At 43.3% G+C, this 144,179-nt stretch overlaps 1 protein-coding gene and 1 pseudogene across 1 annotated transcript; both read left to right on the top strand.

Annotated features, from left to right (window-relative positions):
* The first annotated feature begins 19,967 nt into the window (after window positions 1-19,967).
* LOC124597572 lies at window positions 19,968-20,085 on the top strand (annotated as a pseudogene).
* A 24,625-nt stretch (window positions 20,086-44,710) lies between these two features.
* On the top strand, window positions 44,711-108,820 carry LOC124595616 (apyrase-like). The gene is made up of 9 exons (XM_047134435.1): window positions 44,711-45,127; window positions 52,648-52,845; window positions 59,473-59,674; window positions 77,569-77,766; window positions 83,986-84,149; window positions 84,238-84,340; window positions 88,806-88,994; window positions 98,454-98,654; window positions 108,392-108,820. Exons 1-9 carry the CDS (start codon window positions 44,750-44,752, stop codon window positions 108,481-108,483), a joined length of 1,725 nt encoding a protein of 574 aa, XP_046990391.1. The 5' UTR covers window positions 44,711-44,749; the 3' UTR covers window positions 108,484-108,820.
* Window positions 108,821-144,179: the final 35,359 nt, after the last annotated feature.

The following is a 144,179-nucleotide window of genomic DNA, read 5'->3' as shown; positions in this document are numbered from 1 at the left end:
TGCCGTTTTCATTTTCTGTGGCTGTTTAAATTAGTATGTGTGTTTAAATTAGTATGTGATGCCTGCATCTGTGTTGTTCTAATTTTCTTGCTCTACATTCATCTGTTTATGGTTTTAAAGTCTTGTGCTTCCTTCATTGCACAGAATTTCACACACACACACAAATTGTTAGTCACACTGATTGTTTTGAGTACAGTCATAACATGGTCCGAAAAACAAACAGTGTGAATGATAGTTTCCGTGTGTGCGGGAATACATACATAATGAAGGAGGTACATTTCCTTAAAACCGTAAGCAGACGACTGTAAGGCAAGAGAAGGTGGACAACACACACGCAGACATCACATACAATATTAATATAAACTTACGCGGCGCTTATAATGGAAATAAATTTCTGAAATGCGTCTTGCTGTGGATGCAAAAAACGTACCTGGTGCAGCGTTCTATTATTTATAAGCGGCAGTCAAATGAAAACCGAGTACCAGTCATAACGGGACCATGGAATCGTTTCTTTTAAAAGTAATCACCACGCATGTTAAGACAGCATTCCTGGACTTTTTGACTTTCTGGTGCGTCTCAGTTTTTGCAAAGTGTCTTCATAACGCTGCGCATTGACTGCGGTTCCTCGCTCGAGGAACTCGGCGAGCAGAGGCCCCCTGCAGTCGAAGAAGAAGGTCATCATGACCATACCGGAACTTGTATGAACAGTTTTGGATTTCTTTGGCGGGAGAGATGTGGGATGTTTCCACTGGTGGCTTTGCCGTTTGCTGTCAGAAAGATGTTGGGCGGAGTCATGCTGTTGCACGTTCCCATACTGCCAATAGTCCGCCTCCGGTAGCTGGGTGGCCAGCGCGACAAGAATGTCAATCCTAAGGGCCCGGGTTCGGTTCCCGGCTGGGTCGGAGATTTTCTCCGCTCAGGGACTGGGTGTTGTGTTGTCGTAATCATCACCATTTCATCCCCTTCGACGCGCAAGCCGCCAAAGTGGCATCGAATCGAAATGATTGCGCCCAGCGAACGGTTTACTCCACGGGAGGCCCTAGTCACACGACATTTCTATACTGCCAATCGACGAAGACTACGCTTTAGCGATTTACATGAAATGTACTCGTACATCCATTATGTGTATTCCCGTGCAGGGGAGACCTTTTATTTGTAAGACGCTTGCCCGGTTCACGACATATGGAAGTTTTGGGTCTGGCTGTGAGTCGTGCTCGGTTAGCCAGATGTTAAGGCGAGAGCTCGCGATAAGCGGCAAACCTGGGTTCGAGTCCCTGACCGGCACAAATTTCCATTGGGTCTTTCCGTTACACAGCTGCCGGTTGACCGTGTTTGCAACTCTGAGTACATTTCATGTATTTCATAACGGCTGTAGTCGCCGCAGTGCATGTCCAAAGGAACTTTGCATCGTAACCTGGAATAACACAGGCATTGCGCTATCCTATCGTATCGTATCGTCTTCAGCGATTTGGTTGGGAAACACTGCAACATCCTCCGTCCAGCCCGTGTGTTTCACCGTGTGATTTTCAAATCTTTCGTGACCTGAAGGTAGACATGCGTTGACTTCGGCTTCATTCGGACGTGGAAATGCAAGAGAGGGTGGATTCCTCAGCGGCCAACCGCGTTCTACAACATGGGAATTGGTGGTTGTGGTAATTTCTTATGGGACCAAACTGCTGAGGTCATCGGTCCCTAGGTTTACACACTACTTAATCTAACATAAACTAACTTACGCTAAGGACAACACACTCACACCCATACCCGAGGGAGGACTCGAACCTCCGGCGGGGGCAGCAGCGCGAACCGTGGCAAGGCGCCTGAGACAGCGCGGCTAACCCGCGCGGCAAACAGAAATTGATCGTCTCGTCCCCCAGTGGGATAAATGTCTTGACGCGCGTGGTAATTACTTTTCAAGGGAATCATTGCATGGCCCCGTTGCGACGGGTGTGCGATTTCCATATAACTGTCCCTCGTGAATCGTTATTCACACAGTTGTAGTCTTCGTATAATGATCTAGTTGATAGCGTAAGCTCCCTGCGGCTGTTCTTGAACGATGCTGTCATCTGTGGAGAAGATACAGTGCCACAAGTCTGTAGCGAAAATCAGGAAAACCTGCAGAGAGTCGATGGCTGGTGCAGGAACTTGGAGTTAAGTTAGTAAATAAATGTAACATATAGTGTGGGGAAGAAAATGTTGTTCGATTACCCAATTGGTGAAAATTCACAGGTAACAATAAATAACCTGGGAGAAACCAACCGGAGCAACCTGAAGTGGAAAGAGCAAGTAAAACAAACAGTAGGGAAAGTGGATACCACACTGAGATTCACTGGGAGTATCTTACGTCAGACCAAGATGGGGAATCTTAAAGAAATGGAATTCATCCACCCAAGAAATTGCTTACAAAACAGTTTTTAGACCGATTCTATAGTACTGCTCATCAGTATGGGATCCTTATGAGGTGGGCTTTATATAAGAGTAAGAGAAGATCCAACGCAGAGTGGCGTGTGGGTTACGATCTAGTTTAGTAAGCTAGAGAGCGCTTGTTTTGTTCTGTGTTTCTGGGCCATCAGTGTTCTGACTGCTTTGATGCGGCCTGCCACGAACTCCTCTCCTTTGCCAAACTTTTCATCCCAGAGTAGCACTTGCAACCCACGTCCTCACTTATTTGGTGGATGTATTCCAATCTCTGTCTTCCTACAGAGATTTTGCCCTCTATAGCTCCCTCTACTACCATGGAACTTATTCCTTGATATCTTAACAGATGTCCTATCATCCAGTCCCTTCATTTTGTCAGCGTTTTCTTCGCCGGTTCTGCGGAGAACCTGCCCAATACTTACCTTATCAGTCCACGTAATTTTCAACATCCTTCTGTAGCACCACATATTAGATGGTTCGATTCTCTTCTGTTCTGTGTCCATGTGTAACTATCATACGATGCAGTGCTCCAAACGTAAATTCTCAGAAATTTCTTCCGCAAGCTAAGGCCTATGTCTGATATGCCGTTTTTTTTTTGGCCATTACTTCTTCGATTCTTATATTGAACACATGAGCGAAAGACTGCATTCCTGTTTTAGACACTTTTTAATCCAAGCACTTCATTTTTGGTATTCCACTCTCACTGTTCCCTCTTGGCTCTTGTACATATTGTACATTACTCATCATTCCCTATAGCTTACATCTTACACCTATTTTTCTCAGAATTTCGAAGTTCTTGCTCCATTTGACTTGTCGCATGCTTTTTCCAGTTCGACAAATCCTATGAACTTGTCTTGATTTTTCGTTATTCTTGCTTTCATTATCAACCGCAATGTCAGGGTAGCCTCCTGGTGCCTGCACTTTTCCTACAGCCAAACTAATCGTCATATAAGACATCCTTAATTCTCTTTCCCATTCTTCTGTGTTTTATTCTTGTCATTCTTCTGCACCACGAGATTCAAAAGCTTCTATTCTCTGCTCATCTGCAACTGTCCTCCACATTTCGCTTTCATATGAGGCTTCATTCCAGACAAACACTAACGGAAAAGATTATGGAACATTTCAAATGGTTCAAATGGCTCTGAGCACTATGGGACTTAACAGCTATGGTCATCAGTCCCCTAGAACTTAGAACTACTTAAACCTAACTAACCTAAGGACAGCACACAACACCCAGCCATCACGAGGCAGAGAAAATCCCTGACCCCGCCGGGAATCGAACCCGGGAGCCCGGGCGTGGGAAGCGAGAACGCTACCGTACGACCACGAGATGCGGGCTATGGAACATTTAAATGTATGTTATATGTCAAAATATCATCTCTCTTTTGAGGAAATGTCATCACCTAGCTTGATACCATTACACTCCATGACCTTCTACTGTTAATGACAAATTATTTTTAAGAGATTTTTGCGCCGTTTCTGTATTAAAATCCCACAAACTTTTTTATGATTGCAAAACTTCGCTGAGACTAGACTGGGAACACAATACAATATAGGGTTCTACTGTTCGATTCGTGTTTTTGACGTTATATGGAGTGAGAAGGAACGTCATGTACGAACCCAGACAGAAACTACAAAAAAAAACTTCTTTTGCCTGAGGTGATTAGTAACAACCTAAGCTGATACATTCTACAGCTATATACATACTACGAAGCTACTGTACGGCGCGTGGCGAGGGGTACCCTGTACCAATAATAGTAATTTCCTTTCCTGCTCCACTTGCAAATAGAGCGAGGGAAAAACGTTATCTGTTTACCTCCGTATGAGCCCTAATTTCTCGTATCTTATCTTCATGAGCCTTACGCGAAATGTATGTGACGCAATAGTTCTGCAGCCAGCTTCAAATTTCGGTCTTCAAATTTTCTCAATGTATTCCTCGAAAAGAACTTCGTCTTTCCTCCAGAGATCCCATTTGAGTTCCCGAAACACATCCGTAACACTTGCGTGTTGTTCGAACCTACCGGTAACAAATCTAGCAGGGCCGCTTCTGAACTACTTCGATGTCTTCTTTTAATGCGACATGGTGCAGATCCCAAACACTCAAGCAGGACTCAAGAATAGGTCGCAATAACGTCCTGTACGCGATATCTTTTACAGGTCAACCGCTCTTTCCTAAGATTCTCCAAATAAACTGAAGTCGACCATTCGTCCTCCCTACCACAATCCCCACAAACTCGTTCCATTTCATGTCGCTGTTATGGCCAGGTATTTAAATGAAATGGTTGTGTCAAGCAGGACACTATTAATGCTGTATCCGAACATTACCGGTTTTTTTCCTACTCATACGCATTAATTTACATTTTTCTACATTTACAGCTAGCTGCCAATCATCACACCAACTAGAAATTTTCTCTAAGTCATCTTGTATCCTCTTACTGACACCTTTCCGTACAGCACAGCATCATCTGCAAACAACCGCAGGTTGCTACCCACTCTGTCCGCCAGATCATTTGTGTATAAGTAATAGCGGTCCTAACACTCTCCTGGGGCACTACTGACGGTACCCTTGTCTCCGGTATCAATAACAAAGGTTTTCCTAGCAGCTGGTGGTGATATAACATGATTAACGAAAAATAAAATGTTTCGTTCCGTGGCGGATATAAGATCCATCAGCGCTTTTCTAAGTTACGACCCGTGCGTGCAAGGAAAAGCAAATAAATATGGAGCAGATCTCATAAAAATAATTTGGACTGTAGAGTTTGCCAGATGCCGAGTCTGCTGTTAACACGACCTCTCGCTTATTAGGTGCTCCGCGGGTAAGCAGTGTAGACTGCCGCTGAAACTATCGCCTCAGGTCATATAAAATGACGGATTACTCCCATGAAGCTAACAGACTACTTGAAAAATAAACTGCCGCAAACAGCGAAAAACATTATTTTATACGTTCCTAAACTCGTCAGGGGCCTCGCCTATTGTTATGGTTGGAAGACCTGGGCATTTCAGCTGAATTATTTACACTCACTTAAAAAAAACACCTTGAACGACTAGAGATAGTAGAGATAGGACGTTCATAATCACAGGACATGCGCAATAGTATGTTCTCTAGAAATGATTAGCCTTTCAGTTACCTCGGATGAGGATGTCTTATGTTGCCTAGTAGGCGCAGGGTTCGCCATGTGCCTGATAACTTGTTCCACGAGTGATGGCATCGAAGCGTAAAAGGCGCGAATGGCTTCCTACGGTATAGCCACCCATGCCGCACTCACCTGGTTCCCAAGTTCACCTGTGGTAGTCGGCATTGGGTCCCAGCACTGCAGCCGTCGTTTCACCGTATCTCACACATTTTCGATTGGCTACAAATTTGGTGATCTGGTGGGCGAGGGCAAAAGGCTAACATCCTGTGACACCAAGAAGGCACCCGCTCGTGCAGCAACATGTGGTCGTGCAATGCCTTGCTGAAAAATGGCATCTGTGGTGTTGTGCAGAAAGGGTTTGGATACGAGTCGCAAGATGTCATTCACGCACGTTACGCTGGTCACAGCACCCTGGACACACACCAGCTGTGATTGTGATTGCACCCAACAGCACCCTACACCAAAAGGTCTTGAGTTGGCGCTGTATGTATTGTGCGAATGCAGCCACTGTGACGCCGCTCCCCGCCTCTGCTGCGAACCAAAATACGCCCATCATTTTCGAACCAATAGAACCTGAATTCGTCCGAAAACACTATCCGACGTCATTCCTGTCCCCAGCGACATCGTTCCATATACCACTGCCATCTAACATTTCTGCAAATTCATCAAAGGTAGGCGAGATGTGGTGCTACAAAGTAGCAGGTCAGCGTCAACTGGAAGAAGTTAATTCCATAAATTATCTGGGAGTACGCATTAGGAGTGATTTAAAATGGAATGATCATATAAAGTTGATCGTCGGTAAAGCAGATGCCAGACTGAGATTCATTGGAAGAATCCTAAGGAAATGCAACCCGAAAACAAAGGAAGTAGGTTACCGTACGCTTGTTCGCCCACTGCTTGAATACTGCTCAGCAGTGTGGGATCCGTACCAGGTAGGGTTCATAGAAGAGATAGAGAAGATCCAACGGAGAGCAACGCGCTTCGTTACAGGATCATTTAGTAATCGCGAAAGCGTTACGGAGATGATAGATAAACTCCAGTGGAAGACTCTGCAGGAGAGACGCTCAGTAGCTCAGTACGGGCTTTTGTTAAAGTTTCGAGAACATACCTTCACCGAAGAGTCAAGCAGTATATGGCTCCCTCCTACGTATATCTCGCGAAGAGACCATGAGGATAAAATCAGAGAGATTAAAGCCCACACAGAAGCATACCGACAATCCTTCTTTCCGCGAACAATACGAGACTGGAATAGAAGGGAGAACCGATTGAGGTACTCAGGGTACCCTCCGCCACACACCATCAGGTGGCTTGCGGAGTATGGATGTAGATGTAGATGTAGACGCGCACGTAGCCCATACCGTAATAAACGGCGATGGACTGTCACCCCTGATAGTGTACGATGTGTTATACTGTTCCGCTGTTGGGCCAGAACCGAGGAGCACGCAGATCTGTCTTTTAATGCCATTCGGATGAAGTGTCGATCTTCTCGGGTGGTGGTCTAGATGGTGCGACCTGATACGTCCCCTCGCGTTCTACGGCCTTCCGTGAACCATTCTGCACACGCCCATTACACTGCCGAAACACTTCGTCCCATAGCAACAATTTTTCTGACAGATGCATTACGTTCTCCCATGCCAATAAAGCGCCCTCTTTCAAACTCACTGATTTGACGGTACGGTCCGCGCATACGTCTGCGAGGCATCCTGTACATCTGCTCAAGTCACATTGAGCCATTACCTTCGGTTTATAACGGCAAAGAGAGCCGCTGGCATATTTTCCGGTAGATGATGTCGTGCAGCGATATCGATGTTGACCCTGAACCCGCGGGCCGACATGGTTCAAATGCTAATCATTTATGTAGAAGATGCTACTGTACATGTTGTGTGAATACGAACGTCCTATCTCTAATGGTTCAATGGGTTCTGTTTTCTTCTGAACATGAACGTACTTTGAAGGTTGATGAAAGTTAGAGTTTGATCTTGTAAAATAATATTTATTCAGTCAATGTGTAAAAAATACTCATGACACCTAAACGTCGATTTACATAATTAAAACAGAACAGTCATAAGAAAATGAATGTTTGTCAGTGTCTCCAACAGCATGATGCTGGACAATTACGGTTTAGATGCTGACCAGAAATATAAAGGAACGAATTATGGTTTCAACCGTGATTTCAAAGCTTTAAAATTACACAAGAAACTATGAATTCGAATAGAGCATACAATAGATCAATGAATAAAGGAAGAATAAGAAGGAAACATCACTAGGCGGGTGAGCTCCAATGAGTTAACTCGGTAACGAAACAAACATATGTTTGAAGCAAGAACTAGATTACAGCAAAACTTACATACAAGGATGTGAAGCACATAGATAAAGTTGTTGTTGTTGAGGTCTTCAGGCCAGAGACTGGTTGGATGCAGGTCTCCGTGTTACTCTATCCTGTGCAAGCTTCTTCATCTCCGAGTAACTACTGTAACCTCTATCCTTCTGAATCTGCTTAGCGTATTCATCTCTTGGTCTTCCTCTACGATTTTAACCCTCCACGCTTCCCTGCAGTACTAAATTGGTGATCCCTTGATGCCTCAGAACGTGTCCTACCAACCGATCCCTTCTTCTAGTCAAGTTGTGCCACAAATTTCTCTTCTCTCCAATTCTATTCAATACCTCCTCATTAGTTACGTGATCTACCCTTCAGCATTCTTTTATAGCACCACATTTCGAAAGCTTCTTTTCTCTTCTAGTCTAAACTATTTATCGTCCGTGTTTCACTTCCATACGAGGTTACACTCCATAAAAATACTTTCAGAAAAGACTTCCTGAAACTTAAACGAATACTCGATGTTGACAAATTTATCTTTTTCAGAAACGCTTTCCTTGCCTTAATCAGTCTACATTTTATACCCACTCTACTTCGACCATCATCAGTTATATTGCTCTCCAAGTAACAAAACTCATCGACTACTTTAAGTGTCTCATTTCCTAATCTAATTCCGTCATCATCAGCTGATTTAATTAGACTACATGCCATTATACTCGTTTTACTCTTGTTGTTGTACATCTTACATCCTCCTTTCAAGGCACTAACCATTCCATCCAACTGCTCTTATAAGTCCTTTGCTGTCTCTGATAGAACTACAATGTCATAGGCAAACCTCAAAGTTTTATTTCTTCACCATGGATTTTAGTTTCTACTCCAAATTTTTCCTTTGTTTCCTTTACTGCTTGTTCATTATATTGATTGAATAACATCGGGCATAGGATACAACCCTGTCTCATTCCCTTCTCAACCACTGCTTTCCTTTCAAGCCCCTCGACTCCTGTAACTACCATCTGGTTTCTGTACAAATTGTAAATAGCCTTTCGCTCCCTGTATTTTACCCCTGCCACTTTCAGAATTTGAAAGAGAGTATTCCAGTCAACATTGTCAAAAGCTTTCGCTAAGTCTAAAATGCTAGAAACGTAGGTTTGCCTCTCCTTAATCTATCTCCTAAGATAAGTCGTAGCGTCAGTATTGCCTCTCACGTTCCAATATTTCTGCGGAATCCAAACTGATCTTCCCCGAAGTCGGCTTCTACCAGTTTCTCCGTTCGTCTGTAAAGAAATCTTGTTATTATTTATCATCCGTGACTTATTAAACTGACAGTTCGGTAATTTTCACACCTGTCAACACCTGCTTTCTTTGGGATTGGAATTATTATACTCTTCTTTAAGCATGAGGGTACTTCACCTGTCTCATACATCTTGCTCACCAGATGGTAGGGTTTTGTCATTATTGGCTCTCCCGAGGCTATCAGTTGTTCTAATGGAATGTTGTCTACTCCCGGGGCCTTGTTTCGACTTCACGCAGTATCATATCTTCCATTTCATCTTCATCTACTTCTTCTTCGATTTCCAAAATATTTCCCTCAAGTACATCACCCTTGTATAGACCCTCTATATACTCCTTCCACCTTTCTGCTGTCCCTTCCATCTGAGCTTCTGATATCCTTGCATTTGTCCTCTAGCTATCCCTCCTTAACCATTTTGCACTTCCTGTCGACCTCGTTTTTGAGACGTTTATATTCAAATGTGTGTGAAATCTTATGGGACTTGACTGCTAAGGCCATCAGTCCCCAAGCTTACACACTACTTAACCTAAATTATCCTAAGGACAAACACACACACCCATGCCCGAGGGAGGACTCAAACCTCCGCCGGGACCAGCCGCACAGTCCATGACTGCAGCGCCGCAGACCGCTCGGCTAATCCCGCGCGGCCGTTTATATTCCTTTCCACCTGCTTCATCTACTGCATTTTTATATTTTCTCCTTTCATCAACTAAATTCAATATTTCTTCTGTTACCCAAGGATCCCTACTTACCCTCGCCTTTCTACCTACTTGATCCTATGCTGCATTCACTGCTTCAGCTCTCAAAGCTACCCATTCTTCTTCTACTGTATTTCTTTCCCCCATTCCTGTCAATTTTGCCCTTATACTCTTTCTGAAACTCTGTACAACCTCTGGTTTAGTCAGTTTATCCAGGTCCCATCTCGTTAAATTCCCACCTTTTTATAGTTTCTTCAGTTTTAATCTACAGTTCATAACCAATAGATTGTGGTCTGCCCCTGGAAATGTCTTACAATTTAAAATCTGTTTCCTAAATCTCTGTCTTACCGTTATATAATCTATCTGAAACCTTCCAGTGTCTCTAGGTCTCTTACCTTCTTTCATGATTCTTAAACCAAGTGTTAGCTATAATTAGGCGGCTTCCTCTTTCATTCCTCACCCCCAGTCCATCTTCACCTACTAAGTTTCCCTCTCTTCCTTTTCCTAGTACCGAATTTACATTTTCGTCTCCCTTAACTGTCTGAATAATATCTTTTATCACTTCATACATTTCTTCAATCTCTTCATCATCTGCAGAGCTAGTTGCCATATAAACTTGTAATACTGTAATACTGGTGGGCTTTGTGTCTGGCTTGTCTATGCGTTCACTATGCTGTTCATAGTAGCTTCCCCGCGTTCTAATTTCTTTATTCATTATTAAATCAACTCCTGCATTACCCCTATTTTATTTCGTATGTAAAACCCTGTATTCACCTGACCAGAAGTCTTGTTCCTCCTGCCACCGAACTTCGCTGATTCGCACTATATCTAACTTTAACCTATTCATTTCCTTTTTAAAATTTTCTAAACTACCTGCCCGATTAAGGGATTTGACAATCCACGCTCCGATCCGTAGAACTGCAGTTTTCTTTCTCCTGACAACGACGTTCTCCTGAGTAGTCCTCGCCTTGAGATCCGAATGGGGGACTATTTGTCCTCCGGAATAGTTCACCCAAGAGGGCGCCGTCATCATTTAACCACACAGTAAAGCTGCATGCCTTCGGGAAAAATTACGGCTGTATTTTCCCCTTGGTTTCAGCCGTTCGCAGCACCAGCACAGCAAGGCGGTTTTGATTGATGTTAAAAGACTAGATCAGTCAATCATCCAGATTATTGCCCCTGCAGCTACTGAAAAGGCTGCTTTCCCTCTTCAGGAACCACATGTTTGTCTGGCCTCTCAACAGATACCACTCCATTTTGGCTGCACCTACGGAACGGCTATCTGTATCGCTGAGGCACGAAAGCCTCTCCGACAACGGCAAGGTCCATGGTTCCAGGAGGGGGGGGGGGGGGGGGGTGATCAAGTTAGGAAGACTAAAAAATAGAAATCAGGAATTAACTCCCGTTCCCTCAGTACATTCCGATTCCTAAAGTCGGCAGTGTGCTTTGCAAAAACGATCTTACCGTGACTGTCACTGAGGTGGTTGCCGACAAGTCGTTGTGCGTCGAAATGCGGCTGCTGTTAACTATTGCTGGGCTGAGCCAATGTGATTAGGTTGTGAAGATCTGGCAGAGCGCCGAAGTCAAGAAGAACACGCACGAGCGCAGAGTCCAGAGTAGCCTCACGATGTAGAAGAATCAGAATACGCATACGAATCCAAATACGACTACGAATGCCTCTCTCAATTCTCAGTGCCTTTCTTCAGACCTAGCAAAGGTCTTTCTTTTCTATCGATTGCTCTTCCAAGCAGGGATCTGGAAGTCCGTTCCATAGCTTCCAAGTTAAAATAAATCCGCCAATGAAATACGTGTATATGGAAATGGGAGACGAGGGTTGCCCCCTTCCCACGTCCAGACATGCTTTTAGGGAATTCTGGAAATTTTGTTGGACTTCGCAAACCGTTGCTACGGGAAGAGTACAGTTTGGAAATTTGCAGGTACACAAGTGGCCTCATATATTTTGGTTGAGGAGACGTCTCCGGACGCCACACACAGCAGCATAACGGCAAGTGGACAGGTGGCAGAGTTCTCACTCCTTCCACCAATGGCTTCCTCTTCTCTATTGGGGACACCAGTCTTCCATTCAGCCATTCACTGTTCGTGGAAGCTTCGCCAGGAAAGTAATCCCCGCAAAGGCTCGTCCAACTGCCCATGCGGCCCACTAGCGTGAGACCCTGCACTCGAAATGCCCGACAGCTCTTCCAGAACGTGCGGAAGTTCCTCCTGTTTTTGGCCCACGAAAAGGAGTTGCCCTTGTCAAGACAAGATGCATTTAATAGAAAAACTGCAACAAGAATGAAATGTTAGAGGGGTGGGTGACCTACATACCCCATAGCCATTGATGTAAACAGCACGCACCACAGGTAGAAAGTCGATAAATAGAACTACATCGGTGAGTAAATAGAGGAATATGCAAATTCAGTATGCAAGTAGGATCAAATGTGTGGAGAAAGGCTTGCAACAGGCCACCGCCTCACAAGTTGATACAGGATCTGGGAACACAGCCTTAAATTTGATCAATATAGCTTGTAAAATAATAATAAAATGTTCCGCATATCTTCTGGTTTATTGTTTATCAAAGAATCGCACAAAATGTCTGAGTATGCGACGTCTAATCTTTCGCGTCATTATCAGTCTTAATTTACATTAGTTATGCCGGTTAATTCAGTAGGTTACTACAATGGCGATTATAGATCATTTGCGTGATCTTTTGTCTAATGGCGTAGTCTAACTCTCTCTCTCTCTCTCTCTCTGCAAAAGATGGACACATACGATGGAGGGCAGAGATATACACTTCTTCCTTATCTGCGGGTCTATGTTTTCTCTGATCGAGATTACAGATTGAATTGTTACTTTAACACTTTACTAACAAATTATGATTTAATGTCTACTCACGACAGAAGGGGGAAAGCACATGAGACGGTACAAGGACTCACAGTTCTCATACTGTCTTCAGTACACCTGGATCATCCAAGGGAAGAACAGCTACCAAAATGAGCAGCTCTGAAGTAGCTATTCTCTGTCTAGAGAAGTAACTGATATTACTAAATAAAGGCAAGTCTTCCTGTCCAGACCGTATACCAATTAGGTTCGTTTCAGAGTTTGCCGATATAATAGCTACATACTTAGCAGTCATATGTAGCTCGCTCGACGAAAGGTCCATATCTAAAGACTGTAAAATTGCACAGGTAACATCAATACACAGCAAAGGAAATAGGAGTAATCCGATGAATTACGGACCTATATTACTGACGTCAATTAGCAGCAGGATTTAGTAATATATACTGTATTGGAATATTATGAATTACCTCGACGAAAATGATCCCTTGACAAACAGTCACCACTGGTTCAGAAAATACCGCTACTGTGCAACACAAGTAGCTCTTTATTCTCATGAAGTAAGGGCTCTTAAATTGATTCCACATTTGCAGATTTTCAGAAGGCGAAGAGGATGAAAAAAATCAGCCACCCAGTTGCAAAGCAAACGTTTATTAGCCCTTGACCTAGGTTTCGATATTTCTAAAAATATCTTCTTCAGACGGAGTGGTCCTTGTTACATCACTTGATGGTACATTAGATTAGCTGAAGCCACCATCAGGTGATTTAACAAGTGTTCCGGCGTAACACCAAGCGCCGGCACGTCGGCATGGAACGCAACAGCAGAGGAGGCTGTGAGACGATGGACAGCCAATAGAACGAACTCTAACTCTTCTCTAGCCGAAGAGAATATAAACGCCGCTCCAGCTAGCCTCGGCCGCACTGGAAGAGTCGCACTAGAAGACGAGCCGTCATACCAACTCTTTAGTCATGACTTGTGCATTGTATTAATTGCTTACATATACATTGAAGTACATCGATTATTTGCATGTCGCAAATTGTTTGCGACACATCATTGTACATCCGCTAAGTCACGTATTGGCAATTCACTTTACTGTAATAAACTCAATTAATACGATTTGCCTGAATTGTTGTCTATCTATCTGGGAAAACAGCTTCCCAGGCATCCTATATTGGAGGAGTGGACGGGATCACAGAACAAGGCCCACTCCTTCTGAAGAAAATATTGTTAGAAATATCTAAACCTAGGTCAAGGGATAATAAACCTTTGTTTTGCAACTGGCTGGCTGATCTTTTCAACTTCAGTTTTACACAGTTGCTGATTCGTAGTCGTGTTTAAGATTTTTCAGAAGGCTTTTGATACCGCTTCTCACGTGCCTATGGTGTATTTTTCAGCTGTGCGACTGGATTCGTGATTTCCTACCAGAAATGTCACAGACAAAATAAATGACGGAAAGTCATCGAGTAAAACATAAGTGATACTTGGCGTTTCCCAAGGAAGTGTTATAGGTCATTTTCGATCCTAATCTATACAGACGATTTAGAAGGCAAGCTAAGCAGCCCTGTTAGGTTGTCTGCAGGTGTCGCTGTCATTCAGCGTTGGCAAAGTCATCAGAAGATCAAAACCAATTGCAAAATTATAGGGACATGTCTGCATGGTGCGAAAAGTGACAATTGATCCTAAATAATGAGAAGTACGAGATCATCCAATGAGTAATAAGAGGACTCCGTTAAAGTTCTGTCTCACGATGAAACGCAGGGGTCTGTAGACTGTCAGTTCAACTAAATACCTTTGGATACAATTACGAACAACTTAAATTCGAACGAGCTCATAGATAATGTTGTGGGGAGGACTGCGTTTTACTGGCAGAATACTTAAAAGCTGTATCAAATGTGCTATAGAGACTGCCTACACTATGTTCGTCTGTCCCCTGCTAGAGTAATACAGTGGCTTATGGGTTCCTTACCGCCGGCCGGAGTGGCCGAGCGGTTAAAGGCGCTACAGTCTGGAACCGCACGACCGCTACGGTCGCAGGTTCGAATCCTGCCTCGGGCATGGATGTGTGTGATGTCCTTAGGTTTAAGTAGTTCTAAGTTCTAGGGGACTTATGACCACAGCAGTTGAGTCCCATAGTGCTCAGAGCCATTTGATCCATTTTTTTTGGTTCCTTACCACATGGGAAATACAGAGCACATCGAGAAATTTCTATTAACGCCCACCTACAGGGTTACAATTATTGCACTGTATGAAAAAAAAGAACGTAAATTTGTTACAGGCTAAGCCTGCCGCTTCAGTCCATAACCGCGCTGCTGCTACGGTCGCAGGTTCGAATCCTGCCTCGGGCATGGATGTGTGTGATGTCCTTAAGTTAGTTAGGTTTCAGTAGTTCTAAGTTCTATACTGCTAAGAGCCATTTGAACCATTTTGAGATTATTACAGGTTGTGACACGTTCGATATGCCTGCCATCATTGGCGATGATGTGGCGCACGCGAATAGCGAAATTCTGCATGACCCGCTGAAGTGTCGGAACATCGATGCTGTTGATGGCCTCCTGAATGGCTGGTTTCATCTAAAAAAAAAAAAAAAAACAAAAAAAAAAAATTAGCTCTGAGCACTATGGGGCTCAACTTCTAAGGTCATCAGTCCCCTAGAGCTTAAAATTAGTTAATCTTAACTAACCCAGTGCCATCACACACATCAATGCCCGAGGCAGGATTCGAACCTGCGACCGTAGCGGTCGCGCGGTTCCAGACTGTAGCGCCGAGAACCGCTCGGCCACCCCGGCCGGCGGTTTTAGCTCAGCAATGGTTTTGGGGTTATAGCTGTACACCTCGTCTTTAATATAGCCCCACAAAAAGGAGTTGCATGTGTTCAGATCCGGAGCAAGAATGCGGCCCCCGAAGTGCTCCTCCAGGATATCAAACACTCTCCTCCTTCGATGGGGTCGAGCTCCGTCTTGCATGAACCACATCTTGTCAAAAATTAGGGTCACTTTGGATAATGGGGATGAAATCATCTTCCAAAGCCTTCACGTACCGTTCGGTATTCACCGTGCCATTTTTACTGTTTTGCTTATTGACGAACCCATACAAATGAAAGTGGGCTTCGTTGCTAAACCAAATCTTGCATGCGCATACTAACACACCTCATCCCCCGCGGCCAACTGTGCTGTGTGAATGTCCTAACGCAAACCGTTTAGAAGTTATGTTGATTTTATTTTATATAGTTCAATAATTATCACCCTATACATAGGAAGAAAGGATCATCGTAATAAAATGAGCGAAGATTTAAGTGTTCGTTTTTCCAGCGAGATCATGGTGAGTTAAAGTGTGGACATAGTGCCAGGCATATAAGTGTGAATTGCAGAGTAGAGATGTAGGTGTAGAAATCAAGCGTGCCGATATCAGCTGCTGAGCCGTGGCGCAATTAGAGGGTTACCTCCGCACCTTAGCTGTGTTTCACAGAACAGACGGGTAAAAGACGCTCGACAAGTGGTTAAGGCCGCAGGAGCCACGTATACCTGAGTTCCCAGAAGAAATTAGTTTCGCCAAGGCCACGCCGCGACAGGCATCTGCCTCGCTGAACGCAACCGCTTACGGCCAAGGACCACGCCGATGCCTTAGTGCTGACGACGTGTGCCGGAAAGTCACGTCGCACGAAAGGAATTAAAAGGCCAAAACTCTCCGCTCTGTAGTTCAAATGCCAGCCTGGACACTGCCCTCTGTGGAGTGGAGCGACCTGAGCGAAACGGAACATTCGACGAAAACAACGTCTATACCCCGCAAAAAGCACTTTACGGTGCGTCGAGGGGGGCACTTTGTAAGGAGTACTGCTAACTTTGGCGTTGTAACGTATCGATATTAAGCTCCTTACTTATCCAGAATGAGATTTTCACTCTGCAGCGGAGTGTGCGCTGATATGAAACTTCCTGGCAGATTAAAACTGTGTGCTGGACCGAGACTTGAACTCCGGACTTCTTCACTTATCGCTGCTTTCTGGAACTTTCGAAGTTGAGTACGCCTTTCCCATGGAGAGAGAGACTGTTTTGGTGTAATACCTCAACAGTATCAAAGAGCTGATGGTCACGCGGCGTTTTGGCACAGATTAGAGAGTATACAGAAAGGAAAGGACTACCCCTTTGAAGTGTATGAAGTCAGTGCCGGCCGGTGTGGCCGAGCGGTTCTAGGCGCTTCAGTCAGGAACCGCGCGACCGCTAAGGTCACAGATTCGAATCCTGCCTAGGGCATGGATGTGTGTGATGTCCTTAGGTTAGTAAGGTTTAAGTAGTTCTAAGTTCTAGGGGACTGATGACCTCAGATATTAAGTCCCATAGTGCTCAGAGCCATTTGAACCATATTGTATGACGTCAAGCGTTGCGCTCGACGCCATACTGAAACCGAGTAACAGCGAAACGATAGCTGCTAACTACTACGGCTCGAAATTGACATTCTTATGAAGCGAAGTAATTTAACTGACGAAATGAGAACTTTTACGAAAGGAAACGCTAATGAAACGAGTTGTGATAAATCTTAAGCTAAAAACTTGTCACATAAGCTTTTAAATTCATTACTGTTCGAATGTGCCAGCTATGAACTGCTACTGCTTTTAGTTTCAGATGACAATGAAGCTACTTTGTTTTGTAAATATTGTTCTTTTTTTCCTTGCAGTATTTTTATTTTACTTCATAATTTTTCTTTTCTGGGACTTTGAGCTGTTAAATCAAATTCACTTCCAACAGAAATACTCGTTATGGGGCACTATGCAGGAATTGTATCAGTGGTGCAAATTTGAATCATGTTTCTAAACTGAAAGTAACACACAGATATTACTTTAAATGAAGACAGTGCGCTCGATTAAAATTTAATTTATTCAGTTGTTCTGAATTAGGAAATTCGAAATTTGTGGTAAGGTCTTATGAGACCAAACTGCTGAGGTCATCGTTCCCTAAGTTTACACACTACTTAATCCAACCTTACGCTAAGGACGACACACACACCCATGCCCGAGGGAGGACTCGAACCTCCTACGGAGGGAAGTCGCGTGGATTGTGACAAGACGGCTACCCCACCCTGCTTTGAATTAGGCCCAGACTTATAAGTTCCCTCTAACTTACTATGTAATGCGAATCATTTTCGTTTAATAAATTACCGTTCGTAAGTGTTGAATAAAAACTTCTGTCAAGATTTGTCCTAAATATGAGATATGTTTTAGCTTTTCCGCTACGTAACTGTTGGTGTGGAATGACTCTTTCTTCATCATTTTCTTCCAGTGGTGGGTACAACAACAAATCGCGAGCACTCATTTTAAGAAACGTGCGTCTACTAGAACGAACTGTTCACGACTGAGCTGCAGGCTACTTGCACGTGGAATGCTTCTAATAAAAAACTTTAACTTCTATTTTCTCCATACTATAGTGAGATGTGACTTTTCCTTCAACTTTAAAAACGATTTTAATATGCTAGCTACATTTAATACACAGCAACGTATCACCTAAATAACTAACCATATGTAAAGTAGCCGGTGATGACATTCATTCCAAACCCCTCAAATTTAATGCTGCAGAGTTCTTGAAGATTAAGTATCACAGTAACTATGACCAATACCGAAGAAACAGCCACTTCATCTTCGAGCTGTGATATGAAGCTAGAAGATACGATAGAAATCAATCTTGGGCGCCAATTAGTTTCCTCAGAACCGAATGTCAGGTATTATATACAGTAATGAAGAAAACACGCAAATGCGAAACAAGGCGTTTTTAATTTTTTAAAGGAAAATGAGAATCTCTGTCGAAAACTCCAGTTGATGTGGCTTTGCGCCGTTTACGTACAGTATTTTTTTACAGTTTAATGAGCTTTCATTGTTTACAGAGCGAAAATTGGAAAACTCATTTTTCTCATGTAGTGCAATCAGCGGCTTCGTGCAAACCGCTAGTTACTTTCATGCGCGGACATCTCGCTTATTACTGATCATTATAGATTTGTAACTTTGGTAGTGCACAAAACATGCAGCTAAAATTCGCAATTAATAAAATAAAAAAATCGTATCCGTTCGCCTTTGGCTTCTGACACAGCTGTTTACTCGGTTTCGGTATGGCAGACTTCGCGCATGCGCGCTAAAATTTGGTGAACGGATTGCGGCCGAGTGTGCATTTTGTGTTCTGTTCTGTGGCCTTGGTGTCCACAGTGGAGTCGTTGTTGGACTTCCGCATGAAGCGGTCTTGCGCAGCCGCGTCACGAACAAACTGTATGAAGAAGTTGCTAGGAAGTGTAATCAAGAGTTGAAAGGTTGCGTTGGTTCGTAACAGAAACCTGTTTGAGTAATTCAGTTATTTCACGGAAAGACGCGCGGAATTATTTCTGAGACTTGCCCCTGTAGCCGAGTGGTTCTAGGCGCTTCAGTCCGGAACCGTGATGCTGCTACGGTCGCAGGTTCGAATCCTGCCTTGGGCATCGATGTGTGTGATGTCCTGAGGTTAGTTAGGTTTAAGTAGTTCTACGTCTAGGGGATGATGACCTCAAATGTAAGTCCCTTAGTGCTTAGAGCCATTTAGTTCTGAGATTTGTAGTTGAAACAGTGTTGCTTTTGTGAATCCGTAATTTACGTGGAGGAACATATTGACAGTAGAAGGTAAATGAAAAGATTTCCGTGACCAGTGATAACCTGTTTAATCAGGTGGAACATAGCAATGATTACTGCAGTAAGACTGTGAGACTGAATGAGTTTTGATATTGTTATGGAAGCGTGTTACGTACTAATGGGACAATAAAAGAAAGTAATTTTACTCGTACTGTTGTTATTTCAAAATGGTAGTTTCCATTTTTTAACTTAAGAACTTTAATATTTGAAAAGTATAAGAGACACGTGGTCCGATTAATTTCGTAACGAAGCGTGTTCTCTCAGTAAAACCACCAAAGTTGAGTCCGATACCAGCAAAAATACGTTTATAAAATGAGAGTGACAGGTACAGCCGTGTTACATTTGGCTCACAGCGCAAAGACAACCGCTTTTCGGTGAAGAATGTTAACTACGTTCCTTTACAATTTATGGGATTACAACCACTTTCTTCGTTTCCCCGTTCTGTTTGCGAATTGTGTGTGGGAGAAACTCTCGGTAAATCTCTGCATGAGCTATAACTTCTCTGGTTTTCTCGTCACGGCCATTTCGCGAGGCGTATATGGAAAGCAGTGAGTGATATGTTCCCCAGAACGTACTCCCCAGTTTGAAAAAATTCGTATGAAATTAGCAATTTCAAATTCTATTAGTAAACTTACGGGCAACGGCCTTGCCGCAGTGAATACACCGGTTCCCTTGAGATCACCGAAGTTAAGCGCTGTCGGGCGTGGTCGGCACTTGGATGGGTGACCATCCAGGCTGCCATGCGCTGTTGCCATTTGTAGGGGGGGAACTCAGGCTCGCGATGCCAATTGAGGAGCTACTCGACCGAACATTGGCGGCTTCGGTCAAGAATACCATCATAACGACCGGGAGAGCGGTGTGCTGACCCCACGCCCCTCCTATCCGCATAACACGGCGATCAGATGGTCCTGCTAGGTCACTAGTGTCCTGAAGGCGGAGTGATTTTTTTTTTATTAGTAAACTTATGCCCTTACGAGGAAGATATTTCCCAAAGGACTGGAGTTCACAAACAACTTCAGAAATTTGGAGCCACTTCAATTTTAGATTCAGTTCACGACTTTCATGGTGTGGGTTCCTGCAGTCATGTCCTAGTTCATGAACCACGGGCAACGTATGAGTGGCCAAGTAAGTGGTCCCGACAGTTGGGATACCAGTTACTTTGGAATAAGGCTGGGCATCTCGGACATATTCTGAGTCGTGGTCACCTTTGTGCTCATACGGAAAAGACTACCAAATCCACCGGTTAGTCCCTCAGCCGTTAGGGGTAAAACCCAATGGGACTCGGGGCAAGTAAGGCTAGCAACCTGCTTCCCTGGTACTTTAAATATGATGCTGGCAACAATCAGAGCAAAATGCCTCGGACCTTTGGAGGTGACGGATTCCCGCCTCTAACTGACAAACCAGGGACTCCAAAGATACGACTTGGCAAACAAATGGTAATGAGATGGGGAGCTATTAATATCAATGGGGGCTACTCTGGGAAGAAGGTAGAGCTGGCAGAGGCTGCAAGTAAGATGGGGCTGGACGTTTTAGCTGTTAGTGACATTCGGGTAAGGGGTGAGAAAGAAGAGGAAGTGGGAGAATACAAGGTCTACCTGTCAGGAGTCAAAGCAGGAATAGCACAATGGGGTGTAGGGCTTTACATCAGGAAAGAAATGGAACCCAGCGTAGTTGCAACAAGGTATGTAAACGAACGACTGATGTGGATAGATTTGACAGTGTCTAGCAAGAAAATTAGGATTGTGTCAGTATATTCGCATTGTGAAGGGACAGATCAAGATAAGATGGATAGTTTTGATGAGGCACTCAGTGATGTAGTTGTTAGAGTAAAGGACAAGGACAGTGTTCTGCTCATGGGTGATTTTAACGCCAGGATTGGAAATCGAACGGAAGGGTATGAAAAGGTTATGGGTACATTTGGAGAGGATATGGAGGCCAACAGGAACGGGAAACAACTCTTGGATTTCTGTGCCAGTATGGGCTTAGTAATCACAAACTCCTTTTTTAAACATAAGAACATTCACCGGTATACTTGGGAAGGCAGGGGAACCAGATCTGTCATTGACTATATAATAACAGATCAGGAATTCAGGAAGGCTGTGAGGGACACACGTGTATTCAGGGGATTCTTTGATGACACTGATCATTATTTAATCTGCAGTGAAATTGGGATTGTGAGGCCGAAAGTGCAGGAGGTCAGGTCCATATGTAGGAGGATAAGAGTGGAGAAACTTCAGGATAAGGAAATCAGGCACAAGTACATAACAGCGATCTCAGAAAGGTACTAGTTAGTTGAATGTAGTCAATTACAATCATTGGAAAAGGAATGGACAAGGTACAGAGACACAGTACTAGAAGTGGCTAAAGAATGTCTTGGAACAGTAGTGTGTAAAAATAGGATGAAGCAAACAGCTTGGTGGAATGATGCAGTCAAGGCAGCCTGTAAAAGGAAAAAGAAGGCGTATCAAAAATGGCTACAAACCAGAACCCAGGTAGACAGAGAAAGTTATGTTGAAGAAAGAAACAAAGCCAAACAGATAATTGCAACATCCAAGAAGAAATCGTGGGAAGACTTTGGAAACAGGTTGGAGACTATGGGTCAAGCTGCTGGAAAACCATTCTGGAGGGTAATTAGCAGTTTTCGAAAGGGAGGTAAGAAGGAAATGACAAGTATTTTGGACAGGTCAGGAAAACTGCTGGTGAATCCTGTGGATGCCTTGGGCAGATGGAGGCAATATTTTGAAGAGTTGCTCAATGTAGGTGAAAATGCGATCAGTAATGCTTCAGATTTCGAGGTAGAATGGGATAGGAATGATGATGAAAATAGGATCACATTTGAGGAAGTGGAAAAATGGTCAATAGATTGCAGTGCAATAAAGCGGCTGCGGTGGATGAAATTAAGTCTGAACTCATCAAATGCAGTGGAATGTCAGGTCTTAAATGGCTACACAGGATAATTGAAATGGCCTGGGAGTCGGGACAGGTTCCATCAGACTGGACAAAAGCAGTAATCACACCAATCTTTAAACATGGAAACAGAAAAGATTGTAACAACTATAGAGGTATCTCTTTAATCAGCGTTGTGGGTAAAATCTTCTCAGGTATTGTTGAAAGGAAAGTGCGAGTATTAGTTGAGGACCAATTGGATGAAAATCAGTGTGGGTTTAGGCCTCTTAGAGGTTGTCAGCACCAGATCTTTAGCTTACGGCAAATAATGGAGAAGTGTTATGAGTGGAACAGGGAATTGTATCTACGCTTTATAGATCTAGAAATGGCATATGACCGGGTTCCTAGGAGGAAGTTATTGTCTGTTCTACAAGATTATGGAATAGGAGGCAAACTTTTGCAAGCAATTAAAGGTCTTTACATGGATAGTCAGGCAGCAGTTAGAGTTGACGGTAAATTGAGTTCATGGTCCAGAGTAGTTTCAGGGGTAAGACAAGGCTGCAACCTGTCTCCACAGTTGTTCATATTATTTATGGATCACGTGTTGAAAACAATAGACTGGCTGGGTGAGATTAAGATATGTGAACACAAAATAAGCAGTCTTGCATATGCGGATGACTTAGTTGTGATGGCAGATTCGATTGAAAGTTTGCAAAGTAATATTTCAGAGCTAGATCAGAAATGTAAGGACTATGGTATGAAGATTAGCATCTCCAAAACGAAAGTAATGTCAGTGGGAAAGCAGTATAAACGGATTGAGTGCCAAATAGGAGGAACAAAGTTAGAACAGGTGGACGGTTTCAAGTACTTAGGATGCATATTCTCACAGGATGGCAACATAGTGAAAGAACTGGAAGCGAGGTGTAGCAAAGCTAATGCAGTGAGTGCTCAGCTACGATCTACTCTCTTCTGCAAGAAGGAAGTCAGTACCAAGGCTAAGTTATCTGTGCACCGTTCAATCTTTCGACCAACTTTGTTGTATGGGAGCGAAAGCTGGCTGGATTCAGGTTACCTTATCAACAAGGTTGAGGTTACGGATATGAAAGTAGCTAGGATGATTGGAGGTACTAGTAGATGGGAACAATGGCAGGAGGGTGTCCACAATGAGGAAATCAAAGAAAAACAGGGAATAAACTGTATAGATGTAGCAGTCAGGGCGAACAGGCTTAGATGGTGGGGTCATGTTACACGCATGGGAGAAGCAAGGTTACCCAAGAGACTCATGGATTCAGCAGTAGAGGGTAGGAGGAGTCGGGGCAGACCGAGGAGAAGGTACCTGGATTCGGTTAAGAATGATTTTGAAGTAATAGGTTTAACATCAGAAGAGGTACCAATGTTAGCACTGAATAGGGGATCATGGAGGAACTGTATAAGGGGGGCTATGCTCCAGACTGAACGCTGAAAGGCATAATCAGTCTTAAATGATGATGATGATGATGATGATGGTGATTCACGACTTTCATGAAATGTTTCTTCAAACACAGGATGACAGTCTACCCTAGCTGCTGCTTCTGTACTAGAAGTTTCACTGGCTAATCCACTTGACGCTAAGTTAGCCAGACTAACAACAGTTACTGTAGTAGTGTTTGAAACTGCAAAAATGTTAACTACATTATCTGCACCAGTCTCCCCCAAACTCTGAATGTTCTGGGGACCCTTCGGTAATCTGTTCCCAGCATTTCATTAGACGATCAACCAGAACTTCATCTGCCGTGGAACTACGCCACCCCCACGAGGTCATTCTACACTCCTGGGAATTGAAATAAGAACACCGTGAATTCATTGTCCCAGGAAGGGGAAACTTTATTGACACATTCCTGGGGTCCTGGATGATCACACTGACAGAACCACAGGCACATAGACACAGGCAACAGAGCATGCACAATGTCGGCACTAGTACAGTGTATATCCACCTTTCGCAGCAATGCAGGCTGCTATTCTCCCATGGAGACGATCGTAGAGATGCTGGATGTAGTCCTGTGGAACGGCTTGCCATGCCATTTCCACCTGGCGCCTCAGTTGGACCAGCGTTCGTGCTGGACGTGTAGACCGCGTGAGACGACGCTTCATCCAGTCCCAAACATGCTCAATGGGGGACAGATCCGGAGATCTTGCTGGCCAGGGTAGTTGACTTACACCTTCTAGAGCACGTTGGGTGGCACGGGATACATGCGGACGTGCATTGTCCTGTTGGAACAGCAAGTTCCCTTGCCGGTCTAGGAATGGTAGAACGATGGGTTCGATGACGGTTTGGATGTACCGTGCACTATTCAGTGTCCCCTCGACGATCACCAGTGGTGTACGGCCAGTGTAGGAGATCGCTCCCCACACCATGATGCCGGGTGTTGGCCCTGTGTGCCTCGGTCGTATGCAGTCCTGATTGTGGCGCTCACCTGCACGGCGCCAAACACGCATACGACCATCATTGGCACCAAGGCAGAAGCGACTCTCATCGCTGAAGACGACACGTCTCCATTCGTCCCTCCATTCACGCCTGTCGCGACACCACTGGAGGCGGGCTGCACGATGTTGGGGCGTGAGCGGAAGACGGCCTAACGGTGTGCGGGACCGTAGCCCAGCTTCATGGAGACGCTTGCGAATGGTCCTCGCCGATACACCAGGAGCAACAGTGTCCCTAATTTGCTGGGAAGTGGCGGTGCGGTCCCCTACGGCACTGCGTAGGATCCTACGGTCTTGGCGTGCATCCGTGCGTCGCTGCGGTCCGGTCCCAGGTCGACGGGCACGTGCACCTTCCGCCGACCACTGGCGACAACATCGATGTACTGTGGAGACCTCACGCCCCACGTGTTGAGCAATTCGGCGGTACGTCCACCCGGCCTCCCGCATGCCCACTATACGCCCTCGCTCAAAGTCCGTCAACTGCACATACGGTTCACGTCCACGCTGTCGCGGCATGCTACCAGTGTTAAAGACTGCGATGGAGCTCCGTATGCCACGGCAAACTGGCTGACACTGACGGCGGCGGTGCACAAATGCTGCGCAGCTAGCGCCATTCGACGGCCAACACCGCGGTTCCTGGTGTGTCCGCTGTGCCGTGCGTGTGATCATTGCTTGTACAGCCCTCTCGCGGTGTCCGGAGCAAGTATGGTGGGTCTGACACACCGGTGTCAATGTGTTCTTTTTTCCATTTCCCGGAGTGTATAAGGATGAACTTAGAAAGATGAAACATATATCGAAACCTTCCGTCATCTATTAAAGACTCTTCATCACGTCGAATGCCCCCCACCCCTTTCCAAGTAAGGTTAAGAGCTCAATCTCTCATCAACAACCTGACCATTAGAGGCAGCACTGGTTGAACAAGCATGGGGAAGGGAATCGCACTGACTTCTTCGAAGGACCATTCCAGTTAGTTACGTCAAATATGGATGTGGTAAATCAGGATAATTTCTACCCAATACAAGTCTGTGATTCTACAGACGGTCTTGCCCCGGCTGATGCCTTTTGTAAGGCTAAGGAAGGTCGTATAAAAGTTTTCTCGATGTAAGCGGTAGCTCAGGCCTGAAACGAACACCTGCATAGTGCCCTATCTATCCTACGGACACAATAAGCTTCCGCTGCCGCTAAAGGTTTTCTTATAAATGTTACAGTCCTTGGAGTCGGCGTTCAGTCCCCTCCCAGGCACTTCGCACCTAATGACTTTGTCGAAGAAGCGCTTACGTAGGACGCTTTCCCTGTGAACTGACGTAATCGGCACATAAACTTGCTGACAGGGGAATCTATATTCTGTAGTATTTGTGGGTCACAGGCTGTTCCCAGCTCAGTGGTCACTGGGCAGCAGAGAGGAATTCTCTGAGAGGCTACACAAGAGCGCAGTGAGGATCCTAAAGCGTTCACCATTTTAAAAAAACATACAGTGAGGTGAAAAGGTCATGGCATACCTCCTATTATCGTGCCTCACCTCCTCCTTCCCGACGTATTGCAGTAACTCGACGCGGCATCGGCTCAACAAGGCATTTAAGTAGCCGAACATAATCGTTTTCAATTAATGATCGGTTCAGTTGGACCAGAGGACCCAGTCCATTCCATGTAAACACACCGCACATCGTTATGGAGCCACCAGCAGCTTGCACAGTCCGTTGTTGACAATTTCGTGGATCCACCCACACTCTAACCCTACTATCATCTCTCATCAACTGAAATCGGGGCTCATCTGATCAGGCCACAGTTTTCCAGTCTTTTAGGGCGCAATCGATCTGGTCACGAGCCCAGGAGAGGCGCTGCAAGCTATGTCGTTCTGCTAGCAAAGGCACTCACATCGGTCTTCTGCTGCCACAGCTCATTAACACCACTTTTGACGCACTGTCCTACCGGATACGTTCGTAGTTAGTCCCACATTTGTTTCTGCGGCTATTTGGATCAGTGTTGCTTGTGTGCTAGGACTGACAGCTCTACACAAACGCCGCTGCTCTCGGTCGTTAAGTGAAGGCTGTCGGCCACTTCGTTGTCCACTTTGAGAGGTAAAGTTTGAAATCTGATATTCTCGGCACGCTCTTGACACTGTGGACCTCGGAGTATTGCTTTCCCTAACGATCTCCGAAATGCAATGTCGCAGGCGCCTAGCTCCAAGTACCATTCTGCATTCAAAGTCTGTTAACTCCTGTTGTGCGCCCATAATCACATTGAGAACTTTATCAGATGAATCACCGGAGTGCCAGTGACACCTCCGCCGGAGCACTGCCCTTTTATACTTTGTGTACATAATACTACAGCCATGTCTTTTGTGCATATCGCTCGACTTTAGTCATCTTAGTGTACTAAGCATGACAGTGTTGGAAGAAGGCATGGGGATTAGGTCTTAATTTCTTGTCGACGACGTCGTCATTAGAGACGGAGCACATGCTCGGGTTGTGAAGGTCGGTAAAAGGAAATACTTTGTCCCTTTTCAAAGGATCGGTCCAGAACCTCAGTGCCTGACCGTGGATTCGAACTACTGTCCTTCTGAAGACGAGTCCAATGTCTTACCAAAGCGCTACCCGATACGGTAGCTGAATTTTTAAACTCTTTTATTTATTCTGGCAAGTTTAAAACCGTCGAGCTCTCTCTTACAACTATCCAGGCGTTCTACGAATTTTATTAGCTGCGATAGTTGCTACCATACGAAGCTTCCTTCATCGGATACCAGTAAGTCCCACTCAATGGATATCGCTGAGATACTTCACTATAGCTCTGTTGCAATTCAATGTGAACTTTAAACGCACTCTTAGTTGAGAACTAATGATCGACATTCGCTGTCTCACCAAGAAATGTCCTATGAGCTACTTAAGTAATGAAATTCAAGTACCCTTTGTGAACGGCAGAATGAGTGCCCTCGTGACACAAGTATATTGTTTTCCTTTGGCTTATATCAGAGCAAGATCACACCGTTGCACAATTATCAGTTATCAGAGTCGCTCTTAAACGAAGACTTCGAAAACTGGAACGACTATCTTCACTCGGATCCAATCGACATCCTTCTTTTACAGAGCCGGTGTGTTTTGTCTTACTTGTGACCAGTTAGTTATTTGCATTTTCCATGGATTGTAATTAGAATATCGTGGCGTAATGTGGGACTAACCAGTTCACAGTTCTAATACATTTTCTTAGCAACATTTAAGGCAACATGCTATTTACGCCGGCCGAAGTGGCCGTGCGGTTCTAGGCGCTGCAGTCTGGAACCGCGAGACCGCTACGGTCGCAGGTTCGAATCCTGTCTCGGGCATGGATGTGTGTGATGTCCTTAGGTTAGTTAGGTTTAACTAGTTCTAAGTTCTAGGGGACTAATGATCTCAGAAGTTGAGTCCCATAGTGCTCAGAGCCATTTGAATCATTTTTTTGCTATTTACGTGATTATCTTTTACATTAATCTTGAGCTACCTTTTTTCTTAATTTGTTAGTTACACTTAACTCTGTAGGCCTAAACACACTAAACTACTACAAGGGTGAAAGACCATCGAGGCTGCGATTTACGTCAAGTTCTAAAGTTCTTATCGCGTCGAAATGCTGCACTCATGTCTCCCAGTAGCCCTGCGTTGTCACGGGGCCTCGAAGGCACAGTTCCAGGTTGTTCGGCGGTGAATTAACCGTTAGCACTTTTGAATAGGAAATAACAGTATTGGTTAGATGTAACTGAAATAATAGAAGACTGACATAAAATTTTCGAAGGTTTGCAGAATAGACTGGCAGTAATTCAATTTTATTGAATCACCTTCGGCGTATAACAACTTGCCAGAGTAGTTTAATTTGCATATTACGAACTTGCAACGCAATATTATCGACAGAGATGGTTAGCTTACATTGAGAACAAAGCTCGCTTAAAAATCGCTTCAAACGACTTAGGTTGGCAAACGAAACAGTCGGAATATCACAGTTAGTTTGACTTTGACTGAAAGTCAGTAACAGTGTAGCCCACTGAATGATATTTTTGTGATCCTTTCTTAATGTCCTTTCAGTAATTTTAAATTCAAGGAAAGTAAGGAAGATTAGGCTTAATGTCCCGTCAACGTCGAGGTCATTAGAAACGGAGCACAAGCTCGGCTTGTGTCAAGGATGGAGAAGGAAATCGGCCGTGCCCTTTCAAAGGAAACATCCCAGCATTTGCCTCGAGTGATTTAGTGAAATCACGAGAAACCTAAATCTGGATGGGCGGACAGGATTTGAAACGTGTACCTTTTTTTTTGGTCATCAGTCTACTGATTGGTTTGATGCGGCCCGCCACGAATTCCTTTCCTGTGCTAACCTCTTCATCTCAGAGTAGCACTTGCAACCTACGTCCTCAATTATTTGCTTGACGTATTCCAATCTCTGTCTTCCTCTACAGTTTTTGCCCTCTACAGCTTCCTCTAGTACCATGGAAGTCATTCCCTCATGTCTTCGCAGATGTCCTATCATCCTGTCCCTTCTCTTTATCAGTGTTTTCCACATATTCCTTTCCTCTCCGATTCTGCGTAGAACCTCCTCATTCCTTACCTTATCAGTCCACCTAATTTTCAACATTCGTCTATGGCACCACATCTCTAATGCTTCGATTCTCTTCTGTTCCGGTTTTCCCACAGTCCTTGTTTCACTACCATACAATGCTGTACTCCACACGTACATCCTCAGAAATTTCTTCCTCAAATTATGGCCGGTATTTGATATTAGTAGACTTCTCTTGGCCAGAAATGCCTTTTTTGCCATAGCGAGTCTGCTTTTGATGTCCTCCTTGCTCCGTCCGTCATTGGTTATTCTACTGCCTAGGTAGCAGAATTCCTTAACTTCATTGACTTCGTGACCATCAATCCTGATGTTAAGTTTCTCGCTGTTCTCATTTCTGCTACTTCTCATTACCTTCGTCTTTCTCCGATTTACTCTCAAACCATACTGTTCATTCCGTTCAGCAGAACATTTAATTCTTCTTCACTTTCACTCAGGATAGCAATGTCATCAGCGAATCGTATCATTGATATCCTTTCACCTTGTATTTTAATTCCACTCCTGAACCTTTCTTTTATTTCCATCATTGCTTCCTCGATGTACAGATTGAAGAGTAGGGGCGAAAGGCTACAGCCTTGTCTTACACCCTTCTTAATACGAGCACTTCGTTCTTGATCGTCCACTCTTATTATTCCCTCTTGGTTGTTGTACATATTGTATATGACCCGTCTCTCCCTATAGCTTACCCATACTTTTTTCAGAATCTCGAACAGCTTGCACCATTTTATATTGTCGAACGCTTTTTCCAGGACGACAAATCCTATGAAAGTGTTTTGATTTTTCTTTAGCCTTGCTTTCATTATTAGCCGTAACGTCAGAATTGCCTCTCTCGTCCCTTTACTTTTCCTAAAGCCAAACCGATCGTCACCTAGCGCATTTTCAATTTTCTTTTCCATTCTTCTGTATATTATTATTGTAAGCAGCTTCGATGCATGAGCCGTTAAGCTGATTGTGCGATAATTCTCGCGCTTGTCAGCTTTTGCCGTCTTCGGAATTGTGTGGATGATGCTTTTCCGAAAGTCAGATGGTATATCGCCAGACTCATATATTCTACACACCAACGTGAATAGTCGTTTTGTTGCCACTTCCCCAATGATTTTAGAAATTCTGATGGAATGTTATCTATCGCTTCTGCCTTATTTGACCGTAAGTCCTTCAAAGCTCTTTTAAATTCCGATTCTAATACTGTATCCCCTATCTCTTCTAAATCGACTCCTGTTTCTTCTTCTATCACATCAGACAAATCTTCACCCTCATAGAGGCTTTCAATGTATTCTTTCCACCTATCTCCTCTGCATTTAACAGTGGAATTCTCGTTGCACTCTTAATGTTACCACCGTTGCTTTTAATGTCACCGAAGGTTGTTTTGACTTTCCTGTGTGCTGAGTCTGTCCTTCCGACAATCATAACTTTTTCGATGTCTTCACATTTTTCCCGTAGCCATTTCGTCTTAGCTTCCCTCCACTTCCTATTTATTTCATTCCTCAGCAACTTGTATTTCTGTATTCCTGATTTTCCCGGAACATGCTTGTACTTCCTCCTCTCATCAATCTACTGAAGTATTTCTTCTGTTACCCACGGTTTCTTCGCAGCTACCTTCTTTGTACCTATGTTTTCCTTCCCAACTTCTGTGATGGCCCTTTTTAGAGATGTCCATTCCTCTTCAACTGTACTGCCTACTGCGCTATTCCTTATTGCTGTATCTATAGCGTTAGAGAACTTCAAACGTATCTCGTCATTCCTTAGTACTTCCGTATCCCACTTCCTTGCATATTGATTCTTCCTGACTAATGTCTTGAACTTCAGCCTACTCTTCATCACTACTATATTGTGATCTGATTCTATATCTGCTCCTGGGTACGCCTTACAATCCAGTATCTGATTTCGGAATCTCTGTCTGACCGTGATGTAATGTAATTGACATCTTCCCGTATCTCCCAGCCTTTTCCAAGTATACCTCCTCCTCCTCTTGTGATTCTTGAATAGGGTATTCGCTATTACTAGCTGAAACTTGTTACAGAACTCAATTAGTCTTTCTCCTCTTTCATTCCTTGTCCCAAGCCCATATTCTCTTGTAACCTTTTCTTCTACTCCTTCCCCTACAACTGCATTCCAGTCGCCCATGACTATTAGATTTTCGTCCCCCTTTACATACTGCATTACCCTTTCAATACCCTCATACACTTTCTCTTCCTGTTCATCTTCAGCTTGCGACCTCGGCATGTATACCTGAACTATCGTTGTCGGTGTTGGTCTGCTGTCGATTCTGATTAGAACAACCCGGTCACTGAACTGTTCACAGTAATACACCCTCTGCCCTACCTTCCTATTCATAACGAATCCTACACCTGTTATACCATTTTCTGCTGCTGTTGATATTACCCGATACTCATCTGACCAGAAATCCTTGTCTTCCTTCCACTTCACTTCACTGACCCCTACCATATCTAGATTGAACCTTTGCATTTCCCCTTTCAGATTTTCTAGTTTCCCTACCACGTTCAAGCTTCTTACATTCTACGCCCCGACTCGTAGAACGTTATCCTTTCGTTGATTATTCAATCTTTTTCTCGTGGTAACCTCCTCCTTGGCAGTCCCCTCCCGGAGATCCGAATGGGGGACTATTCCGGAATCTTTTGCCAATGGAGAGATCACCATGACACTTCTTCAAATGCAGGCCACATGCCCTGTGGATACACGTTACGTGTCTTTAATGCAGTGGTTTCCATTGCCTTCTGCATCCTCATGTCGTTGATCATTGCTGATTCTTCCGCCTTTAGGGGCAATTTCCCACCCCTAGGACAAGAGAGTGCCCTGAATCTCTATCCGCTCCTCCGCCCTCTTTGACAAGGCCGTTGGCAGAATGAGGCTGACTTCTTATGCCGGAAGTCTTCGGCCGCCAATGCTGATTATTTATCAAAATTTAGGCAGTGGCGGGGATCGAACCCGGGACCGAAGTTGTTTTTGATTATGAATCAAAGACGCTACCGCTTTTTTTCTTTTTTTTTCAATTTGTTCGGTTTTGTTCGTTCCATCTGCTCGGGGCGGAGGTCGTAAGACATCCGTTTAAGTTCGTTGTTGATCCATTAACTCAGTTTTTTTATTACAGAGGGCAGCTAACCCTCTGACCGAACACGCTGAGCTACCGTGCCGGCAACTGTTAACACAAAATTCCAATGAATTCCATCGGCCTAAGCTACACATAAAATGTCGCGAAGCGCCACTTGAGAGAACCTGACCTACTTTGTGCTTACTGGTAGATGCTGGAAGCTTAGTAGTTGCACTCAGCAGAAGAGAATGACATATCTGAATGGACGAAACATTTAATTTCGGTTCTGAGTTTTAAGTTCAATGTATAACCAGCTCCCCTAGACCACGGGTACCTTTACAGCTGGTTATACATTGAACTTAAAACTCAGAACCGCCATTAAATGTTTCGTCCATTCAGATATGTCATTCTCTTCTGCTGAGTGCAACTACTAAGCTTCCAGCATCTACCAGTAGGCACAAAGTAGGCCAGGTTCTCTCAAGTGGCGCTTCGCGACATTTTATGTGTAGCTTAGGCCGATGGAATTCATTGGAATTTTGTGTTAACAGTGGTCTAAACATAATAAGCTCATGAGTTGCAGTAGTGGGCTTAAAATCACGGTGAAATGATGTCAGTAATAAGGTTCGCTGGTGACACTACTGTCCTGAAAGAAAGTAAAGAAGAATTACAGGACCTGTTGAATGGAATAGTGTAATAATGAATGCAGAATGTGTGAAAGCCCCCTGCTCCTTTTTAAAACTCAAATGGGCACATAACTGGTATGACCACAGTGTTAGCATCCTGAAAATATCTCCTCTGTGCACAGAATTTTGACCCATGAGTGAATATTAACTTGATCTCACTTCGACTAATGAGATACTCGGAAGTAGGAAGATCTTCATTGCGCATTGAGAAGTACAGTGTAAGGAGATCTCGAAAACATATTTAAATAATGCAAAATTACCACCAATACGTTCAAGTTTTTTTAAACACAGTATGAAAGTGTATTGCCTCCTCTCTTACAGAGAAGATGCATGCAGTGGGGATGTGGACTGCAAGTTGTATAAACTAACACTGTTCGTACAAAGCATTAATCACAATAAGCACTCTCAACATATTCGGTGCCAGCACGTGACTTGAAGTTTCGAGCAGCTTAGACCTACCTTAGGCCGGTATTACACTATCAAATTTCTTTGTCAAAGATTTGATCAAAGATGTGATCAAATATTCGTCAAATATATTTGACACAGATCTTTGACGTGATGCTAAAAAGAGGTATTACACCATCATCATATTTTTCGTCAAAGTTCAAGGTGGCTGACAACAACTTGTTATTAACCGCATGTTCCACAACTGCACTGTGTGCACATGCGGAAGAGAAGCGGGAGAAAAAAAGGGAAACGTACCTGGGTGAAGCCGTGGGTTTTACGACGACACGATAAAAGCATTCAACAAAACTTATTACGTGAGCTTATAGTGGACGACGTCAAGTCGTACAACTATTTCGTAAGAATGGATAAACATACATTCCAGTATGTGCTCAGTGAAGTGTATCCTCATATCACAAAGCACAATACTCACTTAACAACTACTATATCTGCAGAAAACAGGCTCACTGTAACACTCCGATTCCTTGATAGAGGAGAGAGTTAGGTTAGGTTAGGTTAGGATAGATTTCCAATCCTCTTAATCTATTTTTTGATTCAGGGTGCCTCACATTGTAAAGCGCCTCATCAACTTCATACATCTCTATTAATTTTGTGGTTGTCAGTACACACCAATTGTATTTACCGGCAATGTTTATAAAAGCGCTACAGATGACAGAACGCTGCAGCGATGCTAGCGCTCCACATGGTAACATATCACATTGCAGTGAACAGAAGACAAGCGACTCCTTTGATCAAATCTACAGAGCGGCCCTAGATTTGATCAAATTTATTTGACGACGGACGAGATTTGACAAAGTTCCCATTTACACCATCAAATTTCTTTGACAAAGAAATTTGATAGTGTAATACCGGCCTTATACCTGCTATAATATGCGTGCAGTATGCAAATAAATAAATATGTTGTCTGCTGAAGGCTGTTTATCTTAATAATGGCTACACAGAAGGCAGGGCGTATTCAGTGTAGTGTGCTCGAATTAACTACGACTTTACACAAAGGTAAGTGAACACGTGATAACCGACCATGAAAGCATGATAAATTATAAATTGCCTCCGGATGAAAAATAATTGCCGGCCTGGGTGGCCGTGCGGTTCTAGGCGCTACAGTCTGGAACCGCGTGACCGCTACGTTCGCAGGTTCGGATCCTGCCTCGGGCATGGATGTGTGTGATGTCCTTAGGTTACTTAGGTTTAAGCTGTTCTAAGTTCTAGGGGACTGATGATCTCAGAAGTTAAGTCCCATAGTGCTCAGAGCCATTTGAACCATTTTGAAAAATAATTGAAGATGATTTGAAACGACGACTGATTATTATTCAAGAAACAAACATGATATTAAGCTTATCCATTACGGATATTTTAGAACCCGTGACTATTAATTGAATGTAAATACATAAAACCGCAACCAGTCACTTCATTGAATAGTTATTTATTATGCCATGAATCGGTTTTGGAACCTTTTCAGGTTTATCTTCAGATGGTTTTATGGAAGTTACATCACTATTTCTAGCGTAATGCTGGGTGTTGGCTCTGTGACAAGAACATGGAACATGCTTTAATGAATCGCTATGAGCATTGTTTATCTGTAGATATGGATGCAAAATTTTAGTTTTTTATTTACTGCGACAGCATAGGGGGCTTCTTTTCTGCTGGTGTCCAACCATATTTTGAGCTCTCATGTTAACGCCAGTCTGACTAAAATATTTGCGCATATATTGACTTCAATATACGCAAACAAAAACAGATAACATCTCTATGAGCAAAGTAGGCCTCTGTCATACCTTTTTGTCAAGGTCTTTGTAACAAGCAACAGCTGTATAGCAAATGCTGGATGCTGGCAAAGTTTCACTATGTCGGTGTAAATACACGCAGATTGTGTAAAAGCTTGTGAACTGATGTACCAACTGGGCATCAAAATGGAAGCAGACAGATGGACAATAATGGATGGACACCACTGAAATCACAAATGGCGGTGGTTTAGGGTCAGTGGAATGCATGCTACAGGGAGTCTGACTCGGAACTGTCCTTGAAGTAACCGGTTACAACTGTTCGTTGTGTCACTGTGTGCCATCTTCTGCTAAAATTGCTGCTGCAGATGCAGTACGATGGGCCGGAGCCGTACGCCGAACATGATGATCTACCCTCTCAGTAGTGCCACGTGGCCGTCCGCGGCTTGGTCTTTTAGCGACCGTACGTTCTCGTACCACCGTTGGCAGCAACCATGTACAGTGGATCCATTCCTGCCAAGTCTTCCTGCAGTATCATACAAGGGACGTCCAGCTTCTCGTAGCCCTATTACACACTCAGTGAGGTGTTGATAATGGCTTATATGTCGCCTTGAAGGCATTCTTGCTTAACATCAACATGCCACGTCCATCGCATATTTAAACCAAACATGGTTATCGTCCCCATAGTGGCGCTACTAGCGCCATTCAGCGACCATCGCAAAGCTTGAATATACATCATCTTTCAAGTGCAGGAATACGCCAGCCAACTTTCCTTTATGTTGCCCAACTCATTCTTGGTGTTGCGATTTCTTTGCCGACAGTGTATATTCAGCTGAAGATTAAATCTGTTAAAAGACCAGCAAACCGGTCATTTGCGTGTGGTACTTGAAAATTACCGGATTTCAAAATCGTGAATTACAATAGAACAAACAACCTGTAGATCCTTACAGTCAAATGGCGGTACCTTCATTTAAGCACTCTTATGACCGTAAATAGTTAATTCAACATTTTAAATGGAAATAGTCGGACACTTTTGATACCCGCCAGGGTACCCGAGAGCGCTAATGCGCTGCTTCCTGGACTCGGGTAGGCGCACCGGCCCCAGATTGAACCCGCCCGGCGGAGTAACGACGAGGGCCGGTATGCCGCCCAGCCTGGATGTGATTTTTAGGCGGTTTTCCACATCCCGTTAGGTGAATATCGAGCTGGTCCCCACCTTCCACCTCAGTTACACGACTCGCAGACATTTGAAACACGTTCGCACTATTCCATGGCTTACACTAGACCCAGACAGCTGGGGTACACTAATTCTGTCCCGCTGGGGGAAGGGGAGGGGGGCGTTCGGGGTGGTGGCAGGAAGGGCATCTGGCCATCCTCGGTAACTAACATTGCCAAATCAATGGTATCAAGGCCGACCCCGCATTGCAGCGGGAATAAGGTCTCAAGAAAATAATGATGAGTCTGACACTTTTAATTGACACTTTTAATGGATCAAGGAAAGTTCTACAGAAAATCCTATTCCCAAATGCATCCTCCCCAGATTTTGTTGGTCTGAGCAATGTTACTGTCATTCCCAGATGGTCTTACAGGTCTAAACCGTAGGCTCCCATAGCAATTAGTAAGTCATATTGTAGCTGTGGGAGCTTACGCAGGCGTTAAAGCCATAGTACTCCCTGGAATCACAGTTCAATTGTTGTTTTTAAGCACATCACACCTGGCGGCTATACAGGGTGAAGAAACGCTGATGTAAGACGCTTTTTCTTGTAAACCGACGTAATCATCACATAAACTTGTTGAATCAGAAATCATATCCTGTATAATTTTTAGGTCATAAAAAGACCACGAGCACGCTGTGTAAACTGGGAATTCATCTCTGTGTTTCTAAATAAGGTCGTAACCGCGGTAATAGAACAAGTTAAGTTCTAAACCAAGATGAGAAACATTGCTTTACTAGGCATTGCTCTATTCGAACGAGGCATGTTGATTAGGGTCCAACGTGTCGTCGACGATGAGATCATTAAAGAAGATGCGGAAGCTCGGATTGAAGAAGGATGGCGAAGGGAAATCCATTGCTCCCTTTCAAAGAATCACCCTGGGACAAGCTTTAAAGGGAATTATGAAATCACAGAAAACGGTCAGACACGGATTTGGACCGCTGTCCTCTAGAATACTCTTGTCTTACCGCTGTCTGCCACCGCTCCCTCCACGCCCCCCTCCCTTCATTCCCAGTCCATCCCATTCATTCATGGTGATGGTGGAGAGTGTATAAGGTTAAGAGCTATAAGGTTCGTTCGAGTAAAGGTATCAGAACCAAGTGAAACCATTTTCAAAGTGTCTCTGCTGCGAATGCGCAGCTTCGCGATAGTTTCGACCGTCAGAACACTTTGGAGTTACTCGAACGCATATTTCGCGTGTTTCGTTGTTTGACACTTGCGCTCTTAGCGTTGCTCAGATGTTTATGATGCAAGTAATGAAACAGTGCAGCCGGTACGAATTTTTTTCATGCTTATTACTACGCGTTTCGAGAATTTATTCTCAGTGCTAGTTGCAAATATTCACATAAGTATTTCGTTTGCTATTTGTATGTGTATTGTGTCTCTCTTACATTGTACTGTGTCGTGTTTTTGAGGTTGCAAGATACCGTACATTGCCTCTTACACTATGCAGAAAACCACACACACCGTGTTAGTATGAGTGAGGTTTGCGTGGGTGTGGTTTTGTGCATAATGGAGGAGGCACTGTGTTTTATCATTTAAAAAGACGACTACAGTGCAAGACAGGCAGCACACAACACGCAAAGTACTAATGTAAATATTTGATCATGACAATGAGAAATTCTGGACACGCGTCTTGATAGCATGAAAAACTACGGAAGTGGTGCAGTGTTTCATTATTTAAAGAATGAATTACAGTTGCAGGCTTTCGAGAAACACTGATTCTGATGAATGAAACTGAGTCAAACTTTTCTGCTTCCCACTTGTGATCGGCACTTCTTTGAGAAGCAGTGATACAAAATTCAACTGAAGAATTTCTTCATTATTCCTGACACCATTTTCCTCATCAACATCCTGTTTTCTTTCATGTATTTTAATTATATTCATATATAACAAATTTGATAAGCTTGGCTTATTGATTCTGATAACATTAGTTCATCTGCCCATTGACAGTACATTGCAAATAATTAGTATCAGTGTTAATAAACTACAATGTAGTAAATGCGCAAGCACTACAAATGCTGGAAATTATCTCATTTGAAGAAAAATTGTTGTTGGTGTAGTTGGCAGGAAGTGGCTACGATATGTCCCTGGTTATGAAACTAACAGCCTAGCATGCTTATTTCTATCTATGCCACCGCCCTTCTATTGCGAGCCAAGTTAATACGTTCTTATTACTAATAGCAATGAGTACACCCTGGGACACCCAGTCACTGGCTTTTGCGATAGGACCCCTGTGTGGGAGAGGGAAAATTTATTCATTTCGGAAATGAGATTAACAGCGGATAGTGAGATATTTTTGGTTCTGGTATCCCAGGCTTCATATGTGCAACACATGTTTGCGGAAAGATCCCTCGAGGGAATAAAATTACACTAGGATGTATTACAGTTTATCAAGGTTGAGTTTTACGGTCGTTTAAAAGGCTAGCAAGAACTTGCCACTTATCTTCAACGAGAATGCTACGAGAATGAACTCAAAAAGCTATGCGCATGTGCGCGACGATCTCTTTGGAGCAGGGTTATTAAACGCTTTGGAGCCAGTCGGAAGAATTTCCTCTGATCATTTGAAAATATTTGCAAACGTCCGTTGGGCGCCACTCGAACACCTGTCACCCAGTCACAAACTACTTGAACTAGGAGAATGCGTGAAACGCTTTCACGTGGTTCCAACGATTCCAACCATATCTCGAACAAACCTATAATGAATTCCGAACCATTGATAACATGGTATTTTGCACAGTTCCAACATGAGTAGCTGATCATATTTTTCCTCAATTCTCTGGCTCTGCAATCCTATTTTTGGACGCAATCTCCTTCCAGTTTTATGGCGTACGGTACCACTCCAGGTCTGCGTCTCAACAGAGTTCATGCTGCATCAGTGACGGCCTCGTCACTGCTTCAGTGCTCCCTGCAGAGTTCACCCTTCAGTGGTCCAAACAGATGAAAGTCTGAAGATCCAACGTCTGGGATGTAGGGCGGATGAGCAAGAACAGTCCACCGAAGTTTTGTGGTCTCCTCTCGTGTGCGCAGGATTGTGTGTAGCCTTGCGTTATCGTGGAGAAGGAGAAATACATTCATATTTTTGCTGTCACGAACACGCTGTAATCGTTTCTTCAATTTCGTAGGCAAATGTCGGGATGGTTTCTCTGAAAAAGGGCCGACTACATTCCCCATCCTCCCGTAATTCGAGCTTCTGCTTCGTCTCTAATGACCTCGTTGTTGACGGGACGTTAAACTCGAATGTGCTCCTCCTCCTCTTCAGTTTCGTAAGAGTCTCACAATTGGTTTCGGAGTGGATTGGTAGACCATGAGAGAGGTAATCGAACAGTATAATCCCTTCAGAGTCCTAGAAGACTAGAGCCATGATCTTACCGGGGGTACTGTTTTGGACTTCTTCTTCGAGGGAGGCGTCGTGTGGTTCCACTCCATGGACTGCAGTTTTGTACCAGGCTCAAAGTGCTCAGTCAATGTTTCATCGCCCGTGACAATGTCTGACAAAAAATCGTCACCGTTGGACTCACAATGAGAACGCAATTCAGCATAGATAATCCTTCTTTCCTCTTTATGCTCGGCTTCGACAAAACCACTCTATACGCTAACTAGAGGGCAAATGTGTCAGCACTACCAACACAAGTTGCAACACTACAGGCGTCAGAGCTGCATGTGGCCGGTCTTCGCGTAGGAAATCAGACCAGCGGAAAAATGCTCCAATCGAAGCACAAAAAATGTGAATATGCTCCTGTTTACTTAAAAAGACTCTGACTGGACAGTGGGGTACCAGTTACCTCGTTGTAGCTCCGTCTGGACCTTTAATGTTATTCACAAACATTTTGGCATGTGAACATATTCGCGCTTTTTGTAACATGCAAGTCACCTCAACTCCCACAAGCTCTCCTAACTGTAACTCACCATGCTCCATGCTCTCTTATCTCTAATACGTCTCTCGTCTCTCACCCATTTTCCCCTTTCTCTTTACTTCTCCCTTCTACCCCCCCCCCCCCCCCCTCCCCGCCGCGGCACTCTCTTCTTCACTCTTTTCCTAGCACAGTTCTGTCAGCTATGTTCCACGTCTACTATCTTCCAGTATTTATTACTTTTCGTATCCTTGCCACTGCCACGTCTTCTCTCCCACCATAAAAAAGCGCGAATATGTTGCATGCCATTATTTTTGGTAAATTTATAAGGCTGCAGAGGAAGGGTAGCATGAGACAGCTGATAACCCACTTTTCAATCAGAGTCTTTTAAATAAGTAGGAACATATTCGCATTTTTTCTTCTCCGACAAGAGCATCTTTCCGCTGGTTAGGTTAGGTTAGGTTACACCTTCTTTTTGCTGCTGCAGTAGGCTGTGTAACCCATATGAAAAGAAATTTATTGGTCAGTAAAGTTCAGATAGTTTAATTACGAGTAAGTGTAACTGAAATAACTCAAAACTAATGTTATACCTCAGGCAGGATTATACCTGCTAAAATATTGGGCACCCGCTTTAGCACTTAACCATGGTGCTTCCACATGATAACGGAGAAATTTTACAGCATATTTCTTCGTCTTACGTTACTTTTTAAACTATGTCTTCGCCTCACACCAGATTTTACATTCCTACTTTACATGTACAGGTATGGTATCTTTGAACCTCTGCATGCCGGAAACGGATAAAGATATGATGAAATTTTTCAAAGTTTTTCCAGATCGGTATCTTAGAAATACAAAGTAAAAATTACAGCCATTTGCTGTGCATAGCTGTCTCAGAATCAGCGGTTGGGGTTTGGTACCTAAAAAACAAGTTTTTGAAATATTTCTCAATAATGGATAAAGATTTTTGAAAACTCGGAGGTACTGATGAATTCTTCTCGGGTTATCAGCCGAGTGGTGGCGTCGTCTTGTCGCAACGTTTCGATGAGTTTCGCAACCATCAACTTCGCCAGAAGATGATGGGTACGAAACTCATCGAAAAAATGGTTGAAATGGCTCTGAGCACTATGGGACTTAACTTCTGAGGTCATCAGTCCCCTAGAACTTAGAACTACTTAAACCTAACTAGCCTAAGGACATCACACACATCCATGCCCGAGGCAGGATTCGAACCTGCGACGGTAGCGGCTGCGCGGTTCCAGACTATAGCGCCTAGAACCGCTCGGCCACACCGGCCGGCAACTCATAGAAAAGTTGCTACAAGACAACACCACCACCCGGCTGATAACCCGAGAAGAGTTCATCAGTGGAATACGCCGAGAAAGACTGCAAACGGGGAGGTAGTTCTTCTAGATAAATTCCTAGAGAATATACCGTCAAAATCTGAGCAATTTGTAAAATCTAAGCAATTTCCTGTGGTTATTTATTATTTAGATTTCGTCTCATACCAGATTTTACATGTAGAAGTAGGGTAACTTCCAAACTCTACATCTTGAAAAAGTATAAAGATACCAAGAAAATTTTCAAAGTTGTTCGAGATCGGGATCTTAGAAATATATCGTACACAAACATTTCAACCATTTTCTTTCCAGTCCTCGACTGGGTTTTGATCCGCTGATGACAGGGAAAATGTAGTAAAAAATTCTATTTTATTTTTGGAGACGTGGAGCGGGGGGGGGGGGGGGGGGGGGTGTTCCGAGGAATTGCGAATGAAGTAATGGTGCCTCCCATCGAGCCCACCATAGACGACATCAAATGCAAAAGGAACCAACCGATTTGCTCAGTTTTGCCTCAGCATAATGAAGCGTGTAATATTCATACTTTGACCCTCTACTGCACCATGGTGGCAGACGATCGTTCTGCTGGGTATACAAATGCTCCCTAACCTCTATTAATTTGAACGAATAGATTCGGAACACCCTCTATAAACAGAATGAGATTTTCACTCTGCAGCGGAGTGTGCGCTGATATGAAACTCCCTGGCAGATTAAAACTGTGTGCCCGACCGAGACTCAAACTCAGGACCTTTGCCTTTCGCGGGCAAGTGCTCTACCATCTGAGCTACCGAAGCACGACTCACGCCCGGTCCTCACAGCTTTACTTGCATTGACTAAGGAGCTTAAATTTTTCACACAGCCACAGGACCGTAGACGTTGGTATATGAAACAAATTTGAACTCGATGTCACACAAATAACAATTTATGGCTAGGATTCATAGATGGACGTGAACGGCTGGAGACGGAGGGCGAGGAAGAGAAAGAGAAAATGAGAGGGAGAGAGAGGGTGGAAAGAGTGATTGTATGAGAGCAAACTTTACAAACCAAGCAAAAATCAGCATTTGTGTATAATTTTATCACTGTAGCCAATATTATTATCGTACTTAAACTTTGTAACATTTGAGCTGATTGTATAAACGAGTATGAAGTTTAAGCTATTTTAACTTGTCAAAATCGGTTTTCTTTACCACCTGAAGTATTTATTTCAATGCATGTATTCTCCACCTCAAAACAAACACCTCCAAATCCTTTAAAAATTTATTCCGTAAAAATGTTGTTACGATGTATATTCTTTGTACTTTTTGATAATGTTTTCCCTTCTACTATACGATCTTTGTACCGAATAGGTTCCAGACGCCATTGTTGTTTACAGAAAATGACACGGTAGATGTGATGTGTTTCGACAGTGAAAAGAATCTGTGAGCACTGGAGGTACTCTATTTTACTTATTTTAAGTTTACCGTTAGATATATGTTTAATTTTTTCTCAAAAGAAACTCAAAACCATGTTCTGAAATAGTGTTTTGTTTCTCCACTAGACAGTGCCACAAGTTCCTCCAAAAAATCGTAGCACAACACACACAAACGTCACACTAACAATGTAAATCCACCTGATGATGGACGTTTAAACGTTTGAAACGCGCCGTGGAGATAAATAAACAGTGATTGGTTACAGGAAACTTTTTGTTTCATCTAATGTCAGTAACAGTCATTTTTCAGTTTACTGTTCGATATAGGTTTAATTTTTTGTCAAAAGAAACTCAAAACCATGTTCTGAAGTAGTGTTTTGTTTCTCCACTAGACAGTGTCACAAGTTCCAACAAAAAATCGTAGCACAACTTACACAAATGTGATACTAACAATGTGAATCCACCTGATGATGGAGGTTTAAACGTTTGAAACGCGTTGTGGAGATAAATAAACAGCGACTGGTTACACTAACCTTGCTGTTTCATTTAAATACTATCACTAATAAAAAGAGCATTCCTGGCCCAGAGAAGTCTACCAGCATTCTACTAGTATCAAACCTTAATTAGAGGAAGAAATTTCTGATAGTGTTCTTTTTAGCACAGCACTGTATGGTAGGGAAACATGGACTGTGGGAATACCGGAACAGAAGAGAATCGAAGCATTTGAGATGTGGTGCCACAGATGAATGTTGATTGGCGACTCCATGGAGTGTTCTGTGCACCACCGCCAAATAGTGGATAAAATTGGAAGGAGAATCAGCATTGGTCGTATTTTTTTGTTTTATTATCCACAAAATCGATTTTCGGTCACGTAGTGACCATCTTCAGTGCTGTAATATACAATTATAATTGGTAGCCACTGGAATCAACAAGCTCAGAGCGATCACATAATCTGACTGGTACAGTTTATGTGATCGCTCTAAGCTTGTTGACGCCAGTGCCTACCAATTTTAATTGTATATTACAGCACTGAGGATGGTCCCTAAGTGACCGAAAATCGATTTTGTGGACAATAAAACAAAAACATAGGACCAATGCTGATTCTCCTTCCAATTTTATACAGATGAATGTTGAAAATTAGGTGGGCTGGTAAGGTAAGGAATGAGGAGGATCTGTGCAGAATCGGAGAGGAAAGGAATATGTGAAAAACGCTGTCAAGGAGAAGGGACAGGATGATAGCACATCTGTTAAGGCGTCAGGGAATGACTTCCATGGTATTAGAGGGAGCTGAAGAGGGCAAAAACACTGTAGAGGAAGACAGAGAGTGGATTTAATCTAGCAAACAATTGTGCATGTAGGTTGCAAGTGCTACTCTGAGATGAGAGATTAGCGCAGGAGAGGAACTCGTGGCGGGCAGCATCAAACCAGTCAGACAACCGATGACTCAAAAAAAAAAAAAAAAAAAAAAAAAAGGGGGGGGGGGGGGAGAGAGAGAGAGAGAGAGAGAGAAAGTACCCTCTGTCACGTGTCACGCAGTGTACAATGCCTTCTAAAGTGTGAGTAAACGTAGATTCGGTAGATTTAGCTGCACGGCTGAATCACAGCAGGTTGTGTGCCAGCGAGCGCGTACGGAGCGGCGCGGCCTTGGAAGCGCGCAGCTGCCGGGCCTCGTTATCGCTGTGACGCTCCGTGCGCGCGGCGCCGGACGCACCGCGTCACATCGACCAGTCTGCTCCGAGCGGCTTCTGGGTGCGCTGACCAAACGAGACGCGATGCAGGTGCTGCCGCTACTGCTAGCGCCGCTGCTGGTGGCGGGCGCCGCCAGGGCGCTGCCCGTGTCTACCACCAGCTCTCCAGGGGACAGCTTCCAGCTGCACCTGCTCCACCTCAACGACTGGCACGCGCGCTACGACGAGACGGACGGCGCCGGCGACCCCTGCGACCGCCGGACCTCGCAGTCGCAGACCCAGCAGCCTTGCTACGGCGGCTTCGCGAGGATCGCGGGCAGGGTGCGCCAGCTGCTGGCCGAACACCCGGACAACTACCTGCTGCTCAACGCCGGCGACAACTTCCAGGGCACGCTCTGGTACACGCTTTTCACCTGGAACGTCACCGCGCACTTCCTCAACAAGCTGCCCTGGGACGCGGCGGTGAGTCTCCACTAGTTGTTGGCAGTTTCTGTAGAGCACTTCTTTTCCATTTTTCCTCTGAGTGCAATCTTTATACAGCTAAACACTTAGGCAGTCCTAACATAGTGTCGGTCATCCTTTTACCTGGCTTAGGAAAGCATCTCAACGTGGACGGACTCAACAAGTCGTTGGGAGTCCCTAACAGAAATATCGAGCAATGCTGTCTCTGTAGCATGTACTGGTCCGTGACTGGCGGTACCCAAGATCGATTGACAACGACAAAGGATCGTACTGTACCAACGTCTCTATGCCGTTATTGCAGAGTATCCTGTTGCGCAAAGTACTTAGGCCACCAGTCGATCACCACACCTTTAACTAGGTACAGTTTCTTATTTTTAAATACATATTAAGACTGCAGAAAGCTATCTAATTGCAGAAGATTCCAGTTGGAGAGGAGCCTCTGATGACGACAAGAATCTAGCCCGCGCCGCAATCACACTGGCAATGAACTAATCGGACACGAAATCAGCCTTAGTACAATTAATATTGCATCCACCTCAACCACTGACCATGCAAACAGCCTGTCTGCCAAATAATGGGAACAACACCCTGCCCAGACACGACGCCGAAATCGTACCAAGCCACGATAGAACTACGAATAAACCCTTAACAATATTCACACACCAATGATTACTGAAGTTAAGCAGTAGTGAATAAATGGGCATATTTAATGAACCACTCTCGTTGTCTACAATACTGATCTCGTCAGAGCAACAAATTATTTTAATTTCAGTACCAGATTATCTTGCGTGATGATAAATGCGACATCCAACTAGCAATTGTTACCTTTCGCAACGAGCTCACAACGCAGTACGTACTCTCTGACATAAACTCGGAACTATATTATTACTTGTACTAAGATACCAATCTGTCTACCGTCTTGTAATTATTATTCTGTTTATGGACACTTCCAACTTTTAACAATTAATGTAATAATCATCGATGCTGTCGATTCTTCGCAATAGCGGCCGGCTGCTGCGCGTCGCTGAGTCAGCATCTCTGGACGCAGCGAGGGCGATATGGTATGTCGCTGCAGTCGCGCATGCTCGCCACCTGCTATTCTCATATCATCTAGAACACAATTTGATTTTGGTTTTACCACATCGTACACGTATATTATCGTGACCACCAGGCGTTATCATTGATTTATCACGCAGGACGCTCAGCATCAGTAAGGGCGAACGTACCCCGTGCGTTTTGACACAGCACAAGCATCCATAACTGCGAAAGGGTTGCTGGGCAGGATTTTGTGCGCGAACTGACCTCTCGATTATGTCCCATAAACGCTCGACAGCATTCACATGAGGCAATCTAAGTGGCCAAATCATTCTCTCGTACTGTCCAGAATGTTGTTGGGCAACTGATGTCCATGAACGTCTGCAAATGGTCTCCAAATAGCCGAACATAACCATTTCCAGATAATGACCGGTTCAGTTGGACCAGAGGACCCAGGGCATTCCAAGTAAACACACTTCCCACCGCTATGTGGGCCATCACGTTTGCACAGTGCCTTGATGACAACTTGGATACGTGACTTCGTGGGGTCTACGCCACACTCGAACCATGCCATCAGCGCTTACCAACTGAAATTGGGACTCATCTGCCCAGACCACGGTTTTCCAGTCTCGGGTCCAACGGATATGTTAAGAAGTCGAGGAGATGCGCCACAGGCGATGTGGTGCTGCTACCAAAGGCACTCGCGTCGGTCGTTTGCTGCCATAGCCCATTAACGTCAAATTTCGCCGCACTGTCCTAACGGATACGTTAGGAATATTTCTGCGGTTATTTCACACAGTGTTGCTTGTCTGTTAGAACTGACAACTCTACACGATCACTGCTGCTCTTGGTCGTTAATGAAGGCCGTCGGCCACTGCGTTGTCCGTGGTGAGAGGTAACGCCAGAAATTTGGTATTCTCACCACACTCTTGACACTGTGGATCTCGGAATATTGAATTTTAACGATATCCAAAATGGAATGTCCCATGCTTCTAGTACCGACCACCATTCCGCGCTCAAATGCTTAATTCGCGTCGTGCGACAGTAATCACATCGGAAACCCTTTCATATGAATTACCTGAGTTCAAATGACAACTCCGTCAATGCACTGCCCTTTTACACCTTCCGTACGCGATACTACCGCTTTCTGTATATGTTTGCATCGCTATCCCATGCTTTCGTCACTTCTGTGTATTTGGCTATACAGGGTGTATTCGAAATCCAACAACAACATTCTGGGGCAAACATAAACGCGTTTTTTCAGAGTAAAAACGAAATTTTCCTCAGACTGCAACTAACTGAGCTTAAATTTTTATTGTAATATCATCCATTTCTTCTGACTCGTTCACAACGAATTCCTCTCTTGTGCTTACCTCTTCATCCCAAAGTAGCACTCACATCTAATGTCCTCAGTTGCTTATTGGATGTACTCCAGTGTCTGTTTTGCCGTACAGTTTTTACCTTCTTCAGCTCCTTTTAGTACCATAGAAGCCTTTTCATGATGTTTTAGCACGTGTCCTATCATCTTGTACCCACTCCTTGTCATTATTCTCTGTATGCTCCTCTTCTCCACCTAATTCTCAACATCTTTTTATAAAGTCACGTCTGAAACGCTTTTCTTCTCGTATTTCCCGATTTTCCCGCAGTCCATCACTGGATTCCATATAATTCTGTGTCCTAAACGTACATCATCGGAAATTTCTGCTTCAGATTAATGCTAGTAGGCTTGATACTACTAAGCTTCTTTTGGCCAGCGATGTCTTCTTTGCTTGTGCTAGTCTCCTTGTTATTTGTTCCTTTCTTCGTCCGTCATGTGTTATTTTGCTTCTAAGGTGGTAGAATCTGTATAGCTGGGGAGAAATGGCTGGCGACAGAAAGGGCATCCGGCCACCCTCTATCACTATCATCGCCAAATCCGAAAATTAATATGCCGATCTCTTGAGGATAAGACACAAAGACCAGGAAAAAGAAGAAGTACCTGATGAAGGTCACGAGCTACGTGACCGAAATATCGTGCAAGCACGACGCTGATATCCGGCAGAACACCCGACAACCCAAGATGTCATTAGATCGCCGGGAAAGCCTGAAGAGTTACATCAAGAAGTATGCGGTTTGAACACGACGTGGCGCCGGCACACTTTGGACTCGTTGTTAGGAACTACAGTGATATCATTAACATACTACTTGGCCATAAATGGATTGGTGATGGCGATTCTGTTCCACTGTCAACTCGGTCATGAGATATACGACACCTATAGACTCCATCTTTTAGGCGATCTGTTGTGTTTATTAAAATTATGGAAAAATGCTGCGAACTTATGCACTAGAGTCCACTGAAGGCGTCTTAAAGTAAAAGCTGAAACGCGTCTGGAACAAATAAAATACATGGTGTTTGAAAAAGAACTCCCTGGTTTTAAATATAAATTTAATGGCGAAATTAATGAGAAATTACATCAGTGAGTACATATTATGAAAGAGAATTCCTCCAAGTTTTGTTTAATGTTAGTAGACTTCAACGTGGGATCCATTTGTTGACACGCGCACGTCGAGACGACATTCCACTTCTCGCCACGTATTCACCAACATTTCAGGTGTAACTGTCCCAACCGCCGCAACGATTCTTTCCCATAAATGATTGATGTCTCTGATCGTTTCACTGTAAACAACATTTTTTATGTGGCCCCAAAAGAAAAAGTCCAGTGGGGTTAAGTCTGAGCTTCGTGGTGGCCGAGGTATTGGGCCAGCCCTGCCTATCCACCTTCCTGGAAAGCGAGTGTCACATGGTTACTGCAGTGAGGTGAGGCGCCATCTTGTTGGAAAAACACGAGCCCCTTTTCCGCCTCACTATCGTCCATTTGGGAAAAGACGTACTCTGTCAACATGTCACAGTAAATGTCCCCGTTTTAAAAAAACTACCGGTTTCCTTGAAATACTTTAGCCAATGACAGATAGTTTTTGTGTAGGTGGTTCACCACCATACTAACATCTAAAATTACGTTAAGTGAGTCAGTTTTCACAAGCCGAATAACACACTGCATTTTCTGTTGCGGAATACACATTGTTGCTGAGTTGCTCTGCACTGCACTGCACGCACACCTGAACTAAACTGAGGGAACAGAGGAAAAAAACCACACTGGTGCCGTCTCAAGGTCAAACAGACCTGCCAGCTAGAGGGGAGCCAAACTTGGAGAGTTGACGAATCAAACACCACAAACTAGAATAGTGTATGTCACTTTGTACAGATTGTAGGATACATGAAAGCTAGGTAGTTCTTTTTCAAACACCCTATACTTTACAGCAAGAAGAAAGTTTATTTTTATTTACAAAACGAATATTTCTGTGTTCGCTACGAATGGTGATCACTCAAACAAACTTATTATTTTGAACAATACCTATAATTGAATGGTTCTGAATTTGTTATATACTGAATTCTACACAGTGAACACACTGATATCAAGGTATACGTGTTTCATCTGAGAATATTTGCATTACTCTCTATTTTGCGTTGTACGTTTTGCATATTACAAGCTTTTTGCTGTTGTAAAGGCAACTGGTGAAACAAGTCGAATAAATTATAATTACATTATTGCTCTGCAACGAGCATGATCATGGGTCCTTTGTAAAAAAAGCCTCAGAAAAGATCCTTCAAAAACCTCAGAAATTTTGAGTGTGGATTTCCGGTTGACCCCAACCTAATTTTAGCATGATGCTTTCGGCGTTACTTATTGATCGAGGTGGTCATGGTACAGTTTGGAGTAGCGTGTGTTTTCATTGCTTGTCCACATTAAGTGAGGCCTAACCTAGTGAGTCGCATTCGGCTAACTCAGTGAGAGGATAGCAGGCGAAAGGAAAGGTTTTGGGTTTGAGTCCAGCACTCAGCGTTAATCCGAAAATGTGTGACTTGGTGGATCAATGGCTCAGTGCAAGACTACTGATCCAATACAACGGTTTGATGATTTTTGTGTCGCATATCACTTCTTTCACCTCTGGCAATGTATGTTAATTTGGAAAAAACAGTACTGCAACGTCACTCGAAGGAAACAATAAACTGTGGCTCTCGGTGTAATTGGCTGGGTGTGTCAAATCAAAGGGTGGAGGCAACGGCAGTGGCGTACCGCCGTCAATAAGATCTTGCTTAGAAAGGTGCTCTAGGGTTCAAACCAGCCTTCAGATTTACGACAGCTTTATCTTTTTTCAACTTCAACTCTACGGATAATTTGGCCCTGGCATTGATGATCTCGCTACTTAATTCCACGTGTTTGCGTTACTGATAAGTTCCTATTGGAAAGTAAGATCCATAGGTCGCAAAATGGAAACAGCTAAAATCCGATGAAGCTTTGCACAGACGTTTTGCGCAGTGTCTCTAGTATGCCTGTCAATGGCGTCACGTCGCTCTTTTCAGTTTTGAGCACACAGTGAGGACGTAAAAGTGCCTAGAACAATAGTATCTCCCACCATGCATGAGTGTCCGCTGCAAGATTTCGCCTGATTTCATGCAACCTCATATAACGTACCTGTCATGCATTTCCTTCTTCATGACAATTCTCGGCCGCACACTAAAGGGGCAAAGAGGACCGCCCTGAAGCTTTTTCAGTGGAAAGTATTTGATCACGCACCATACAGCCTGGACTTAGCTCCCTCTGATGTTGATCTCTGCTCGCATGACCTGCTGGCTGTGAAGCGGTTCTAGGCGCTTCAGTCTGGAACCGCGCGACCGCTACGATCGCAGGTTCGAATCCTGCCTCGGGCATGGATGTGTGTGATGTCCTTAGGTTAGTTAGGTTTAAGTAGTTCTTAGTTCTAGGGGACTGATGACCTCAGATGTTAAGTCCCATAGTGCTCAGAGCCATTTGAACCATATTTGTGAAGACAACATTTTGGCACAGACAACAACTGCAGGCTAGCGTAGAGAAGTTTGAAAAGCACAGCTGGCTGCCTTGCATAATGAGAATATTGGGAAGTTGGAACAACGTTATGACAAATGTCTAAGTCGGAGCGGCGGCTATGTACAGAAGTAGCTGGAAGATGTAGCAAACTGTTGAAAACAAAACATTTCTGATTTTCACTGTGGCTTCCATTTCGCGGTCGATCGGATCTTTCTTTCCGAATAGCCCTCATATCTAAGTTGATCCAATATGTTTCTTTTCGTGCCCTGTGTTCTAAATACTTTTTGTTTGCCATTTATCTTCTAGATATATTCTCTGTGTCCTTGTTATTCTCGTTTGTCACATGTCAGATAATAGAAAGACTTTCATTTTCTTGTGTTACGAGTGTATAGTTCACTACCATTTCCATCGTTATGGCGTCATTCCTTACAAAAGCTTAGACTTTAGTTCTCTTTATGGAAATAATATTGTAGTCTTCAGATATTTTGTTTTCCAGGCCACGTGTTAACAAGTGACATGTGCGGCACCTGTTTTTTCTACTTAATACCTCGATTTCCTTGTTCTTCCTGTTTCTGTGACTTTTTTACAGATATAAGTACACCATTCCTGTATGTTAAAAAGCGAAAAAGTGTGAGTGAAATATTACATTCTTATTTGTTCCCAGGCCCTTCCCCCTTCCTTTCGCTAGTAGTAATTGTCAGAGCAGACAGACAGGAAAACACAATCACCATAATAAGCAATATCGGGAACAGCAGGAGCAAATGGAGTGAAAATTTCTAAGCAAGAAAGAAGTTGCAGTCAGGTGCAGCGAACTCTGAGAAGTTCGGATAAGTGATGGCAACTTAACAGACGAAAACTTAGTAGGCGAAGTCCTGTCCTTTGTTACGTTTCACAGGGGTGTTTTGAGTGTCTCGATGTAGCGTTGAACCCATATCGTCACGAATGTGAGTCCAACACCTTAACCACTGCATCGCCTCGCCCTGTTGCTATGAGTAATACGGCTGGAACTTAGTTCGAATTTACTTGGTGTAATGATAACCGCAAAATTAGATTAAACAAGGATGATGCCCATGAACTGAAGAACTATCCTGTCCTGTGGAGTTGCAATGATTGATGAGACGGCTCTGGATTCATGTCAGGTAAACATCTAAAGTAGCTTTAACAAGAACATTTTCTGCTGTACTGAAGCTTTTGTTCATTTCGGCCAGGAGAGCTGAGTCTGTGAATTTTGAGAGAGAAGAACATCCGCCGGCAACGTCAGTTAAAGTATAGCTGTAACACAAAAATTTCTCTCGTCAGAGTGAAGAAAAAGTCGAAGGAATTTAGGACCATGTCCGTAGCGCTGCAGTGGAGAAACACAGCTGCTCAACAGCTGTGAACATTACGTGAGGACTTCCGCACGCAGCTGTGGAACAAGTCGTGTAAATGTTTACAATAGGTGAAAACTGCTGCTATGCTTTCCGCTTTCAGTGCGACAACTATTGCTGTGCTCCTGTGCCGATACATGAGACGCAAACTTACCAACCCTACAGCCAATTTGCAGTTGAAAAAAAAAAGGGCTTCAGAGACTAATATCTGTTGTTTTATGTTATGTTTCAGACGCTGGGGAACCACGAATTTGACGACGGAGTCGAAGGCGTGGTGCCCTTCCTGGAAGACATCCAGTTCCCGGTGGTCCTCGCCAACATGGACGCCTCTCAGGAGCCCTCCATGGTCGGCAAGTTCAACAGGTCCGTCGTGGTGGAGCGTGGCGGGCGTCGAATAGGCATCGTGGGATACGTCATGCAGGACTTGCCGGTTAGTTCATGCACAGCCAACCATCCTAATGCTAATTTACAAACGGTGTCAAGATTGAGGAGGGGGGAAAGTGAGGCTAATTTGTCAGCCGTGCCTGAATAGTGAGTAGTCCACAGAATTAAGAAAACAAGCAATTGCTTTAGTCTGTTGTTGAATTTTTTTATTTTGATTACTGGCTAGTGGTTTCAGTACATAATATTTGCTGTCTATAATGACAAGAATTTAGGTTCTTTAAGATAATTCTCATTTATTGCTCCGTCTCAGTTCCGCATTTTTAATTAGCCTACATGTTTCGGTCACTTTGGATTATCTTCAGATTTAAGTATTTGCGACAGCAGCCCCTCTTGGAGACGTAGAACCACGTAACAGAGTACAGTACTCTGTTTCGTTTTTTAACCGATAGATCGGCGTTTTCATAAATTTAAATATTTATCTGTTATAATATCTAAATGTATGAAAACGCTGATCTATCGGTTAAAACAAAACAAAAGACGCAATAGTCTATTTATATTGACTGTGCAACAGCGTCAAAAATGTATTTTTCATTACGACTCACAAATAACTGCACTTAAATCCAAATTTTCAGAGGTGAAACAGCACTAGTTTCAGATCGGCGTATACTATTTTTAACGTAAGTGTAATAACCGCAACCGCTACAGTGCAGAGGGAATCTCGACGGCCAAAAGGACTCGACAGATTGTGACTGCGAAGGTCATAGCTTTTCGGCTCCATCCGTACACGATCTAGTAGCTTGCGTGATTACAACTGTGAGTCGCAATTCAGTTTCGCTGGTCTACAAGGTCTTAAAAATCATCCGAAAATAAGTACAGAAGACATAACTTGACTGATGATGCAGTCACAACCTGAATGTCATTATGCCAATTCGACACTGGACAATGGAAATGTAAAGAGCTTTGTCAAGGCAGCGGTCTTCGTTCTCGGGGACTTTATCGAAACGTGATTTCCTCAACGACTTCTCAAGTACATCTTTGTTTGCAGACACTTTCTCCCAAACGTTATCTTGCCGGTTATCGCCCACATGTTCGTCTACGCAACCGTTTCTTTGCATCTGAGTTACTGGATCTGTCCTTCGGCTGTGGGATCTCAGTGCTTAACTCAAATCAGTCTATCCAGTATTTTCAGTAGAAATGACTTCATGCCAACAATGCAAGCCACTGGGTCAATCAGTGTGATGTTCTTCCTAGATAGGCATACGCGCCAAATGTTGGAACGTGTTTTATTTTATTTTTTGACTTGAGCATATCTGCTCTTAACTTTAACAATTGCCTTCTTGCGATGTAATTTTACGTAAGTAATCTTTGTATGTCATGACAAATGTCATTTCGGTTAATGTTTTTGTCGCATTTAATTTTCTCTGCATTATTTTATAGGGTTTCTCAAAATTTAATTCTGATGAAGTCATCCTTAAAGATGTTGAAATCTAGGTGAATGTACCAAACAGTTATTTGCAATCGGTTGACTGTGTGATTCCTGTGTTGGAACTTATTTATGGTTGCTGAGAAACGGCCATGTTTAAAACTGGAAAATGACAAGAACTTTTGTAGCCTTGGCTAATCCAGCACTTTTCACGATTCAGAAATATTACACTGGACAACAGTCTTCTTTTTTTTGACTCGATTTTCACTTTGTGACGTGGTACTTTTGCTTAAAATGAAGTAGAATCAGTAATATAATGGTTATAATATGTGTTTGCGTTTACAGTATTACTTTTTATGAGTGAACACTTTTTCCGTCTTATTTTTTATTCACAGTCCTCTGAGATGACGAACAAAAGTTCTCTCCAGTTTATGAGGTGTGATAGAAACGCTATGAAATGAGTTTAAGTCTCCTCGATCATTTTTGTTACAAAAACTCTCAAGAAATCTGTAGGATGTTAACCGTTCAATGATGTCTGTTTTATTTTTGAGGAGGATTGGGATGTTCGTGTGTGACTTGTATGCACTATTCAGGCTTTTAGTGTAGGAATCGTTATCCAGCTGTGACACTGTTCCTTTATTCAAAAGCGGGGCAGGCGGTTATTAAATGATGAAAGTCCATACGCACTCTAGGAAGTGCGTGGATATAGTGAATTTCCACCGAGCAGCTGGATGTCCGACGAAGCATCTTGATTGTTCCTAAGGATGATTGTTGTAATGGATATACTCTTTCAGATGCAACGCGAAACGTCGGCTGGCAATCGCAGCTAACGACCGAAATTAGAATTTCGGTTGCTTGTTGAAAGCCACTCGCAAGCAGCTCATGTGGATGTCTTCAGACTGTTCTAATTGTTGGCCACATGTTACTCTGCAATTCGATAACGACTCATTTACAAGCTCTAGCTGTGATTTAGTGAATGAGGGTTGGGGTTGGGGGTTGATTTGGAGGAGGAGACCAAACAGCGAGGTCATCGGTCTCATCGGATTAGGGAAGGAAGTCGGCTGTGCCCTGTCAAAGGAACCATCCCGGCATTTGTCTGGAGCGATTTAGGGAAATCACGGAAAACCTAAATCAGGATGGCCGGTAGCGGGATTGAACCGTCGTCCTCCCGAATGCGAGTCCAATGTGCTAACCACTGCGTCACCTCGCTCGGCGTTTACTGAATGGAAACCTCACAAGCTAATGGACAGTACGTGCAATGCCTGACAAAAAAGACTGAAGCACCTAGAAGGGCAAGAGGAAATGAAAAGAAACTCTCAGGTTGAGAGGGTATGTGATGTTATTTCAGTGACTGGAAAATCGAGTTGAATTTATAAGGAAGGTGGCAGTACAAGGTCACTTATCAGAATGACGTTGCACCTCTTCTGGCTTCGAATCACGCACTGGTTCGCTTTGGCATTGAGTCATGAGGCAGTTGTATCCTTTCCAATGGTAAACTAGCCCACAAATGTAACTGTTCCTTGATACCCTGATTACTTGCACTGGGACCGACTGACATTCGAGGTGGTCCCACACATGTTCTACCGAGGACAGATTTGAGGATCCTGTTCGCCAAAGGCGTATCCCAACATCACGTAGACAATTCACACACACGCGCCATTTGTAACCGAGCATTGTTCTGTTGAAGAATGGTACCACAATACTGCTGCAGGACAGGAGGTAGTATGTCCGTGACGTACAGTTTTGCCGTCGGAATCACCCTCCACCACTAACAATCTTACCCACCGGCTGCCCACAACATGACGCCAGAGGTAGCACCGTTGTGCATCTGCTAAACATTGGAGAAATTAGACATCTCCCGAGGTGGCCACCATACTCGCTGACATTGGCCGTCTGGGGTAGTGCAGAGCCGCTATTCATCATTGAACACAATCCGACACCTTTCATCAGCACCCATGCAGTCTAGTTATGGCGCCTTTGCAAGCGCAGCCATTTGTGTTAATGGTAGCGTATATATGAGACGGATATTCCTTACTCCGGTTGCAGGTAGTCACCGACCAATGGTCTGGGATGACACAGAATGTCAGGGAGGCCATTATTTGTTCTCGAATGGTAGGCCCAGATGCGAAAGAGATACGAAATTATTCGTGCGCAGTACTACGGTCCTTCCTTGTGGCGGTCAGACATCGTCGAATGGAACCTTGACATGACGTCTATGCATGTCTTCATGTTCCCACTGCAATCGTGCGGGTTGTATAGGAATGTGCATGTGGTATGGATGACGAAATAAAATACAATCTCTCTCATCAACTTGCCGAAAATCGAAGTTCTAAACTGTTCACAATTTCCACATCAGCTTAGAGCCCCCAAATGCTACTGCTTAAAAAGATTTTCCCACACATTAAGCAGCACAAACACTTAAATAGGCTCCTGTAAATGTGGTTGGATTTACAAGTTTGGCTACGTTTCGTTTATGGGGCGCCAACTCCCATTCGTCACAATGTACCCAATGTTCCACAAACGTATTTAAATTATATATGCAGGCAGGATTTGCTATGCAAAAATCATGTACACACTCACATATTTTTTAAAGTTTCACAAATTCGAGTTTATTTCCAATAAGAACAGCGAAACATCGAAATTAGCATTTCACAATAAATTAACTTCATATCCTGACCGAGTTTCCTAAAATATTGGATGTGGTCGAATAAACCGCTATTAATTGCGTGATTTATCTTTAGAAAACCAGTAAAGGTTCCACCGTCTCTCAAACTATAAATTTCACAGTGGCTACACAGTGAAACCTTCCCAATGCGGTTTGTATCACAAACAACCTGAAAAATTAACAAGCCCATCAGATGCCGAGAAATGTCTATGTAGGGATGTAAGAACACCCTCGCACCAGCGGCTGTTTCACCGCTCATCAGATAAAACTTCCTCGAAACACAGAGTAATGCAGCCTAATCGCCTCCAACGGTACCTGAACATAGACTACCCACCAAAACGCCGCGGTTCATACAGGAAACCACGATCAACTACCACTGAAGTCAGTTGAGTTCAACACGAAATTTACTGACATTCTCAATTTTAACCGTTCATACACTTACGATACATCAAATCATTCGGAAATTTTTCGAGAAATATAATGCTGTTATCGGTCTTCTTTAATCTAACATAGTTTATTTAAAAACAGACCTGCCAGGGTAGCCGAGAGCGCTAACGCGCTGCTTCCCGGACTCCGGTAGGCGCGCCGGTCCCGTTTCGAATCCGCCCGGCGGATTTACGACGAGGGCCGGTGTGCTGGCCAGCCTGGATGTGGTTTTTAGGCGGTTTTCCACATATCGCCTCAGTTACACGCGTCGCGGACGTTTGAAACACGTTCGCACTATTTCCCGATTTCCACTAGACGCAGACAGCTGGGGTACACTGATTCCATCCCTGGGGGTACGGGGTGGCGGCAGGAAGGGCATCTGGCCACCCCTAAATCTAACCTTGCCAAATCCTTTCTTACCGCGCCGACCCTGCGATCGCTACGGCACTATGACCCAAGCGAAAGAAAGAACGAAAGTTTATTTAGAAACAATAATTTCTATGGTTTTCCTCCGTTCTCGGATTTATAAGTGTAAATATTAACAAACATTTCAAATTATACATTAAATAATTTACTACATATATAAAGTTACAGCATTGCTGCTACTTTTAATGTTTCTCTATTTATTTTGTAAGAAAACCTGTTTTTAACTGTGCGCAATCCATTTTTTGCTTCTCATTTAAATATGTGAGTAATTTTAGTAAATCTGCTATCATAGTCCGACACAGTTCTACGAGATGTGTCTTTAGTCACCTCGTTTGTTGCAAACACATAATGGGTTGCCAAGATATTGACTTTCACGGTTCAGGAATTATTTACGACATTAAAATTAACAATAACTTATAAACTAATGCGAATATTGAATGCTCGCCTTCACGCGCGTAATCGTCCATCTTTTCCCCTTCAAATGAGTCTGCTGGCTCTACAGTGACGCATGTGGTTCAATATTTATTAATTTTGGGGTATAGCTTTAATTTTATACCGGACGCGAAAAGCAGCCATGAGAAACGAGCAGCCATTGTGCTGCACAACGGACGGGTTTTCCTGGTCACGTGGTCAAAAAAATGGTTCAAATGGCACTGAACACTATGTGACTTAACTTCTGAGGTCATCAGTCGCCTAGAACTTAGAACTAATTAAACCTAACTAACCTAAGGACATCACACACATCCATGCCCGAGGCAGGATTCGAACCTGCGACCGTAGCGGTCGCTCGGTTCCAGACTGTAGCGCCTAGAACCGCACGGCCACTCCAGCCGGCAATGTGGTCACCTTTGCTGCAGGTGGAAGTCCAGAAACAACACTATCTGTGGAGCACAGTGCGAAACTGGCCCCACGTGGTCCTGTCAGGCTGATTTCAGCTGTCAACACGAATGTGACCCAATCTAAGCCGCCGCCGGTGCGTCCGCGGTCGGGTGTTTGCGATTTAATTAATTCAAAGTCTCTTCCCCTTACACTAGGCTCCCGTGCCACACCATGCAGTCTCATATCGGGCCACTGCCACTTCCAAATGCCCCACAAATTTGCATATTCGACCACCCGGCCAAATGGAGACCCACAACGAGACACCTTTCAAACTCTGTCAGATGCTGATAACACTATCTCAGACGATTACGTGGCACCTCAGTGTTCTTCACAGTCATTACTATACATCTGACGCTCTTCACGTCTCTTGTATTCCCTATCAGGCCTGGCTCAAATGGCTCTGAGCACTATGGGACTTAACTTCTGAGGTCATCAATCCCCTAGAACGTAGAAACTACTTAAACCTAACTAACCTAAAGACATCACACACATCCATGCCCGAGGCAGGATTCGAACCTGCGAACTTAGCGGTCGCGCGGTTCCAGACTGTAGCGGCTAGTACCGCCCGGCCACACCGGCTGGCTCAGGCGTGGTAACAATGCTAAAAACTAACAACACTAACAAACTCTGGTAGTTGTTCTACATGTCAGAGAGAGTTGCAATTGTAATCGTTTACAGAAACGTCGATGATATGTACGTCCACGAAGTTACACTGACATTCGACCATGTCTTCTAGGTGCTTCACTCTTTTTGTCAGGCAGTGTAACACGCCTCCATCGGCCGCCGGATTACGCCAGCGTGTACGTATTTGCGACTGCTTTTGCGTGACTGATGGTCTGCTTTTGGTGACACAGGACAAGGCTACCACCGGCAACCTGACGTTCACTGACGAGGCGCAGACTGTGGCGGAGGAAGCGGCGCGCCTCAAGCAAAGCGGCGTCGACATCATCGTCGCTCTCTCCCACGCGGGGCTCTACATCGACCGCGACATGGCCACCAAGATGCGAGACGTCGACATCATCGTCGGAGGGCACACGCACTCACTGCTCTACACAGGTACTCGACTGCTTTAAACTGAAAACAGGCACGCTGTCAAATGAAATAACAGCGTCTGACGTATCTTACGCGAGCATGACTGGGGTGCTACTGTTCACGATATACAGCACCTGTCAGACTTAACAGCTAAAACTCTCGCCTGAGGATATGGTTACAGCAGATGGAGCTGTAGCGTGTAGTGGCAAGGTGATGATCGCGGTGATTCGCGAGTTGTTTCCAGACCACGAAGCCCGCACGTTTGATTCGCCCTTTCTAATCGTATGTGACTACTTCCTTTTTTTAAAAAAAAATCCTGAGTGTTTATTAAAAAAACTGTGGAATGTAGATCAGATGAAGATCTCAGTTCGCATGGCAGTTTGGGCTCTGCGGGGACATTGACATAAGAAGAGAAATTGCCCATGTGCATTGAAGACTAGATCCGCATCGCAGAATCTCTGGGCAAATTTAATAGGCATACTGTTTAAAAGATTTCTGACACTGTTTTCAATACGCAAATGGCGATGTACTATTTTTCGATGTATAGATATTCTTAACTTCCATTATTACAAAAATAAGATCGCCATTTAGTCGTGTTTCATTTTGTACATGTTCAAGAAAAATTACACAGTTCTGATTATGCCACAGTTGGTTGATGGGCTGATTTGGGAGGGGGGACCAAACAGCCAGGTCATCGGTCCCATCGGATTACGGAAGGATGGGGAATGAAGTCGGGCATGCCTTTTCAAAGGAACCATACCGGCATTTGCCTGAAGCGGTTTAGGGAAATCACGGAAACCTAAATCAGGATGGCCGGACGCGGGTTCGAAAGGTCGTTCCCCCGAATGAGAGTCCACTGTGCTAACCACCGCGCCACCTCGCTCGGTATGCCACAGTTACTGAGCACTAAAACAATCCTTGATTTTATGAATATGGTATCTGTTCCCGAAAGAACAGATACCATTTATGACCGTGCAGCTTCCCTAGAATGAATGATAATTAAATCGAAACCCTTAGCTGCCAGTTGTTGATGTACATCAATAGGGACAGCTGAAAATGTGTGCCCCGACCGGGGCTCGAACCGGGATCTCCTGCTTACATGGCAGACGCTCTATCCGTATGAGCCACCGAGGGCACAGACGACAGTGCGACAGCGCTTCTCGTGAGATCCACATTCCCAACTGTCCACAACCCACGTTGGTAGTGTTCCTAATAGATATTTGCCCATTCACTCATTACTCGCGCCAGACTAAGCTGACGAGTTCCGTAACAGTTCGGGCAAAGCGTGCGCAATCGCACAGAAGAGGGTCAATGGCCGGGTAGCCCTTAACTATATGAATAAGTCCCTGCATTCGCACAGTTGTCTGTGCCCTCGGTGGCTCAGATGGATAGAGCGTCTGCCATGTAGGCAGGAGATCCCGGGTTCGAGTCCCGATCGGGGCGCACATTTTCAGCTGTCCCCATTGATTTATATCAACAACACCTGTCGGCAGGTAAGGATTTCGATTTAATAATGATTTTAATCCTTAATCTCTTCGTTCCTACTACGACCAAAGTCATCAAGCTACTTCACAGAAGTGGAAGTCAATAAATTTAGACAACATAGTATATGGAGGGCAGCGACCTGATGCTATATTTAATGGAAGTGGAAGGACCGCTATGCGCCCCTGTCGAGGTACGTGTTTCGAGCAGCCGTCAGCCTTGATGACGGTGTATCGCGGTACAACAAGAAAGGTGATCCACCCAAAAAGGCGGCACAGTTTCATTGTTCCACGGTCCAAACTCGATGTCCATCTCTGGGAAGGACAACAGCGACGCCGCGTTGTGGCATGGAAGCAATGCGTCCCTGCTAGGACGCTGGAGGGAGTTGCACTACATCTCCACACACAAGTCACCCAGGTCTCGTAAATTCCGAGGAGGGTGGCGATAAGCTTTGACGCCATGTTCAATCACATCCCACATGTGTTCCATTGGGTTCAGATCTGGCGAGTTTGGGTGGCAGCACATCAATTGGAACTCACTCTCTATTCCTTGAGCTAATCCATCACACTCCTGGCATTGTGACGTGGCGCATTATCTTGTTGAAAAATGTCACTGGGGTGTACGTGGTCTGCAACCAGTGTACGATACTCCCTGGCCGTCAATGTGCCTTGCACGAGCTCCATTGGACTCATGGATGCCCACATGAATGTCCCTCAGGCCATCAGTTTCCGTCCCGCAGTACAGGTGTCAAGGACCTTTTCCCCTGGAATACGATGGATTCGCGCCCTCTCATCGGCATGATGAAGGTATCGCGACTCATCAGACCATGCAATGCCTTGCCACTGAGCCAACGTCCAGTGCCGATGGTCACGTGCCCATTTCAGTCGCAGTTGTCGATGTCGTGGTGTTAATACTGGGACGTGCATGGATTGTTGCTGCGGATGCCCATCGTTAGGAGGGTTCGGTGCACTGCGTGTTTAGACACACTTGTACTCTGCCCCTCATTAGATCCTGGTTCCGCCACAGTCCGCCGCCCGTCCTGCTTCACCAGTCTCCCTAGCCTGTGACGTATGAAATCTGTAATGATGATGGCCAACCAACCCCACGACGTTTGTACGTGGTTTCACCTTGATTTCGCCACTTGTTGAAGACATTCATCACAGCACTCCTCGAACACTCGACAAGTCGCGCAGTTTCCGAAATGCTCGCGTTGAGTCTCTGGGCCATCACAATCCGTCCTCGGCCAGACTCAAATAGATCGCGTCCCTTCCCCATTCTACACATGGACAGCACCCTCGCTGATACAACATGCACCGTGCGTGTGTCTGACTCGCAGTCATTCCTTGCCAGGTGACGCTGCTATATTCTACGGTCGCAGGTTCGAATCCTGCCTCGGGCATGGATGTGTGTGATGTCCTTAGGTTAGTTAGGTTTAAGTAGTTCTAAGTTCTAGGGGACTGATGACCTTAGATGTTAAGTCCCATAGTGCTCAGAGCCATTTGAACCATTTTTGACGCTGCTATAGCCTGGACGAGTTTATATTGGTAGTATGGTTCAAATGGCTCTGAGCATTATGGGACTTAACAGCTGAGGTCATCAGTCCCCTAGAACTTAGAACTACTTAAACCTAACTAACCTAAGGACATCACCTGCCCGAGGCAGGACCGTAGGTCGCGCGGTTCCAAACTGAAGCGCCTAGAACCGCTCGGCCACACCATATTGATAGTAGGTCGGTGGTCGTAATGTTCTGGCTGGTCAGTGTGTATCGCAATGAAAAACACAGCATCTTTTTCAGCCATTAGTGACTTATCTGACTCACTTAAGGGTCCTCCACTATCCACGTAATTTCGATCCTGAAGATACGGTTCACCCTTAGGCGTGAAATCAGTTTCTTTAGAAAAATTTTAAAGGGCGCATTTTTGCAGAAGGTATGATAAGCGAGCTGTTATGTATGATAAGGGAGCTGGTATGTTCGAAGAGTCGCACAGATAAGTGCGTTTGCCATTGTTCAGGGTGACTGAGCGTAATGATTTAATTGCGTGCATGTGATGAACACTTATCGTTGAATGCGACGCAGTTAAGATAAATGTGCTGTCGGGCTAGGCAATTAAGTAGCACTTCAGAGCTACAGTACAATTGATCACGAGGCTCGGCGTGTTCAAGTGCAGAAGAAAAAGAAACTCTAGTGCTTTTGTAGGATGAGGTCAGGTGGAAGTACTCTACCTAGTGACGGATAATTCCAACGCTACAGAAGATAGTGTGTAGCGATTAGCTGTACTTTTATGATGAAGGGTACTCAGATCAATACGTAGCACGATGCCAGCTGTGAAGACCAGAGACTAATGTTGTAATTTGTTGGAGCAATAGGTAGAGTGCTCTGTAGTAATGGGCAATGCAGCGATGTATAGGGTGACAAGTAATGGAACTGTTTGAGCTCAGATCCTGGGAGAGAGATCAACGTTTCATTTTAGCTCAAAATGTTGAAAGGGAATGAAACTTATTTCTCCCACAGCCAGCAGTTACATGATGACATTTCTTTTTCGATTCATGGGAAATGTCAAATGCCCATGTACATTTTCATATAATAACAGTCGTAAGAGACTATAAAAAAGTGTTGAATGATACACCGATTAGAGGTTTTTGAGTTTGTGCCATTACATTGATCGCCTTGTAAAGAAAGAAATTGCGACGGAGTTGTTCGTAGATCTCTGAAATTATGTCTACATCTAAACCGTGCAAATCACTATGAAGTACATAGCAGAGGCTACTTCCAGTTGTACCAAATATTTCGAGTTTCTTCCCGGACCATTCACGCATGTAGCGCAGAGAAAGTGACTGCTTAATGCCTGTGTCCGTGAATTTTAGAGTTGAATGTGGTATGTGCAAGCCGTGACAGATCTCCTTCCACCACAGACAACCTTTGTTGTGATTAAGTTGTGCAGCAGGAAGTGGGAATGGCCTTTCGCTAATTGCCGGTGTGGCCGAGCGGTTCTAGGCGCTACAGTCTGGAACCGCGCGACCGCTACGGTCGCAGGTTCGAATCCTGCCTCGGGCATGGATGTGTGTGATGTCCTTAGGTTAGTTAGATTTAAGTAGTTCTAAGTTCTAGGGGACTGATGACCTCAGAAGTTAAGTCCCATAGTAATCAGAGCCATTTGAACCATCTTTCGCGAATTGGGTTCGGATGTCGGGCAGGTACACTGAAGCCATATTTATTTTGTATTGGGAAAAGATGCCAGAATCCCTGCGCTAGCGTATTCACAAATGGCTCTGAGCACTATAGGACTTAACATCTATGGTCATCAGTCCCCTAGAACTTAGAACTACTTAAACCTAACTAACCTAAGGACATCACACAACACCCAGTCATCACGAGGCAGAGAAAATCCCTGACCCCGCCGGGAATCGAACCCGGGAACTCGGGCGTGCCAGCGTATTCGAATTGCTCGATAAGGCCTGTACGAAGAAGAAGCTGAGAATATACTGGGGACTATTTAGGCAATGTTCTGTGAAGCTCCACATTCGCAATGACTGCACCCGCGCAAAGAATGCATTTATTCTCCTCAATCAGCCTAACAGTCAAATATACCCAGTTTACATAGTCATCGCTAAAGACACAATATCTCCCATGGTACTCAGCAGTGTTAGCTATGCAGCATAGTCGAGTCACAAATAATTATTTGTAGAAATAACTGAGAATTATGTAATAATCAGTCTGTACCCTATTTCCCTTTATTGCAACGTTTTCACTTCCCTAGTTTCAGCCGTTTCAGTTTTCCCTGTATATCCTGTCATGCGTAAGATTCCCCGTGCGTTCCGTGTGAACGTGACGGTTCCGTAATACTCTCCAGATTAGATTAGGTTAGATTCAGTCTTCGTTTCATAGACCCAAAAATTAGGCGATACTCGTGGGTGTGGAACAAGGCAGAAAGTATAACATGAAAAACATAAAAAACTTCAATATAATGGTCACCACTCTAATGATTTTTCAGGAGATTTTCAAAACATGTGAAGGCGTTAAGGTAAAATGGAACTGCTAATATTTACAGAATTAATACACTATCAGAATGAAACATAGTTATGCACTTTTAATAAATTTATCATACACATAACACCTAATCTTGACCGTTGTGTCCAAGTGCTGTCAAAACTCAAATCTAGCAGAGTTTTTTTACTTAATCTGGTCTAAGAGTCCCTGTTAAGATATTCATGTATAGAGTAGAAGGTGTTACCTATCAAAAAGTCTTTCTAACTCTGTTTAAACTGCGCTTTATATGAATCCAAGTTTTTAATGGTTGCTGGCAATTTATTGAAATGTGCGTGCCTGAATATTGGATCCCTTTTTACCAAGGTAAATAATTTTAGCTCTTTATGTAGATTGTTTTTATTCCCAGTACTGATGCTATGTATTGAGATATTGGTTAGAACTAGAGACATGTTATTTGGAATAAATTTTTTCAATGAATAAGTGTACTGGGAGGCATTTGTTAGAATACCAAGTTCTTTGAACAGGTTTCTAAATGTGAGACCTGAGTTTCTCCTGGCGTATACAACTTTCAAATAACTTCCGGGAATTCAGCCAGGTAACACTTTCAGCGACCGCCGATATTTCGGCGGGAGAACACCCCGCCATTTTCAAGGCAAACTTGCCTTGAAAATGGCGGGGTGTTCTCCCGCCGAAATATCGGCGGTCGCTGAAAGTGTTACCCGGCTGAATTCCCGGAAGTTATTTGAAAGGTTTCTAAATGATGTTTCTGAATTTACACCACAGATGAGTCTTATTACAAGCTTTTAAACGCTAAAAACTTTTGCTCGCTTTGACGAGTTACTCCAGAATATGATCCGATGTGACGTTATATAATGAAAGTAAGCAAAGAACGCAAGTCTTTTTTTTATATTTAGATCTCCTACATCTGACATCATCCTCACTGCAAATACAGACTTGTTCAGGCGCTTCAGCAGTTCAGATAAACTGTCTGATCCAAAGTATCTGCACACATTAGTGAACATTAATATGGGGTGTGCGCAGCCTTGGCCTTTATGACGGGTTGTGCTGTGGACACTGAGTGAGGTGTGTGGGAATGGCCGCCTGTTCTTCCTCAGAGCCAAAATCAGAAAACATAGTTTTTAAGCGACTTGAAAATGGCATAAAAGGCCGAATCCTGGGTGGTAATTAAATAAACACCAATGAAGTCAAAAGGCGGTGTGTTCATTTAAAAATTATTGTTGCTCACAACATCAAAAATTGTTTAGAAAACATAATGATGTTAGACGCTTGGGTTTCGAGCAAAGTCGACTTTCTAACCCACTCCAAGGGTGTTCCATGGGTACAGGTCGACACTCTGGGAAGGTCAGTCCATTTCAGGGATGTTATTGTCCACAGCCATCGTCTCACAGATGTTGCTTTATGATGGAGCGCACTGTCATGTTGATACAATCAGTCATCATCTTCGAATATTTCTCTGCTGTACGCAGTACACAATACTGTAACATGTATTCATTTCCTTCCGCATTTAAATATTTCATCAGCGCATTGAAGGGACCACAGCCTAACCTCGAAAAACACCCCTATACAACATACTGCTTACTTCACTGTTGCCATTACAAAAAATGTCAGGTAAATGGAAATGGAAGAGGATGTAGATGAAGATGAAATGGGAGATATGATACTGCGTGAAGAGTTTGACAGAGCACTGAAGGACCTGAGTCGAAACAAGGCCCCCGGAGTAGACAACATTCCATTGGAACTACTGACGGCCTTGGGAGAGCCAGTCCTGACAAAACTCTACCATCTGGTGAGCAAGATGTATGAAACAGGCGAAATACCCTCAGACTTCAAGAAGAATATAAGAATTCCAATCCCAAAGAAAGCAGGTGTTGACAGGTGTGAAAATTACCGAACAATCAGTTTAATAAGCCACAGCTGCAAAGTACTAACACGAATTCTTTACAGACGAATGGAAAAACTAGTAGAAGCCGACCTCGGGGAAGATCAGTTTGGATTCCGTAGAAATCCTGGAACACGTGAGGCAATACTGACCTTACGACTTACCTTAGAAGAAAGATTAAGGAAAGGCAAACCTACGTTTCTAGCATTTGTAGACTTAGAGAAAGCTTTTGACAATGTTGACTGGAATACTCTCTTTCAAATTCTAAAGGTGGCAGGGGTAAAATACAGGGAGCGAAAGGCTATTTACAACTTGTACAGAAACCAGATGGCAGTTATAAGAGTTGAGGGACATGAAAGGGAAGCAGTGGTTGGGAAGGGAGTAAGACAGGGTTGTAGCCTCTCCCCGATGTTATTAAATCTCTATATTGAGCAAACAGTAAAGGAAACAAAAGAAAAATTTGGAGTAGGTATTAAAATCCATGGAGAAGAAATAAAAACTTTGAGGTTCGCCGATGACATTGTAATTCTGTCAGAGACAGCAAAGGACTTGGAAGAGCAGTTGAACGGAATGGATGGTGTCTTGAAGGGAGGATATAAGATGAACATCAACAAAAGCAAAACGAGGATAATGGAATGTAGTCGAGTTAAGTCGGGTGATGCTGAGGGTATTAGATTAGGAAATGAGACACTTAAAGTAGTAAAGGAGTTTTGCTATTTGGGGAGCAAAATAACTGATGATGGACGAAGTAGAGAGGATATAAAATGTAGATTGGCAATGGCAAGGAGAGCGTTTCTGAAGAAGAGAAATTTGTTAACATCGAATATAGATTTAAGTGTCAGGAAGTTATTTCTGAAAGTATTTGTATGGAGTGTAGCCATGTATGGAAGTGAAACATGGACGATAAATAGTTTGGACAAGAAGAGAATAGAAGCTTTTGAAATGTGGTGCTACAGAAGAATGCTGAAGATTAGATGGGTAGATCACATAACTAATGAGGAAGTATTGAATAGGACTGGGGAGAAGAGAAGTTTGTGGCACAACTTGACCAGAAGAAGGGATCGGTTGGTAGGACATGTTCTGAGGCATCAAGGGATCACCAATTTAGTATTGGAGGGCAGCGTGGAGGGTAAAAATCGTAGGGGGAGACCAAGAGATGAATACACTAAGCAGATTCAGAAGGATGTAGGTTGCAGTAGGTACTGGGAGATGAAGATGCTTGCACAGGATAGAGTAGCATGGAGAGCTGCATCAAACCAGTCTCAGGACTGAAGACCACAACAACAACAACAACAACGTGCTTCGGGCACTCGCTGACCCCAAACGCTTCCATCGGACTGCCACAGGGTATAGCGTGATCCATCACTCCAAATCACTAGTTTCCAATGATTCAATGTCCAGTGACGTCACTCTTTATACTACCTCAGGCGCCGCTTAGCACTGATTAGATGAAATGTGTTGCTTTTACAGAGATGCTGGACCACTGAACTGTTACTCCTTTTTACACCCTACCCACAACCATTGTGCTAGTTGCACCGCTGGCAGCATTTTGGAACTTACGAGTAATTCCATTCGCACATTTCATGAGATTTTTAGGGTTCTGTACCTCAATCGGTAAAAACAGTACCCTTATAGGAACGCTTCAGACATGTACGAAAGAACAGACACCATGCTTTCGTATAAATGACTCGCCCAGATGGGCAATGGATCCACCTTATAGGAATTGTGAGTCCACCTTGATGCAAAACACCTTGTTATTTTTTACCTATTTATTTCCCAAAGAGGTTTTTGTGGCAAATATCATCATCATCAGTGGGTTAAATCGAAAACATGTAGTAAATAGCATAGGTATACAAACACACTAACAAATTATTACATTTTTACTGTTCTTTTGTGAAATATAGTTTTCTATGGATATTTTCATACTGCCTTATCCATTTTATGTTATGGCATGCTTTTAAGAATTATTGTCGCTGTTTGAGGCATATTTTCTGTGATTCATTTGACTTTCGCAGAACATCTAATGAACAAAAACCATAACCCCATTAATATCGAAAATATCTACACATTCTGAAAAACAGTAGCACGCGGGAAAAATGTAACAAACGAAAACACAACACTTTGCAACAACACACTCTTTACCGCTCTGAGAGAACTCACCAAGGACACAGAAAAGAAAGCACATACACGCAAAAGAACCACTTCCCGATCACACACAGAGACATAAATAAGGAACAGAAGACGTCGTAAATCCAGCAACAGTTTTCATAGCCATTTCGCAACAAACGATATATCTCTCGTGACACATGCGAACAGCAAGATGGCGTAATGTTCTTGATCATAAACCAAGTGCGAAAGTTTTGTTTTTCTGTGTATAGAATCAGCTACATGCCGTCCAACGAACGTCAGTACACGAATAACTAAGTAACAAATGGTTCAAATGGCTCTGAGCACTATGGGACTTAACATCCGAGGTCATTAGTCCCCGAGACTTAGAACTACTTAAACCTAACTAACCTAAGGATATCACACACATCAATGCCCGAGGCAGGATTCGAACCTGCGACCGTAGCAGCAGCGCGGTTCCGGACTGAAGCGCCTAGAACCGGTCGGCCACAGCGGCTGGCTAACTAAGTAACAGCCCAGTACACACCAAAACTGTATTCAACAACACTACCGCAACCCAAAGTGTATGACGCTAACATACTAAATTTATCTTTTAGTATTTGTTTACTAACAGCCGCTCATACAGTTGCAGATGACATCATGTACGCTGAGAAAAAACGGCAACAGAAAAAAACACAGAAAATATGCCTCAAACAGCGACAATATTTCTTAAAAACATGCCATAACATAAAATAAATAAGGTAGTATGGAAATATCCATAGAAAACTATATTTCAAAAAACGAACAGTAAAAGTGTAATTATGTGCTACTGTGTTTGTATACCTATGCCATTTTCTGCACATTTTCGATTTAAAGGACCCACTGATGATGGTGATATTTGTCGCCGAAAGCAGTTTGGGAAGTAAATAAGTAAAAATATAACAAGGTGTTTTGCGTCAAGGCGGATTCACAATTCCGATATTGTTTTTCTGTGCAAACACGGACCAAATGGAAGAATTCCAAGACAAAGTTATTGGATACACCTTCTTCAGTGCGGATCCACAAGTACGTCCGACCTCCTGCCGAAATCTCAGAGTAGCGAGTATGGGAGAAATGGACAGGAACTGCGGATAGATGGCGCTCGGTGGGAATGTGGATCGGTCGTGAGGCGTGCCTGGATAATCCATGCAGTTGCGGTAACACTGTGTCCAGGGTGGCGCAGTGGTTGACGCACCTGCCTAGTAAGCAGGAGATCCCGGGTTCGAATGCATATTTTCACTCGTCGTCGCTGATTTCGCGTAATGTTCCCATGCAGCTGACATCAGTCTCCCTTACCTTTCCTTCCCTTTCTGTCCCTCCACCTTCAATTTACATTTAATGTATCACAACTGCAGATTTCGCGTGGCCTTTCGGACGTGTCCGAAAGAACATATAGCACGCATTCATATAACATCATCAGTACTTGAAACGGACATTTTTTAAAATGCTTGAAATGTTCGTAATGGATTTGATACTCAGATGAGTTACGGTGACTAGTGTATTTTCTGAGTCACTAAACTCTCTTGACCGTTCTTCTCTACTGTTATTGCTTCTCTAATGACAACATGATACTCCCCGCCTCCTCTTGTATTGGCGGGTCCGCCGCACGTGACATCTAGTGGTCAGTTCTGCATTACATAGGGGTATCCAGACATTCTTGATGAGGTAGTGTGGTCGCGTTATCCTGTCTGTCACACGGTATCAGACTGTAACAGCACTGTAAAATTGCTCTTGTTCGGTGACGATGTCGTTGTCGACAGGGAATTATCGTCTTGGGAGATCGTAAGAAGTGCTGGAAAAAAGTCCTACTTCCTGTAAAATGTAGATAAATGCAGGACCATAGACATAACAAAGAGAAAGATCCCAACAGTATCCTATTGTTTCCAGAGTATCGTTCCATATCAAAAGCTGATAACTACTGGTGTCGAGAAAATTCAATTGCTACGATCGTAACAGGTTGATGTAACACATATGAAAGTGTAACAGAAATGTTCTGGGAAATTAAAGGGAAATTCTTCGAATAAAGACGACGTAGTGTTCGCGAAACACTGTCGGGTAAATTTAGAGAACCTGCACACTGTGGCGGCTCTCGCAATCTTGATGTTCCTTGACTAGTTGGTAGTGGTCATTAATATTGGTTTCCTTTTCATCTCAGGGCGAGGTAAATTTTAATTTCCTTTGCGACAAGACACCGCCGCAATTTACTGTCTTTAAAATTCGTCATAAAATAGGGTTCGTAGTGAAACTGAATATTTCGTAGTATCTTTCTCTATTTAACTTTGATGGATTAGTCAATGAATAAAAACGATAATCTTTAAGAAGTTCCGTCCACATTAGTTTTACAATCTTGCAAGTAAGTTAAATTCACGTCGAAAGTTATTTTTGCGAGTTATTATAAAGCCAATGTTCATTAATGCTGGCATTCAAGATACTACGCCCGTGTTAACTTACTTTCGATTTGATGAAAAAATGCCTCGGGCATGGATGTGTGTGATGTCCTTAGGTTATTTAGGTTTAAGTAGTTCTAAGTTCTAGGGGACTGATGACCACAGATGTTAAGTCCTATAGTGCTCAGAGCCATTTGAACCATTTTTTGAGAACAGGATAACGAGAAAATTTTTTAACTTCGTTGATATAAACCCCAAAACATAAATGACATGGATAAAAGTAGTTAAAGCAGACACGAGGGAAATGGAAATAATGGAGGAAGAAAAAGGAGAAAGAGAAACGTTCAGAGCAAAAGTACGAGGTTTCATGGGATTCCAGGAGAAAACAAAGAAAAAAATGTGGAATATAGACAAAAGAAAGAAGGGAAAAACATAGGGAAAGAATGACAAATTTTTGGAAAGAAAGAAAGGAGAAAAGAAAGAATATATAAGTTATTTCATATGGTAATTAGTAGGCAAAACCAATTTAATATATATATATATATATATATATATATATATATATATATATATATATATATATATATAAAACCAGAATCCATCAACACAGAAAACTTTCAAGGTGTGTATGCAGGTGTGGAGGCATAAAGGAAGTGAACTCTAAAACTCAGTCAATCCCTACAGTAAGTATCACTATATAATGTAATATGAGACTTATTTTAATAAAAAAGCTTATCGGTCTTTATAAACTGTAATAGCATAAAATAAAATAGTTTGTGAAGAAACTGCTATCTAAAAATAAGACAGATCCTCAGCAAAATATGAGTGTACGAACAAAGGACCAAAAGAGACTGAATAATATAAATAAGACAGGGTGTGAACTAATACCTGTCAAATCGTAGAAACGCTGCACAGAACTGGGAGATGAGACAAGAACGAGCACATAGAAAACGTGTGCAAATAGAAACATAGATGATATGCTGAAGTTGTCAATATCTAGGGAAGACAACTCAAACCACAGAAACCAATAAAACGGCGGGATGCGAACAGTCTCCTGTAAGTTGGTTCAATAGCTACATGAATATTAATGATAAGGATATGTAACGCAATGACAAACAGGTTGAAATCCAAAAGAGGTTATTAAAATATGAGTTGATGTAACACTCTGACGCCTTGCACACCGAACCAAAAAATCCATTGAAAGCTAAACAAAAATAAACAAAACAAAAGCTGTCAGTTAACCACAGAACTTATTATTCTCAAACTGCGGCATTACATAAATAAATAAAATAAGGCACGATGCTAAGAAAGTAAATGTCACCACATCGATACAGTTATCGCTATAACTACAATACCATAACGCCAAAAGGATCGGTAACGGGATCAAACCGTATTAAAGATGCAAAATTAATGGATTACGGTAAGATAAAATGGAAACTGCTATTTTTCTGCTGACATTTGTTTATATCGAACTAGTTTTCGGCTTATTAGGCCATCTTCAGGAAAAAACTGCCTAGCGTCTTGAAGGGAGACTGGTTCTTAGGTAACCAAACATTGTAGTTGAAGATACAATTACTTGCATAGAGTATTGTGCATAAAACTTGTTTCTATTCCACACATTAATTACGATACATAATCTTACGGTATTACAGGTTATACGGTTAGAAAAAACATCATAACCGTTTAACCTATAATATTATTTAGTTTAGTTATTTATTGTCCTTAACACTGTCCATCGTGTAAAGTGTAATTTCAACACTAACAAGTTTGATGCACGACATTCTAAGTGATTGTATCTTCATCTATAATGTTTTGTTACCTAAGAACCAGTGCCCCTTCCAGACGCTAGTCAGTTGTTTGCTGAAGATGGCTTAAAAAGCCGAAAAATAGTTAGAAATAAAAATCAGTAGAGCAAAAACTGTGTACGTGTTATTCAACCATAAATACGGAATTGTTCTACCAGGGAGTAACGAAAGAATCCAATACATGTATTATAGTCGACAAGCAGGAACATATTACACGAAAGAGCCAAAATAAAACGCTCAATTCTCTATATAATATAATAATATAATATAAAATAACCATAAGTAAAATTATGGTCGGATTGAGTCTTTAGTGTGTGAAAATAGGTTCGTGACTTGCTATTTGTCAACGCTCTCTTTAGTGTGCAAATGAGAATGGAGGTTTTCTCGACGAATTTCATTGACGAAATCTTCTCGGATTATCAACCGAGTCGTCACCGAGCTACAACATCTTCACGGAACCTTTCCCGAGAACGAATACTCACAGACACAAATAAGCAAGCAAGCAAGAAGGAAGAAAACAATTCTGAAGAAGAAACCAACCGTCTAGCGTTCCTTCCGAACGCAGTCGAGGTTGCCTGGATAATGGGAAAGCGTAATATAAAACGCATTTTCCGCTCTACAGTTAAAATAAAGAATATCCTTGGGTCACTCAAGCATCTACTAGGGATCTAGGTTAACGGGCAACTGACCTCTACAGCAGACGTTACGAGTGTGGCAAGCCATACATCGCTCAGACGCAGTGATGCATCTCGCAGTGCTTTTCAGAACGTGTGAGAAGTCTGCGATGGCAGAGTACAGCACCAACGAAGACCACACGTTTGTTTTCGAACAGCCAAAGGTGCGATCATATAATGTAAGCTTTTAAGAATATTAGTGGCGTCACTTAAAACTTCGAGGCTAGTAGGCCATGGTCGACGCATAAAACTTTCTCTTCATGTTTCCTCTCCGACTACGGGAGACATCTTCAGTCGTAAAGTGGCGAACTGCGACCAGACCTCGAGGGAGCTCCGAGTATATGGGCAGCGTATGGGGCACCAAAGTCCGTCACGTGACGTCGGCTACGAGATTATCTCTGGTAGTGCCAGCATTCTCGATTGCAAGTAATCGAGTGTCACCCTTACGTTGCAATGTTGACATCCAAATTTTTGGGGGTGTTCAAAAAGTCTGTGCGCAGTGCCGTATGATTATTAGCCGCGCGTGCCGTATGCCGCAGTGAATACACCGAAACGAAACTCAGTGAAATACAAGTTATTAATTTATTGAATATTCATTTTAGTTACAAATTTTCACATTAAATGTTGAAAGTGTCCCCCCTGTTGTTGAATACACAATTCAATTCATCTAATCATGTTTACAAACAAAAGCTGTAACATTTCTTCTGTAACAGAAGCAGTGAAAGTTGATATTGCAATTTTCAATTCATCGATGGATTTTGGACGGTTTTTATAGACTGTTGCTTTCACTGCACCCCAGAAGAAAACGTCAGGTAGTATTAGGTCAGGCGATCGTGGAGGCCAAAGTCCCTGTAAAACTATGCGATCACCAAAAACATCAGCAAGCAGTGACATTGAAACGAGATCTGTATGCGCGGTTGCACCATCTTGTTGAAAATAACCGTTCAGTAGTTCACTTATTACAAGTTCTCCTATGAATGGGTACAGAATATCACTGCAGTATCGTTTTGCGTTTATTGTTTCGCTGAAAAATATGAGACCCACAATCCGACGTCTAGAAATTGCAATTCAAACTCCTATTTTTACAGAATGAAGTGGTTCCTCATGAATACACAATGGATTTGCAGTATTCCACATATGAGAATTTTGCGAGTTCATGTACCCGGATAAATGAAACCACGCCTCATCAGTGAAAAACGTTTCATTAAGAATATCCCTTCCATTTTGTTGAACGAAATTTTTGATCCATTGACAATAATGCAGTCTCTTGCCATGATCAGTATTTTTCAGTTCTTGCGCGACTGTCACTTTGTATGGGAAAAATTCTAACTTTTTCCTTAGAACTATGTGGGCCGGTCCGACACTAACATAGATTTCTTGGGCGAGTTTTCTTACTGACTTGTTCGGACTCATGGACATTTTATCGGAAATATTTAGTAGTTTATCCTCAGACAAAACGCCAGGACGACCACTTCTCGGTGCATCTGTCACTGAACCCGTACTTCGAAATTTGTTAATCAAATCTCGCACAGTATTGTGATGTGGGAGTGTTGTCTCTGGAAAAACTGAATTAAATGTTTGACGAATTGAAACTGTGTATTTACCGAAAACTTTGAACACTCGTTCGACTAAAAACACACGTTCTTCGATGGTTAGCATGTTAACAGTGACAAACACAAAACGAACGAACAAAGGAACTAAACTTAAAGTTTCATGTCAACACCTAACGACACACACCAACGATACTACTGACGCTGGATGAAGTAAACGAAACAGTGGAATGTTGGGAGAGTCCATTTGAAGGGAAGTAACCCAGGCAGGCGAACAATCATACGGCACTGCGGAGAGACTTTTTGAACACCCCGTATCTACGAGGGCTATTCGGAAAGTAAGTTCCGATCGGTCGTGAAATGGAAACCACTGTGAAAATCAAATATGTTTTATTTGAAACGGTGAGATACAACGTCCAGCTACTTCTCTACATAGTCACCATACGGTGCGTGACGGAGGGTACCTCGTACTACAACTAGCATCTCTCCCTGTTCCATTCCCAAACAGAACGAGGGAAAAATGACTGCCTATGTGCCTCTGTACGAGCCCTAATCTCTTATCTTTGTGGTCTTTCCGCGAAATGTAAGTTGCTGGCAGTAAAATTATACTGCAGTCAGCCTCAAATGCTGGTTCTCTAAATTTCCTCAGTAGCGATTCACGAAAACAACGCCTCCTTTCCTCTAGACACCCACCCGAGTTCCTGAAGCATTTCCGTAACACTCGCGTGATGATCAAACCTACCAGTAACAAATCTAGCAACCCGCCTCTGAATTGCTTCTATGTCCTCCCTCAATCCGACCTGATAGGGATCCCAAACGCTCGAGCAGTGCTCAAGAATAGGTCGTATTAGTGTTTTATAAGCGGTCTCCTTTACAGACGAACGACATCTTCCCAAAATTCTACAAATGAACCGAAGACGACTATCCACCTTGCCCACAACTGCCATTACATGCTTGTCCCGCTTCATATCGCTCTGCAATTTAATCGACGTGACTGTGTCAAGCGCTACACTACTAATGGAGTACTCAAGCATTACAGGATTCTTTTTCCTATTCATCTGCATTAATTTACATTTATCTGTATTTAGAGTTAGCTGCCATTCTTTACACCAATCACAAATCCTGTCCAAGTGATCTTGTATCCTCCTACAGTCACTCAACGACGCACCTTCCCGTACACCACAGCATCATCAGCAAACAGCCGCACATTGCTATCCACCCTATCCAAAAGATCATTTATGTAGATAGAAGACAACAGCGGACCTACCACACTTCCCTGGGGCACTCCAGATGATACCCTCACCTCCGATGAACAATCACCATCGAGGACAAAGTAATTGGTTCTATTACTGAAGAAGTCTTCGAGCCACTCACATACTTGGGAACCAATCACATATGCTCGTACCTTAGTTAGGAGTCTGCAGTGGGGCACCGAGTCAAACGCTTTCCGGAAGTCAAGGAATATGGCATCCGTCTGATACCCTTCATCCATGGTTCGCAAGATATCATGTGAAAAAAGGGCGAGTTGCGTTTCGCAGGAGCGATGCTTTCTAAAGCCGTGCTGATGCATGGACAGCAACTTCTCTGTCTCAAGGACTACATTTCTGATAACCAGAGACAGCTGAACGCAGCTGTTTCAGCCTGTCGCAGTCGTTCTCCAGAAAACGAAGTTTCCTCTGTCTAAGTGGACAGGCTAGGGTCTAGAAGAGGTATGCCGTCTAACATCTACTAGGAAGCTTCCAGGAAGACTCTGGTTCACGTAGCAGAATGCTTTCATGCCTCTGTGGAACTGTCTCGTATACAGTGCCACCAGCAGTGACTGCAATCAAATCACACTCATTCGCTGTTACGTTGGTCACCACATACGCATGTTTCTGTGGGAACGCGCAGTTACTGTATGCCGTGCCCTGTGAATTGGGAGGTTTATCGAAATCACTTTCTCGTTAGTGTTGTTTCCAGCTGGCTGAGCGGAGCTCGATGTTGGCAGGCAAGCCGCCGACAGGGGACGTGGCAGAGGGCCCCTACCCGACGGTCGTGACGCAGGACGACGGCCACAAAGTGGCGGTGGTGCAGGCGGGCTCCTTCGGCAAGTACTTGGGTCACTTGGTTGCCACGTTCGACGCGAACGGCGAGCTGCTCAGCGCGACGGGCAACCCGGAGCTGCTGGACGAGCACGTGCCGCAAGGTAGGAGCTGTATCATCCGTCGCATTGGTCTTGGCTGTGTATCTGTACCGATGTTCGGAAATGTTTCATGGTCTTCATAATTTCCCTGTATTTATCGATTATTGAAAATGTCATTTGACTGAAATAAACTTTGTTATTGGGGTACGAATAAGGCAAAAATTACTTGCCAATGAAAATTCTTCCCGGTAGGCAGTGTTCGTATTCTCGGAGATGTTTACAATGGATGAAGTGGGCCTCTTTCATCGTCTCTTTTCAGTGAGTGGTACAGGAACCAACTGACCGATGATATGAATCCCATTATTCGGCTAGGGCAATCAGCAAGACGATATGCCACTCGTTGTTGTGGTCTTCAGTTCGATGACTGATATGGTGCTGCTCTTCATGCCAGTCTATCCTTTGCAAGATGCGTCATTTCGGCATAATTTCTGAAACTTGTAGCCATTTCAACCAGGTTGATGTAGTCAGATCTTGGTTCCAATTTCAGCCACCATCACCTTCCTTCCCCCCTCCCCCTCCCAAAATGTCACCCTACCCTCCATTACAAAATTAACTATTCCTTGATGTCCTACGAATACATCACTTCTTTTAGTCAGTTTGTGCCATACCGTTGTTTTCTTCCAAATTCGCTTCAGTAACTCTGCGTTATCAGATCTACCAATCTACAAAATAGTTCTTACGCACCACATTTCAAGAAGCTTTTATTCTCTCTTTGTCTGAGCTATTTGTCGTCCACCTTTCACTTTCGTGCAAGGCTAGACTTCTGACAAATATACGTGCAGAAAAGATGCATAAATTTATATTCCATGTCAACAAATTCCTCTTTTGAGACAAGCTTTTCATGTTATCACCAATCGGTATTTTATATCCGTTCTACTTCGGCAAATAGCAAAAGACATCGGCTACTACTAATTCTTTCAGCATTATCTTATCCGGCTACATTCCATTACCCTTCTCTTACTTTTGTTGATGTTCCTAACACCCTTTTAAGACACCAACAATAATGTTCCATTCACGAATAGTAGAACACACGCTAGGGGTCACGCGCAGGCACGCTCTGAGCTTTGACGTCAATATGAACGCTATAGCTACACCGCGCTGCATTAAAAGTTTACAGACCCGCAGTGCTTATGTGTTTAACTCATATGCAGGTATGAATGTAATCGCGATTTTCCATCTTATAGTATATTATTATTATTATTAAGCTTTTTATTGGACTATTTTTTTCTATGGTCTGTGAATTGCTAGCGAAAAGCCTCCGAAGAACGTCAACCTCTTTCAGAGGGCACTGCTTTTTTTCCTGGAGGAAGAGGTGCACAAGGGCTTAGATCACCACACAGCCTTAGACCACATAGACTTACAGTACGGAGAAACCCCCTATAACGTAATTTTGAACTCTTTAACTGTGTTATCAGGTTTTCTTTTTCTATTCTGAAAAGTTACGTTACAACTTATTTACATTGTTTTCAGTTTTGTCTTTGTTCACTCTCAGTTCGCTTACTGCCTTTGCATTTTTTTCCTTTGTTGATGGTTTTCATTCTGATGAAAGTGCATGTCCTTGAAATACATCACAGCAAAGTCCTGACAAAAGATAACACTTTACAAACTAGGCATTGTCAAGCCACAGCCTTTGTAGTATCTTCAGATGACCATTACGACTTCGTCTTTTCATAACTACTTGTTATTCACTTTTTGTGGACATTCTTTTTTAACTAACTAAGCGCTACAATACGAGAAACGATCTCGTAAATCTGAGTCCTTTCCTTTGAGGTCTTTTATTTCTGTTTCCATAATTTCTAATCTTTCGCGTGAACTCGTATTGCCCCATTCACAGCAGTGTTTGTTTATATGGTTGATATTTTGTCTAGTAGTAATTTCTTCATTAGTTGGTAGTATATTTATGTGTAAAGTATCTTCTACTCTTTTTGGTAGTTTAGTTTTTGAGCCCGAGTATTTGCCTCATTATTAGGCTCTTCACTAGGCTCTAAATCGGCACCTTGGAGGGGGGGGGGGGGGATGGGAGGAGTTGGTAGATTAAAGAGATGAAACAGCATCACGTTTAAACTTGTCTTGCGAAGGAATATTCAAACAGTTCACATTTCAATTCCGTTTCATAATCTGAATCAGTAAAATGTATTGGGCAAATGCATTCATTTCCAACACAAAGCCGGCCGGAGTGGCCGTGCCGTTCTGGGCGCTACAGTCTGGAGCCGAGCGACCGCTACGGTCGCAGGTTCGAATCCTGCCTCGGGCATGGATGTGTGTGATGTCCTTAGGTTAGTTAGGTTTAATTAGTTCTAAGTTCTAGGCGACTGATGACCTCAGAAGTTAAGTCGCATAGTGCTCAGAGCCATTTGAACCAACACAAAATGAAACCACACATTTACAAGCATTTATCCATTTTAGTTTCATGTCGCAGCTCTTAGGAAATAAATGAAACGTATTTCGCAACTTACATATTTGTCTGCCGTGGTTAGTACAACTGGCGATCGCTCAGCAAACCATTATTTTTCACTTAAAAAACTTACACAAAAAATAGCACAATATACTGACAATTGCGAGGTAACTCTGTACTCAATCACCAGTCACCAATACAAAATTCACACTGCTGTGAACAATCTTCTTTTCATTCGTAAACGCAGTACAACACATTACATTATGGCAATTGCGGGATACTGAGCGCTGCGCTGGTTGGGTTTACTCTGACGTCAGCGGCGCGGCTTGCTACTGTGTATACACCTCGTAGGTAGGGGATCCCTACCGTGTGTTGTAGTGTCCGTAGTTCAACTGCTCCTCCAGGAGCTTTGCTGTGTCTGACAGAATTACAATGTCATCAGAAAACTTCAAAATTTTTATTTGTTCTGTCTGAACTTTAATTCTCTTTCCAAGTTTGTCTTTGATCCCCTTTACTGATTACTAAATGTAAAACTCAGTAACATCTGGGATAGGCTACAGTACTAGATCATTTGCTTGTCAACTACTGCCTCGTTTTCATATCCTCCCGTAGTTGCAACTGTAGTCTGGTTCCTGCTCATTTCGTAGATAAGATTTCACGCCCTGTATTTTGCCCTTGCTATCTTCAGAACTTCAAAAAGTAGATTCAGCAGCCTCTCACTCCCTAAGTCAGTCATGATAGTTTGGAGAACACTACAAGAGTATTAAGGTGCTTGTGTGGCCGATCAGGTCTATACCATTGAGAATGTGAGACATTCGTGCCTTGTATCCCACTGTGACCAATGTGTGTGAGCTGTGGGTCAGAGGGCTGGTTGGCTTCCATACGCTTATCGTGCCTCGTGGAGTTTATGCCAGAGCTTATTGTCACTGTCACCAGAGCGAAAGGAGGTCCTAAACGCTGCTCCGTAGCTGTCTCTAATTCCCTTTGTTGTACATAGTTTGGCCGGCCGAAGTGGCCGAGGGGTTCTAGGCGCTACACTCTGGAACCGCGCGACCGCTACGGTCGCAGGTTCGAATGCTGGCTAGGGCATGGATGTGTCTGATGTCCTTAGGTTAGTTAGGTTTAAGTAGTTCTAAGTTCTAGGGGACTTATGACCTCAGAAGTTGAGTCCCATAGTGCTCAGAGCCATTTTTGTACACAGTTTGTCCACAAGAAAGGTGAGTAATTTTATATCCGCGTAACTACGAATGCCATCTGTGAACTGGCGTGGTATTTCGACTACCCTTCGCTTTAAATTTAGCAGTGCTGGCATCACAAACTGCTCGGAACAACCGAAGCTATAACAGTACGTTTTAAACTTCGGTCGTGAAAGGAGCAATGGAGCAATCTGCGAAAGTTAAGGTACAAACTGTTTATAGCACTAAAGCAGTGAGACGTAAAAACGTTTTTTAAATGGCATACAAAGTTTCATGACGGTAGAGAGGGCTTTCACGATAATCTACATCCAGGAGAATCATCAACAATTCGATTCGAAGAAAATGTTAAAAAGTGGCTGAAATTCTTTGAAATGATCATCGAGCATCTACTAGGTTAATTGAGGAGCTCACTGGAATTCTTAAAACAACTGTGCATCGCATGGTAACTGAAAATGTGGGAAAAAAGAAGATTCGTTGTCGCTTTGTACCCCATTCACTCACTGACGATTGAAAAGATTGCAGGGTGGACCACTGAAAATATCAGCTGCTAGGAACCGAGATTTCACGACTTGCATTGTAACGGGTGATAAAGCATGGCGTTTTCAATACGAGCCATTTACAGAGAGCCAAATCTTGGAATGGAAAGGTCCAGAATCATGCATAAAAGCTGTGTTCCAAGACACAGCTCACCGTTTTCTTTGACTCAGAAGGAATTATCCATAAAAGAATTCGTTCCAGAAGGTCAAATGGTGAACGCAGAGTCCTACACGGGTGGTTTAAATTGTTCACGTGCGAGGACTGTCGGGGCTCTACCTGAATACCGTAACCAAAGCGTGTGGTGATTGTTGCACTACAGTGCACAGGCGCGCTGTTTATGGGCGAAGGTTGTTCGGGTTCTACCCGAATACTGGAACTAGGAACCGGTAGATTTTTGCACGACAAAGCGCCGGCGCACAAAAGCAAGATCGTACGCGATTTCTTAGCTCAAGAATGCATTATGGTGCTTGAACAAATTCCTTATTCCTCAGATTTGTCTTCGTGTCACTTCTGGTTATTTCTAAATCTGAAAATGGCAATGAAAGGAAAGCCTCACCGACACGATTCCAGTTTCTCGCAAGACTAGGACCATACTGCTGCAGATAGTTTCAAAGGTTATCACAATTGTTTCGAACAATTTTTCCAACGTTTCAAGCTGTATAATGACTCACAAGGATCTCATTTTGAATAAAGAGTAATGTGAAATGAAAACAAACGACGTCTTGTGTTTTATTTCACATTAGTCACCTTTCCTGTGTACCGTACTGTCTGTATATTCCCGGATATGCCTCGTACATACGAAAAGACCAATGGTGTCGCTTCTGGCCTCATAGTGTGTGTAAGTGAGTAGCCTTTACTTGTGCATGTTCAAATTAACAAATATGTGTGAATTCCTAAGGGACGAAACTGCTGAGGTCATCGGTCCCTACACTACTTAAACTAACTTAAACTAATTTATGTTAAGAACAACACAAACACCCATGCCCGAGGGACGACTCAAACCTCTGGCGGTAGCGGCCGCGCAATCCGTTACATGCCGCCTCAAACCACGCGGCCACTCCGCGCGGCTTTGTGCGCGTGTTATCGTAAATACAAACCTGGGGATGTGAATTGACAACCTAAATGTGCTACTGAGCTCACACCTACATCAGTAATATGAATTTGAAAAGAATCCTTTGTGTGTGGAATCCGATCTTATTCAGAAACAAATAAATAAGCAAACCAATAATTTCACGCTTAGAATTTGCATTAAAAAAGACAAGCCAAACTGTAATGTCGACCTGTATAAGAATGTAACCTGAAACAAACGAAAATTTGTACTCTGACTTATGGCCCTGGAAAAAAAAAAATAAAAAAAAAACTGAAAGACCCTACATTGTGCAAAGGAAACGAAACAATCAAGTATTAATAATCCCACCTTCAAAATGAAGTACTGGCAGAAGCAGCAATACAGCAAGACTCCGCAACAGCTAAAAAAAATACTGCTAAAAACTAACTACAGCTGGTCCAAGGAAATTGGGTTCATAATCTTGACACAGAATGCCGGTGAAACACATGACTCAACCTTTAAGTTGTGAAATTTCAGTTAGGAAGGAACTTGTCAAAGAAAACAATTATAGACTCTAATATGAAAATTCATTTAATGTAATAACTTCCATGGTTCAATAAATTAACTCAGAAGTCAATGAATAGAATAATTATCAAAAAAAATCGACTGTGACGAGGATGAAGTGGACCAGCTATGCTAGTCTACAATACTAAAAATGGACTTTTTACCTCATCGAATAATACGTAGTTCTTCATTTCAAAACCTTTTTATGTTCTTATGCTATCCAACCATCGTCCTGAGTCATCATTCCTGTTGACTGTCAAAGATTCTACCACTCCGCAGTGCTTCCATCGCAGAGACAGATACTGTTGGCTAACAACTGTTTCTCTGTCCACAATTCTTTAAATATATCTTTTCCTTCACAAATATTAAAACATTCACTAACTTCGTCAAAAAATAGCCATCTATACACGTGTTTCCAATGCTTAGATATAATCTGTGTTGGTGCTCCAAAGCAGAATTATTACGTTGGTAGTATCTTCCAGACGGAACCATCCTGGAGGAACTGGTTCCGTGGAGGAACGTGGTGGAAGAGACTGGTTCGCGAGTCTTGGGCCGCACGAACGTGCTGCTCAACGCGTCCAACTTCGTGTGTCGGGGTTACGAGTGCAACATCGGCAACTTCCTCACGGACGCCATGGTGGACGAGGTAAGCGAACGCGCAGAGAGCAGACGAAAGGACTCAAGGTACTAGGGCTAGAGACACTGTACTGACTGGTGCACTCTTCGTGTTGCAGCACGTGGTGATCGGACAACTGGGCAGGTGGACACGCGCTGCGGTCGCTCTTATGAACGGAGGCAACATCAGAACGTCCATCGACGAACTCAGGAACGGTGGAGGTCAGTCTCACGCTACCTGTGATCATACAAGAACCTCTACATTATGCCCCTGCACTTGTACGGGCTCGTCGGCAGCAGTCTGAAAAGCTTGCAAGGTCGTTGCAGATGAGGTTGTGCTGACAAATGACTGTTAAGAGAAGAATTGGATACGTCGCGCCGTTTCTGATCTGTTTATCATCGAAGTTAGCCACTTAGAGCTCTTCAGCATTTCAAATGTGCCTTTTCGGGAAGTGGCAAATTTACGCTAGGTGAGGAAACCAAACGAAGAAAACGTTTGGCAAATCTCTGGTAGGCTCCTTGAATTTACGCTTACGACGACCTGCTTCGCTGACTTCAAGGCTAAATAAGTCGGAAACAGCGCAACCTATCGAATTCTTTTCTTAACGATTACTTCCTCGCACAGCCTCCCCTGCAACGTCCTTACGAGCTTTTCAGACTGTTTCTGACTTTTCGGTGTACAGAGTAGGCAAAATAAAACGGGCCCAGAAAATATTTACACATAAGACTGAAAAATATTGAAAATATTTTCTTAAACACCTTATTGATACCGTAAAGAGACTATATGTAAATACGAAACGTTTGTAAGTTCAGGTTCGAGAGTGTCAGATGAACCATTGATAAACCAAGGTGTTTGATAAGGGTGTAGACTATCACAAATTTTATTTAATTTAAGTATTGATTACTCAGTTGTGAGGTGGGATGATCAGAAACAGTTAGGAATTAAAATAGGATCTAGCATAGCCTTAAATTCTCTGTTATATGCTGATGACCAGACAATTATACAGGAAAGAGAAGATAATTTAGAAAGAGCATTATATAGATAGAGCGAAAACGCAGTATACTTCAACTTAATTGTATCTGAAAATAAGACAAAGATGATGGCTTTCGGAGGGAAAATCCAGTCAGATCGAAAACAATAATAAATGAGAAAATTATAAAAGAAGTAACCCACTTAAATTATCGAGCACGTGATATTAGTTTTAACTATGACAAAGACGTTGAGAAGTAGGTTAATAAATATCAAGACATCGGCGGAACAACTGAAAGAGCATTGGGAAGAAAAACAAGAAAGGTAATAAACAAAATTCAAAAAGTTTTGGCTGCGCCTGCTTTGTATATGATTTCAAATCATGGGCAGTAATAAAAAAAGGAAAAATGTGAAGGCAGCACGGATGTAATTCATGAAATATGTAATGAGCTCCAATAAAATGGATAAAACACGGAATAAAACAATAAGAACAGATTTAAAAATATTTTTAGTTTATGACGAGATACATGAGAATAGAATGAAATGGAAAGATGTTTTTTTTTTATAGAATTACACAAGATATAGTTGTTGTTCTTGTGGTCTTCCGGGCGAAGACTTGTTGATGCAGCTCTCCATACTACTCTACCCCGTGCGAACCTCTTTATCTCCGAATAACTGCTGCAACCTACCGAATCTCTTGGTCGTCCTCTACGATTTTTACCCTCCACACTTCCCTCCGATACAAAATTAGTGATCCCTTGGTGTCTCAGAATGTATCCTACTAACCGATCCCTTCTTTTGACCAAGTTATGCTACAGATTTCTCGTTTCCCCAATTCTATTCAGTAGCTCCTCATTAGTTACTCGATCAACCCATCTAATCTTCAACATTCTTCTGTAGCACCACATTTCTAAAGCTTCTATTCTCTTCTTGTCTAAGCTCTTTATCGTCCATGCCTCACTTCCGTATATGGTTACACTCCCGACGAATATTTTTAGGAAAGACTCCCTTACACTTAAATCTATATTGGATGTTAACAAATTTCTCTTCTTGATAAATGCATTTTTACCATTGCCAGTCTACATTTTATATCCTCTCTGCTTCGCTCATCATCAGTTATTTTTGTGCCGATGCTTTGGATTAAAAGCAACTATGGAATCTTTGGTAGTGAAAATGTGCATACCCTCATTGACGGTGCATTTGGAATCGATAAAATTCGGATAAAATTCCAGCATTTTACTTTCTTTGCAGGATAAGGGGAAATCGGTAAAGGCAGACACTACACTGGCATTGTACCCATTCTTCCCAGTTGTTCTGTTACGAGGATAAGAAGTGCAGCCGATGATTCACAGAACCAATTCCCCTCTTACGAGTTAACCTTGCATCCACCAGCATCTTGCAGCTTCCGTTGGAGTTTACTCCAACTGCGATCGTAACTTTTTCCCTTGTGTCGTCAGGACACTATGGATCTATTTCTGAATGGTGTGAAATTGACTTATGCCCTCTCCACAAGTGTCAAGACTACCTGCATGTCACATTCCGAACAGTCATTTCGATGTGACAGGTGATTCTAATGAAAGTGCTACTCGCGGAGGTCCAGCATAGGCTGTAATTATCATATGGCAGCGAAACGTGGTACATAGGCTAATACGTTAATGCGAAACCGGTTTACGCTGGAAAAAAATTGGTTCCCATTTTAGCCACTAGGTGCAAACCTGGCGCTGTACAGCATCTCGTAGACTTCTCCGGTGCTTACGCTGAGCGAACTGTGTAATCGATGGTTAATACACTACTGGCCATTAAAATTGATACCCCAAGAAGAAATGCAGATGATAAACGGGTATTCATTGGACATATATTATACTATAACTGACATGTGATTTCATTTTCACGCAATTTGGGTGCATAGATACTGAGAAATCAGTACCCAGAACAACCACCTCTGGCCGTAATAACGGCCTTAATACGCCTAGGCATTGAAGTCAATCAGAGCTTGGATGGGGTGTAAAGGTACAGCTGCCCATGCAGCTTCAACACGATACCACAGTTCATCAAGAGTAGTGACTGGAGTATTGTGACGAGCCAGTTGCTCGGCCACCATTGACCAGACGTTTTCAATTGGTGAGAGATCTGGAGAATGTGCTGGCCAGGGCAGCAGTCGAACATTTTCTGTATCCAGAAAGGCCCGTGCAGGACCTGCAACATGCGGTCGTGCATTATCCTGCTGAAATGTAGGGTTTCGCAGGGATCGAATGAAGGGTAGAGCCACGGGTCGTAACACATCTGAAATGTAACGTCCACTGTTCAAAGTGCCGTCAGTGCGAACAAGAGGTGACCGAGACGTGTAACCAACGGCACCCCATACCATCACGCCATTATAGCGATGACGAATACACGCTTCCAATGTGCGTTGACCGCGATGTCGCCAAACACGGATGCGACCATCACGATGCTGTAAACAGAACCTGGATTCATCCGAAAAAATGACGTTTTGCCATTCGTGCACCCAGGTTCATCGTTGAGTACACCATCGCAGGCGCTCCTGTCTGTGATGCAGCGTCAAGGGTAACCGGAGCCATGGTCTCCGAGCTGATAGTCCATGCTGCTGCAAACATCGTGAACTGAACTGTTCGTGCAGATGGTTGTTGTCTTGCAAACGTCCTCATCTGTTGACTCAGAGATCGAGACGTGGGTGCACGATCCGTTACAGCCATGCGGAAAAGATGCCTGTCATCTTTACCGCTAGTGATACGAGGCCGTTGGGATCCAGCACGGCATTCCTTATTACCCTCCTGAACCCACCGATTCCATATTTGCTAACAGTCATTGGATCTCGACCAACGCGAGCAGAACTGTCGCGATACGATATACCGCAATCGCGATAGGCTACAATCCGACCTTTATCAAAGTCGGAAACGTGATGGTACGCATTTGTCCTCCTTACACGAGGCATCACAATAACGTTTCACCAGGCAACGCCGGTCAACTGCTGTTTGTGTATGAGAAATCGTTTGGAAACTTTGCTCATGTGAGCACGTTGTAGGTGTCGCCACCGGCGCCAACGTTGTGTGAATGCTCTGAAAAGCTAATCATTTGCATACCACAGCATCTTTTTCCTGTCGGTTAAATTTCGCGTCTGTAGCATGTCATCTTTGTGGTGTAGCAATTTTAATGGCCAGTAGTGTAATTACAACATTATTCCTTCCTCACTTGTTTGACCTTTTCTGCCCACGTCCCGTTCCTAATCTCTTCCACATGGAAACATATCCATATGTCTTTCTTGCACTCACAGCACCGGGTTTGCACCTGGTGACCAACATTGGGACTTATTTTTTTGCAACGTACATCGGTTCTGCTTTAACGCGTTAGAATATGTACCAATTTTCGCTTCCATACGTTAACTACAGCCCACGCTGGACCTCTAGGAGTAGTTGCACTTTAATTATAACCACCTGGTATTTGATGTATACGAGTTTTTAATACCAAGAAATACGTATGTGCATGTTTACACCTGGAGAATGAATTTTAGAGCTATGATATGGTTTTATTGTCTACTGAATATGTTTTAATTTCACAACACTATGTATGTGTGTGTGTGTGGGGGGGGGGGGGGGGGCTGAACTGAGGGAAGATTAAAATGAATATAAAAAATAAAAACAGCGCATGTGTGACGATCTGTAGCAAGTTACTACGAACTGCCGTTGTTTTTACTTCCAGACGTGACGTATAGCGACCTGCTGACCGCGTGTCCGTTCAGAGACGGCATAGACACGGTCACCATCCTGGGCTCCACCCTTCTGGAAGTGCTGGAGGCGTCTGTGGAGAAGAGCCAGATCTACACTGTAGAACACGGCGGAGTTAACCTGACCGTCCATTACGCTGGAGGAAATTTCTTACAACAGTCAGGCAAGTATTTCTGGTAGCCGTAAAGCTTGTAAAGATGCACGGTGTGTAGGGTGTTTCACTGCCTCACTGACGAACTACGAAGAACAACCAGCTTTGCATCTAAAGTCCACGGTTGATAGATTACGTCATAAGGAACAATTTTGGTTAGAGCCAAAATGTTCGCTGAGGCTTTCTGATGAGGCCAAGTGTCCTTTAGTATTTGCAAGCACCGGGACGACAAGATTTCACCAAAATAGCAGGTACTAATCAGGGATGTTGCATTCTACCTTCCCCAGTAAACTGATAGTGATTTTCGACAAGAAAACCTTAAGAATGAGTGTTTCTAAGTGGTGTAAGATGTTTTAGAACTGATTCAGTAAATTTAATTTTGCTGAGCATACCCCCTTTCATTCAGAGTAGATGACTAGATTGCAGGTAACACACAGGGAACAAGCACATTGCACCCTGTGCCACCTGTCAGGGGAAGAACCAATACACAAGGACGCCTGGGATAAACTCTCGTACGTTCCGAGAATCGGTGCCTTGTTATATTCCCAATTAAACGTCTTTTTATATTCGTATTGATCAACTAGGCTTACGTAACTTCTTCTTCCTTCTTACTTCGTGCTTTTGCAGTACCCCATCTTCTCCCCAAGTTGTCTTTACCTTCCTTCTGTCAACATTAGTCTCGATTTCTTATTTCTTCTACCTTGAAAACCTTCTGAATTTAGAATTGCGTTCTTAAAAAGGTTGATTTCTGTTATTTCAGAATCTTTGATGTTGTGTCTTTCAACCTTTTTTCTTACTCCATTGTCGATTTAATTTCCCAGAAATACAGGAATATCTGTTTCGTTACCCTATTTTTCATTCATTTGGTAGAAATGTCCAAAGAAGGTTAATCTCCGCTTTCCATTACTTTTGATATTTTCTCTATAGTTTCGTAAATATTCTCTTTCCTTGTAATTTTCCAATTAGCTTTAGTCTGTATTGCACTCATTATTTCTCTAGTAATTCACATTAAAGATTCCTCTGTTCCATCCGGCTTATAGTTCAACGTTAAGCTTTCACATGCCTCTAAATATTCTGGTCTTATCACTGTGGTATAGTGTTTTAGTTTTGTTTTTCTAGATATGCATTTATTGTTGTAAAGCTTTTTTTTGCCAAGCTATATGTTCTTTCCATTTTATTAACTCTTATATCTACAGCATATTTTTCTGTTCCATTCTCCTGTATAGGTTCCCCAAGATATTTAAATTTACTAATTCGATCTATTTTACCTATTTGTGGTTCTTTCTATTTTGGTGCATTTTTTTTGTATTTGTCATGAATATTGTTTCTTCAGCTGAAACTCTGAGACCAGTTCTATCCCCTACTTTTCCAAAAGATTTATTTGAGTAATTGCTTCTGTCAGGTTTTCTCCAAGTGTTGCAAAATCGTCCTGCAAAAACGAGGAAGTTTATCTCAATTACAGATGTTCTCCTTCCGAGAATCACTGGTTTAATTTTGTGATTGGTTTTACAGATTCAAATTCTGTAATCACAAATTTTTCCTCAACAGTAAAGGTGCTAAGCCGTTCCTTGTCTAAAACCGAATTTTATTTAAAATGGGTAAAATACTTCTCCCACGAATGTAACTTTAGATATCGTATTTGTTAGAGTTTCACGATTATATCTGCCAATTTTGCATTAATATAAAATTCTCTAATAATTTTATGTACTGTGTCTCTGTCTAACGTATCATATACTTTCTTGAAATCAATAAATGACACTATTATAGGTTTTCTGATTAACATTCTGTGGCGAATTATTGATTTGAAGTTAAAAACCTGTTCTTTTCAGGATCGTCCATTTCGGAAAACACCTAGGTATTCTCCCAGTCGTTTGTCTATAGTTTCTTCAAACCAGTTCTCTGTAATTGTTGACTTTTGTTTGTCTCCCTTTTTATGCAGCGGATAGATTAATGATGTTTTCCACTTTCTGGAATCTTTTATATTTTCCAAATTTTCTCAAAAAGCAAATGCAGATCACTTACAATCTTTGGTTCCGACCATTTCAATAAACCTACTGTAATGGAGTCTTCACTCCTTGCTTTGTTGTTTTTGAGTTTTTTGATGGCTTCATGAATTTCTAGCTCTACTGGTGGAACATTGACATTATTTTCTGATATTTCATTAAATATACATTCGAATAAAATTTCAACAGATGTAAAGAGGGACTGAGTCTTTTTACATGCATGACATCTTCAGACAGCAAAAGCGATAATGGTCGCAGTACCAGAAGAAGTGAAAAGGTAATTCTCTTATCTACGAAGTAAGACTATATGGAATCGTCGGAGGAAGGAAAGTATCAAAAGTAGGTTTGCATGGCCGAAGAAAATTTTCTGTACGGAAGTGAATCATGGTTCATCGGAAATCAGAAGGGTGAGATACCGGATGCAGTCGAAACTTGGTGTCGAAGAATGTCAAAAATTAATTTGACAGATAAAATACGAAATGAAGAAGAACCCAAAAGAACAGGCGAGGAAGAAAGTCTCACATGAAAGGACTGGGTAATAGGAAATCTACTGGAAGGAGTGGTGAAAGGAGAAAAAGTAGTAGTGGCAGAGCAGGGCTAGTAGAATATGAGAAATAAATTATAGAGGATACTGGGTGTAGCAGTTACGTAGAGATGAAAAGACAAGCACAAAGAGAACAGCAACAAGCCAGTCGAAAGACTGATGACTTTTTCTTTCTTTAAAAAATGATTGTGTTACTCTGCGAACGGGGCAGGATTCAGCTTCATATCGTGACAGGTATTATTTATTCGCGTAATCAACTCAGCTATGGTGACATGGTAATATTAAATACATTTTCGATGTGCCCCAGGAGAAAAAGTCATATCAGCAAACACATTAGTAATGCAAATGGTCTTGCTCGATCTGTCCATTTTTCCCTTAAATTCGACATGAAAATGTGTCTCTAAATTGTGTACTGATTTGGAGCTTTAACATGCTGGATCCATAGGTTGCTTCCTTGTCCTGCAGTTCCATAAGCGCAATTTACAAAAACCTATGATAGACGGCTCCATTTACACTTCGCGAAGGTTGAGAGGGTAGGGGAGTACGGGTCTTAGAATATGACTACCAACCATTCCAGTACAAATGTTTACAGAAAACAGCAGTCGATGAGTGCAGTCTGGCATGTTACTTCTCAAACTGTTAAAAACTGGCATGTTATAGGTGGGCATTATAATTTAGATGAATAAAGGCGGAAATAAGATGTGAAGTCTGATCCTTATGCTTGGACCTTTTGGAGCCTCCGCAATGTATACGCCACTCTGAGCATTGTGGGACACTATATATTGTATGAAGTGTTGTACGTTGTTGTACTATACATCCTGTACAAACTGCACAGCCTTGCAACTTGTAGGATTGTACATGTACATGTTTCACGAGTTGTACAGCTGTCTATGGTTTATTTCAAAGGAATGCATGTTCTGTACAGTATGCACCGTGTTGAAAATTGTAAGATTACGCCTCATGTATGATATGTGATGTGTCGTAAGTCGTAGGACTGTCCATGGCATGTGGCATCTGCCGCTTTCTATGTTGTACGACCGCGCGTGGTGTAAAATGTTATCTGCTTTGTATGTTGCCGGACTGTGCGGCGCGCATTGTCTTGTACTTACAGCACTTCTTGTGCAATATGATGTGTACCACTTTGTGCATTAGAGGGCTACGCATGCTGATGTGTTTCGCCTTGAACATTGTACAGCCGTGAAAGTCGTACGAAGTTTCCTACTTGCAGCGCTGTGAGTGTATGTCACAGTAATGTAGAGTGGTTTACGGTTTGCATTGTCTGATACATATAAAATTTTGCATGGTGTAAGGCCAGCACTGTATGCTGAATAGGTACACGTAGAGTACAAAGTGTGCTCTCTCTATGTTGCAAAACTGTATGTGGAGTGTGAAATGTACATTCTTCCTCCTCGTTCTGCGAGTTTTGTACATCATGAGACGTCTCTCGCATCCAAATTTCCATCACCTTATATCTTGCCACTCCTCTGTCCTGCTTCGAAAGCCTAGTTACATCGTTCCGTTGTAGCTGGGATCGTCCTCTTTTTCTGTGTTGTGGAAGTGTCCCGTGCCATATTCTAGAGGGCCATCTTTTCTCTGGCATTCTTCTACGATGTCCATACCATATTAGCCGCTCGTATTTTCAGTTGCGTCTACAGTAGCCTAGGTAACCCCCATCTGTGCTCGTAGCATTTCATTTCTCATTTTCTCTCTTCTTGTTACTTCAAAACTTCGCCTCCAAAACTCAATTTCCATTACATTTAATTTCTTATTATTGACTCTGGAGACTTCCGAGAGTTCAGGACCCTACAGAGCAAATCACTCAACTACAGTTTCATATGCTCTCCTTCTCAAATTTTTTGACGTACTTTTATTCCAAGTAATGGAGTGTAACTCCTCAATTCCCACTTTCCCTTTCCTGTTCTACGCTTTATTTCCTCGTTGGTCCACCTTTATCCGAAATGATTGTTTTTAAATATTTATATGATGGACTACAATTTACTATAGATCCATAATCCACACCATGATCCCTTCCTGTACCTCTGACAACCAAGTATTCACTCTTTGTACACTTAATTTTCAAGTCCCACTTTTCATATTCTTCTCTAAGATTTCTTAACCTCTAAGACACATCCTCTTCTTCTTCTTCGGCGAAATTAAGAGAGAACAGGATGTCATCATCTACTCTAATTCCCATGCTTTTGCACTTCCTTTTTCGGTGCTTCGTTCAAAAATAATGAGTGTAGACGCTAAGCAGTCCTTTGGCAACCTTACGTTTTGTGTTAGTAACTTCCGAATTTTAACACGAGACTGAATACAGCTTTCCAACGGCCTGTATGTAACAATTATGAATGTTTAGGTTATTCATTGCTTTGCACATCCTACGAAGTGGTACAGTGTCACATCCATGTTATGTACCAGGTTATGTAGAGTTATCTTGTCGGTCAGCTCTCTAATGCTGCAGATATTATCGAGACAAGATCTTCTTGCCCGGGAGTCACTCTTCCGTTCTATTTCCTCGGTTTCTCTCTCAGTTCTAGTTTTAAGGATCTTATCAAGCGGTCGCAATACAGAACTGAGAAATGCGATGCCTCGATAGTTTGCGCAGTCCTTCCTTACGTCTAATTCTCAGAGCTTCTTTGACGTCGCGCGAAGTCCCACTCACTGCCCCGGTCAGGACCCACTTAACTCTTAACGATGTGGGGCGCGAGAGAGAAATTGCGCGACCTACTGCACCAAATATTTACTCATAAATGTTTATTGGCAAACGCGGATTAATTCTCAGTACTGCTATAGTGTTACAACCGATTAAATAAGGGTCGCCAGCACCGCTTTGGTTTGCCAGACGGGGTTAAACTATCGCTCCTGCTAAGCCAGTCATTAATGCTCTGTACTCTGTAGCCCTCTGACTACAATTAGAACGATTGCGTGACGCGACTACTGCACTGGAAAAAGCAGTCCGATAACAGTCAGTATACATACGCCAACTGGTTGATACCAACATCAATAAATAGTCTCCACAAATACAATACAGGATGATACACAGCCTGACAACAAAAGCGAGGAACCCAGAAGAAAAGGAGAAAATGAAATGAAAGTTTATGTTATTTCAGTGTTTGAAAAACGGAGTCAAATTTACAAAGGACTTAGCAGTATGAGCCCTCTTACCAGTATGAAATGAAGAGCAGCAAGCTGTCGCACTAGGAAATACTTCAACATGTGAACGTAACGGCATTGCGCGATCGTTCTTAAATGAACACACAGTCATTTGTCTGCATTGTTGTTTGTTTAATTACGATCCAGGTTTCGGCCTGTTATGCCATTTTGAAGTGATTGAGTGTATGCAGGACATAAAACTCAAAACTAGCCATAATTAAGTAAAATATTCGCTCCCCACGAAATTCCAGACCTAAAATCATCATTTAAAGTTTTTCTTGATAGCAAAGCCTGACATAAAAATTGGCCTCATCACTTATGACCAGTTCGTTTGAGGCTTGGGCTGTCGTTCATCAGTTCCAGTTCCTGGAAAATGCGTAGTCTCTTTCGGAGATGGTCTGCATTCAGTTTTTGCACTATTCGAATTTTGTATGGGTGGTATTGCCTTTCCTTGTGCTATATATAAACTGCGAACCGATGTGTCTGCTCATGATTGCGCGCAGAATGCCTGGGATTTGGGCTGAAAGCTTCTTCCAGTCCTGCAACATTCTCTGTTGCGCACAGGTGTTTTGGATTTCCACACCTCTCGTACACCATATCATCCATTTCCTCAGATTTCTGTACCCACACTTTGATAGCATACGCCGACGAGCTGGGGCATGACGTGCGACATTCTAGCGATCACGAAATACACGCTACGCAATCGCGTAGCTGTCGTCGTCTTTGTAAAACGCATTCATGGGAACAGCACCTTGTTCACTGGTCCACGACGCCATCTCTACTGAACATCGATATGAGAGTCAATGGCAAAGATTTGTTGTCCATGTACACCACTCCTGGTTTAATTCCTAACGTAACTTGCTGTTTCCAGGTTTGCGAAATCGCTCTTTTCATTGCCGCATCTATTACTTGTGGGACCATGTAAAAACATTGATGTATTCGTTACCGGTGTCTGACATGGAATCATTTTGGATTCGAATTGTGTCAGGTTGCGAGGAAATACGCAATTTACCTGGAATTAGAGATCTTTGCAGGGCCATAAGCCTTCGATTTGAGTTCTGTATTCAAGCGGGAGATGGACATTTTGAACATCTTCTATAAACACAGTTATCTGCAGGAAGGTAGTTGTTCCGATGAGTAACACAGTTTTGAAGGCCACAACTTGGAAATCAGGTACTTCCAGTCATATATTGTACCAGTCCGTTCAATAAGTGTTGCAACACATTTTTTGCTGAAAGTAGGTTCGTATAATTCGGGATTCCAGTACAGCATCTTATTCCGGACTCTTTTGGCTACAAAACTTTATTTTATTTTTCGACATAATCTCCATTCAATGCGACCGCCTTACGCTACCTTACTGAGGGCGGGGAGGGGAGGGGGTCCTTTGCGCCCTCATGGAACCATTCTACTAGTCAACATTAGAGCTAAGACCCTGCTGCCTCAATAACCTTCCCATAACCGACGTACTCCTTTCCGCGGAGTGCGTCGTCTATTAGTGGTCTGAATAAACAAGACCTATATTGGAGATCGCGACCAGTTTCGCAGTTTTAAATTTGCATCTTCAGATGATTCATCATATAAAGGGGTAAAGCAACGTATCAGAAATTTAGCCAATCCAAGAAAGGGACAAATAAAAGCGATAAGGTCTATGTCCACTTACAGTCAAAATATTAAAGGTTCTATTTAAACCGAATAAAGCCATTCTCAAAATTTATATCCGGGCATTTAAAACTTACGCCTCACGAATGTGCGAGGGTCTAAGACAATACGCATCGGGGGCTAAGGATATCCCCAACCTCCATTGTAGATAGCCTGGGGAGGGGTTTATTGGGTCAAACAGTTGAAAGTCTTCTGTTAGGCCAAGAACACGGCGGGTACACACCTTTCAGCACCCAAGTTTCTGAAAACAACTCGATACCTCTTCATGGCGATTTGCTATCACTGCCCAGGAAACGCCTCAAATCTAGAAGACCAGCATATGAAATGGGAGTCCAAATGCTATCCACAGGATTCGACCAGGACGCAGAGTGGAAACGTGAGTGGCAAGCTACAAGAACCCGAAACCACGAACTTGTAGACAATCCAACAGTTCCAGTTCCAGGTTTCCACCAACCAAGGGAGGTGCGGGTGCAGTTAAACAGATATCGGACTGAAGAGGGTAGGTGCAAATACAACAAGCACAAGTGGGGCTTTTCAAGTGACAGTGTGTGTGACTGTGGTGACACCCAAACAGCCACATTGTGAATGAATGTCCCTGGTGGCATTGAGAAGCTCCATCAAGCATCGCACGAGGCACTCCGCATGACCGAGTTCATCAACATCCGAGTGTAGTTTGAGCCGTTTTAAAACTTGTGTACTGAATATAATTTCACATGTTCATTATTATATATATTTCTTTGTTTTGCTAAATGTGTATTACTGTAATTGATGCATACGATAATAATAATAATAATAATAAGCACCCAACTGGTGGACGAGTGTCTCAATACTGCCAGCAGAGACGTCCTGTTGATCAGTGAAGTGTTTGATTGTGATCCGTCTATCACCCAGATTGTGTCCACACATTGCAACATTTCAGGAGTCGCAGCTCTAGGCGGCCAGCCGGAACTTAGGAGATCGGACAAGTTTGCGCGACCTTATTGCAATGACGACAGACGCGTCGCACAACGACTTGCCGCGCTTTTGTCCACTACCAAGTCCTCGTAGACATTCTGGAAGCGCTTATCAATAAATGCGATGCTTTTGTTTTTCGCCGAAAGAAACTCAATGACAGCTCTCTGCCTGGAACGCACCTCCGTTGCAGATGCCATTTTGAAGACGACGCATAGCACCGCCACCTATCGGAACTTCATGAAACCAAAAGGCCTGAAGCGGGAATATTTCACGATGTCCCACAACAAATCGCGCACCTTTCTCAACCGAAATTGGCCGAAAATGTTCATTACTTATTGAACGCTCCTCGTAATAATCTTTTTTATTGTCTACATATGGGAAACACTTAGTAGAAACTATTTCCTCTATTGATGAAGTCTTCTCGGGTTATCAGCCGAGTCAAAAAATAGCTCTGAGCACTATGGGACTTAACATATGAGGTCATCAGTCCCCTAGACTTAGAACTACTTAAACCTAACTAACCTAAGGACATCACACACATCCATGCTCGAGGCAGGATTCGAACCTGCGACCGTAGCAGCAGCGCGGTTCCGGACTGAAGCGCCTAGAACCGCTCGGCCACAGCGGCCGGCCTGCCGAGTCAAGGCGTCTTTCTGCGGCAACGTTTCGACAAGGTTCCTACTTGTTATCTTCAGTCGAAATGTCAGATTCGTGTCCCGCCAGCACGAAGGTAGCCCCGCCGCGATGCCGACGCAGACTAGGCAGAGGAACCTGCGGCCCAGTGGCTGCGGTCGCAGGTTCGAATCGTGCCTCGGGCATGGGTGTTTGTGATGTCCTTAGGTTAGTTAGTAGTTCTAAGTTCTAGGGGACTGATGACCACAGCAGTTAAGTCCCATAGTGCTCAGAGCCATTTGAACCATTTTTTGATCCCTGAAGCTAACAAATAAGAAACTTTTCGAAACGTTGCCGCAGAATGACGCCTTCACTCGGCTGATAACCCGAGAAGATTTCATCATCGAGATTCGCCGAGATGGTCTAAGTTTGCATATACTCCCTCCACTTCTGAAACACCCTGTATGTTGTAGATTTGCACAATGAGTATGACCTGTGCTGTGCCGTATGTTGTGTAAGGAATGTGGTGCCCCTGGTGTGTCGCAGGCCTGCGCGTGGTGTACGATGTGCGCCAGCCGGTGGGCAGCCGCGTGAGCAGCGTGCTGGTACGCTGCGCCGAGTGCCGGGTACCGCGCTACGAGCCGCTGGTGCCGGACGCGTGGTACACGGTCGCCATCACCACCTACATGGCGCAGAACAGGGACACCTTCCGCATGCTGCGCGACAGCGGCGTCAACCACACTGCCGGTGAGTAGCGCTCCTGCTACCTAGCACGTAACACTTGCTTATTCACCGGGAGGCCGCTCTCTGCACATAGGCGGCGCGAGGCGTGTCAGCTGCCTGTAGAACCGCCTGCATGCTTCTGCACGCTAAAATATTCACAGTGTCTGCACAGATAGCAGATAACGCTGCGGGTAGTTACCATACGTGTATCTATGGAATGAGCGTAGTCTAGTGTGCGTGTCTTCAACATCAAACAAGGCTAGTCATATGATTTTGGGGCGAAGAATTTTAACCCTTCTAGAACTTAGGATGTGTGGGACGCCAGAGAGGCCATTCTGAAGCTGCAGTTGATAATGGAGCCGCCGGTAGCTACCATAGTTATGTGTATGTATGCATGCCCTCAACATCAAACAAGGCTAGCCATGTGATTTTGGGACGACGTATTTTAATCCTTCTAGCACTTAGCATGTGTGGGACGCAAGAGAGGCAATTCTCACGTTGCAGTTGATAATGGAAGCGACACTAAAGAAAATTCAAGACACGTTCATAGGATTTGTCGACCTGGAAATTGCGACAATGTCAAACGGGGCAAGATATTGGAAAGTCTAACGGAAATTGAGGTAATCTTTCGGGAGATATGGGTAATATGCAATATGTACAAGAGCCAAGAGGGAATAATAAGAGTGGACGACCAAGAACGAAGTGTTGGGATTAAAAACGGTGTAAGAAGGGATGTAGTCTTTCGCCCTTACTGTTCAATCTGTAAATTGAAAAAGCAATGATGGAAATAACACAAAGATTCAGGAGTGGGATTAAAATTCAAGGTGAAAGGATATCAATGATACGATTCTCTGTTGACATTCCTATCCTGAATGAAATGGTTCAAATGGCTCTGAGCACTGTAGGACTTAACATCTGTGGTCATCAGTCCCCTAGAACTTAGAACTACTTAAACCTAACTAACCTAAGGACATCACACAAATCCATGCCCGAGGCAGGACTCGAACCTGCGACCGTAGCGGTCGCGCGGTTCCAGACTGAAGCGCCTAGAACGGATCGGCCACAACGGCCGGCTATCCTGAATGAAAGTGAAGAACAATTGCATGATCTGCTGAACGGAATGACCAGTCTAAGGAGTACAGAATATGGATTAAGAGTAAATCTAAGAAAGACGAAAGTAATGAGAAGTAGCAGAAATGAGACCAGAGAGAAACTAAACATCAGGGTTGATAGTCACGGAACACATGAAGTTATGGAATTCTACCACTTAGGAAGCAAAATAACCAATGACGGACGGTGCAAGGAGGCCATCAAAATTACACTGTCACTGGCAAAAAGAGCATTCCCGGCGAAGAGAAGTCCTCAAGTATCAGACATAGACCTAATTTTGAGGTAGAAATTTCTGAGAAGTTTTGTTTGGAGCACAGCGTTGTGTGGTAGTGAAACATGGACTATGTGGAAACCGGAACGGAAGACAGTAGAAGCATTTGCGATGTGGTGCTACAGATGAATGTTGAAAGTTAGCTTGTCTGATAAGGTAAGGAATAAGGAGGCTCTCGCAGAATCGGAGAGGAAAGGAATTTGTGGAAAACACTGACGACGAGAAGAGATAGTATGATAGGACATCTGTTAAGACATGAAGGAATGACTTTCATGGTACTAGAGGGAACTGTAGAGGGCAAAAACTGTAGAGGAAGATAGAGATGGAACGCATCCAGAAAATAATTGAGGGCGTAGGTTGCAAGTAATACCCTGAGATGAAGACGTTCGCACAGGAGAGAAATATGCATCAAACCAGTCAGAAGAATGATACCCTCCCCCCCCCCCCCCCCAAAAAAAAGAAAGAAAAGGCCACTTCGCGTATTTCGAGTGTTTTTACTTCCATACTACAAACAGATCACCTTCAGAAGTACCGTGAAACTTTGTAAGCGCGTTTTACATCTTAACAGTTTGATGATAGGAACTGAAGTTGGCTTAAGGATGTGAATAGCAATGGTATTGCGCTTTCTCACCACTGTGTCGTAACTCAGATTCCACTTTATTCAAGTTTTTCCAGTAACGGGATAAGAAGTGACAGCCAACAGTATTTTTTTTGTTTACATTTACTACTGAACTTGTTCATATTTCAACAACATTTGTTTTTAGGTTTTCTGTTGCACTTGTTTATATTGCCGAAGCTGTTCTAATTAATTACGTTATAATGACACTGTATACGAAACTGTCTCATGCAGGCATATTTAGATACACACAGTGGTTTGAGAACCTGCATGAACTGGAGGGAATTAATCAGACTCTCATGACAAAATTTTATCCGCATATGAACATAGCACCAACACAGAGGTTGTTTCACAATTCCTGTTACACACTTCTAGACGTTATAGAGGGGACTTAAGAATCCATGTCCGAAAACGTCAACCAACGGTACTACGAAGTGCCAAACTTATAGGAGCCGGTGCCTGTTAATGTATGTACATACAGGGTGATTCCGTGATGATGTTACAAACTTTCATGGATGTTGCAGACAAATAAATGTATCACTTTGAGGTAAGGGTCCCTCTACCGGAAACGAACGACTGAAAAGTTACAATCGAAAATCATTCTGATACCTCTGACAGTGGAATGCTTAATAGAGGAGACGTGTTTCACAGTAGATGAAAAAGTGCTCAAAGCTCCTCAGGTATGCGTTTTAGAGCCCATGTTTACTAGACATTTTTCACTTGTTTTGATCCATACTACCACCTCAGAAAGTTGGTTACCCAATAATCTCAGGAACAACAATCCCAGCAAATGTATTCCACTATCAGATGTATCAAAATGGTTTTCGCTTATAACTTTCGACTCGTTCGTTTCCGGTACAGGGGATCTTACCTCAAATTGATGCATTTATTCGTTTCCATCATCCTTGAAAGTTTGTAATATCATCACGGAATCACCCTGTATGTACATACATTTACAGACACTGGTTACTATAACTTTAGCGCTCTGTAGCTTCGCCGGTTGACATTTCCGAACATGGGTTCAAAAACATGATCTACTAAGTCCTCTCTACAACCTCTAGAATGTGTAACAAGAATTGTGAAACAACCTCTATATTGATGCTATGTTCATATGCAGATAAAATTTATACATGAAAGTCTGATTAATTTCCTCCAATTTGCGTATCTGAGTATGTCTGCATGAGACAGTTTCCTATACAGTGTCATTGTAACGTAATTAATTAGAACAGATTCGCCAATATGAGACAGTGCAATAGAAAACCTAACAAAATATTGTTGGCTGTCACCAACAGAGATTCGACATTATGAACAAGTGGAACAGAAAACGTAAAATAATACTATTGGCTGTCACTTCTTATCCCGTCACCAGAAAACTTTAAATAAGGTGAAATTCGAGCTATGATACTATGGCGAAAAAGCACAGTACCATTGTTCCTCACATCTTTAAGCTAACTTCAGTTGCTGGTAACAAATTGCTAAGAGCTCTGTAAAACGCGTATATACCGTATTTGTAAAGGTGATCTCTCTGTATCGGCGAACTAATAACACTCAAAAAACGCTAAGCGCTATACGGGCTAAAATACGCCATTCCAAAATCACGTGATTTGAGAAGAGCGTGTTGCGGACAGAATTATAGCTGTGGGCATCGGAATGCTTCTCGAATAGATATTTATGGCCGTTACACACACATACCTGATGGATCGAGACTGTGGAGGGGATGGTTCTTGCAAACAGTCCGTCGCAACGGTTAGCAGTGAATGGGCCTCATTACCACCAGACACTTGGGGCAGGATGTTAGGATCGTGCCACACTTGTGACAAACAAGCCGCTTGTGACAAATAGGCCGTCCTCGCACGGGATGTGTTTCCCACCGCAAAGCAAATGTGGTTGGTACCCGCTCAGAAACTAGCTGTTACAGCACACGGAACGTGTTCTTCAACGTGGTTTGTGACCACAGCGCTATCTAGCGGCAGCTGTTGGCTGTGTCTCGCACGGAAACTACTGAGGTTTGTTTGTGAAAATGGACGTGCGTAAAATAGGCCCCATTAGGTGTGGTAGCGATAGTCGAAGATGAGCAGAGAAAATCGAGAAGAAGATTGTGGGCACGTCGATGGCTGGAACAGCAAAATTTTCCCTTGGTATTACTTTGGAATCGTCAGCTCTGGCAAACGCTTTTTAGATTTTCAAATATATGAGAAAGCAGGTCGGCTCGGCAATGTTAATTTTGGTAATCTTTACTTTTAACATTCTTCAAACACCGGTCCTCTTTCGCTGCGTCTGTTGAAGACACATTTGCACTCTAGTGCATACGCTAGTTTGGCAGTACTATAGTCAATACGCTCTACTGAATTGTAAGGGATTAGCTAGTGTGACGTAGACAAGAATCCTGCAATTCATGGGTCCTCGTTCCCTGGCACGTGCACAAAATCAAATTCACTCCTGAACGGAAAGCTGTCTCATGCACAAATGGTAAACGAAATACGAGAGCTAGTCGGAAAGCAAGGTCCGATCAGTTACGAAATGGAAATCACAGTGAAAAACAAAAATGTTTTATTTGCAGCAATTTCCTACACCTTTCAGCTACTTTTCTACATTTGTCGTAGCGCTGTACCAACTTTGCAATACCCTTTTCATAGAAGGCTGCCGTCTGTGCTTTCTGTCAATTGTTTACGCTGATCTGCAGCTCGTTGTCTGTGCCAAAATATTGTCTTCATAGATAGCGGTTCACATGAGCAGAGATGAAAATCAGAGATAGCGAAGTTCGGGCTGTATGGCGGGTGATCAAACATTACTCAACGAAAACGCTGCAGGAGCATCCTCATTGCCTTTGCAGTGTGCGGCCGAAAATCGTCATGAAGGTGGAGATGCATGACAGTTGCGTTGTTTGGGCTGCACGAAATCAGGTGAAATCTCTCACATGCCCTCGTACTTGGCGGGAGACGCTACTTTCTAGGCATCTTTACGCTCTCATTGTGCTCTCAGAACTGAAAAGAGCGACGTGGCGTGATCGAGGGGCAACACTTTTGTGCAAAGCTTCATCGGATTTTCGCTGTTGTTCCCATTTCGCAATCGATCTGACCTTACTATCTGAATAGCCTTCGTAAAACTGGCCCGGAAAATATTTCACGCATATTAAGATAGGCAGTACAACTTACATCATAGGCATCTAGACAAACTGGTGCACGAAATATTTTCCGCGTTCTACTTTGTCCACCCTGTACATCAGAGAACATGAATTTCGGTTCTTCTCTGTATTTAGCGACAAGGAGGCCGCTAGCAGTTAAATAAATACATGTCGTGTGATTAGTGCCTCCCGTCGGGTAGACCGTTCGCCTGGTGCAAGTCTTTCGATTTGACGCAGCTTCGGCGACTTCAGTGTCGATGGGGATGAAATGATGATTATTAGCACAACACACCACCCAGTCCCTGAGCGGAGAAAATCTCCGATCCAGCCGGGAATCGAACCCGTGCCCTTAGGATTGACAGTCTGTCGCGCTGACCACTTAGCTACCGGGGGCAGACCGCTAGCAGGTAATGACTGCAAACAGGCCCAGTAACAGGTTTATAACGCCTTTGGGTAATGGGTGCTGTCGTGTCGCTAGACAGTCTCCGAACATTCTAGTTAAGTGGTGCAGCTGGAAGACACTGCTTTTGTATGTGGGAGAAGTGGGGTTCAAATTCCCATTCAGGCGCCCAGATTCAGATATCCCGCGGTCTCCGTAAATAACTTAAAGCAAATGCTGCGCTGATGCCTTTGAAAATGACACTGCGAATTTCGCTCTCCGACATCGTCTATTCCGTGTTTGTGTCCTCGCCTCCAATGACCTCGTCGACGACGAGATGGTGTGTCCCAGTTTTTCTTCATTTCTTTCAGCACAGGAGATCCTGTGTTCGGTTCCCAGATGGCGACTCAAATTTTCCAACAAGTAGCAGGACTTTCCAGCTAGCTTCGTAGGTCAACTGCTAAGCAGCTCGAACGAAATAGGCCACAGATACGGGCTGATTCAGAAATGCTGAAGTAAAATTTCAGGGAGACAAGAGCTGAGCGATTGTATCAATTTGACCCGGGCTATTAGGTTTACCTACCTCGGTTTCATATATACTTTGTCGTTGCGCAGCCCAGAAAGTTTGTACCGTCGTCATGGAAACACACTTCAGAAGACTAGTACCAGGAACTGAGTCACACGACTGCAATCTTGGCTGGTTTAGAGGAAGGGACGAAACAGCGAGGTCATCGGTCCCATCGGATTAGGGAAGGATGGGGAAGGAAATCGGCCGTGCACCTTCAAAGGAACCATCCCGACCTTTGCCTGAATCGATTTAGGGAAATTACGGAATACCTGAATGAGGACGGCCGGACGAGGATTTGAATCATCGTCCTCACGAATGTGAGTCCAGTGCGTTTCCAATCATCACGTAAAATACTACCATAACGCATCTAAGGGAGGTATTTATATAAGAATTTTTAACATCGTGCAGCCTCGTCAGCAACTGTGACAATTGAACATATAACACGTCAGCCTCAGTTGCAAATAGAAACCACTCTTAGGTTTCAGCAAAAATAATTTGGCCTTCTTCAGAAGCTATTGAGTTAAGTGTCAATAGCTTCCGAAGAAGGACAAATTATTTTGGCTGAAAACTAAGTAAAGATTGGCTTCTGTTTGCAACTGATGCTGACGTGTTATTTGTTTGAGGTATTTATATGATTAAGAGGCCAAAACAATGCAGTGTAGTACTCCAGAAGAAAACGGGTGCAACTGTTACTGAACTCAGAGTGTGTGAAGTACTGGACACAAACGAGGGGCGTTCAGTAAGTAATGCAACAGGTCGATTTCACTCAAGATTCCAATACACCACATTGTTCCGCACTCTTTTGACTACAAAACTCTATTTTTCAACATAATCCCCGCCTTACGCCACCTTGGGAAGTCCTGTATGTCCGCGTAGTACCGCTCTACTCGTCGACGTGGGATCCAAGTTCTTGCTGCATCAATGACCTCCCCATCATCCACGTACTGCTTCCTTCATTGGGCCAAACAGGTGGACGTTGGAATGTGCCAGATCAGGGCTGTAGAGTGGATGAGGATTTACAGTCCAATGAAGTTTTGTGAGCTCCTCTCGGATACGCAGACTGGTGTGGGGCCCTTGCATTGTCGTGCAGAGGGAAAAGTTCGTTTATATTTTTGTGGTGACGAACACGCTGAAGTCTTTTTCCTCAATTTCCTGAGGACAGTACAATACACTTCAGTGTTGATCATTGTACCGTGAGGGAGGACAGCAAACAGAATAACCCCCTCAGAACCCCAGAAGACTGTCGCCGGTGGAACTTCTCTTCGGAGGAGAGGCGGTGTGGCGCCACTCCACGAATCCCCGTTTTGTTTCCGGTCCGGAGTGATGGACCCAATTTTCATTGCCTGTGACGATGTTCGACAAAAAAATGTTGACGATTAGCTTCGTAACGAGTGAGTAATTCCGCATAGATGGTCCTTCATTGCTCTTTATAGTCTTGTGTTGTCCGCCCAGCTGAGTGGTCAGCGTGACGGATTGCCGTCCTACGGGTCCGGGTTCGATTCCCGGCTGGGTCGGAGATTTTCTCCGCTCAGCGACTGGGTGTTGTGTTGCCTTCATCATCATTTCATCCCCATCCGGCGCGCAGGTCGCCCAATGTGGCGTCGAATGTAATGAGACCTGCACCAAGGCGGCCGGACCTGCCCCGCCAGGGGCCTCCCGGCCAATGAAGCCAGATGCTCATCTCCATTTCCATGGTCTTGTGTTGAGCGGCGACGAACGGCGAACCTTCGAGTACTCCACTTGGTGGACGATCGTATCAGCACTACTTACAGAGATGTCGAATTGAGCACCGAGGTGTCTGATTGTGATCTGTCGATCACCTCGAATGAGAGTGTCCGCACGTTCCAGCATTGCAGGAGTCACAGCCGTGTGCGGCCGGCAGGCATACGGGAGATCGGTCAGGTTTGTGGGATTTTGTTGTGATTATGACAGACGCTTCGCCAAATACCTCACTGTACTTTTGTTCACTGACAGGTCTTCGTAGACATTCTGCAAGCGCCTGTGAATATCTGCGATGCGCTGCTTTTCTGCTAAAAGAAACTCAGTGCAAGCTATCTGCTTGGAACGCACCTCCGTTACAGACGCCATTTTGGAGGCTACGCACAGCGCCATCACCTATCGGAACTTGATGAAACTATAGGGGATGGAGAGTGATATTTCTCGATGTATCACAATAAATTCTACATTTTTTTACCCGAAACAGGCCGAGAAAAAAAGTGTTGCATTTCTAATTGAATGCCCGTCGTATTAACAGTATTGTTCTTCCTGGAGAAGGAACACAAAAGTATAGGTGGTTCCAAAATGTTCTTTCAGGAGCCGACTTTGTTTGTTCGAATTTTACACTATCTGAGCAATTTGTTTACAAGCTAGATGTGTTGCTCCTTTTAGGCCAGAGCGAATAAAACATTACCTATCATTTGTACAATGGACTGGGTAGGCAGACAAAACCCCGAATTATAACACTATTGTCTGTTACTCAGGAATGCCGATAAAACTGTAACTAATTTGAATCTTGCTATTTATTGTAATCAAAATATAGGGTGAGTAGCAAGTCTTTACCTGACTGCAAAGATTTATTTCAAAAGAACTATGCTAAGCAGATGCGGACTGTTGCAAGTAGTAGCCTAACTTACTAATTTTTTTTGTATACACCTCTACAACTGACCTTGCACCTACGTTACAGGAGTTTCAACCACGGACAGTGTTTCAACAAGATGGTGCGCCGAAATAGTTGGGATTATTTATTCAGCAGTTCTTGGATGAAACCTTTCCGGACGGATGGATCGGTAGAGACGCTCCAGCATTATAGCAACATTTCAGCACACATAACACTTGTTGATCTTTTTGTGAGGTTGCGTTAAGGGTAAGATGTTCACTCTTATGGCAAGAAAACAAGACGCTGTTAAGTCAGTGACGGGGCAAATGTTGCTGGGAAAGACATGGAGAAAAATACAGAATCACATAGATTTTCTACCGGCAGTAAACGGATCACTTCTGGGAATGTATCCATAAGAAAGTTTTATGAGCTAAGGCACGATCAGCAACAAACCGCATAGCTGTACCTAGCAGAGTTTCTCCGTAATAAATTTTTGTAATCAGCGAAATACTTAATGCTCACCCTGTGATACTTCTGTAACACATATCAAAGTGATACAGTTCTTTTATTAGCAGTTATAAAATCCGGATTTTTTTCGGTGCTTGTACTTAACAATCCCAGTACATATGAGGTAAGTGAAAGAGTCAATGGACTCCAATTTGATTTTTGAATACGTCACCAGTTTCACTTATAGGTAACAATTTTACATTTATTATTTACATGCAAAGTTCCTCAACATTCTAGGTCACATAGGCGCTTTACTATCAACGCTTTCAATTTATTGTTTAGATGTTCAAATGTGTGTGAACTCCTAAGGGACCAAACTGCTGAGGTCATCGGTCCCTACACTACTTAGACTAGCTTATGCTAAGAACAACACACACACACACATGCCCGAGGGAGGACTCGAACCTCTGGCGGGACGGGTCGCGCAATTCGTGACATGGCGCCTCTAACCGTGCGGCCAATCCACGCGGTTCAATTTATTGAATTACTTGAACAGAATGTTACGAGAGTAAACTGTGAAAAAGGCCAAAAATATCACAACGCGCTCCTTATCACCGTAATGAGCAATGCGACGTAAATTTCTGTTGCAGGTCGGCTTGACACGGACGTGTTCATTGACTATATGAAGAAGAACAACCCCATCACGCATGGGATTGATGGGCGCACCGTGGTCCTGTACTGACGGAATACACGAGAGTTATGGTTCACCAGGGCCTACGGGACCTGCTGCCGGAGTCGTGCGTGTGAAGGTGACGTCTGTTGCCAAGCTGAGCAAGAAACGATGACAACTGAGAGACTTTCTTTAATGCTTCACTTTACTTCCTAAGTACCTACGCAATGAGAACAGATATTTATTTTATATCATTTGTTTCATGAACGATAATTGTAATTCTGGTTACGCAGGTAATGGGTGCGATGGATCGCAGTCGTAAGAGTGATACACTTTATAGTTTGTAATTTGGTTTATACGAGAAATATATTTTGGGGTTGCGTTTGGTTTTCCTCTAGACCTACAGAAACACACAGGGAAATTCTGGCTGGCCTCACAGCCAGGGTTCTCAGGTTGAAAGAAAAAAAAGAGTCTGTGACCGACAGCGTGGTGGCGACACTATATCCTAGCGTGACTCGCCTTCCTAGACAAATCACTATCCAGCACCAGCGTGCTGGCACTCGACTCGGAGGTAGCCATTTCGATTTCTGGCGGTGCAAGGAATTTTCATCGCCAGTATGCTGCCTGCAAAGAAAGGAGAGACGGTAGCGTTATGTATTCGAGCACCGGACTTTGGGCCAGTGTCCGGCATTAAATTCCAAAGCCTTCCGCAGTTTCGAAGTGGGGACATATGGCACTGTTGACGGTGGTACGTCCATCGGGTAGGGATGTTAAGCCCGGCGGTCCCTTAGGTACTACTCGGGAGGAGAAAACTATGTGCTTATCATCGCACAACACAAATGTACACACTGTGAACACAACTATTACAGTCACCTACACTAAGCATATACACTTAAGACACAAGTCTCATACACCGCATGGAAAGGGGCCATTTTGCGCGGAAGAAGGAAAAATCCTTCCCGATTAGCCGGCTGAATCTCCCACTCGATGTCTTCCAGCCAGCAATGCTGTATAACTGTTTATTTTTTTTATCGCAATGTAGTCGCTTCTGAAAGATCTAAGTCGAAACAAGTCCCCGGAAGTAAACGATATTCCGTCAGAACTACTAATAGCTTTGGGAGAGCCAGCTTTGATAAAACTCGGCCATCTGCTGTGCAGAAAGCAGTTGCTTGACAGCTGTGAAAATTACCGAACTGTCGGTTTAATAAGTCATGGCTGCAAGATACTAACATGAATCCGTTACAGAAGAATGGAAAAACTGATAGAAGCAGACCTCGAGGAAGATCAGTTTGGATTCTGGAGAAATGTAGGAACACGCGTGATAATACTGACCCTACGACTTATCTTAGAAGACCGGTTAAGGAAAGGCAAACCCACATTTTTAGCATTTCCAGACTAAGTGAAAGTTTTTGACAGTGTTAAATGGAATACTCTCTTTGAAATTCTGAAGGTAGTAGGAGTAAAATAGAGGGAGCGAAAGGTTATTTACAACTTGTACAGAAACCAGACGGCAGTTACAAGAGTCGAGGGGAATGAAAGGGAAGCAGTGGTTGCAGAGGGAGTGAGATAAGGTTACATCACCGATGTTGTTGAATCTGTACGTTGAGCAAACAGTGAAGGAAACCATACAAAAGTCTGGGCTAGGAATTACAGTGCAGTTGTAATTCTTACAGAGACAGCAAATGACTTGGAAGAGCGGCTGAAGGGAATGGAGAGTCTCTTGAAAGGAGGATATAAGATGAACATCAACAAAACCAAAACAAGCATAATGGAATGCAGTCGAATTAAATCAGGTGATGCAAAGGGACTCAGATTAGGAAACGAGACATTTAAAGATTAGTTTTGCTAATTAGGCAGCAAAATAACTGATGATGGCCGAAGTAGAGAGGATATAAAACGTAGACTGGCGATGGCAAGAAAAGCGTTTTTGAAGAAGAAAAATCTGTTAACATCGAATATAGATTTAAGTCTTAGGAAATCTGCAGTTCACCTACAAAATAGATTTCTGGTGAGGCCCGACTATTTACGTATGTGGAATCCATACCAGGTAACAGAAGACAGTAAGCATACGCTATGAAGAGCATCGCAAATTGTGACAGGCTTTACTAGTACAATGTATTAAGGAAAGTGGTACATATTTGAAGAAAGTGACATTTTATCTCGCGATCACTTAGTAATTTTCTGGGCGAATATACTAATATCTCCAGCCGTTTCTTATCGCTCCTTACAGGAGTGATAAGAAAAAGATGGAGATATTAGTATATTCGCCCAGATTTTAAAAGATAGCAGATCACACAGTGAATTGTAAGAAGTTTTTCTGTACATACTACAAAGGAATGTATGGGAGTGGAAGGGGGGGGGGGCTACTTAATATAAGATCAATAAAAATATACACTCCTGGAAATTGAAATAAGAACACCGTGAATTCATTGTCCCAGGAAGGGGAAACTTTATTGACACATTCCTGGGGTCAGATACATCACATGATCACACTGACAGAACCACAGGCACATAGACACAGGCGACAGAGCATGCACAATGTCGGCACTAGTACAGTGTATATCCACCTTTCGCAGCAATACAGGCTGCTATTCTCCCATGGAGACGATCGTAGAGATGCTGGATGTAGTCCTGTGGAACGGCTTGCCATGCCATTTCCACCTGGCGCCTCAGTTGGACCAGCGTTCGTGCTGGACGTGCAGACCGCGTGAGACGACGCTTCATCCAGTCCCAAACATGCTCAATGGGGGACAGATCCGGAGATCTTGCTGGCCAGGGTAGTTGACTTACACCTTCTAGAGCACGTTGGGTGGCACGGGATACATACGGACGTGCATTGTCCTGTTGGAACAGCAAGTTCCCTTGCCGGTCTAGGAATGGTAGAACGATGGGTTCGATGACGGTTTGGATGTACCGTGCACTATTCAGTGTCCCCTCGACGATCACCAGTGGTGTACGGCCAGTGTAGGAGATCGCTCCCCACACCACGATGCCGGGTGTTGGCCCTGTGTGCCTCGGTCGTATGCAGTCCTGATTGTGGCGCTCACCTGCACGGCGCCAAACACGCATACGACCATCATTGGCACCAAGGCAGAAGCGACTCTCATCGCTGAAGACGACACGTCTCCATTCGTCCCTCCATTCACGCCTGTCGCGACACCACTGGAGGCGGGCTGCACGATGTTGGGGCGTGAGCGGAAGACGGCCTAACGGTGTGCGGGACCGTAGCCCAGCTTCATGGAGACGGTTGCGAATGGTCCTCGCCGATACCCCAGGAGCAACAGTGTCCCTAATTTGCTGGGAAGTGGCGGTGCAGTCCCCCATGGCACTGCGTAGGATCCTACGGTCTTGGCGTGCATCCGTGCGTCGCTGTGGTCCGGTCCGTCAACTGCACATACGGTTCACGTCCACGCTGTCGCGGCATGCTACCAGTGTTAAAGACTGCGATGGAGCTCCGTATGCCACGGCAAACTGGCTGACACTGACGGCGGCGGTGCACAACTGCTGCGCAGCTAGCGCCATTCGACGGCCAACACCGCGGTTCCTGGTGTGTCCGCTGTGCCGTGCGTGTGATCATTGCTTGTACAGCCCTCTCGCAGTGTCCGGAGCAAGTATGGTGGGTCTGACACACCGGTGTCAATGTGTTCTTTTTTCCATTTCCAGGAGTGTATTTAGCCTTAGCTTTTACATTCGTTTGCAAAATATGACAACGGTACAAACGGTAACCCCCGCCACACACCTCAAGGTCGCTTGTAGACGTAGAAAGTATATATACAGATGCATCGTCTCCAGGCGTTCTTTACTTTCTTTTGAGTCTCAAACGCTGGAAAAATCACGAGCACCCAACAAAATATCCACACAAGGCATTTAACCTTCCTCGTCATATTTTTTTAATTTACATGAGCTGCTCAAGGGGGTCACCATGTAATGTTACAAAGCTTTGGTGATGTATCTGGCTCTCATATTTGATTCGTAGCTGCCATGGTTACCACATCTAAGGGACCCGAAGGCAATGTCTCCGAGGACGCTGAATACATTTTCAAATCTTAACCACCGCTCGTGGACGGGAGACACGGTGCATCTAGCCCAGTTTGATAGTTTTCTTGTGCCATCACGCCAAGATTTCGGATAGGCCGTGTACAGATCAGCAAGATTCACTCATCTCAAGGTGACTGATGTCACGAGCTAATTAGTTATCAGGCTAGTCACAAGTGCCTACAGAACAATGATGGGTGTGGACCAGCCTCTGCGCCAACACTTACCATCCGACGGCAGCTCCTTATAGTCCAACAGGCTGAAGAGATCCTCCCTGTTCCAGAATCCACGGCGTACAATTTAGTTGATCTACCTGGTCGTCCTCGAGCAACTGGGCTGTTTGGATCCACGTAAAGTTTAACCTAGAACTACAGGGTGAGTCGAAAAGGACTTTACGACTTTGAAATGATGTAGAATTTTATTGAGATAACTTGCAGAATCGGTACTTGTGCCATTTTGTAGCAAACTACATCTAATTTCACATAAAAGTGTCAAGTATCATTTTGGTTCGATGTGACAGCCATTTGTGATGCGGCAAACATCCAACCGGTAATCAATTTCTTCCCACACTCGTTGCAGAAAATCGAGCGTAACTTGTACAATAACAGAAGAGATTCGATTTTTGAGGTACGCTATATTGTTCGGTAGGGGAGGAACATACACGCGGTCCTTAATGAAACCCCAGAAAAAGAAATCCAGTGGTGTTAAGTCCGGGGAGCGAGGTGGCCATGCGATTCGCCCTTCAGGGCCAATTCACCGACCTGGGAACCGATTATCGAGGAAACCTCGAACTTCCATGGGGAAATGAGTTGGGGAAACGTGTTGCTGGTAGTAAAACATCACATCTCGGTCATCTTCATCGATCTGCGGAATCGAAAGGTTTTCAAGCATATCGACAGACATCTCTTGTATAGAATCATCACCAGCACGTGGGCGACCTGGTGATTTATCAGGTTGCAGTGAACAACTCGCCTCAGCAAAGGTCTTGGGCCAAGTGTAAACTGTAGGCCTCCTTGGAAGTTCCTTAGCATATTCGGTGAGAAATTCACGCCGAACATTTGTTGCAGAGTTCGTTTCATGAATCCAAAGCACGCATGATGCACGCACCACACCAGTGAAAATAGCCATTTTGACTTCGCAGTAAGCTGGCGCTCCTGGTAGCGGTATGGGGTACTGATGCACTCCAAGGATCAAATTTGAGGTTGTTTGCTCCAGAATCATACAATTATCGATTCAGTAAGTTATCTCAATAAATTTCTATATTATTTCAAAGTTGTAAAGTACTTTTTGACTCATCCTGTACTTTATGGGAAGAATTACCAACCCATATACAGGGATCGAACTGACTACAATATTTTATAAGCGAGCCCGCAGCTATACAGCAGTATTGCTACATTGGTGTAAACAGAGGGACTCGCGTCGCTTTAGGGTGGTTTCCGCTGATTGTGTGCTCAAGATCCACATACCAAATGGATTATCTACGTTTGATGCAAAATTAAACGCGATATTGAGAGCAATGGAGCAGATGAGACGCACACAGCCTGAAATGTTGAGCTATTCTTCATCTACTTCGTCTCATCAAGAGCCGTTCAATAAAAACAAAAGGAAGGGCGCGGAAGGAGGCGTTATTCTGGTGAGTATCTTGTGAACACCTCCTTCTCACTTGTCTTCGCACTGGGCACAGCGCTATGGCATAAGGGCTCCTGCTCCAGTGGGAAGACGCTCCAATGTTCGATGCAATGCCTGCGGCGTTCAGACGACGGTGCGTCACATTCTGGCAGTCTCACACATTTTAAACACCACTCACAACTTTCATTGAACAGTAAACATCGAGAATAGCTTACATCGTAAGTGCGAGTGATGTTTAACACGTGTCAGACTCTGCACAAATGGACGATAAGAAAATTAAAAAAAAAAAAATCTCACATCGAAAACATTTCATAAAAATGGCGTAGTACAAAGAAAAACACACTTGAAAATCGGAATCATTCTCCCGAAAAGCATCGTTTAAAATACGACAAAAAGAAAATCGTGACTGGTAGCAGAAAAGTTATTTATAAACAGACCCACCATTTTACAGCATTGTGCACTGGCTACAGGAGGGAAACATTTCGGACATGACGACTGAATCAGCATGACAGTGCGCAATCTCATAAAGTAGCATCTGCGAGGCAACGGTTTGTTTATACTAACATTTCTGAAATGGACTTACCTGAAACCAATGGAGCGCCTTTGAGGCGTGTTCAAAACTTCTACTTTGCAGGCCCCCGCTTTCTACATAACTGCCTTCTACATCTGCGGTAATACTCTGCAATCCATCGTAGGGTGCGGGGCGGAGGGTATCCTTTACCACAACTGATCGTTTACTATCCTGTTACACTGGCAGACAGAGCGAGGGGAAAACGCTATGTATACCTCCTTATGACCCCTAATTCCTCGTATCTTATCTTCGTGGTCCCTATGCGAAATGTACGTTGGCGGCAGTACGATCGTTCTGCAGTCAACTTCAAATGCCAGTTCTCTAAACTTTCTCAGCAGTGTTCTTTGAAGTGAATGTCTTCTTCCCACTTGAGCTCCCGAAGCATATCTGTAACACTTGCGTGCTGATCGAACCTACTGGTAACAAATCTAGCAATTCGACTCTGGATTGTTTGATGTCTTTCTTCAGTCCGACCTGGTACGGATCTCACACACTCGAGCAATACTCAAGAATAGGTCGCTCTAGCTTCCAATACACACTCCAGAGATGAACCACACTTTCCTAAAATTCTCCCAATAAACCATATTCACCGATTCGCCTTCCCTCCCACAATCCTCACATGCTCGTTCCGTTTCATGTCGCTTCGCAACGTTACTCCCAGATATTTAATTGACGTGACTGTGCCAAGTAGGATACTACTAATGCTCTATCCGAACATTACAGGTTTGTTTTTGCTACTCATCCATATTAATTTATTTTTCTACATTAAGAGCCAGCTGACATTCATCACAAATGGTTCAAATGGCTCTGAGCACTATGGGACATCTGAGGTCATCAGTCCCCTAGGACTTAGAACTTCTTAAACCTAACTAACCTAAGGACAGACACACATCCATGCCCGAGGCAGGATTCGAACCTGTGACCGTAGCGGTCGCGCGGTTCCAGACGGAAGAGCCTAGAACCGCTCATTCATCACACCAACTAGAAATTTTGTCTAGATCATCTTGTACAATATCAGCCTACAGTCACTTATCTTCGACACCTACCTGTACACCAGAGCATCATCAGTGAACAACCGCAGATTGCTGCCCATCCTGTCTGTCAGATCATTTATGTATATAGAAAATAGCAAAGATCTTATCACACTTCCCTGGGACACTCCTAATGTTACCCCTGTGTCCGATGAACACTCGCGGTCGAGGACAACATACTGGGTTGTGTTACTTAAGAAGTCTTCGAGCCACTCACATATGTGGGAGCCTATTGCGTATGCACGTACCTTCTCTGGTTTCTAATCCCGAGGAAGAATGGACTGCCATTCCTTCACCGACATTCAAATACACGGAAAGTATCCGAGCCCTCATAAAGGCTGAGGGTGGAAACAGTCCACAATAATGTCCACTAATAGGTGGCCAGACACTTTTGATCAAGTAGCAAATGCTAGTTTGCTTTCCTCGAAGAAAAAAAAAAAAAATATAAAGCGAAATTATAATTAAAACACAATTACTCGAATTTTGTTAGCGAGTAAGTATAGCGCTTTTACTTTTATTTCTGATTAATATTTATGCGCCATTAATAAATTACAAGGAGCAACTAAAATATTATATTTTTCATTATAGTAAAACCAGTACAACAAGAGCTGCCATAAATGAAAAGATATAAATTTTGTTTTACTTTCAATTTCTTAGAAAATTTATAGTTACTAACACTTTTACTACAATCATAGATTTATTGTTATTATTATTATTAATAGCATATGTCCCCATTGGAAGACAAGCAGGTGATTTTCGATCTTTCTTAAAATTCTTATTTCCCAATATTTCTTCATTTTCTTCCCCAATGACTTCTTTCTTTCTTCGGGCCACTTTGGTCGGTATGGTTTTGGTTCGCCTCTGGAGTAAGCATCCACTTATCAATTTTGCTTCTGAATGTATCCCTGTATGATTTGTTCGGTACTTCAGTTTTCGTTTTTGTCAAATCTTCCTTAACTTTAGCTACCCAGGGTACTGGTGTTTTAAGTGATGTCCAGTAGACTAGTTTGTTTCCAGGTAACCTGTCTAGGTGTCAATAGAATGTCATTTGTCTCTTTCTGATGTCAGTTACGATGTTTGTCATTTTTTCTGTTGTCTCGATGGTTTGCAGTCTGTATCAATCTGGTGTGTGTCGTGGTCCAAGAATTTTTCTTATAAACTTTCTCTCCACATTCTTAATTTCTTGTAAATCTTAATTTAGATTCAATGAGAGTATTTCACTTCGATATGTGACTGTCGGTTTGATTACTACGTTGAAATATCTGATTTTAATGCCTTTTGACAGGCATTTTTGTTATACAAATATGGAACAAGTCTGGACATTTTCTTGATTTTCTGCAATTTGGTTTTTGTGGTATTTTTTCAATTTCTGTTGGTTCAATAAATTCATCGAAGTACTTAAAGTGTATGATCAGTTGATTTCACCATTATTTGTTTTAATTTTCGGAATATCTAACTTGGAACACATGAATTCTGTCTTCTCAAAGGAGATTTGCAGGCCAACCTTCTCTGCACATTCTCTGAGGGTCTCGATTTGTTTTCCTGGTGTTTCTTCACTGTGGGATAGACCCGCTAAATCATCTGTAAACGCAAAATATGGAAAGTTCACTTTTCCTTGACCTCTTCGTAGTTCGATTGGCTTCCAAAAGTTTTGTTTTCTTAGTGGCATTTCACATTCTTTCATTACTTTGTCTAAATCTATGTTGAATAATAGTGGCGAGATCCCAACTCCTTGTCTTACTCCTGTTTTAACTAAAAATGGTCCCGAAATTCCATCTATGAATTTAATTTTTGATTTGTTTTTTGTCAGTGTTTGTTCAATCAGTTTTCGTGTTTTGGTGTCTAGTCCGCGTTTTTAGAATACTGCATAGAGATTGTCTATCTACAGAATCGTATGTTTTCTTCAACGAATGTGCAGACTGTTGGTTTCGACCTGAGTGCTTCAATTTTTGAAACAGTTTTGATTAAAGATCTGTTCCGGGCACGATCTTATAGGTCGAAAGCCTGCTTGGCAATCTGAAAGTGTATGTTCTACTTGGTTTCTTTAGGAGACATGAGAATAAAATTTCGTAAGTGACCGTCAAATTTATTGTGTTCAATAGTTTTCAGAAATGTGGTTCATTTAACTAATGTTTTTCAACGTTTATCTTTTTAATCTACTTACTGAATTATGAAATTTGGTAAATCCGAGGGAAAAAAAGAATCAGAGGGGGAGGGTGCAGGATTGGCAGATATGCCAGAGGAGCAGAGTCACCTCGGTACAGTTACGCCGCAACATTTTGTTTTTATCTTGCCTGCAATATTTCTTGGTGCGGTCTTGTAAATTTACAGCACTGTGAACATTGTAAAATACCAGATTGCACATATTGTTAATTTATGAATGGACTTCCTTGGTTACAAATGATTTTGGTTAAATGGTATATCACATCACCAGTGTGGAATTCCTTCAACTTAATGGTCTAAGGCGTAAATTCATATCGCCTGATTGTTTGCGCAACGAAATAAAATGCAGTGGGCAAAGCAGATACCAGATCAGATGAGATGTCGAAAATTATAGTAAAGGTAATTTTTAATTCACTTTGATGTGATATACAATACAATACGACGTAGAGCTACTTGGGAATTGTCCTGGAATATACTGATGTAGATGTTCTGTAGTTCAGGTCTAAATTATTAGAGTTGTTAGTGGTGAGTTTTAGTATCACTTGAATAACGCAGAATCAAGAGAGTGAACCACAATCGTTTGACGTGACTAAGAGATAGCGCCTTACATCTTATTCTGTGTGACATTTCGTCGCTACTCAAGAACCGTTCTCATCAGATATAGCACAGTTTAGAGAGTTTCTGTCCACCCAAGGGAACCCCGAACATACACCGCAAGCCAAGTCATCGTATTTCGGATAATGTTAGCCACCCAACTACCTCCAGAATGTCCATTCCATCCGCACATGGTGTCCAAGAACATTGACTGTCCGTAAACCTCCACACGATCTGTAATAGTTCTGATATTATATCATGGTCACTGGAAGAGGTACATCTAAGGTAAGTAATTTTGGAAGATACCTGCCACATGGGTGAATTAAGTATCCATATTATCACTGCAGTGAATCTCAGTCTAGCATCTGACTTCCCTGCAACGTTGTAGTTTGTGGTCGTTCCACTTCAGGTTCCAGGTCGCTCTAATATACTGAATGGTATTTTCACTAACAGCCTCACAATGCTTCCGTCGTTATGCGCCAGACTATTTTTATGCGTGTTGAACAGCAACCTCCCTATAACGCTACCTTTGTTTTTTATTGTACTTGGCATAGGCACTGGCGGTGATGTACAGACTAATAAAACACACAGTCAGTTTCTGTGGCCGCTGTTGGAGGAGTTCATAAAGTGAACAGGTAGCTAGAAACAAAGTCCCGATCATCGCGAAAGTCGTCAAACGCGTGAGCAAACAGTGAAACAGTGCAGGGGGCGATTAGAATTGAAAAGTGTGCACATGTCCAGCAGTATTCTCTTGGCCATATTGTTTACGGACCCTGTTGTATCAATGGACGTGCCCACATTAATATTATTAAATTTGTAAGTAATTTTGGGGTATATGAGGCTCGAAATTTAGTTTACGTAGTTGCCAACTTTGGCAACAACAATGGTTCCAGCCCACCAGCGCACCAAGTCGAATTGCGCTTGAATAACAGGTATGGGTACATCATTCGATGATGCTTCAACTCGATGGTAGAATTCATTAATCGAAGTGACTGGTGGTAGGAGAAATATTAGTCTTTCCACACTCCATGACCGTTTCCTATGAGTGTCATATCTGGAGAATGCAGCGTTGCCTTATGTTTCTCAAAGATGTGTCACTGAGATCAAGAAGACAGTACTCCAGCCTTAACGTGTCACAGATATAGCTGTCGCTGTCTTTATTAAAGTTTATGTGAACCAGAGATAATTGCGTTGATTACTCAAAGGCACACCGCACTGTCGCGCCAGGTGACCGTATGACAATGGCAAATTTGACTTGGCAACTCTCGACCTTAGCTTGTACACAAGGATGTGTCTATTGTGGTCATATGCGCAGAACAAGGACTTCCTGAAAACGTGACTTAGTGCCACGACTGTCCTCTCAAGCCTCTGAGATCTGCATGATTTTGACTGCGGCCCTCCTGAAAGAGAAAACCTTGTATCTCGCTCGGCTTATTGAGTAGTGACGTCAAAATGATGTGTTACTCGATGCGACCACGAAAGTCGATACCAGTCGACAAATGAAGAACACTGGATACGCCGTATTGGATTCGGTCGTAATTCCTTGTTTTCAGATTATCACTCGTGTATTATGAACAGGGCCCGGATTTTTAGGTTTTTATAAAATGAATTTTAGTCATTTATTTTCCTGGAAAGTCCCTTTTTGGGTTCGAACAAACTATTTATGCCTTTTTGGAGTCTTTTAGTAAAAATGTAACGAACATTAACATGAAAAATTTTATTATAGTTTTGACACGGTTATTCTGCCTTTTTGTGGAAAATAAGCAAATAAGTATTCCTTGTGTAGACACTCGAACAAATGCATAAGCAATTGAGATATTTACACATGCTACAATCATTTTCTCTTTTTATAACAGTTTAATGAAACGTCTTTTAATGAAAAATTCTTTCCATGTGTCACTCGCATAGCAACACATACTTAAGATCCGCACCCATGTATCTACATCCACATCAATACTCCGCGAGCCACCTCACGATGTGTGGCTGAGAGTATTTCTGGTACCAACAGTTGATCCCTTTTCCTTGTTCCATTCGCGAATAGGGCGTGGAAAGAACGATTGTCACTAAGCCTCCATATTAGATCTGATTTCTCGAATTTTCTCAGTGTGGTCATTTCGTCAGCTTTATGTCGGAGGAAGTAGTATTTTGTGCAACCCTTCCCGGAAAGTACTTTCTCGAAATTTCAATAGTATACCTCTCCGTGACGCACAACGCTTCTCTTGCAGCGTCTACCACATGGTTTTTTTTGAACATCTCTGTAACATTCTCGCGCCGACTAAACGATTCTGTGACGAAACGCGCCGCTCTTCGTTGGATAGTCTCTATCTCTTCTGTCAATCTTACCAGGAAAGGGTCCCAGATTGACTAACAATATTCAAGAATCGGTTGAACAAGCGCCTTGTAAGCCTCTTATTTGCTTAAGATTCTTCCTATGAAACTAAGTTTGGCACCTATTTGTCTTACTGCTTGTTTTATGTGGTCATTCAGCTTAACATCGCTCTGTGAATAGGTACTCCTTGATATTTTACGGAAGACCGTTCCCGGCAGATTGTCATCAATACTGTAGTTGTACAGTAGTGGATTTCTTTTCCTACATATGCGCAATATGTTGCTTTTATTTACGTTCAGGGTCAACTGCCAGGGCCCGTACCATTCATCAGTCTTCTGCAGGTCCTATGTGGACTGTTACTGTCGTCTGACATCGCCACTTTTTTTTAGCCAACTGTATCATCTGCATATAGCCTTAAAGAGCTTCCGGTGAATTTTACTTGATTATTTACATACCGTGTAAACAGTAACGGTCCTATCACACAGTTCCTTGGGACACCCACCAGGTGACCTTTATATTTGTTGAATTTGTTTCGCTAAGACCGACGTGGTGAGCCACAATTCGTGGCCTAACGAAACAACTAACAATAAAGTTTATACTAAATTTTGGTACTGCAGTATACAGTTAACCAAAACGTAGGTATTGCAAAGGGAAACGTTTTCTGTTGTCTCTCATCACTTTTTTTTAAGGTTGAGAACGACCTCTCTACAGCACACGAGGTCAATGGCGTATATTTCATCGATGCAATTGCTCATGGCCAATTATACAGTCCACCTTCGAACTTATCCTGAATGATGGCAGACACTTTCTTCATATCTTCATAACCGGGCTCCTTCCTTAATTTAGTGATGCATGCTGTACCCACTAAACCAGATATTTTCTCGAGATACATCTGCACCTCGGATATCAAGTCTGTAGCGTTTTTCTACTTCTTTCTTTTGTCGATCAGTTGAAATATTTCTTCTGTTGCCCGAGGTTTCTGCGAAGTTACCTTCCTTGTACTTACGTCTGATTGTCCAGCACCTGCGATTGCCTTTTTCCCGCTTTAAAAAAGAAATAAAAAAATGAATCCAGATAAACCGGAAATCCGTATTAATGAGGGCCGGATAAGCGAGTTTCTTGTATACAGATCGCCCACAGTGTCTCTTAAATCAGGAGCACGCTACGATCAGTGGCGAACAGTTCTAGACACTGTCGGCTCCGGCGCCGAAGTTGTGAGGCAACCTGCGTTAATTGGAACTTCCGCAGCCTACAGATCACCGAATGACGAGCATTAAGCCGCCGTGTGACGCTTGGAACGGCAGCTCATCTGACGGATCGGTGGTCGGCAAGGAAAGTGACAGTATTGTAGTCTTTTTTTGGAAAACTTTTTATTTGCCAAGATCACAAGAAAGGATACAACGTTTACTAGTTTCGATCAGTTAAATGGCATCTTCGGAACAAATGATATAAAGCAGGGTCTACATCGGTTATTAAAGCGAGACGGTTTGTGCCAATCATACTTACAATTTCAAATTCGAAAACTAGTTACAATATAGGGTAGTCCAAAAAACGTGATAGAAAGTATATTAAGTTCCTGGTTTCACATGTATTGATGTAAGTATAATTCTTCCATATTATAACAGCACATATATTTGCATTTAAGGCGAATGGCTGATTACGAAAATAAAGAAGAAGCAATATGGAATCACTGTCATTAAAAGAACGAATATTGCTTGTAAGAAATCTTTTTGAGAATAACAGCAGCAATGTCACCGTTCGACGGGCGTGTCTGTCAGAGATCTGAAAGAAGAGGGGTTGGGTTGATTTGGGAGAAGAGACCAAACAGCGAGGTCATCGGTCTCATAGGATTACGGAGGGATGTGGAAGGAAGTTGGCCGTGCCCTTTCAAAGGAACCATCCCGCATTTGCCTGGATCGATTAGGAAAATCATGGAAAACCTAAATCAGGATGGCCAGATGCGGGATTGAACCGTCGTCCTACCGAATGCGAGTCCAGTGTACTAACCACTGCGCCACCTCGCTCGGTGAAAGAAAAGGAGCACACCTAGTGAAGTGGTAATCGCGCGGTTGAGTTATGGCACACAAAAGTCCCAGATGTTCGACGTTTTGGTCGTCATCTCACACTGATTTTCGCCGAGAGTGTCTGTGATGCAAGAAGTAAGGCATCGGGACGAAAATCCGGAGTCGTTAGCAATGATAACAGACAACGTGGCAGCGCATTCTTTGAGGATAAACCAACTACATCCACTCGGCAGGCGACCCAACAATTAAACGTATCCAAAACATCATTACAAAGGCTCACGCGAGTGGTGGTGTTGTGTCCCTACGAGATCCAAATGTGACAGCCGCTAAAGGAGTGGACACTGTGCGACGGAGTGATCTCGCAAACCACATGATCGATGAACTTGAAAATGGTGCCATCAGTGAACATAAGATCTGGTTCAGTGATGAGGCCCATTTTCAGTTGAATGGTTCCGTGAACAAACAAAACTCAGAGTTGTCCCGCCACTGCAACCACAAGGAGTGACGGTGTGGTACGCCATATCGTCGAAGCGGATCATTACTCCGATAGTCATTAACAGTATTGCATTGCATTCCATGGAACTGGGGACCTAGAAACGACGGAGAGGCTTCGTCCCCGCTGTAGCCCGCAGTGGTGCACAATCCCACAACAGGCTACAGCAGTCCACTCACCACACCGCCGCCCCACACCGAATCCAGGGTTATTGTGCGGTTCGGCCCCCAGTGGAAACCCCCGGAAACGTCTCACACCACACAAGTGTAACGCCAATGTTTGCGTGGTAGAGAAATTGTGGTGTACGCGTACGTGGAGAAAGTGTTTGCACAGCAATCGCCGACATTAACTGAGGCGAAATAAGGGGAACCAGCCCGCATTCGTCGAGGCAGATGGAAAACCGCCTTACAAGCCATCCACAGACTGTCCGACACACCGGACCTCGACGCTAGTCCGCCGGGCGGATTCGTGCCGCGGACCGGCACGCCTTCCGCCCTGGAAAGCAGTGCGTTAGACCACACGGCTAACCGGGTGGACTCCCATTAACAGTATGGACACAGGAGTGAAGTGTTGAGAACTGCTGGAGCGGCACTTTAACCCAGAAACGGACTGTCTCAACGTGACTCACCGATACTGGTTCACGCAGGGTGGGGCTCATCCCTATAGAACTACTGATGTCTTCACGTGGCTCGAAACGACGTTTGGTGATTGTTTGTTTGCACTGGACGCAGAGAAATTCACGGGGTACGGAATAGAGAGGCCTCCATACAGTTCGGTCCTCAATACATGTGGCTTCTTACGGGGTTACATCAAAGACGGAATATATAGGAATTCGCCCAAGTCGCTGGACACCCTGAAATCGGCCATCAGAAGTGAGACTGGTGCACCTGAGTGCGTCACACTCCAGCAGTTTATGACAGCGTTCCGGAATCGGCTGTGTACCACTGTAGCTGGAGCGTTAGACATTGCGAACATCTTTTACATTAAATGTCATTCATATCAGTATTGAATAAAACAGGGATCATGTTCTCGGATGTTGTCTTTTTTCCACGACGATCACTTACTTTCTATCATCTTTTTTGGACCACCATGTATGTAAACGCTGTTCTATATTGTAACAACAATTTTTGAGTTTAGAATTGTAGACATGATCGTGACAAAACGTCTCGCTTTAATAACCGACTTTGACATTGCTTTCTGTTACGTGATCTGAAGATACAGTTTAACTGTTTGAAAGTAGTGATGGTTGTATCCTTCCTTGGGAAAGAAAATTTTTTTTATTGCAACTGAATTATTCAGTCTCATGTGTGTACGATAGCACAAACGCTAGAATAAACTTGTCTATTATTTCGTTACGACACGCTAGTTTCGATCTTGAGACGAAGTTATACCATCGTATCTACACAAATGTCGGATCTAGTTGTCTAGAGATAAAGAGCATGAGTAAAATCCGAGAGGTTGCGGGACAGAATCAAGACCAGACAACGGAAAATTTCAGGGTGCCTATAATCTAGCCTTCGCCTTTCAGTGGTTGAAGATTCACCAGGGACCAAAAGCTGCCGGATTCCACGCTAAACTGTAGGTCCACGTACCCCGCTTGGATAACTGGGGTAGATTAGGGACACTTAAATCGCTGAAGTGTCATCCAATAGAAAGACTTGCACTCGGCCAGTAGTTCTTGCGCAATTGTCGTTATTATCCACGTACACGGCTTTAATTGATGACTCTAGGAATGTGCTACAACCCCTACGTATCGCTCACATATGGATCGTGAGAGCAAGATTAGAATAATTACTGCACGCACAGAGGTATTCAAACAATCATTCTTCTCGCCCTCCGTATGTGAATGGAACGGGAAGGAATCCTAACAACTGGTGCAACGGGGCGTACCCCCTGCCATGCACTTCACGGTAGCTTGCAGAATATAGATGTAGATACTATAAAATATGGCAAGGATTACGAGGTGTAAGCCGGTGGCAAATCGCGCCGATTACGTCAGAATGAACCCAACCAGCACTCAGTAGTCTTCAGCTGCCATAACACATTGTTCTGTGCTGTAACTGCGTTTATGTACGAAGACGAGGTTGTTTAAGGCAGTGTGAATTTTTGTCAGTGGCTTGCGATTAAGTACAGAGCTACATCGTAATTATCAGTGTAATGAGGGATATTTCAGATTAAGTTTTTAAGTGAAAATAGCTGTTATACAAGTTAGTTAGGAATTAAGTTTCATGCAGTTTCTAAAAACAAATGAAACGGAAAAGGATAAGTGCTTATAAACATGAATTTTCGTTTTCAGTTGAAAAAGTACGTGTCTGTTCAATACATTTTACTGATTCGGATTATGAAAGAAATTTGAATAGAGAACTATTTAATATTCCTTCGAAACGCTGCTAGAAGATTCACGCCAGGAGGTTCGTATGATGTTCTGCAATGTTGATGTACCCACACCCTGGTTTCCAGAACTCCTGAAGACAGACGTTGACTGTGGATATTGTTTCACAGACACATTCCCTTTGACTGTTCAGAGATGTCACTAAACCCGCTCAAAGATGTAAACAACCATGCATGTGCAGCGCCTATTAGACAGAGAGATTCCAACAGCCGATCAGTTCCAGTCATTTCACCAGGAAGGAGGTACACAACCCACGTCGTCTGTAGTTCAACCATGTCTAGACGGTCAATACCGCGGTTCGATCGCGTCCGCATTGTTACTTTGTGCCAGGAATGTCTCTGAACAAGGGAAGTGTCCAGGCGTCTCGTAGTGAACCAAAGCGATGTTGTTCGGACATGGAAGAGATACAGAGAGACAGGAACTGTCGATAACATGCCTGGCTCAGGCCGCCCAAGGGCTACTACAGCAGTGGATGACCGCTACCTACGGATTATGGCTCGGAGGAACCTTGACAACAACGGCACCATGTCGAGTAATGCCTTTCGTGCAGCCACAGGACGTCGTGTTACGACTCAAACTGTGCGCAATAGGCTGCTCGATGCGCAACTCCACTCCCGACGTCGATGGCGAGGTCCATCTTAGCAACCACAACACCATGCAGCGCGGTACAGATGGGCCCAACAACATGTCGAATGGACCGGTCAGCATTGGCATCACGTTCTCTTCACTGATGAGTGTCGCATTTGCCTTCAACTATACAATCGTCGGAGACTTGTTTGGAGGCAACCCGGTCGGACTGAACGCCTTAGACATACTCTCCAGCGAGTGCAGCAAGTTGGAGATTACCTGCTGTTTTGGGGTGGCAGTATATAGTGCCGACGTACGCCGCTGGTGGTCATGCATACTTGAGTGCCATCCTCCGACCGATAGTGCAACCATGTTGGCAGCATACTGGCGAGGCATTCGTCTTCATGGAACACAATTCGCGCCTCTATCGTGCATACTTATGAATGACTTCCTTCAGGATAACGACATCGTTCGACTAGAGTGGCCCCTCATGTTCTCCAGAAATGAACCCTATCGAACATGCCTGGGATAGATTGAAAAGGACTGTTTACGTAGATGTGACCTATCAACCACTCTGAGGGTTCTACGCCGAATCGTCGTTGAAGAGCAGGACAATCTGGACCAACAGTGCCTTGATGAACTTGTGATAGTATGCCACGGTGAATACAGGCAAGGATCAATGCAAGAGGAGTACTACTGGGTGTTAGAGGTACCGGTACAGCAATCTGGACCACCACCTCTGAAGGTCTCGCTGTATGGTGGTACAACATGCGATTGTCGTTTTCATGAGTAATAAAAAGAGCGGAAATGATATTTATGTTGATCTCTATTCCAATTTTCTGTACAGGTTCCGGAACTCTCAGAACCGAAGTGATGCAAAACTTTTATGTGTGATTTACGAATTCGCCCACTTTGCAGAAGGTGATGTAGCCCATACATACATATACCATTATTGTTGGTAACTGACTATCGCGGGGAATTACAGAATTTAATCACCATTTCAACTTGTGCAATAATTGTCATCTCACTTCGCTAGCACAAAATATATTTACTTGTGGGCTGCCACGTTCTATGTACATCAGAGCAAAGGATTCTCTTGGATCTTCATGTGCCGATATGACGTCTGTTAACTTTTTCACGTAAGTGAAACGTCACTTCCCTGTTTGAAATGAATCGTGGAAAAAAAACCTTCATTGTGTTCAATAGCGACTATGAAATTCTATGAAAACGCCTACCCTTATAAAATACAGTTCAACAGCGACTATGAAATTCTATAAAAATGCCTACCTTTTTAAGACATCGTTAAGAAGTAGTTTGCAACAAAACACAAGTGGACTCAGAATATAATACACTCCTGGAAATGGAAAAAAGAACACATTGACACCGGTGTGTCAGACCCACCATACTTGCTCCGGACACTGCGAGAGGGCTGTACAAGCAATGATCACACGCACGGCACAGCGGACACACCAGGAACCACGGTGTTGGCCGTCGAATGGCGCTAGCTGCGCAGCATTTGTGCACCGCCGCCGTCAGTGTCAGCCAGTTTGCCGTGGCATACGGAGCTCCATCGCAGTCTTTAACACTGGTAGCATGCCGCGACAGCGTGGACGTGAACCGTATGTGCAGTTGACGGACTTTGAGCGAGGGCGTATAGTGGGCATGCGGGAGGCCGGGTGGACGTACCACCGAATTGCTCAACACGTGGGGCGTGAGGTCTCCACAGTACATCGATGTTGTCGCCAGTGGTCGGCGGAAGGTGCACGTGCCCGTCGACCTGGGACCGGACCGCAGCGACGCACGGATGCACGCCAAGACCGTAGGATCCTACGCAGTGCCGTAGGGGACCACACCGCCACTTCCCAGCAAATTAGGGACACTGTTGCTCCTGGGGTATCGGCGAGGACCATTCGCAACCGTCTCCATGAAGCTGGGCTACGGTCCCGCACACCGTTAGGCCGTCTTCCGCTCACGCTCCAACATCGTGTAGCCCGCCTCCAGTGGTGTCGCGACAGGCGTGAATGGAGGGACGAATGGAGACATGTCGTCTTCAGCGATGAGAGTCGCTTCTGCCTTAGTGCCAATGATGGTCGTATGCGTGTTTGGCGCCGTGCAGGTGAGCGCCACAATCAGGACTGCATACGACCGAGGCACACAGGGCCAACACCCGGCATCATGGTGTGGGGAGCGATCTCCTACACTGGCCGTACACCACTGGTGATCGTCGAGGGGACACTGAATAGTGCACGGTACATCCAAACCGTCATCGAACCCATCGTTCTACCATTCCTAGACCGGCAAGGGAACTTGCTGTTCCAACAGGACAATGCACGTCCGCATGTATCCCGTGCCACCCAACGTGCTCTAGAAGGTGTAAGTCAACTACACTGGCCAGCAAGATCTCCGGATCTGTCCCCCATTGAGCATGTTTGGGACTGGATGAAGCGTCGTCTCACGCGGTCTGCACGTCCAGCACGAACGCTGGTCCAACTGAGGCGCCAGGTGGAAATGGCATGGCAAGCCGTTCCACAGGACTACATCCAGCATCTCTACGATCGTCTCCATGGGAGAATAGCAGCCTGCATTGCTGCGAAAGGTGGATATACACTGTACTAGTGCCGACATTGTGCATGCTCTGTTGCCTGTGTCTATGTGCCTGTGGTTCTGTCAGTGTGATCATGTGATGTATCTGACCCCAGGAATGTGTCAATAAAGTTTCCCCTTCCTGGGACGATGAATTCACGGTGTTCTTATTTCAATTTCCAGGAGTGTACAATCAGCATCTCAATACAGACGAAATCATTCACACAGATGCAACATGCACAGAAGTAATGTATTTCAGGACCAAAGAGGTGTGCTTTTGGTGGATTTCATGTAACCATAAATACTAAGTAAAGTTTGAGTTGTGCCATTCATGAAGTGTTACGGAGGTTGCTGAGATGAAATTGTCTCGATTCAGGAGAAAGCGCGCCCACGCGGACTATCCAGATGATTCGGAATATCGGACTGGAGCTTTTATATTACCCTGCAGACTCAGATACCATCTCAGCCTTGTACACATTTTGCAATAAAATCTTGTCAGATGGTCGCTTTTACATTCTGCTGCGAAAATATTTTGTTGTCGCCGACGTACATATAGGAAGAAACGACCATCATAATAAAATAAGGGAAGTCAGAGCTCGCACGGAGAGATATATGTGTTAGTTTTTTCCGCGTGCCGTTCGGAAATGGAATAATAGAGAATTATTGCGAAGGTGGTTCGATGAAGGCATTAAAGTGTGATTTGCAGAGTATCCTTGGAGATTGTTGTAGTCATTCAAGAAATGAAAGGCATACTTACATTATGTCACACGGAATACAGCTGACACGACTACCAACTGTCGGTGTTATTGCTGATTACTGAACTTTGCCTTATCTGAGCGCTAGCTGGGTCAGTAGTAAACTTCATGGCCATTTAGTGGTAGTAAAATGTTGACGTACTCATGTCCTTGTAATAGCGTAGGTGTGGATTAGGTGTGTGTCGCCTTCATAGTTTTGATGCCCTACAGTCCCTTATGGCAGCCACCTCGGGCAAACCGAAGTCTGTCGTTATAAAGACTCTCTGTGGTATCAGCTGCTACTGTGGTTTACGAAGGACTGACATATCCCGCAAGAACCCTATACACGCACTGCACACAGAAAGTTAATAACGTAGTCAATGTTATGTTACTCATATTATGTAGACTTCGATGACAGGTGTCTTTTTAACGCGGAAAGAAGTCAAAGATGTACTTTTTTCTGGTTGTTTGACTGGTTGGTTGATTTGGGGGAAGGGGACCAAACGGCGAGGTCATCGGTCTCATCGGTTTAGGGAAGGATGGGGAAGGAAGACGGCAGTGCGCTTTGAAAGAAGCCATCCCTGAAGCGATTTAGAGAAATCACGGAAAACCTAAATCAGGATCCGCGGACGCGAGTTTGAACCGTCGTCCTCCCAAATGCTAGTCCATTGTGCTAACCACTGCACCACCTCACTCGGTACTTTTTTCCTTGCGTAAGTAGAATAAAGTGATACAAAATAATGAAATATTGTAGTACAGAAGCGTTAATGTGGATTATATTAAAATCACAATTATTGTAATACAAGCTTAATTTATTTAATACTTGTGTTAAGATCAACTATATACATTCTCTGCCACAGAGTAGAAGGAGCTGACCACCAGATAGTATTTAATTCGATCTTAAAAGTTTATTGCATTTTCATCACGATATTTAATATACTGCAACAAATACATGTGCGAGATAACGAATTTATATACTTAAAAGGTCTTTCTTTTTGTTTGAGAAAATAAATATTAATTTATGAGCGCATTCGCTGTGAAACAGCTGCAAAAATAGGGAAGTGTTTAAAATGTCTCTATTGGGCATTGTACCACAAATATCAAACTTAGTTTGCACGGAAAGCTTCTGTATTTTGAAAATTTTATCTCTGTAGATTGAATTTCACACAAAAAATAATTAGTAATTCTCCAACGAGCGGAAATATGCAGAATGCACTGCTAGGGAATCTGATTACGTTAATCATAATATTCTACTAGAGAAATTTTTGTGGATTACGTAGGTCAGTACATGCCCAATTTAGATCTTATTTCAGTAACAGATTGCAGGAAATTACCGTAGGCATTTTAGTAATACAAAGAACAGTACCACGTCATCTGAAGGGGGAGAAATTACATCGGAACCTCTACAGGGTTCTATGTTTGGCCTATTATTGTTCTTGCCGTATGTTACTGCTCTGACATTTTATTTATATCGAGAGGCAAAATTAGTCCTGTTTGCAGGTGACACAAATACTGTTGCGAAGCCTAGCAAAGTTGAATCAATAGTTAAAATAGTTTATGACGTTTTTTGTAAAAGTTACTGATCAGTTTTGCACAAATGGGATAGATGTAAAAAAAACACAGCCCGTCCATCTCTGTACTGTCAAAAGTATCCTATTTTCTATTAACCAAGTATAGAAACAAGAAATAATACACGACAGAAAGTCCCAAGTTCAAAGGCGTTCATATTGATGAATACGTGGACTAGGAGAACCACGAAGAAGTCTTGCCAAACGTTTAGATTCGCCTTCATTTACCATAAGAATAATTACCAACTTTGAGAATATGGAAGTCCGTAAGTTAACATATGTAACATCTCATCGTTCACTGATGTCTTACGTGATAATATTCCGTTGTAACTCTTTGACTGACAATTTACTCACCTGTAAATAATACAACCAATCTTCTCTGTACTGCTCCCACATTCAATATTAGTAGCTCACCCATTCAATCAGAAATGGTAGTCGAATTCTTGTATTACGTCAGAACTGTACTTATTCCTACACAGACTACTTCTTTTTTTTTCTTTTGCCTTGTCCCGTTTCTGCGTATGGTCGGCATGGGTTACTGTTGGATACGGCATGGTTAATTTAAGGGGTGGGCGGACAGGAATGTCACCACCATTTTACCGACACCCCACGCCCCCACGCCACCACACCACTCACGGGTTTCTCAAAATAGTATACTTGTCAGTTTAGCCTCACTTCGAAGCAGAGAAGCAGACGCCGACCATGAGAACTTTGACAGTAGTGAGAACGGTCACAAATACAGACACTGGCATTGACTTTTGCAATGTTTAAACAAGAAAAGAAAGAAACAGTACGCTGGTCCCGGGCACGTCTTAAACCGACAGAGGAATATGCTCATAAAATCTGTTAAAGGAAATGTTACACTTAGAGCCTGATGACTACCTAAACTTTCTGCGGATGGATAGTGAAACTTTTATTAATTTGTTCACAGTTACTTTGCCCTGACACTGAAAAAGATGACACATGCACGCAAAAGTTTTTTCTCTTCTGCTTGATCGTTAATGACAGTTCATTAAAATACCACAACGTGCAAACATAAAGCCCACATCGTCCAGAAACTTTTTTTTAATTTTTTTAAAAATTTCATTACACTCCCGCTCGTATGTTATGCCCAAAATATTGATTTTGCTCATAACTCTTCGCAAGTAAAAGGTGGCTCGGAAAGAGCGAAATCGCTACCATTTTAGTAATGGCATTGCTACTTTGTTTTTACCCTTTACCGTAGTTTCCATAGTTGTGAAACTAGTTATGAAACTCACAATTCGGTCAGATAAATTGTAATAAAACTATTTTTTGCTGATCATATGCGGCGGGACATCGACACAACGTCAACTGTGTTTGACAAACACTTCAGCAGCACTCTACAGGATCAAATACTTGGCAAACACAGTAAAATTTGACAAACTTTTACGGCCCCTTAAGAGCCAAGTTAGTTTGGGTAATAATACATATTCCATATGTTATAGTTTCGCTCGGCAGCTGGAGGTGTCAACAGCTTACAGGGTATATTTTATTAGTTGAAGTGTTTCAACACCAGATGTCACTTTCGTCTATCTGTCTTTCATGCTCTCACGCCTATTCAAATATGAACCATTTAGGGGGTGACGCTAATGAAAGACACACATTATTTAAAAGATACACCGAATCCAAAATTCTGAAGATACGGCGAAGAAATTTTGTGCCATGCTTTACATGAAATGTACAGGTTTACTGTTAATTTCGTTAGAGTACAAATATTTTACTTTTTTATGCAATTTAAAAATTTTATTTTGAGAAAATAATAATATGTATCTTTTTCTTAGAAACTATTCCAGCGATTCCCACAAAATTTTCTCTGTCTAATCTTTTTGCAAAGAGTAATCTTCTCTCACAACGTTTTTTGAATGTATCTAATAGGAGAATTTTAATAATTTTTGAACTGTTATTATTCTGTTAGTATAATATAAAATTCAAGCAAAATTCCAAGCGATTAGCCTCATACCTCACCTTATGCTCATAATTTCAAAATTTATTCTTGAGACAACATTTATTGCTTTTATAGAAATAAGTGTACAAAATTTCATAAGCCTGGCCTTCATAGATTCTGAGAAAAACGTACATAAACTTAAAAAACATAATTTTCAGGAAATGCAGTTTCAAGTTCAACCTAATGTTTTTTTCTTTTGTCACCTCTTCAGAAAGTTCCAGATTTGTACTCACGGTCCGTTTTCCTTTCAGTCCTTCTCTTATGTTTTTTTGTTTGCTGTCTTCTTTCCTTTAGCTGATCTTGAACTGAGTTTTCAGGTGCAGAGAGGCTCTGTAAGTCTTTTTTGCTCAAGACGTCTTGAGTGAAATTTCCTATCTTAAAGCCCACTCTCCCTAATAACTCCATCTTCCCTGCGATCATTAAATACAAGAATCGGACACCTGCATAAAGCTCCTTGAGTACCACAAGGCAAAACAATAATTACTTCTTTGTAAACAAATCATCTGCTTTGTTATTGTTTCTAAGGTACGCATCGGAGTCATAGATGATCTATAAAAACCAGAGAGTATATATCACAGCCTTCTAGCTGTATCACGTGAAAGTTCGCTTGAAAGTAATCGACGGAATCGTTGTTCACCGAGCTAGTACTTACGTGTTGCTTCAAAAAACTCGGCGTCATGGGAAAGTCGTATAATGCATTTAATTAATTCTCAGGCACCTCGAATGTGATTTCATCATCGAAACTTTGGGAAGTTATTGTTCATTAGTTCTAAAAATTAAAGGAAAGTAAATTGAAAACTGATATATTCGGTTAATATTTCATGAATGTCCCCACTAAAATGCATTATGAAATTGTAGACTTTGTGTTTTTTATAGCTTTGTCACCAAAAATCTGGATGCAACACGCTCTTTTAATTTGTCATAAGGTTTCAGTGATTGATCTAATTTTATGAATACATTGTTCTTGTTTTTATAATCTTATGGACGCAGTGACAGGCTAATTAGTATTTTTTTATTTGGTTTTAGTGACCAGTTCTGATTTAATTCCTTGTAATGGGGCTGATTACTCACCAAGGCGCCACCTGGATGCTCTACTGGCGGGCCATTCGTGGCGAGGACGACAGCGGGTTTCGACGTTCCTCTGAGGAACTGTCGGGCGACGCCGGCGTCGCCGAAGGCGATCTGCAGACTCACGTGGCGGTCGGGTGGCGGCGCTGACAGCACGCCGCTGGCGACGGCGAGCATCCACAGCAGGAGCGGCGCGGGCGACATGGCGGCAGCGACTGACCGCCGGCGGCGGCGCGCCGGGCGAACAGCTGATAGCGGCCGCTGCGCTAGCTGCCGATTGGCGGAACCGTGACCGCTGGCCGATCCTGCCTGCGTTCCTCCTCTCCCATGCGGCCGACAGGCGCAGATTTGCTGCGACATGCCGCCCTGACGGTAACAGTATTGCTCTTAGGCGCTCTGAAAAGGGCACCAACTACGACAAATTCTACATCTGTACGCCACAAACCACCTTGCGTTGTGTGGCAGAGGGTACTTTGTTTAGCACTGCTACTTTCCCCGTCTCCTGTTTCAGGCACGAGTGGTTTGCCGGAAGAATCATTTTCCAGTAAAGCCCTTTCACACGATCGACTTCCTTGTGTCACAAGGGGAGGCCATGACGTTGGGATCATGGATATACTTCAAACTTTGTACACCTTCACTACACCATTCAAACAACATAATGCGGAAGTACTAAGGTGCACTGCTCTGCCAATTCCGAGAAAATAGCAAAATAAATTTTACCCGTCTATTATATAACTTATGTAGCTCACCACAGAGGCCGACAGCAACAACTACACTACTGGCCATTAAAACGCCTACGCAAAGAAGAAATGCGGATGATAACCAGGTATTCATTGGACAAATATATTATACTAGAACTGACATGTGATTACATTTCCACGCAGAACAACCACCTCTGGCCGTAATAACGGCCTTGATACGCCCGGGCATTGAGTCAAACAGAGCTTGGATGGCGTGTACAGGTACAGTGCCCATGCAGTTGAACATGATACCACAGTTCATCAAGAGTAGTGACTGGCGTATTGTGACGAGCTAGTTGCCTGGCCACCATTGATCACACGTTTTCAGTTAGTCAGAGATCTGGAGAATGTGCTGGCCAGGGCAGCAGTCGAACATTTTCTGTATCCAGAAAGGCCCGTACAGGACCTGCAAAATGCGGTCGTGCATTATCCTGCTGAAATGTAGGGTTTCGCAGGGATCGAATGACGGGTAGAGCCACGGGTCGTAACATATCTGAAATGTAACGTCCACTGTTCAAAGTGCCGTCAGTGCGAACAAGAGGTGACCGTGACGTGTAACCAATGGCACCCCATACCATCACGCCGGGTGATATGCCAGTATGGGATGACGAATACACGCTTCCAATGTGCGTTCACCGCGATGTTGCCAAACACGGATGCGACTACCTTGATGCTGTAAACAGAACCTGGATTCATCCGAAAAAATGACGTTTTGCCATTCGTGCATCCAGGTTCATCGTTGAGTACACCATCGCAGGCGCTCCTGTCTGTGATGCAGCGTCAAGGGTAACCGCAGCCATGGTCTCCGAGCTGATAGTCCATGCTGCTGCAAACGTCGTCGAATTGTTCGTGCAGATGGTTGTTGCCTTGCAAACGTCCCCATCTGTTGGCTCAGGGATCGAGACGTGGGTGCACGATTCGTTACAGCCATACGGATAAGATGCCTGTCATCTCGACTGCTAGTGATACGAGGCAGTTGGGATCCAACACGGCGTTCCGTATTACCCTCCTGAACCCACCGATTCCATATTCTGCTAACAGTTATTGGATCTCGACCAACGCGAGCAGCTATGTCGCGATACGATAAACCGCATTTGCGATAGGCTACAATCCGACCTTTATCAAAGTCGGAAACGTGATGGTACGCATTTCTCCTCCTTACACCAGGCATCACAACAACGTTTCACCAGGCAGCGCCGGTCAACTACTGTTTGTGTATGAGAAATCGGTTGGAAACTTTCCTCGAGGCAGCACGTTGTAGGTGTCGCCACCGGCGCCAACCTTGTTTGAATGGTCTGAAAAGCTAATCATTTGCATATCATAGCATCTTCTTCCTGTCGGTTAAATTTCGCGTGTGTAGCACGTCATCTTCGTGGTTTAGCTATTTTAATGGCCAGTAGTGTAATTGTGATCATGTGTTTATCGTTCGTGCCTGGCAAGAGAGTCATGAACAAATCGAGAGTTCGAATCTTGTAAGCACTTATTTTTTAATCTGTATTTATTTCATCACAGGCCTCATAATTTAATTTATATGATATTTGAGAGGTAATATAATGAAAAAGCACGTGTATTTGCACGAAGTTTCAATTTATGGTTTCCATGTCTGTATGACAAATAACATCCTGCAACGTGTTATGTCGAGAGCACAACCGACAGGTAATCTACATTACTCTTTTGATCTGGCCCATTGTTACGATATTACTGATTGTGAATAACGTCATTCACATCGTTATTTATCGACGTCCGATTTGGGCTTTCCAAGCCTGTCCCTCGTTTTTGAAAATTTTATTACAAATAGTAAACAGTCAAATAACATACGAAATTCACAACTTCATGAGAATGCATTATAGGTTTTTTTTTCCATTGTAGTACCTCTAACATGTCGTATAAATAAAATAACGAGATCATTGATGAAAAAATACATGTTTCCGGGATTCAACCGTCGCTACGTCCACAACCCTCTTTTTATGCTCGCACACTAACCACATGACCACAACGAATTATTGGTAATAGTTCCTAGATTGTATTGTTTTAATGGCCTACAAGGTGTACCAAGTTTTAAGTAAATCCATTGTACCGCTACGGCGCAGGTCTGGACACCGTCTGAAGTATACTTACGGTGTACACAACGAATGTGACGAAAAGCGTGTTAGAAAAATTTTAGCGCCTAACTTTATTGATATTTACTCCCGGCAAGAGCTTGAATAGCACACTTATTTGGCGGAGCGGACAGAAGAAAATGATGAAAATATGGGGGACCGGAATCTATACTTTCCTGAAATAGTTCTCTGAGCTCTGATTATTTAACAGCACGCGACTCACCGCCTTGTTAGTATATGATTGCGCGAGGCGCTTTTAGAATCTGTCGCAAAATAGTTGTCTTCGTGAAGCGTTCATAGAGACAAAGACGCAGACCTAATCTCAGGGATTATATTTCATGTTATCACATTAAAATATTACTGCAAGATATCTTTACCGTAGCGAAATTAATTGAAATAAACCTTTGAATTAAAGAAAGTATTTCCTTTTTAAACGAAATAATATTTGTTTTGACGAGAAGCGGCCAATGTCTATACTGAACTGAACATTTTTAGTTTTTACTTTAATATGAAATAAATTAATTTATGGACTTTCTTTTCTTTACTAATTACGACTGCGAGTCTTTTAAAGCGTCCGTTGATGACGGAACGCAATGGAATTATAATGAAATTATTCCTACGCAAAATGCCTGCTAATAATAGCCAATTGTTCGGTCGTTCTTGTCATTTATGCAGCATACTGAAAACATTGAAAAATAAACCTTATTTTTACTTCAGCATGACGGTCACTATACACATGAAAGAAAAATGCGCAATTACCATAAATTACAATATATTCTTTAAAATTCACAACTTACAATACGAAATGGCCGCCGTAGAGGCCAAAGCTAGAAGGCTAGAACAGGGAGTGTGTCTGGTAACGCTGGTCTTCTTGGTTTCTTGCACCAGCGAGTTAAAGGACAATTACATTGCTACATGGATTCTATACAGTTATTTTACAGTGTCTTTTGCTTCTTTATTATTCCGTTTCATTACAAATTACCACTCTTGACATTTAACTAGACGCTCATTTTCAGAGTCCCGCGTGATATTTTCAATAATTTAAAGTTTTACAATTTTCATTTTACTCCGTTTTGTGTCCGACTTGTCGTCGCACTATTTAATATTTTCTACCGCGTATCGGTACACCGTGATCCCAACGTCGTGGTCTCCCCTTCTCAGTGGACTAGCGAGGCAAGTGCGTCTACTGCAGCGCCCCTGGCGTTCTATTCCCGTACTGAGTCCTGTCCGTTTTGAGTGGCCATTTTCGTTTGCACGTCAGCGTCAAAATTGCCGGTGTTGTAACAGCTGTCTGCTACGCAGTTTGGCATCTGAATGGTGAAATTGGGCCCATGAGGGACTTACCTCTTTACGAAAAAGTCTAAGTGTATTAACAAAATGAAGGAACAAAACAATGAAAATACAATTTATTAATGACGAAAGAAGAATTCATAGCGGAAGTTCTTGTCGACGGTTGAGTGTTGAATTCTTTACACTCGTGAGAACTGAAAGAGTAGCCATCCAAACATTTCAGAACATATGCTTGTATTTGCTAGAGAAAATATCTGCTTGCAAAAGAGTCAGAACGCAGCAAATAGTGCCTATTCGGTTTATCCTTTGTATCTCGTTTCCTTGCTAAGCGCCAAATAACAAAGAAAATTATTTTTCTCGTCCAATAATTATGACTTTTTCACTTTTGAAATCATTTTCATTAAAACACGTTTCTATTTTTGTAAAGCCTATGTTTCTTCTCTGTAAAACGTAAATATTCTTTGCTTCGAGATATTTCGTTTCTCGAGTAGGAGAACACTAGCAGGAAAAAATATCTAGTCCTTTTTTAACTTTCCAGTGTGCCACGAAAATAAAGCAAACAACGTAACAAAGATTAAGGGGACACGATGGTTGTTGACTGGTTTGCGGGATCGTTGGTTTCTGGAGGGGACCAAACAGCGACGTCATAGGTCCCATGAGTTTAGGGAAGGATGAGGAAGGAAATCGACCGTGTCCTTTCAAAGGAACCATACCGCCATTTGCCTGAAGCGACGCAGGGAAATCATGGAAAGCCTAAATCAGGATGGCCGAACCCGGGCTTGAACAGTCGTCTTCCTGAATATGAATCCAGTGTGCTAACCACTGCGCCACCTCGCTCGAAGAAGACACAAAAACCATTCGTATAAAACGAGTGAGCTCGACTGGAATAGCTTATATCTTCAGACGTTAGCAGATTCCGCCGTAGTCCCTTGTCTCTGAGCATGCACGAAAGACGCACGCCTTAGAATAGACGATTTGGACCAGAAAGTCTCTGGTGTAAAACGGGCTTACGTCCCTGTGTTTTCAATGTCTTCCCGCGAGACATACCTAGGAGGGAGCAGTATATTTCTATAGCTTAGTTACAAAGACGGTCAAATCCATTTTTTTTTCACGAATGGAGAGGATGGCAGATTTCAAGAGCAAATTTCATGGGGAATATTCTGTAGTGACAAAAACAGCCAGAAGCATTTGAAAACCATCTATAAACAAAATAGGCCAGCCCTAAAATACGTTGGTGACAAATGCCATTACCAAAGCTCATACTGTTCAAGGCAGCTGTACTGATATAATTTGACAGTGGTTTCTGGATATTCTAGCGGATCTGGAGCTCTGCGTGAAGAGAATCCTTGCGGATGAAACGAAGAACTCGTCAAATGAAATAGCCTCTGCAATATTTGGCGAACTTGAGTGTAAATCTAAAACTGGTTATTTTAAAGACAAGGACGCTGTACGGCTTGTGGCAGATGGGTGTAATAATTTGTCTCTCCTGTCATAGGGCACTCTTATAAGCCAAGTGAAAGAGTTTTTGATGCAGTCGAAAGAAGTATTAAGAAAAAATATACGATTCTGCAGGTTGAAGAGTACGATGATGAATTTAGTAAGCATGGTACAGTAAAACGTTTAGGATGGGTTAGCGACAGAAAAAAAAAAAAAAAGATTGCAACGAAACGTGAAGCTCTTCTTTCTCTTCTTTGGATGTCCTCTCTTTGCTGTATCTATCTTACGTTGTACAGATTCCACAGATTCCATAATGACGAGCAATATTCTGGTGTTGGTCGAACAAGCGTTTTGTAAGCTACCTCCGTTGTTGACGGTTATAGTTTTGTGTGTCTGTTCGACGACCCTTCTTTCAGTCATCAGGAAGACTTCATTCCTCCAGAGACCTACCATATACTGGTGCTAGAAGAAGGGCAAATAGCGTCGTATTGGTACCAGCGCCTCTTCTATAGTGTATGGCCACTGGACACTGGACTTTCTCTTTTCTGTTAATCCAGCCTGGTAAGCGTTCCAGACTGACGAGCAATACTCAAGCAAAACTTCTTTCGTAGGTGAATTACATTTCCTTAAAATTATTTCAATAACTGCCAGCTTGGCATCTGGTTTTCGTAAAATTGGCCCTTCATCGCCCTTTCTGGTCTTCTGTTAAGCGACGAGGAACCCAACGGCGCACAGTTTTGAGGAGGAGGGGGAGGAGATTGGTATTTAACGTCCCGTCGACAACGAGGTCATTAGAGACAGAGCACAACCTAGGATTAGGGAAGGATGGAGAAGAAAGCGGCTGTGCCCTTTCGAAGAAACCACCCCGATATTTGCCTGAAACGATTTAGGGAAATCACCGTAAAACTAAATCAGGATGGTCGGACATGAGTTTGAATCGTCTTTCTCCCGAATGCGACTCCATGTGTTAGCCAGTGCGCTATCCCGCTCGGTCACACCTTTGAATACGCAATCTGGTGGGCGAGTGCGTCAGTATTACCACCAGAGACGCCCAGTTGTGTAGTGAGGCGTTTGGTTGTGATCCGTCGATCACCTCGAATTAGGGTGTCCGCACATTTCAACACTGCAGGAGTAAAAGCTGTCTGCTGCTGGCCGGTACGAGGGAGATGGACAGACTTGCGTGACCTTGTTGCGATGGTAACAGACGGTAAGTTTATGTGATCGCTCTAAGCTTGTGGTTATAGCTTGATACCAGTGCCTACCAATTTTAATTGTATGTTACAGCACTGAGGCTAGTCACTAAGTGACTGAAAATCGATTTTGCTGACAATAAAACAACAAAATACGGCCAATGCTGATTTTCCTTCCAATTCTAGACGGTAAGTCGTTGGTCAATGAAGACAGACGCCCCACCCAACGACTTACCGAGCTTTTGTTTACTGCCAAGCCTCCGTAGACATTCTGCAAGCCTACGAATATCTGCGATGCTCTGTTTCCCGCCAAAAGAAACTTAGTGACAGCACTTTGTTTTTAATGCATCTCCGTTATAGAGGCCATTTTCAAAGTTACGTACAGCTAGTGGACGGCCGCTTTCTGCTACTTTGACCTGATAAGCCCTCATTTTCGTTCTCGAAGCCCTTTTCGTCGCTGAGCCCTTTTCATCTTTCTTCACAGAATCGGCGCATTTCATAGCCGATTTTGATTTGAATGGCATTTGTCACGTGCATAAATGCACTATGGCCTACACTGAATAGAAGTACGGCCAAATATAAAGCAATGTCTACAGTTTCGCTTCGGCTGGATATTGTTTTTGGAGCATATCTCCAAATGAGACTATTGAAACTTCCGTTCACATTTTGCATAAAACCGCCGGAACAACGATCTAGCAAATCAGGTATGAAGGTCACCAACGACTGAACCGTTCACCGAAGTACAGCGAACATTTTGCAAACAGTTTATCAGTTGCGTTATTGTATGATTATCAGAGGATGTTTCGGTTACAGTGAATACCTTCGATAGAAGTATCCATTTTGTTTCCCATTTTTCATTAGAGTTGTCCATTTTCATTTACTTACTATATGATACACTTATTTCAGTTTGTTTAAAATTTCACAACTCATACACATTTCTTTAGGATTGTTACCAAAAGCATCCTGTGAAAAATATGTTACACTTTACAATTGTCTTTTGTTTTTAGTTCTGTCTTCTTTAAAGGGTTTCGATTATGTATAATATTGACCTGTTATTCACAACACATTTCTGTTCATGTATTGTTGTACAGATGATATGTTCTAATGATGTAATGTTAATAAATAAATAAATTACCCCAAAAAAGCGCGACCTTCAGGCGCAAATTTTTGAAAGTCGGGAGGGCCTCCGCGCTAACCTGAATTAAAAAAAAAATCGGCATGTCATGCACGCTAGGTTTTAAACAGTCACAGAATCGTTACTTTTTGGGGCTTGCGCATAGTATTTTGGGGAATAATTCTTCAATGTATAGAAATTCGAATTTTTTCGACCGTCACCCTGTCGTTCCCCTTAAAGCGACCACGTAGGCATTTAAGCAATCATTCTTCCATAAATGAATGGAAAGGGAAGAAGCCCCAATAACTTGTATAGTGGGAACGTCTCCATCCCATGCGCTTCACAGTTATTCCCAGAGCACGGATGTAGATGTCCGAGGGGCATTTCAAAAGTCCTGCCAGTGCGCATGCGCGACCACCATGGTGGCGTCATCGAGTTGAAATTCATGTAAGTTGTGAGTGAGACTTAGGCTCGACGGTAGTACATGCGTTTGCTGATTCGCGCGGCTATGTCGTGAATAATTCAGTTTTAAAATGGAAGCTGAAACCGAGTCTGGTCGGATCACACGTAGTGACCAGTGTTCCTACACCAAAATCGAATACCTACGTGAAATTTACAGCGCTTTGAGAAAGGAGTGTGGGTATAGTGGGTATAGTGTATGGATCGTAGTGCAGTATCACGGCGGTCTGATCGTTTCCGTGAAGGTCGGGTAAGCACTCAGAGCAACCCAAGAAGTGGAAGGCCATCAACTGCAACTGACTACATCTCACCTAATTAATAATGACATTTTAAGAGAAGGTCGACGAAAAACATGCGAGGAAAGTGCATAAGAGGCCAGAATTTCTGTCACTTCATTTTACAGAATGATAACTAGAAGTTAAAAAAGAGAAAAGTTGCTGCCACGTGGGCTGCGCGTGATATGAGTGAAGGGCAGAAAGATGGTCGCAAAAGAATCGCGGAAGGATTGCTTCAACGTTGGAGAACTGTTTCTGAAAAGGATTGTTGCAAATGATGAAACCTGGATACGAGATTTTGAGACAGAACTGAAATCTCAGTTGTCACAATGGAAAAGTTCTGATTCTCCACTCCAGGAAAACTTCCGCTTCCAACAATCAAAGTAGAAACTGTTGATGATGATCTTCGCGTATGACACGAATGGAGTCGTCGCTACAATTAGAGTGCCCCATGGGATGTCTGTAACAAGTGCGTACTACAAGCTGTTTCTGTAAAAAGTTTTGCGTCAGAAAATTCGTCAAAGAAAGCCTTACATACTTGCATCTAGTGTCCTCACTTTGCACGATAGTGAAAGTCTGCATATTGCTCTGCCACAGAGAGAAACGCTCAATAAATACGGATGGGTCGCGCGGGATTAGACGAGCGGTCTCAGGCGCTGCAGTCATGGACTGTGCGGCTGGTCCCGGCGGATGTTCGAGTCCTCCCTCTGGCATGGGTGTGTGTGTTTGTCCTTAGGATAATTTAGGTTAAGAAGTGCGTAAGCTTAGGGACTGATGACCTTAGCAGTTAAGTCCCATAATATTAAAAAAAATACGGATGGTTAATCTTCCCTGCTCTCCATATAGTCCTGGCATGAACCTACCAGATTTCGATTTGTTTCCCAAATTGAGGAACAATTCTATGGAGTAAGATTTTGATACAACTGACGAAGCTTCCAATGAGGTGATCCTAGTAATCAAACAGGTCGACAATAAAGGTGCTCTGTCCGTAATATATAAGTTGCCAAAACATTGGGAAGCGATCATAAGCAAGAATAGAGATTACATCGAAGGCCTGTAAAGGTATTTAGTAAAATAAATTATTTTCTTCAGTTCTATCTCACAGTCTGCAGAACCTTCGAAATAACCATAGTAGATGCATATGACACATCATTATATAATTAAGTACACCAAAGCGCCAAACACACTATCGAAAGGCAACCCAGTTTGCAGCTGTATATTGACGCGAGCTTCAACACATTCTTGTCATTGACAATCCATTCCTGCTCGTCACGATAACTGCCACGTGAGAAATCTACCGTTTCGATATCTCAACAGCTCCTGATTATCGCGTAACTTTCACACGGACCGAGATTCCCACAGTTCTGCACCCGTTTCCTGCAGTTTACACATGCCCGTAATCTCTGCTTCGTTGTTT

The sequence above is a fragment of the Schistocerca americana genome, chromosome 2, assembly GCF_021461395.2.
Source record: "Schistocerca americana isolate TAMUIC-IGC-003095 chromosome 2, iqSchAmer2.1, whole genome shotgun sequence".
In the NCBI taxonomy this organism is placed as follows: domain Eukaryota; kingdom Metazoa; phylum Arthropoda; class Insecta; order Orthoptera; family Acrididae; genus Schistocerca; species Schistocerca americana.
The sequence above is the reverse complement of the archived record's forward strand: the minus strand, read 5'-3'. Positions and strand labels throughout refer to the sequence as shown.

Excerpts from the sequence above, each read along its gene's own strand:
- LOC124595616 (XM_047134435.1), top strand. The coding sequence starts at position 44,750 with ATGCAGGTGCTGCCGCTACTGCTAGCGCCGCTGCTGGTGGCGGGCGCC. Across the intron at positions 59,675-77,568 it reads GCACTCACTGCTCTACACAG|GCAAGCCGCCGACAGGGGAC; the intron begins GTACTCGACTGC and ends CGATGTTGGCAG. Across the intron at positions 77,767-83,985 it reads GGACGAGCACGTGCCGCAAG|ACGGAACCATCCTGGAGGAA; the intron begins GTAGGAGCTGTA and ends AGTATCTTCCAG.